Source organism: Pleurodeles waltl, chromosome 7 (assembly GCF_031143425.1).
Source record: "Pleurodeles waltl isolate 20211129_DDA chromosome 7, aPleWal1.hap1.20221129, whole genome shotgun sequence".
NCBI classification, from domain to species: domain Eukaryota; kingdom Metazoa; phylum Chordata; class Amphibia; order Caudata; family Salamandridae; genus Pleurodeles; species Pleurodeles waltl.
This window is the reverse complement of record NC_090446.1, coordinates 87,624,565-87,768,154: the sequence shown is the minus strand read 5'-3', so window position 1 is coordinate 87,768,154 and position 143,590 is coordinate 87,624,565. Positions and strand designations below refer to the sequence as shown.

The 143,590-nt window shown below is 47.4% G+C and overlaps 1 protein-coding gene and 1 non-coding gene across 7 annotated transcripts; both read left to right on the top strand.

Annotated features, from left to right (window-relative positions):
- Nucleotides 1-39,040: 39,040 nt before the first annotated feature.
- CHD4 (chromodomain helicase DNA binding protein 4) lies at nucleotides 39,041-136,126 on the top strand. 6 transcript variants are annotated; one of them, XM_069243107.1, is made up of 40 exons: nucleotides 39,041-39,133; nucleotides 40,817-41,018; nucleotides 56,872-56,996; nucleotides 58,206-58,394; nucleotides 58,584-58,702; nucleotides 59,067-59,308; nucleotides 60,970-61,094; nucleotides 61,353-61,488; nucleotides 61,608-61,789; nucleotides 62,000-62,233; nucleotides 63,306-63,509; nucleotides 66,420-66,622; nucleotides 67,549-67,680; nucleotides 67,854-67,950; nucleotides 68,219-68,410; nucleotides 68,847-69,047; nucleotides 69,395-69,532; nucleotides 69,647-69,768; nucleotides 70,105-70,278; nucleotides 70,594-70,735; nucleotides 70,876-71,007; nucleotides 80,948-81,065; nucleotides 81,286-81,410; nucleotides 81,614-81,848; nucleotides 82,190-82,368; nucleotides 86,129-86,309; nucleotides 86,422-86,508; nucleotides 86,810-86,898; nucleotides 87,525-87,658; nucleotides 89,622-89,766; nucleotides 89,907-90,069; nucleotides 90,505-90,611; nucleotides 90,705-90,825; nucleotides 91,538-91,600; nucleotides 130,033-130,194; nucleotides 130,314-130,422; nucleotides 130,848-130,980; nucleotides 131,107-131,302; nucleotides 134,610-134,779; nucleotides 135,421-136,126. In XM_069243107.1, exons 2-40 carry the CDS (start codon nucleotides 40,934-40,936, stop codon nucleotides 135,439-135,441), a joined length of 5,712 nt encoding a protein of 1,903 aa, XP_069099208.1. In that variant the 5' UTR covers nucleotides 39,041-39,133; nucleotides 40,817-40,933; the 3' UTR covers nucleotides 135,442-136,126. The 6 variants fall into 6 exon arrangements, with proteins under 6 accessions (XP_069099208.1, XP_069099206.1, XP_069099210.1 ...); XM_069243105.1 differs by having other exon boundaries at nucleotides 86,126-86,309; XM_069243109.1 differs by having other exon boundaries at nucleotides 135,424-136,001.
- On the top strand, nucleotides 82,430-82,561 carry LOC138247541 (small Cajal body-specific RNA 11). Its single transcript, XR_011194567.1, has one exon. It is a non-coding gene; the product is annotated as a small Cajal body-specific RNA 11 (non-coding RNA).
- Nucleotides 136,127-143,590: the final 7,464 nt, after the last annotated feature.

The window sequence follows — 143,590 nt, the reverse complement described above, 5'->3', positions numbered from 1 at the left end:
TGCTTTGTGGAGCTTTCCTGCAGTGCTGCTTCTGCCTGAGTAAGAGGGCAAAGACTGGACTTTGTGTGCCTTCCATCTTGAAGAAGAAATCTCCAAGGGCTTGATGTAGAGCTTGCCTCCTGTTGTTGAAGTCTCAGGGATAGCAAAGACTTCTTCCTGCCAGCACCTGGAGTCTCTGGAGAGACCCCTACTCTGCTCTGTGGTGCCCTTCCAGTTCCTGGGACCCTGAAAGGAGAGGCTGGCAGCCTAAGGACAAAAATACACGCACCGAGTGCCGTGCGGAGAAAAGATCGACGCGAATCCGATCGCGGCTGAGAAAACGACGCGACGCCGGCTCCGCAGCTGAGAAACGACGCCGCAGGAAACGCGACCGGAGAATCGACGCCCGGAGCAGGAGAAACGACGCGCAGCATCGCTGACGAAGGCTGAGAGATCGCAACCAGCGCCGCGGGACTTTCGGACCGTCGCGTGGCTGGCTTTTTCGACGCGCCTCGCCGTGCCGAGCTGTTTTCGACGCATATAACCGTGCAGGGTTACTTTCGACGCACATCGCCCGTGCGGGGTTATTTTTGACGCAAACCAGGTACATTTTCACGCTAGCAGCGCTAGTGTGGTGTTACAACTACCTAAAGACTCTTTTTATTTTAAACCTTTAAAAAATCATAACTTGACTTGTGTATGTTGGATTTTTGTCGTTTTGGTCTTGTTTTGTCTAGATAAATATTTCCTATTTTTCTAAACTGGTGTTGTGTCATTTTGTAGTGTTTTCATTAAGTTACTGTGTGTGTTGGTACAAATACTTTACGCCCAGCACTCTGAGGTTAAGCCTACTGCTCTGCCAAGCTACCAAGGGGGTAAGCAGGGGTTAGCTGAGGGTGATTCTCTTTTATCCTAACTAGAGTGAGGGTCCTTGCTTGAACAGGGGGTAACCTGACTGTCAACCAAAGACCCCATTTCTAACATTGGTGGCAGCGGTCGGGATTTGGACTTGTATTTGTACTTGACATACAGTAATTAAGTGTACACTACTGTTTTGATCTCAGACCACTACGTGACCACATACTACTAGTCTTGTGATTTTTGTTTTTTTACTTGGACTGTTTTTCTCTGCATTCAGTTTCTTTTTTTCGCTGATCCCGTGATTGACTTTGCTGAAACTTCATTTGAGAACTTGCTTTTCTGTTTTTGGAACTGTGCATATTTTTTTTTTAACCTCTCATCATGTCTCAGTCTGGAGATGCCCTAGCTGAAGCTGCTTTTGACTTGGAGAAATTGGAGAGCTACAAAGTGGCTCAGTTGAAGCAGTTTTGTAGTAATGTTGGCTGTCCCATTAAGAGCTCATCCAAGAAGGATGAGCTGCAAAAGGCGCTGAGGGCCTGGGTGACAGCCAAAGCAGCTGAGGGGCACACAGATGAGGAGCCAGAGGGGGAAGAGGAGTTGCAAGTCACTCACACTGATGTAGTGGGTGGGCCTGCTATGTCTCAGGGGAGAATCTCCAGGGCAGGTAGCAGTGTGTCCTCCAAGAGTCTGACACCTGGAGAGTTACAGGACAGACAGGCAGAGAGGGAGTACCAGTTGGAGCTGAAAAAGCTCAGTCTTGAGGAAAGGAAGATAAACATGGCTCATGAGCTCAGTTTAAAAGAGATAGATCAGAGGAGTCAGCCCAGTAGGGATGGTGGCAGCAATTCTACAGTGCAGCCTGAGAGAAGGGTACACATCCCAAAATACCTTGTGAGGGATTATAAGAGGGAGGATGATATCTACTTGTGGTTCAAGGGTTATGAGTCAGCTCTCCACATGAACCTGGTCCCTGAAGCTCATTGGGGGGCAGCCCTGTGGAAGCATTTTGAGGCAGAGGGGAGGGACACACTGACGGCCTTAGGGGATGCTCAGAGTCTCACCTACCCTGCCATGAAGGAGGCCTTACTTACCAGGTATGGTCTCACCCCTGAGCAGTACAAGGAGAAGTTTAGATCCTACAAGAGAAAGGAATCCCAAACATGGTTGGAATGTGTTGATTCTTGTTGCAGGTCACTGGATGGTTGGGTGAAGGGCAGTAAGGTAAACACGTATGAGGGGCTTTACAATTTAATTGCTTGGGAGCACTTGTACAGTTTATGTTTTCCAGAGCTGCGCCAGCACCTCATTGACAGCAAGCTGACTGACCCCAGGAAGCTTGCACAGGAAGCGGACCGCTGGGAGAGCACCAGGGTCCAAAGGAGGTATGGGGGAGACCACGCCAAGGGTGGGCAGGGTCCCTCTCAGACGAAAGGGGGGGGTAAGGGCAAACAGGATGAGTTCTCTAAAGGGCCCCAAACTGATTCCCAGGGTAAGGATTCCCAACCCCCCAGTGAAAAGAAGCCATGGTTCTCCAAAGGGAAGCCAATGGCAGGTGGTCCCCTACGTAAGTGCTATTCATGTGACCAGGTGGGTCATGTGAGGGGGGACCCCAAATGCCCCAAAAGTACACCGGCACCCACTGGTGCACCGTCCCAGGGTTTGGCCAGTGTAGCGCTTGGGGAGGAGTTGGTTTCAGGTGGGTGGGAACCAGCAGAAATGACCCTTGTCTCACTAGGGGACAGTGAGATGGTCCAGAGAAACCTAGTGCCTGATAACACTAAGAAGTACAGGCAATGGGTGACCATCAATGGACAGAGGGTGGAGGCTCTAAGAGACACTGGAGCCAGTGTGACTACAGTGAGGAGTCACCTGGTGTCTGAAGAGCAGATTGATCCCCGGGTACTTCACCAAGTAGTTGCAGTAGACAATTCTGAGCGCCTCTGCAGAGTGGCGCAGGTTCCCTTTGAATGGGGGGGGGTCTCAGGTTCCTGGAAAGTAGCTGTGAGTCCAACCATGCCTGTTGATTGTTTGCTAGGCAACGACCTGGAAGATTCCTGTAGGAAGTTGGCTCTGTATGTGCTATTTCAAAGTAAGGAATAGCATGCACAGAGTCCAAGGGTTCCCCTTAGAGGTAAAATAGTGGTAAAAATAGATAATACTAATGCTCTATTTTGTGGTAGTGTGGTCGAGCAGTAGGCTTATCCAAGGAGTAGTGTTAAGCATTTGTTGTACATACATATAGACAATAAATGAGGTACACACACTCAGAGACAAATCCAGCCAATAGGTTTTTATATAGAAAAATATCTTTTCTTAGTTTATTTTAAGAACCACAGGTTCAAATTCTACATGTAATATCTCATTCGAAAGGTATTGCAGGTAAGTACTTTAGGAACTTCAAATCATCAAAATTGCATGTATACTTTTCAAGTTATTCGCAAATAGCTGTTTTAAAAGTGGACACAGTGCAATTTTCACAGTTCCTAGGGGAGGTAAGTATTTGTTAGTTTTACCAGGTAAGTAAGGCACTTACAGGGTTCAGTTCTTGGTCCAAGGTAGCCCACCGTTGGGGGTTCAGGGCAACCCCAAAGTCACCACACCAGCAGCTCAGGGCCGGTCAGGTGCAGAGTTCAAAGTGGTGCCCAAAACGCATAGGCTAGAATGGAGAGAAGGGGGTGCCCCGGTTCCGCTCTGCTTGCAGGTAAGTACCCGCGTCTTCGGAGGGCAGACCAGGGGGGTTTTGTAGGGCACCGGGGGGGACACGAGTCCACACAGAAATTTCACCCTCAGCGGCGCGGGGGCGGCCGGGTGCAGTGTAGAAACAAGCGTCGGGTTCGCAATGTTAGTCTATGAGAGATCTCGGGATCTCTTCAGCGCTGCAGGCAGGCAAGGGGGGGATTCCTCGGGGAAACCTCCACTTGGACAAGGGAGAGGGACTCCTGGGGGTCACTTCTCCAGTGAAAGTCCGGTCCTTCAGGTCCTGGGGGCTGCGGGTGCAGGGTCTCTCCCAGGCGTCGGGACTTTAGGTTCAAAGAGTCGCGGTCAGGGGAAGCCTCGGGATTCCCTCTGCAGGCGGCGCTGTGGGGGCTCAGGGGGGACAGGTTTTGGTACTCACAGTATCAGAGTAGTCCTGGGGTCCCTCCTGAGGTGTCGGATCTCCACCAGCCGAGTCGGGGTCGCCGGGTGCAGTGTTGCAAGTCTCACGCTTCTTGCGGGGAGCTTGCAGGGTTCTTTAAAGCTGCTGGAAACAAAGTTGCAGCTTTTCTTGGAGCAGGTCCGCTGTCCTCGGGAGTTTCTTGTCTTTTCGAAGCAGGGGCAGTCCTCAGAGGATGTCGAGGTCGCTGGTCCCTTTGGAAGGCGTCGCTGGAGCAGGATCTTTGGAAGGCAGGAGACAGGCCGGTGAGTTTCTGGAGCCAAGGCAGTTGTCGTCTTCTGGTCTTCCGCTGCAGGGGTTTTCAGCTGGGCAGTCCTTCTTCTTGTAGTTGCAGGAATCTAATTTTCTAGGGTTCAGGGTAGCCCTTAAATACTAAATTTAAGGGCGTGTTTAGGTCTGGGGGGTTAGTAGCCAATGGCTACTAGCCCTGAGGGTGGGTACACCCTCTTTGTGCCTCCTCCCAAGGGGAGGGGGTCACAGTCCTAACCCTATTGGGGGAATCCTCCATCTGCAAGATGGAGGATTTCTAAAAGTTGGAGTCACTTCAGCTCAGGACACCTTAGGGGCTGTCCTGACTGGCCAGTGACTCCTCCTTGTTGCTTTCTTTGTTCCCTCCAGCCTTGCCGCCAAAAGTGGGGGCCGTGGCCGGAGGGGGCGGGCAACTCCACTAAGCTGCAGTGCCCTGCTGGGCTGTGACAAAGGGGTGAGCCTTTGAGGCTCACCGCCAGGTGTTACAGCTCCTGCCTGGGGGAGGTGTTCGCATCTCCACCCAGTGCAGGCTTTGTTACTGGCCTCAGAGTGACAAAGGCACTCTCCCCATGGGGCCAGCAACATGTCTCTGGTGTGGCAGGCTGCTGGAACTAGTCAGCCTACACAGACAGTCGGTTAAGTTTCAGGGGGCACCTCTAAGGTGCCCTCTGGGGTGTGTTTTGCAATAAAATGTACACTGGCATCAGTGTGCATTTATTGTGCTGAGAAGTTTGATACCAAACTTCCCAGTTTTCAGTGTAGCCATTATGGTGCTGTGGAGTTCGTGTAAAACAGACTCCCAGACCATATACTCTTATGGCTACCCTGCACTTACAATGTCTAAGGTTTTGTTTAGACACTGTAGGGGCACAGTGCTCATGCACTGGTACCCTCACCTATGGTATAGTGCACCCTGCCTTAGGGCTGTAAGGCCTGCTAGAGGGGTGTCTTACCTATACTGCATAGGCAGTGAGAGGCTGGCATGGCACCCTGAGGGGAGTGCCATGTCGACTTACTCATTTTGTTCTCACTAGCACACACAGGCTTGTAAGCAGTGTGTCTGTGCTGAGTGAGGGGTCTCTAGGGTGGCATAAGACATGCTGCAGCCCTTAGAGACCTTCCTTGGCATCAGGGCCCTTGGTACTAGAAGTACCAGTTACAAGGGTCTTATCTGAATGCCAGGGTGTGCCAATTGTGGATACAATGGTACATTTTAGGTGAAGGAACACTGGTGCTGGGGCCTGGTTAGCAGGGTCCCAGCACTCTTCTCAGTCAAGTCAGCATCAGTATCAGGCAAAAAGTGGGGGGTAACTGCAACAGGGAGCCATTTCTTTACACAAGCCCCCCCCAGCCCACAGGCCAGGAGACTCAGCCCAAGCTGGGAGAGTCTTCCTAGTCTGTCAGGCGAGGAAGAGTAGGAGAAATAGGCTGGTTAGTTGCAGGGCCTACTCTGCCTTACATCCTTCTGTTCAGGTCATTCCCTTTGGGGAACTGACCTACTTCCACAGTGATAGGACCTAGTCTGAATTGCCTCTTGTCTGCCTCTTCAATGTCTCCACCCATTCTTTCTATTTTGGTCTTAGAGGTATCCACCTCTGCTAACCTTATCTTGGCCAGGGTTACCCCTAGCTTACCCAGAGAGGTTACCCAGAGCTGGAGTAACCCCACCATGACTAATAGGGTCAGGGGGCCTAACTTGCTATTTGGCATGGGGTCAGACCACCATGCTAAGGATAGTGCAGCCATAAAGGCTAACACCCAGCAGAGGCCACTGACAGCTGTCAGTGCCCAGAACCACACCTTTAGCTCTTCACCTAAAAGGGAAGGGGCTAAGTTACAGGCCTCTTTGGGTTCAGGTTGCCTGTCTGCTGTATTAGAGTGGGGGGTTACCACATCTTGTAGTAAACACCCTTCTTCCACTCTTTCTTCTGTTAGCTGAGGAGCCACCCACTCAGGTTTAACAGTTGCCTGACTAGCCAGGACTTCTTGTGGGTCAGGTTGGACTTTATCAGGGCCATTTTTGGAGTTCTCCCCTACTGGAGCAGAATCTCCTTGGCTTGCTGTAACCTTGGCTAAAGGTTGTCCACCCTTCCTACTCTGTTTTCTTTTCTTCTTCTTCTGGGGCCTGCTTGCATTTACTGCAGAGGCAGGACTTCCAGAATCCTTGGGAGAGGACTGGCACTGGACCAGTTCCCCTCTTGGGCTCTGACTAACCTCTGGGTAGTCATTTCCAAGGAGACAATCAAGGGGGAGGTCTGTACTGACTACTACCCTTCTCCAGCTAAGAGTGCCACCCACTTCTATGGGCACTAAAGCCACAGGCCTCTTAGTGACCCTGTCTAGGCTAACTCTTACCCTGGCAGTCTCACCTGGGATGTACTGGTTTGAGAGCACCAGCCTGTCATGCACAATAGTGTGACTGGCACAAGTGTCTCTCAGGGCAGTGGTTGGGATTCCATTCACCAGTAGGTGGTGGAAGTGTCTACTTCCCTCTGGAATCTCCAACTCACCTGTTGGGCCCTGTTTCCAGTTGAAGGCTATGAAGACCTCCTCATCTGAGAAGTCATCTGCCATGGCTACACTGGTTACCCCTGGAATTTTGTTCTGGGGTTTGTTTTTGGGACAAGAAGTGTCCTTGGTGTGGTGCCCAGACTGTTTACAGTTGTGGCACCATGCCTTAGTGGCATCCCAGTTCTTACCCTGGTACCCACCTTTGTTTTGGGTTGTGTCTTGGGGCCCACCCACCTGTTCTGGTTTTTGGGGGCCTACAGAGGACTCTTTTTCTTTGTTTCTAGTGTCACCCACTTTCTCCTGGGGAGTTTTTGTAACCCCTTTCTTTTGGTCACCCCCAGTGGAAGTTTTGGTTACCCTAGTCTTGACCCAGTGGTCTGCCTTCTTTCCCAATTCTTGGGGAGAAATTGGACCTAGGTCTACCAGATACTGATGCAACTTTTCATTGAAGCAGTTACTTAGAATGTGTTCTTTCATAAACAAATTATAAAGCCCAACATAGTCACACACTTCATTTCCAGTTAACCAACCATCTAGTGTTTTTACTGAGTAGTCTACAAAATCAACCCAGGTCTGGCTCGAGGATTTTTGAGCCCCCCTGAATCTAATTCTATACTCCTCAGTGGAGAATCCAAAGCCCTCAATCAGGGTACCCTTCATGAGGTCATAAGATTCTGCATCTTTTCCAGAGAGTGTGAGGAGTCTATCCCTACACTTTCCAGTGAACATTTCCCAAAGGAGAGCACCCCAGTGAGATCTGTTTACTTTTCTGGTTACACAAGCCCTCTCAAAAGCTGTGAACCATTTGGTGATGTCATCACCATCTTCATATTTTGTTACAATCCCTTTGGGGATTTTTAGGATGTCAGGAGAATCTCTGACCCTATTTAAGTTGCTGCCACCATCGATGGGACCTAGGCCCATCTCTTTTCTTTCCCTTTCTATGGCTAGGAGCTGCTTTTCCAAAGCCAATCTTTTGACCATCCTGGCTAACAGGGGGTCATCTTCACTGGAGTTATCCTCAGTGATTTCAGAGGTGTTGGTCTCTCCTGTGAGGGAACCAGCATCTCTGACTATTATTTTTGGAGTCAGGGTTTGAGGGACCCTGTTCTCCCTAGATAGGACTGGTACGGGGGAATTTTCCTCCAAGTCACTATCCTCTTCCTCTGAGTTGCTACCCTCAGAGGGGTTGGCCTTTTCAAACTCTGCCAAAAGCTCCTGGAGCTGTATTTTGGTAGGTTTGGGGCCCATTGTTATTTTCTTTATTTTACAGAGTGACCTTAGCTCCCTCATCTTAAGATGGAGGTAAGGTGTGGTGTTGAGTTCCACCACAGTCACATCTGTGCTAGACATTTTGCTTCTACTAGATAAATATTTCCTATTTTTCTAAACTGGTGTTGTGTCATTTTGTAGTGTTTTCATTAAGTTACTGTGTGTGTTGGTACAAATACTTTACGCCCAGCACTCTGAGGTTAAGCCTACTGCTCTGCCAAGCTACCAAGGGGGTAAGCAGGGGTTAGCTGAGGGTGAATCTCTTTTATCCTAACTAGAGTGAGGGTCCTTGCTTGAACAGGGGGTAACCTGACTGTCAACCAAAGACCCCATTTCTAACACCCCCCAACTCCCTCTCCAGGACCCCAGGATCACCGGGAGCACCTGAGACCTCCTTTAAGGCTTTTATTGGGTGCCCCCCTAGCTCTTTGGGTGGTGGATGTTTGGGTTTCTCTTTTTCGGGGGGTACCTTTTATTGTAACTAACATTATTTGAAACACTTTTCAGGTAACATTGCTAGTACCAGATTGGTACCCAAGGCCCAGAACTGAGTCCTATAGTACCCTGAAATCGTAGGTCCATCTAAGAGCTAATGGCTCAAGTGCTTAAAAAATTCACTGCATTCACTGGAAGCAAGCACCATACCGTATGATGAAGATATATTTATAAAGGCACATATACCTTAAAAAGGGTGTCCTGGATATGAATGAAATGATAAACAGTATTAAGGCTAACATTACACAAATTCATCATCACTGGAACAAAATCAAATGTGGACATATGAAAGCAAGCAGAAGAAGAGGGGTGCAATGCCAATCCAGATTTAATGACTGAAATTGATGGTTTCACAATTTCAGTTGTCAAATACTCAAAGCTTGAAAACATTGACTCTTTACGGGGCAAAAGATCTTGTTCTTCTGCTTCTTCATATCCCCATGTTCAAATGTTCGAGTAATTGTATGTACTTTTTCATGAAAGTATGCTGAAAATGATTTAAATAGTCCCTCTGAACCAATCAAACCTTCTTGTGTAAATGAGGGGAGAGAGATCTTTCACTATTCAAAAAAAAAACTCCACTAAAGAACTGTCTGATGCTTAAGTGCTCTCAGAAAATGACACATTTTTGATAACCTACAGAATCTCTTATTAGCCCACGGACAATGCACTGATAATGGCTATAATGACTTTCGCATTTGTATCTAGAAAGCAGAAGGTGCTTACTGTTTTCATGTGCATAATTTATTTTCAGTCGCTCTGTTTTATTTATTTGTTGAGAAAGTCCATTTCTTTATACAAAGTAAAGTTCTGACTGGATATTGGCAGTTAAAGACAATTTACTATGTAATTCTGAACATTAGTTTCTCCCCCCCCCTCTATCAGTGCACAAGTTGTCCTGGTGGGTAGGGCACTTATTTTTGTGAATCTGAACTTAGTTTTCATCATCAGACATTGACCCAGAGCATGATACAGATAGACAGAAAAGGGTGAAAGAAAAAGGAAGAGGAAGATAGAAAAATAACGACAAGGGAGAGAAAGAGGGAATCAGAACTGGGAACCGTTGGTACTCGGCAATTACAGCATTTTGCAATGCTTGTGCCAGCCACATCTGAAAAACTTTCTGGAGTGAACCTTAACTATTTGTTCTTGTTACCCATAGCCATTCAATGCTGTAACATGATTCTCTTGGCTCTCCAATTGTGACCATGCAGCACCAGACCAGTAGGATACTGAACAGCATCTACTGACTATCCCTGTACCCATAAAAGGCATCACAGATGCATAAGTCTATGGCATCTCCTTTGATACACCATGATCCTATGTGTATGCTGAAACGACGGGCATGAATGTATCCTGCATGGTACATGGGCTTGTTCCTCTGTCCTGAGTGCCAGTGCATGTGAAACCAGTAACCTGGCATCACCTCAGGGTGTGTAGAGGGGCCCAGTCCTACCCCTGCTAATGCAAGGCACAGAACCTGTTCTGTAGCCTGGAGTGGCTCACAAAGTGTACAGTCATATTGGAGGTATGACTACTGCCCATGCCATGGATGAATCACATAAAGGAAGGCAGGCAGCCCATTGGGTTTTGGTACTTAGCAGTGTGACCAGACATTTTTCTCTGCGTCAGGAAGAAGTTCTACTGACCCCTCTTATGTAAAGTTCAACTGTTATGGGAACCCCAGAACCTTGTGCTGAATTCCGTGTGCATGTTGAGCGCCTGTATGTTGAGTGAATGTGCAGCACATGTATGGTAGTAGGTCTATGTGTGTGTTATGACTCTGAGTTCTAGGACCAGTGGGACCCATTTTAGGAGTCCTCTGGTTTATCATGGCGATGCAGATTTCCCCAGAGGTGCAGAAGTTTATTGACTTGATTCCTCTGGCTGGAAGATGGAGATCCAGACACTTATGTGAGAGAGGATGTAGACAAAGTTGCCTTTAGAATTTCAGTGAGAACATTGGTAACAAAAGGCTGCTGATTATTATTTCTTCCTGAGCACAGCCATTTGGTACGTGGTAGAGGCGAGGGGTGGTAATGCAGTGTCTGTAGTTCAAGATGGGAATGCTTCTAGGCAGGGCCTCGTCTGTCCCTTATTTCTGCTTGAGGAAGGCTGACGATAGCCAGGTTTAAGAATCTAAAACTTCACTATGCTCTTGTGATACTACTGTTTGGATGCATTCTTATTTCTATCTGCTATGAGAGCCATCACATTGCACAAAGGCTATGTCTGAGGTTCTGAAAACTTAGAAAGTATTTACACATTCCCTGTGTGGAAAATGAGTATAAAAGTGTGATCCACACCAGCCTAATTTATTCCAGTTTCAAGTTCTTCATGACTCCAAAGAAGCTTGAAGGACTGTTATGTGACCAGGACTGGTGACTGCATAATAGCCAGTCTACCGGGAGTGAAGGGACATTACCTTAAGTCTACCCAACAACCAGCAAAAGCTGCTGGTCTGCCTAGCACTTAGAAGCATACCTCTCTGCTCGGGGGGAAGAAGAGTATCTGGCCCTAAGGGAGGAGGGACTGTCCAGGAGGAGAAACCCACTGTGTGCCTCACGTGTGGAACACCCTGTAGTTACCTACTGCCCTTGGGGATGAAGCCGGAGCTGACCCATTTAGTTAGGAGTCTTCCAAAGTGGTCCCCGCTTAGGCCTGCGTACAGAAATCGAAGAAGTAACTGTTTACTGTTCAGAAACCCTATATGACCTGAAGGCCTAGTGCTGTTACTGCCTGACTCCAAGCAAATCCAGTGAAGTAGCTGCTGTTGCCACTGAAGTGGAAGCCTGATCCCAGCCCGGAGGCCACACCTTGCAAGATGAGCGCTCCATGTGATCTCAGACCGTAGGCCATAATTGCCTGCGACAAGCACTCTTTGGATCCCAGCTTGGAGACTGCATTTGCTAGGATGGGCACACCCCAAACAGACCTCCCTCATAGCACATTTCTGAGTGAGGCTGCCGCCATGGTCCCCTGTCTACAGCGCCCCTGCTGAAAGCATTGGCCAGGAGAACACCCGCCAGTGCTGCATGACCGCAGCAATATGAGAAGGTAATAGGGTCTCACACGCAAGAAACTGCGCTAAACGTGAAGAACTTGTTCTGCAGCCCGAACATTGACTGTTACTTAAGCAATCCCATTTTGGGTACATACTGTTGAAATGAACTTCACAATATTCCACAATTTTACATTTGAGTAAAGATTTTGGACCTAATTTAGCATTTGGTGGACAGGTACCTTTTTGTGACAGATATCCCAGTGCAAGAGCCTGAATATCTCACCCAACTTATACTAGCGCATTGTATACTATGGTACTTGCAATAAGGGTGGTGGGATAACCCTCACATTTGTGGCACAGTACCCATCCGTGTTCTAAAAGTCTGGGGTTTTGGGCCCAATACTTAGACTCATTTCGGCCTTTGAAGTAGGCAAACTTCAAAGGAAAGTCTCTGTTGTTAACAAGGTCCTGCCTTGCCCATGCGTGCCCTCAGTCCCACTCCAGGGGGATGGAGAGTGCATTGCGTGAGGACAGGCACAGCCCTTTCAGGTGCAGGTGTCAGCCTCTCTCTTCCCACTCTAGCTCAGTGTAAGGAAATGCCTCCTTGGCATGGTTGCCCCCTGACTTTTTGCCTTTGCTGATGCTATGTTTACAATTGAAAGTGTGCTGAGGCCTGCTAACCAGGCCCCAGCACCAGTGTTCTTTCCCTAACCTGTACTTTTGTATCCACAATTGGCAGACCCTGGCATCCAGATAAGTCCCTTGTAACTGGTACTGCTAGTACCAAGGGCCCTGATGCCAAGGAAGGTCTCTAAGGGCTGCAGCATGTCTTATGCCACCCTGGAGACCTCTCACTCAGCACAGACACACTGCTTGCCAGCTTGTGTGTGCTAGTGAGGACAAAACGAGTAAGTCGACATGGCACTCCCCTCAGGGTGCCATGCCAGCCTCTCACTGCCTATGCAGTATAGGTAAGACACCCCTCTAGCAGGCCTTACAGCCCTAAGGCAGGGTGCACTATACCATAGGTGAGGGTACCAGTGCATGAGCATGGTACCCCTACAGTGTCTAAACAAAACCTTAGACATTGTAAGTGCAGGGTAGCCATAAGAGTATATGGTCTGGGAGTTTGTCAAACACAAACTCCACAGCACCATAATGGCTACACTGAAAACTGGGAAGTTTGGTATCAAACTTCTCAGCACAATAAATGCACACTGATGCCAGTGTACATTTTATTGCAAAATACACACCAGAGGGCACCTTAGAGGTGCCCCCTGAAACTTAACCGACTATCTGTGTAGGCTGACTAGTTCCAGCAGCCTGCCACACTAGAGACATGTTGCTGGCCCCATGGGGAGAGTGCCTTTGTCACTCTGAGGCCAGTAACAAAGCCTGCACTGGGTGGAGATGCTAACACCTCCCCCAGGCAGGAGCTGTAACACCTGGCGGTGAGCCTCAAAGGCTCACCCCTTTGTCACAGCACCGCAGGACACTCCAGCTAGTGGAGTTGCCCGCCCCCTCCGGCCCCGGCCCCCACTTTTGGCGGCAAGGCCGGAGAAAATAATGAGAATAACAAGGAGGAGTCACTGGCCAGTCAGGACAGCCCCTAAGGTGTCCTGAGCTGAGGTGACTCTAACTTTTAGAAATCCTCCATCATGCAGATGGAGGATTCCCCCAATAGGGTTAGGATTGTGACCCCCTCCCCTTGGGAGGAGGCACAAAGAGGGTGTACCCACCCTCAGGGCTAGTAGCCATTGGCTACTAACCCCCCAGACCTAAACACGCCCTTAAATTTAGTATTTAAGGGCTACCCTGAACCCTAGAAAATTAGATTCCTGCAACAACAACAAGAAGGACTGCCTAGCTGAAAACCCCTGCAGAGGAAGACCAGAAGACAACAACTGCCTTGGCTCCAGAAACTCACCGGCCTGTCTCCTGCCTTCCAAAGAACTCTGCTCCAGCGACGCCTTCCAAAGGGACCAGCGACCTCTGAATCCTCTGAGGACTGCCCTGCTTCGACGACGACCAGAAACTCCCGAGGACAGCGGACCTGCTCCAAAAAAGACTGCAACTTTGTTTCAAGAAGCAGCTTTAAAGAACCCTGCAACTCCCCGCAAGAAGCGTGAGACTTGCAACACTGCACCCGGCGACCCCGACTCGGCTGGTGGAGAACCAACACCTCAGGGAGGACCCCCGGACTACTCTCCGACTGTGAGTACCAAAACCTGTCCCCCCTGAGCCCCCACAGCGCCGCCTGCAGAGGGAATCCCGAGGCTTCCCCTGACCGCGACTCTCTGAAACCTAAGTCCCGACGCCTGGAAAAGACCCTGCACCCGCAGCCCCCAAGACCTGAAGGACCGGACTTTCATTGGAGAAGTGACCCCCAGGAGTCCCTCTCCCTTGCCCAAGTGGAGGTTTCTCCGAGGAAGCCCCCCCTTGCCTGCCTGCAGCGCTGAAGAGATCCGTTGATCCCTCATAGACTAACATTGCAAACCCGACGCTTGTTTCTACACTGCACCCGGCCGCCCCCGCGCTGCTGAGGGTGAAATTTCTGTGTGGGCTTGTGTCCCCCCCGGTGCCCTACAAAACCCCCCTGGTCTGCCCTCCGAAGACGCGGGTACTTACCTGCAAGCAGACCGGAACCGGGGCACCCCCTTCTCTCCATTCTAGCCTATGCGTTTTGGGCACCACTTTGAACTCTGCACCTGACCGGCCCTGAGCTGCTGGTGTGGTGACTTTGGGGTTGCTCTGAACCCCCAACGGTGGGCTACCTTGGACCAAGAACTGAACCCTGTAAGTGTCTTACTTACCTGGTAAAACTAACAAAAACTTACCTCCCCCAGGAACTGTGAAAATTGCACTAAGTGTCCACTTTTGAAATAGCTATTTGTCAATAACTTGAAAAGTATACATGCAATTGAAATGATTCAAAGTCCCTAATGTACTTACCTGCAATACCTTTCAAACAAGATATTACATGTTAAATTTGAACCTGTGGTTCTTAAAATAAACTAAGAAAAGATATTTTTCTGTAACAAAACCTATTGGCTGGATTTGTCTCTGAGTGTGTGTACCTCATTTATTGTCTATGTGTATGTACAACAAATGCTTAACACTACTCCTTGGATAAGCGTACTGCTCGACCACACTACCACAAAATAGAACATTAGTATTATCTCTTTTTACCACTATTTTACCTCTAAGGGGAACCCTTGGACTCTGTGCATGCTATTCCTTACTTTGAAATAGCACATACAGAGCCAACTTCCTACACTCAGGAAGACTCGTCAGGATATGCAGGCCACACCTCAGCTCTGTTTGTGTCACTGTCTAGAGGGAATTCATAAACAGCCCAGCTGTCAGTCTGACCCAGATGTGGATTCCACAGGCAGGCAGAGGCACAGAATGTTAATGAAAGAAACTGCCAACTTTCTAAAACTGGCATTTTGAAACAGACAATTTAAAAACCAACCCTATCAAAAGATGTATTTTTAAATTGTGAGTTCAGAAACCCCAAACTACTAGTAAATCAAATATGCCAATCATGGATTGTAGGAAAGTACCATCTTGCCTGGCATGTTACCCCCATTTTTCACTGTATATATGTTGTTTTAGTTGTATGTGTCACTGGGACCCTGTTCTCCAGGGCCCCAGTGCTCATAAGTGTGCCTGAATGTGTTACCTGTGTAGTGACTAACTGTCTCACTGAGGCTCTGCTAATCAGAACCTCAGTGGTTATGCTCTCTCATTTCTTTCAAATTGTCACTGACAGGCTAGTGACCAATTTTACCAATTTACATTGGCTTACTGGAACACCCTTATAATTCCCTAGTATATGGTACTGAGGTACCCAGGGTATTGGGGTTCCAGGAGATCCCTATGGGCTGCAGCATTTCTTTTGCCACCCATAGGGAGCTCTGACAATTCTTACACAGGCCTGCCACTGCAGCCTGAGTGAAATAACGTCCACGTTATTTCACAGCCATTTTACACTGCACTTAAGTAACTTATAAGTCACCTATATGTCTAACCTTTACCTGGTAAAGGTTAGGTGCAAAGTTACTTAGTGTGAGGGCACCCTGGCACTAGCCAAGGTACCCCCACATTGTTCAGGGCCAATTCCCCGGACTTTGTGAGTGCGGGACACCATTACACCTGTGCACTACATATAGGTCACTACCTATATGTAGGTTCACAATGGTAACTCCGAATATGGCCATGTAATATGTCTATGATCATGGAATTGCCCCCTCTATACCATCCTGGCATAGTTGGCACAATCCCATGATCCCAGTGGTCTGTAGCACAGACCCTGGTACTGCCAAACTGCTTTTCCCGGGGTTTCACTGCAGCTGCTGCTGCTGCCAACCCCTCAGACAGGCAGCTGCCCTCCTGGGGTCCAGCCAGGCCTGGCCCAGGATGGCAGAACAAAGGACTTCCTCTGAGAGAGGGTGTGACACCCTCTCCCTTTGGAAAATGGTGTGAAGGCAGGGGAGGAGTAGCCTCCCCCAGCCTCTGGAAATGCTTTCTTGGGCACAGATAGGCCCAATTCTGCATAAGCCAGTCTACACCGGTTCAGGGGACCCCTTAGCCCTGCTCTGGCACGAAACTGGACAAAGGAAAGGGGAGTGACCACTCCCCTGACCTGTACCTCCCCTGGGAGGTGCCCAGAGCTCCTCCAGTGTGCTCCAGACCTCTGCCATCTTGGAAACAGAGGTGCTGCTGGCACACTGGACTGCTCTGAGTGGCCAGTGCCACCAGGTGACATCAGAGACTCCTTGTGATAGGCTCCTTCAGGTGTTGCTAGCCTATCCTCTCTCCTAAGTAGCCAAACCCTCTTTTCTGGCTATTTAGGGTCTCTGTCTCTTGGGATTCCTCAGATAACGAATGCAAGAGCTCATCCGAGTTCCTCTGCATCTCTCTCTTCACCTTCTGCCAAGGAATCGACTGCTGACCGCGCTGGAAGCCTGCAAACCTGCAACATAGTAGCAAAGACGACTACTGCAACTCTGTAACGCTGATCCTGCCGCCTTCTCGACTGTTTTCCTGGTGGTGCATGCTGTGGGGGTAGTCTGCCTCCTCTCTGCACTAGAAGCTCTGAAGAAATCTCCCGTGGGTCGACGGAATCTTCCCCCTGCAACCGCAGGCACCAAAAAGCTGCATTACCGGTCCCTTGGGTCTCCTCTCAGCACGACGAGCGAGGTCCCTCGAATCCAGCAACTCTGTCCAAGTGACTCCCACAGTCCAGTGACTCTTCAGTCCAAGTTTGGTGGAGGTAAGTCCTTGCCTCACCTCGATAGACTGCATTGCTGGGAACCGCGACTTTTGCAGCTACTCCGGTCCCTGTGCACTTCCGGCGGAAATCCTTTGTGCACAGCCAAGCCTGGGTCCACGGCACTCTAACCTGCATTGCACGACTTTCTAAGTTGGTCTCCGGCGACGTGGGACTCCTTTGTGCGACTTCGGGTGAGCACTGTTTCACGCATCCTCGTAGTGCCTGTTTCTGGCACTTCTCCGGGTGCTACCTGCTGCTAAGAGGGCTCCTTGTCTTGCTCGACGTCCCCTCTACCTCCTGGTCCAATTTGCGACCTCCTGGTCCCTCCTGGGCCACAGCAGCATCCAAAAACGCTAACCGCACGATTTGCAGCTAGCAAGGCTTGTTGGCGTTCTTTCGGCGGGAAAACACTTCTGCACGACTCTCCACGGCGAGAGGGATCCGTCCACCAAAGGGGAAGTCTCTAGCCCTTTTCGTTCCTGCAGAAACCTCAGCTTCTTCTGTCCAGTAGAAGCTTCTTTGCACCCACAGCTGGCATTTCCTGGGCATCCGCCCATCTCCGACTTGCTTGTGACTTTTGGACTTGGTCCCCTTGTTCCACAGGTACCCAAGATTGGAAATCCATCGTTATTGCATTGTTGGTTTGTGTCTTTCCTGCATTATTCCTCTAACACGACTTCTTTGTCCTTAGGGGAACTTTAGTGCACTTTGCACTCACTTTTCAGGGTCTTGGGGAGGGTTATTTTTCTAACTCTCACTATTTTCTAATAGTCCCAGCGACCCTCTACAAGGTCACATAGGTTTGGGGTCCATTCGTGGTTCGCATTCCACTTTTGGAGTATATGGTTTGTGTTGCCCCTATCCCTATGTGTCCCCATTGCATCCTATTGTAACTATACATTGTTTGCACTGTTTTCTAAGACTATACTGCATATTTTGGTATTGTGTATATATATCTTGTGTATATTTCCTATCCTCTCACTGAGGGTACACTCTGAGATACTTTGGCATATTGTCATAAAAATAAAGTACCTTTATTTTTAGTATAACTGTGTATTGTGTTTTCTTATGATATTGTGCATATGACACTAAGTGGTACTGTAGTAGCTTCACACGTCTCCTAGTTCAGCCTAAGCTGCTCTGCTAAGCTACCATTATCTATCAGCCTAAGCTGCTAGACACCCTATACACTAATAAGGGATAACTGGGCCTGGTGCAAGGTGCAAGTACCCCTAGGTACTCACTACAAGCCAGTCCAGCCTCCTACATTGGTTGTGCAGCGGTGGGATAAGTGCTTTGAGATTACTTACCACTCTTGTCATTGTACTTTTCATAAGAGAAAAATATACAAAACAAGTTCAGTGTATATACACATTGCCAAAAAGTTTTGCATTTCCTCTTTTCACTCTTTTCTAAGTGCTGAAAAGTACTTCTAACTTTCTAAAAAGTTCTAAAAAGTTTTTTAAGTTTTTTTCTCTGTCTTTCTAAAAGCTCTGACAAACTTTTTTCTCTTTTTCTATCACTTTAACTCTCTCTAAAAATGTCTGGCACAGGCCAAAATGTTGATCTGTCCAAACTTGCATATGATCACCTTAGCTGGAAAGGAGCAAGGAGTCTCTGCATAGAGAGAGGTTTGAGTGTAGGGAAGAATCCTTCCTTGGAATTGTTACTTAACATGCTTAGAGAACAGGATAAGGCTAGAAGTGCCCCATCTGTTGAAAAAGTAGCTAATGGTTCCCAATCTGATCCAGGGACTCCCCCAGGAAAAGATTCAGGAAAGAAACTTCCTAGCCTGCCCATTACTAGACAGTCTAGCATAGTTGGTAATGATGTTGAGTCACACCATACAAATAGTGTTGTCTCACATCATAGCAAAAGCATTTATTCTCACCACAGTGGTACTGATGTTTCTGTTAGCCAAGCTGTTAGGGTGCCCTCTGTAAGGGACAGGTCTCCTTCTGTCCATTCTCACCATACTTCTGTTTCAAGGCATGTCCCTCCCACCCACCCTGATGACAGATTGTTAGAAAGGGAACTCAATAGATTGAGAGTGGAACAAACCAGACTGAAGCTCAAGAAGCAACAGCTGGATTTGGATAGACAGACTTTAGAAGTAGAGAAGGAGAGACAGAAACTGGGTTTAGAAACCCATGGTGGCAGCAGCAGTATTCCCCATAGTCATCCTGCAAAAGAGCATGATTACAGGAATCTGCACAAGATAGTTCCCCCTTATAAGGAGGGGGATGACATTAACAAGTGGTTTGCTGCACTTGAGAGGGCCTGTGCTGTACAGGATGTCCCTCAAAGGCAGTGGGCTGCTATCCTATGGCTATCATTTAGTGGAAAAGGTAGGGATAGGCTCCTTACTGTAAAAGAAAATGAAGCTAATGATTACAAAGTTCTTAAGAATGCACTCCTGGATGGTTATGGCTTAACCACTGAACAATACAGGATAAAGTTCAGAGAGACCAAAAAGGAGTCTTCACAAGACTGGGTTGATTTCATTGACCATTCAGTGAAGGCCTTGGAGGGGTGGTTACATGGCAGTAAAGTTACTGATTATGACAGCCTGTATAACTTGATCCTGAGAGAGCATATTCTTAATAATTGTGTGTCTGATTTGTTGCACCAGTACTTGGTGGACTCTAATCTGACCTCTCCCCAAGAATTGGGAAAGAAGGCAGACAAATGGGTCAGAACAAGGGTGAACAGAAAAGTTCATACAGGGGGTGACAAAGATGGCAACAAGAAGAAGGATGGTAAGTCTTCTGACAAGGGTGGGGACAAATCTAAAAATGAGTCTTCATCAGGCCCACAAAAACACTCTGGTGGGGGTGGTGGGCCCAAATCCTCTTCTAATCAAAACAAGGAAAAGAAACCATGGTGCTATTTATGTAAAATAAAAGGCCATTGGACAACAGATCCCAGTTGTCCAAAGAAAAGCACCAAGCCTCCTACCACTACAACCCCTACTGCTACACCTAGTGTCCCTACTAATAGCAGTGGTGGTGGGAGCAAACCTACTAATAGCCAATCCAAGGGAGTAGCTGGGCTCACTATTGGTAACTTAGTTGGGGTTGGTCTTGTTAGGGTAGGAAGACCACAGAGGCTATACTAGTCTCTGAGGGGGCTATTGATTTAGCCACCTTAGTTGCTTGTCCCCTTAATATGGATAAGTACAAGCAGCTACCCCTAATAAATGGTGTTGAGGTTCAGGCCTACAGGGACACTGGTGCCAGTGTGACTATGGTCATAGAGAAACTGGTCCACCCTGAACAACACCTACTTGGTCACCAGTACCAAGTAACTGATGCTCACAACAACACACTTAGCCACCCCATGGCTGTTGTAAATCTCAACTGGGGGGGGTTACTGGTCCAAAGAAAGTTGTGGTAGCTTCAGATTTACCTGTAGACTGTCTATTAGGGAATGATTTGGAGACATCAGCTTGGTCAGATGTGGAGTTGGAGGCCCATGCAGCAATGCTGGGCATCCCAGGGCATATTTTTGCTTTGACAAGGGCTCAGGCCAAAAAGCAAAAAGGACAGGGAAGCTTGGATCCTGGAACAATGGACCAAGTGCTCCCTAAAGCTAGGGCTAGTAGAAGCAAACCACTTCCTACTATCCCTCCCTCTACAGTGGATTCTACTTCTGAGGAAGAAGAATTCCCTCCCTGTGCAGAACCTACACCAGAGGAGATTCAAGCAGACACTGCTGAGCTTTTGGGTGAAGGGGGGTCTGCCAGGGAGGAGCTGAGTGTGGCACAGCAAACCTGTCCCACATTAGAGGGTCTAAGACAGCAAGCTGTCAAACAGGCTAATGGGGATGTCAGTGACTCTCACAGAGTTTACTGGGAGGACAACCTCTTGTACACTGAGGCAAGGGATCCTAAACCTGGAACTGCCAGGAGATTAGTGATCCCTCAGGAGTACAGAAAGTTCCTCCTGACTCTTGCACACGACATTCCCCTAGCTGGGCACCTGGGACAAATGAAAACTTGGGACAGACTGGTTCCCTTGTTTCATTGGCCTAGGATGTCTGAGGACACAAAAGATTTTTGTAAGTCCTGTGAAACCTGTCAAGCCAGTGGCAAGACAGGTGGCACTCCAAAGGCACCCCTTATTCCACTGCCTGTGGTTGGGGTACCCTTTGAAAGGGTAGGGGTTGACATAGTTGGCCCCCTTGACCCTCCTACTGCTTCAGGCAATAGGTTTATCTTGGTGGTAGTGGACCATGCCACAAGATATCCTGAAGCAATTCCTTTAAGGACCACTACAGCACCTGCAGTGGCAAAGGCCCTCCTGGGAATATTTTCCAGAGTGGGCTTCCCAAAGGAAGTAGTATCAGACAGAGGAAGCAATTTCATGTCTGCATACTTAAAGGCCATGTGGAAAGAGTGTGGTGTGACTTACAAGTTCACTACACCCTATCATCCACAAACAAATGGACTGGTGGAGAGATTTAATAAAACTCTCAAAGGCATGATTATGGGTCTCCCTGAAAAACTCCGCAGGAGATGGGATATCCTGTTACCATGCCTCCTTTTTGCCTACAGGGAGGTACCCCAGAAAGGAGTGGGCTTCAGCCCCTTTGAACTTCTTTTTGGACACCCTGTTAGGGGTCCACTCACACTTGTAAAGGAGGGTTGGGAACAACCTTTAAAAGCTCCTAAACAAGATATTGTGGATTATGTACTTGGCCTCAGATCAAGGATGGCTGAGTATATGAAAAAGGCCAGTAAAAACCTTCAGGCCAGCCAAGAGCTCCAGAAGCAATGGCATGATCAGAAGGCTGTTTTGGTTCAGTACAAACCAGGGCAGAAAGTGTGGGTCCTTAGAGCCTGTGGCCCCAAGAGCACTCCAAGATAAATGGAGTGGACCCCACACAATTGTTGAAAAGAAGGGTGAAGTCACCTACTTAGTTGACTTAGGCACTGCCAGGAGTTCCCTTAGGGTGCTCCATGTCAATCGCCTGAAACCCTACTATGACAGGGCTGATCTCACCCTGCTCATGGCAACGGATGAGGGACAGGAAGAAGACAGTGATCCTCTACCTGATCTCTTCTCTTCCACAGAACAAGATGCTCTTGTGGAAGGTGTAGTTTTGGCAGATTGTCTTAATGCTGAGCAGAAAGACCATTGCATAAATCTCCTAGATCAATTCTCTGAACTCTTCTCTACTGTGCCAGGTACCACTTCTTGGTGTGAGCACACTATAGATACTGGAGACAGTTTACCTGTCAAAAGTAAGATCTATAGGCAGCCTGACCATGTCAGGGACTGCATAAAGCAAGAGGTGCAGAAAATGTTAGAACTAGGAGTGGTTGAGCACTCTGAAAGTCCATGGGCTTCTCCTGTGGTACTTGTACCAAAACCCCATTCCAAAGATGGAAAGAAGGAAATGCGGTTTTGTGTAGACTATAGAGGTCTCAACCTGGTAACCAAAACTGATGCTCACCCTATACCCAGGGCAGATGAGCTCATAGATACACTGGCATCTGACAAGTATCTAAGCACTTTTGATTTGACTGCAGGGTATTGGCAGATCAAATTGTCAGAAGATGCTAAACCTAAAACTGCATTTTCAACCATTGGAGGCCATTACCAATTTACAGTAATGCCTTTTGGTTTGAAAAATGCACCTGCCACTTTTCAAAGGTTGGTGAACACAGTCCTGCAAGGGCTGGAAGCTTTCAGTGCAGCATATTTGGACGATATAGCTGTCTTTAGCTCCAGCTGGGATGATCACCTGGTCCACCTATGGAAAGTTTTAGAGGCCCTGCAAAAGGCAGGCCTCACTATCAAGGCTTCAAAGTGCCAGATAGGGCAGGGTAAGGTGGTTTATCTGGGACACCTTGTTGGTGGGGAACAGATTGCACCACTTCAGGGGAAAATCCAAACAAATATTGATTGGATTCCCCCTACCACTCAGACTCAGGTGAGAGCCTTCCTAGGCCTCACTGGGTATTACAGGAGGTTCATTAAGAACTATGGCTCCATTGCAGCCCCTCTTAATGACCTCACATCCAAGAAAATGTCTAAAAAGGTATTATGGACAGCAAACTGTCAGAAAGCTTTTGAGGAGCTGAAGCAGGCCATGTGCTCTGCACCTGTCCTGAAAAGCCCTTGTTACTCTAAAAAATTCTATGTCCAAACTGATGCATCTGAAATAGGAGTAGGGGCAGTCCTATCACAACTTAATTCTGAGGGCCAGGATCAACCTGTTGCTTTTATTAGTAGGAGGTTGACCCCTAGAGAAAAGCGTTGGTCTGCCATTGAGAGGGAGGCCTTTGCTATGGTCTGGGCTCTGAAGAAGTTGAGGCCATACCTGTTTGGCACTCACTTCATTGTTCAGACAGACCACAAACCTCTACTTTGGCTAAAACAAATGAAAGGTGAAAATCCTAAATTGTTGAGGTGGTCCATATCCCTACAGGGAATGGACTATACAGTGGAACATAGACCTGGGAGTAGCCACTCCAATGCAGATGGACTCTCCAGATATTTCCACTTAGACAATGAAGACTCATCAGGTCATGGCTAGTCTTATTGTCCTTCGTTTGGGGGGGGGGGGGGTTGTGTAGGAAAGTACCATCTTGCCTGGCATGTTACCCCCATTTTTCACTGTATATATGTTGTTTTAGTTGTATGTGTCACTGGGACCCTGTTCTCCAGGGCCCCAGTGCTCATAAGTGTGCCTGAATGTGTTACCTGTGTAGTGACTAACTGTCTCACTGAGGCTCTGCTAATCAGAACCTCAGTGGTTATGCTCTCTCATTTCTTTCAAATTGTCACTGACAGGCTAGTGACCATTTTTACCAATTTACATTGGCTTACTGGAACACCCTTATAATTCCCTAGTATATGGTACTGAGGTACCCAGGGTATTGGGGTTCCAGGAGATCCCTATGGGCTGCAGCATTTCTTTTGCCACCCATAGGGAGCTCTGACAATTCTTACACAGGCCTGCCACTGCAGCCTGAGTGAAATAACGTCCACGTTATTTCACAGCCATTTTACACTGCACTTAAGTAACTTATAAGTCACCTATATGTCTAACCTTTACCTGGTAAAGGTTAGGTGCAAAGTTACTTAGTGTGAGGGCACCCTGGCACTAGCCAAGGTACCCCCACATTGTTCAGGGCCAATTCCCCGGACTTTGTGAGTGCGGGACACCATTACACGCGTGCACTACATATAGGTCACTACCTATATGTAGCTTCACAATGGTAACTCCGAATATGGCCATGTAATATGTCTATGATCATGGAATTGCCCCCTCTATACCATCCTGGCATAGTTGGCACAATCCCATGATCCCAGTGGTCTGTAGCACAGACCCTGGTACTGCCAAACTGCTTTTCCCGGGGTTTCACTGCAGCTGCTGGTGCTGCCAACCCCTCAGACAGGCAGCTGCCCTCCTGGGGTCCAGCCAGGCCTGGCCCAGGATGGCAGAACAAAGGACTTCCTCTGAGAGAGGGTGTGACACCCTCTCCCTTTGGAAAATGGTGTGAAGGCAGGGGAGGAGTAGCCTCCCCCAGCCTCTGGAAATGCTTTCTTGGGCACAGATGTGCCCAATTCTGCATAAGCCAGTCTACACCGGTTCAGGGGACCCCTTAGCCCTGCTCTGGCACGAAACTGGACAAAGGAAAGGGGAGTGACCACTCCCCTGACCTGTACCTCCCCTGGGAGGTACCCAGAGCTCCTCCAGTGTGCTCCAGACCTCTGCCATCTTGGAAACAGAGGTGCTGCTGGCACACTGGACTGCTCTGAGTGGCCAGTGCCACCAGGTGACGTCAGAGACTCCTTGTGATAGGCTCCTTCAGGTGTTGCTAGCCTATCCTCTCTCCTAAGTAGCCAAACCCTCTTTTCTGGCTATTTAGGGTCTCTGTCTCTTGGGATTCCTCAGATAACGAATGCAAGAGCTCATCCGAGTTCCTCTGCATCTCTCTCTTCACCTTTTGCCAAGGAATCGACTGCTGACCGCGCTGGAAGCCTGCAAACCTGCAACATAGTAGCAAAGACGACTACTGCAACTCTGTAACGCTGATCCTGCCGCCTTCTCGACTGTTTTCCTGGTGGTGCATGCTGTGGGGGTAGTCTGCCTCCTCTCTGCACTAGAAGCTCTGAAGAAATCTCCCGTGGGTCAACGGAATCTTCCCCCTGCAACCGCAGGCACCAAAAAGCTGCATTACCGGTCCCTTGGGTCTCCTCTCAGCACGACGAGCGAGGTCCCTCGAATCCAGCAACTCTGTCCAAGTGACTCCCACAGTCCAGTGACTCTTCAGTCCAAGTTTGGTGGAGGTAAGTCCTTGCCTCACCTCGCTAGACTGCATTGCTGGTAACCGCGACTTTTGCAGCTACTCCGGCACCTGTGCACTTCCGGCGGAAATCCTTTGTGCACAGCCAAGCCTGGGATCTACGGCACTCTAACCTGCATTGCACGACTTTCTAAGTTGGTCTCCGGCAACGTGGGACTCCTTTCTGCGACTTCGGGTGAGCACCGTTTCACGCATCCTCGTAGTGCCTGTTTCTGGCACTTCTCCGGGTGCTACCTGCTGCTAAGAGGGCTCCTTGTCTTGCTCGACGTCCCCTCTACCTCCTGGTCCAATTTGCGACCTCCTGGTCCCTCCTGGGCCACAGCAGCATCCAAAAACGCTAACTGCACGATTTGCAGCTAGCAAGGCTTGTTGGCGTTCTTTCGGCGGGAAAACACTTCTGCACGACTCTCCACGGCGAGAGGGATCCGTCCACCAAAGGGGAAGTCTCTAGCCCTTTTCGTTCCTGCAGAAACCTCAGCTTCTTCTGTCCAGTAGAAGCTTCTTTGCACCCACAGCTGGCATTTCCTGGGCATCCGCCCATCTCCGACTTGCTTGTGACTTTTGGACTTGGTCCCCTTGTTCCACAGGTACCCAAGATTGGAAGTCTATCGTTGTTGCATTGTTGGTTTGTGTCTTTCCTGCATTATTCCTCTAACACGACTTCTTTGTCCTTAGGGGAACTTTAGTGCACTTTGCACTCACTTTTCAGGGTCTTGGGGAGGGTTATTTTTCTAACTCTCACTATTTTCTAATAGTCCCAGCGACCCTCTACAAGGTCACATAGGTTTGGGGTCCATTCGTGGTTCGCATTCCACTTTTGGAGTATATGGTTTGTGTTGCCCCTATCCCTATGTGTCCCCATTGCATCCTATTGTAACTATACATTGTTTGCCCTGTTGCCTAAGACTATACTGCATATTTTGGTATTGTGTATATATATCTTGTGTATATTTCCTATCCTCTCACTGAGGGTACACTCTGAGATACTTTGGCATATTGTCATAAAAATAAAGTACCTTTATTTTTAGTATAACTGTGTATTGTGTTTTCTTATGATATTGTGCATATGACACTAAGTGGTACTGTAGTAGCTTCACACGTCTCCTAGTTCAGCCTAAGCTGCTCTGCTAAGCTACCATTATCTATCAGCCTAAGCTGCTAGACACCCTATACACTAATAAGGGATAACTGGGCCTGATGCAAGGTGCAAGTACCCCTAGGTACTCACTACAAGCCAGTCCAGCCTCCTACATTGGTTGTGCAGCGGTGGGATAAGTGCTTTGAGACTACCGTATTTATCGGCGTATAACACGCACTTTTTCTCCCTGAAAATAGGGAGCAAATGATGTGTGCGTGTTATACGCCGATAAAATGTAATGGTTTTTTTTCCTGAAATGTCCTCTTAAAATGAGGTGCGTGTTATACGCCGGTGCGTGTTATACGCCGATAAATACGGTACTTACCACTCTTGTCATTGTACTTTTCATAAGAGAAAAATATACAAAACAAGTTCAGTGTATATACACATTGCCAAAAAGTTTTGCATTTCCTCTTTTCACTCTTTTCTAAGTGCTGAAAAGTACTTCTAACTTTTCTAAAAAGTTCTAAAAAGTTTTTAAAGTTTTTTTCTCTGTCTTTCTAAAAGCTCTGACAAACTTTTTTCTCTTTTTCTATCACTTTAACTCTCTCTAAAAATGTCTGGCACAGGCCAAAATGTTGATCTGTCCAAACTTACATATGATCACCTTAGCTGGAAAGGAGCAAGGAGTCTCTGCATAGAGAGAGGTTTGAGTGTAGGGAAGAATCCTTCCTTGGAATTGTTACTTAACATGCTTAGAGAACAGGATAAGGCTAGAAGTGCCCCATCTGTTGAAAAAGTAGCTAATGGTTCCCAATCTGATCCAGGGACTCCCCCAGGAAAAGGTTCAGGAAAGAAACTTCCTAGCCTGCCCATTACTAGACAGTCTAGCATAGTTGGTAATGATGTTGAGTCACACCATACAAATAGTGTTGTCTCACATCATAGCAAAAGCATTTATTCTCACCACAGTGGTACTGATGTTTCTGTTAGCCAAGCTGTTAGGGTGCACTCTGTAAGGGACAGGTCTCCTTCTGTCCATTCTCACCATACTTCTGTTTCAAGGCATGTCCCTCCCACCCACCCTGATGACAGATTGTTAGAAAGGGAACTCAATAGATTGAGAGTGGAACAAACCAGACTGAAGCTCAAGAAGCAACAGCTGGATTTGGATAGACAGACTTTAGAAGTAGAGAAGGAGAGACAGAAACTGGGTTTAGAAACCCATGGTGGCAGCAGCAGTATTCCCCATAATCATCCTGCAAAAGAGCATGATTACAGGAATCTGCACAAGATAGTTCCCCCTTATAAGGAGGGGGATGACATTAACAAGTGGTTTGCTGCACTTGAGAGGGCCTGTGCTGTACAGGATGTCCCTCAAAGGCAGTGGGCTGCTATCCTATGGCTATCATTTAGTGGAAAAGGTAGGGATAGGCTCCTTACTGTAAAAGAAAATGAAGCTAATGATTACAAAGTTCTTAAGAATGCACTCCTGGATGGTTATGGCTTAACCACTGAACAATACAGGATAAAGTTCAGAGAGACCAAAAAGGAGTCTTCACAAGACTGGGTTGATTTCATTGACCATTCAGTGAAGGCCTTGGAGGGGTGGTTACATGGCAGTAAAGTTACTGATTATGACAGCCTGTATAACTTGATCCTGAGAGAGCATATTCTTAATAATTGTGTGTCTGATTTGTTGCACCAGTACTTGGTGGACTCTAATCTGACCTCTCCCCAAGAATTGGGAAAGAAGGCAGACAAATGGGTCAGAACAAGGGTGAACAGAAAAGTTCATACAGGGGGTGACAAAGATGGCAACAAGAAGAAGGATGGTAAGTCTTCTGACAAGGGTGGGGACAAATCTAAAAATGAGTCTTCATCAGGCCCACAAAAACACTCTGGTGGGGGTGGTGGGCCCAAATCCTCTTCTAATCAAAACAAGGAAAAGAAACCATGGTGCTATTTATGTAAAATAAAAGGCCATTGGACAACAGATCCCAGTTGTCCAAAGAAAAGCACCAAGCCTCCTACCACTACAACCCCTACTGCTACACCTAGTGTCCCTACTAATAGCAGTGGTGGTGGGAGCAAACCTACTAATAGCCAATCCAAGGGAGTAGCTGGGCTCACTATTGGTAACTTAGTTGGGGTTGGTCTTGTTAGGGTAGGAAGACCACAGAGGCTATACTAGTCTCTGAGGGGGCTATTGATTTAGCCACCTTAGTTGCTTGTCCCCTTAATATGGATAAGTACAAGCAGCTACCCCTAATAAATGGTGTTGAGGTTCAGGCCTACAGGGACACTGGTGCCAGTGTGACTATGGTCATAGAGAAACTGGTCCACCCTGAACAACACCTACTTGGTCACCAGTACCAAGTAACTGATGCTCACAACAACACACTTAGCCACCCCATGGCTGTTGTAAATCTCAACTGGGGGGGGTTACTGGTCCAAAGAAAGTTGTGGTAGCTTCAGATTTACCTGTAGACTGTCTATTAGGGAATGATTTGGAGACATCAGCTTGGTCAGATGTGGAGTTGGAGGCCCATGCAGCAATGCTGGGCATCCCAGGGCATATTTTTGCTTTGACAAGGGCTCAGGCCAAAAAGCAAAAAGGACAGGGAAGCTTGGATCCTGGAACAATGGACCAAGTGCTCCCTAAAGCTAGGGCTAGTAGAAGCAAACCACTTCCTACTATCCCTCCCTCTACAGTGGATTCTACTTCTGAGGAAGAAGAATTCCCTCCCTGTGCAGAACCTACACCAGAGGAGATTCAAGCAGACACTGCTGAGCTTTTGGGTGAAGGGGGGTCTGCCAGGGAGGAGCTGAGTGTGGCACAGCAAACCTGTCCCACATTAGAGGGTCTAAGACAGCAAGCTGTCAAACAGGCTAATGGGGATGTCAGTGACTCTCACAGAGTTTACTGGGAGGACAACCTCTTGTACACTGAGGCAAGGGATCCTAAACCTGGAACTGCCAGGAGATTAGTGATCCCTCAGGAGTACAGAAAGTTCCTCCTGACTCTTGCACACGACATTCCCCTAGCTGGGCACCTGGGACAAATGAAAACTTGGGACAGACTGGTTCCCTTGTTTCATTGGCCTAGGATGTCTGAGGACACAAAAGATTTTTGTAAGTCCTGTGAAACCTGTCAAGCCAGTGGCAAGACAGGTGGCACTCCAAAGGCACCCCTTATTCCACTGCCTGTGGTTGGGGTACCCTTTGAAAGGGTAGGGGTTGACATAGTTGGCCCCCTTGACCCTCCTACTGCTTCAGGCAATAGGTTTATCTTGGTGGTAGTGGACCATGCCACAAGATATCCTGAAGCAATTCCTTTAAGGACCACTACAGCACCTGCAGTGGCAAAGGCCCTCCTGGGAATATTTTCCAGAGTGGGCTTCCCAAAGGAAGTAGTATCAGACAGAGGAAGCAATTTCATGTCTGCATACTTAAAGGCCATGTGGAAAGAGTGTGGTGTGACTTACAAGTTCACTACACCCTATCATCCACAAACAAATGGACTGGTGGAGAGATTTAATAAAACTCTCAAAGGCATGATTATGGGTCTCCCTGAAAAACTCCGCAGGAGATGGGATATCCTGTTACCATGCCTCCTTTTTGCCTACAGGGAGGTACCCCAGAAAGGAGTGGGCTTCAGCCCCTTTGAACTTCTTTTTGGACACCCTGTTAGGGGTCCACTCACACTTGTAAAGGAGGGTTGGGAACAACCTTTAAAAGCTCCTAAACAAGATATTGTGGATTATGTACTTGGCCTCAGATCAAGGATGGCTGAGTATATGAAAAAGGCCAGTAAAAACCTTCAGGCCAGCCAAGAGCTCCAGAAGCAATGGCATGATCAGAAGGCTGTTTTGGTTCAGTACAAACCAGGGCAGAAAGTGTGGGTCCTTAGAGCCTGTGGCCCCAAGAGCACTCCAAGATAAATGGAGTGGACCCCACACAATTGTTGAAAAGAAGGGTGAAGTCACCTACTTAGTTGACTTAGGCACTGCCAGGAGTTCCCTTAGGGTGCTCCATGTCAATCGCCTGAAACCCTACTATGACAGGGCTGATCTCACCCTGCTCATGGCAACGGATGAGGGACAGGAAGAAGACAGTGATCCTCTACCTGATCTCTTCTCTTCCACAGAACAAGATGCTCTTGTGGAAGGTGTAGTTTTGGCAGATTGTCTTAATGCTGAGCAGAAAGACCATTGCATAAATCTCCTAGATCAATTCTCTGAACTCTTCTCTACTGTGCCAGGTACCACTTCTTGGTGTGAGCACACTATAGATACTGGAGACAGTTTACCTGTCAAAAGTAAGATCTATAGGCAGCCTGACCATGTCAGGGACTGCATAAAGCAAGAGGTGCAGAAAATGTTAGAACTAGGAGTGGTTGAGCACTCTGAAAGTCCATGGGCTTCTCCTGTGGTACTTGTACCAAAACCCCATTCCAAAGATGGAAAGAAGGAAATGCGGTTTTGTGTAGACTATAGAGGTCTCAACCTGGTAACCAAAACTGATGCTCACCCTATACCCAGGGCAGATGAGCTCATAGATACACTGGCATCTGACAAGTATCTAAGCACTTTTGATTTGACTGCAGGGTATTGGCAGATCAAATTGTCAGAAGATGCTAAACCTAAAACTGCATTTTCAACCATTGGAGGCCATTACCAATTTACAGTAATGCCTTTTGGTTTGAAAAATGCACCTGCCACTTTTCAAAGGTTGGTGAACACAGTCCTGCAAGGGCTGGAAGCTTTCAGTGCAGCATATTTGGACGATATAGCTGTCTTTAGCTCCAGCTGGGATGATCACCTGGTCCACCTATGGAAAGTTTTAGAGGCCCTGCAAAAGGCAGGCCTCACTATCAAGGCTTCAAAGTGCCAGATAGGGCAGGGTAAGGTGGTTTATCTGGGACACCTTGTTGGTGGGGAACAGATTGCACCACTTCAGGGGAAAATCCAAACAAATATTGATTGGATTCCTCCTACCACTCAGACTCAGGTGAGAGCCTTCCTAGGCCTCACTGGGTATTACAGGAGGTTCATTAAGAACTATGGCTCCATTGCAGCCCCTCTTAATGACCTCACATCCAAGAAAATGTCTAAAAAGGTATTATGGACAGCAAACTGTCAGAAAGCTTTTGAGGAGCTGAAGCAGGCCATGTGCTCTGCACCTGTCCTGAAAAGCCCTTGTTACTCTAAAAAATTCTATGTCCAAACTGATGCATCTGAAATAGGAGTAGGGGCAGTCCTATCACAACTTAATTCTGAGGGCCAGGATCAACCTGTTGCTTTTATTAGTAGGAGGTTGACCCCTAGAGAAAAGCGTTGGTCTGCCATTGAGAGGGAGGCCTTTGCTATGGTCTGGGCTCTGAAGAAGTTGAGGCCATACCTGTTTGGCACTCACTTCATTGTTCAGACAGACCACAAACCTCTACTTTGGCTAAAACAAATGAAAGGTGAAAATCCTAAATTGTTGAGGTGGTCCATATCCCTACAGGGAATGGACTATACAGTGGAACATAGACCTGGGAGTAGCCACTCCAATGCAGATGGACTCTCCAGATATTTCCACTTAGACAATGAAGACTCATCAGGTCATGGCTAGTCTTATTGTCCTTCGTTTGGGGGGGGGGGGGGTTGTGTAGGAAAGTACCATCTTGCCTGGCATGTTACCCCCATTTTTCACTGTATATATGTTGTTTTAGTTGTATGTGTCACTGGGACCCTGTTCTCCAGGGCCCCAGTGCTCATAAGTGTGCCTGAATGTGTTACCTGTGTAGTGACTAACTGTCTCACTGAGGCTCTGCTAATCAGAACCTCAGTGGTTATGCTCTCTCATTTCTTTCAAATTGTCACTGACAGGCTAGTGACCATTTTTACCAATTTACATTGGCTTACTGGAACACCCTTATAATTCCCTAGTATATGGTACTGAGGTACCCAGGGTATTGGGGTTCCAGGAGATCCCTATGGGCTGCAGCATTTCTTTTGCCACCCATAGGGAGCTCTGACAATTCTTACACAGGCCTGCCACTGCAGCCTGAGTGAAATAACGTCCACGTTATTTCACAGCCATTTTACACTGCACTTAAGTAACTTATAAGTCACCTATATGTCTAACCTTTACCTGGTAAAGGTTAGGTGCAAAGTTACTTAGTGTGAGGGCACCCTGGCACTAGCCAAGGTACCCCCACATTGTTCAGGGCCAATTCCCCGGACTTTGTGAGTGCGGGACACCATTACACGCGTGCACTACATATAGGTCACTACCTATATGTAGCTTCACAATGGTAACTCCGAATATGGCCATGTAATATGTCTATGATCATGGAATTGCCCCCTCTATACCATCCTGGCATAGTTGGCACAATCCCATGATCCCAGTGGTCTGTAGCACAGACCCTGGTACTGCCAAACTGCTTTTCCCGGGGTTTCACTGCAGCTGCTGGTGCTGCCAACCCCTCAGACAGGCAGCTGCCCTCCTGGGGTCCAGCCAGGCCTGGCCCAGGATGGCAGAACAAAGGACTTCCTCTGAGAGAGGGTGTGACACCCTCTCCCTTTGGAAAATGGTGTGAAGGCAGGGGAGGAGTAGCCTCCCCCAGCCTCTGGAAATGCTTTCTTGGGCACAGATGTGCCCAATTCTGCATAAGCCAGTCTACACCGGTTCAGGGGACCCCTTAGCCCTGCTCTGGCACGAAACTGGACAAAGGAAAGGGGAGTGACCACTCCCCTGACCTGTACCTCCCCTGGGAGGTACCCAGAGCTCCTCCAGTGTGCTCCAGACCTCTGCCATCTTGGAAACAGAGGTGCTGCTGGCACACTGGACTGCTCTGAGTGGCCAGTGCCACCAGGTGACGTCAGAGACTCCTTGTGATAGGCTCCTTCAGGTGTTGCTAGCCTATCCTCTCTCCTAAGTAGCCAAACCCTCTTTTCTGGCTATTTAGGGTCTCTGTCTCTTGGGATTCCTCAGATAACGAATGCAAGAGCTCATCCGAGTTCCTCTGCATCTCTCTCTTCACCTTTTGCCAAGGAATCGACTGCTGACCGCGCTGGAAGCCTGCAAACCTGCAACATAGTAGCAAAGACGACTACTGCAACTCTGTAACGCTGATCCTGCCGCCTTCTCGACTGTTTTCCTGGTGGTGCATGCTGTGGGGGTAGTCTGCCTCCTCTCTGCACTAGAAGCTCTGAAGAAATCTCCCGTGGGTCAACGGAATCTTCCCCCTGCAACCGCAGGCACCAAAAAGCTGCATTACCGGTCCCTTGGGTCTCCTCTCAGCACGACGAGCGAGGTCCCTCGAATCCAGCAACTCTGTCCAAGTGACTCCCACAGTCCAGTGACTCTTCAGTCCAAGTTTGGTGGAGGTAAGTCCTTGCCTCACCTCGCTAGACTGCATTGCTGGTAATCGCGACTTTTGCAGCTACTCCGGCACCTGTGCACTTCCGGCGGAAATCCTTTGTGCACAGCCAAGCCTGGGATCTACGGCACTCTAACCTGCATTGCACGACTTTCTAAGTTGGTCTCCGGCAACGTGGGACTCCTTTCTGCGACTTCGGGTGAGCACCGTTTCACGCATCCTCGTAGTGCCTGTTTCTGGCACTTCTCCGGGTGCTACCTGCTGCTAAGAGGGCTCCTTGTCTTGCTCGACGTCCCCTCTACCTCCTGGTCCAATTTGCGACCTCCTGGTCCCTCCTGGGCCACAGCAGCATCCAAAAACGCTAACTGCACGATTTGCAGCTAGCAAGGCTTGTTGGCGTTCTTTCGGCGGGAAAACACTTCTGCACGACTCTCCACGGCGAGAGGGATCCGTCCACCAAAGGGGAAGTCTCTAGCCCTTTTCGTTCCTGCAGAAACCTCAGCTTCTTCTGTCCAGTAGAAGCTTCTTTGCACCCACAGCTGGCATTTCCTGGGCATCCGCCCATCTCCGACTTGCTTGTGACTTTTGGACTTGGTCCCCTTGTTCCACAGGTACCCAAGATTGGAAGTCTATCGTTGTTGCATTGTTGGTTTGTGTCTTTCCTGCATTATTCCTCTAACACGACTTCTTTGTCCTTAGGGGAACTTTAGTGCACTTTGCACTCACTTTTCAGGGTCTTGGGGAGGGTTATTTTTCTAACTCTCACTATTTTCTAATAGTCCCAGCGACCCTCTACAAGGTCACATAGGTTTGGGGTCCATTCGTGGTTCGCATTCCACTTTTGGAGTATATGGTTTGTGTTGCCCCTATCCCTATGTGTCCCCATTGCATCCTATTGTAACTATACATTGTTTGCACTGTTGCCTAAGACTATACTGCATATTTTGGTATTGTGTATATATATCTTGTGTATATTTCCTATCCTCTCACTGAGGGTACACTCTGAGATACTTTGGCATATTGTCATAAAAATAAAGTACCTTTATTTTTAGTATAACTGTGTATTGTGTTTTCTTATGATATTGTGCATATGACACTAAGTGGTACTGTAGTAGCTTCACACGTCTCCTAGTTCAGCCTAAGCTGCTCTGCTAAGCTACCATTATCTATCAGCCTAAGCTGCTAGACACCCTATACACTAATAAGGGATAACTGGGCCTGGTGCAAGGTGCAAGTACCCCTAGGTACTCACTACAAGCCAGTCCAGCCTCCTACATTGGTTGTGCAGCGGTGGGATAAGTGCTTTGAGACTACTTACCACTCTTGTCATTGTACTTTTCATAAGAGAAAAATATACAAAACAAGTTCAGTGTATATACACATTGCCAAAAAGTTTTGCATTTCCTCTTTTCACTCTTTTCTAAGTGCTGAAAAGTACTTCTAACTTTTCTAAAAAGTTCTAAAAAGTTTTTAAAGTTTTTTTCTCTGTCTTTCTAAAAGCTCTGACAAACTTTTTTCTCTTTTTCTATCACTTTAACTCTCTCTAAAAATGTCTGGCACAGGCCAAAATGTTGATCTGTCCAAACTTACATATGATCACCTTAGCTGGAAAGGAGCAAGGAGTCTCTGCATAGAGAGAGGTTTGAGTGTAGGGAAGAATCCTTCCTTGGAATTGTTACTTAACATGCTTAGAGAACAGGATAAGGCTAGAAGTGCCCCATCTGTTGAAAAAGTAGCTAATGGTTCCCAATCTGATCCAGGGACTCCCCCAGGAAAAGGTTCAGGAAAGAAACTTCCTAGCCTGCCCATTACTAGACAGTCTAGCATAGTTGGTAATGATGTTGAGTCACACCATACAAATAGTGTTGTCTCACATCATAGCAAAAGCATTTATTCTCACCACAGTGGTACTGATGTTTCTGTTAGCCAAGCTGTTAGGGTGCACTCTGTAAGGGACAGGTCTCCTTCTGTCCATTCTCACCATACTTCTGTTTCAAGGCATGTCCCTCCCACCCACCCTGATGACAGATTGTTAGAAAGGGAACTCAATAGATTGAGAGTGGAACAAACCAGACTGAAGCTCAAGAAGCAACAGCTGGATTTGGATAGACAGACTTTAGAAGTAGAGAAGGAGAGACAGAAACTGGGTTTAGAAACCCATGGTGGCAGCAGCAGTATTCCCCATAATCATCCTGCAAAAGAGCATGATTCCAGGAATCTGCACAAGATAGTTCCCCCTTATAAGGAGGGGGATGACATTAACAAGTGGTTTGCTGCACTTGAGAGGGCCTGTGCTGTACAGGATGTCCCTCAAAGGCAGTGGGTGATATGAGAGGTTATTAAGGAAGTCTGCTGATATAACACTTACTTGAACTTAGAGGGTCCTGGAAGGAATATTTTTGTAGACAGGAAATGAGAATGTGTCGATTCATTGTTTGATTGCATTGGGAATAACCAGGTATTAACCATACTTCTGAACATTAGGTGATTCTCAGTGCCTCTGATCTTTGCAGGTATGAAATTGCACAGTTTTGCCCCTTGAACTGAAAAAGTAGTGCTACCAATGGTGTTCATCCTATAAGTGGGCAAATTAAATAAGTTGTTCCGCATTAGATTACTCTGTTTGTCTGTTGATGGGGTTGATACAGTCTGTTCTTTTTTAACATAGATATTGAACATTACTGAAATTGTTTGACTTACTTGTTTTTAATACGAGGTAGAAAAATATGTGGTATGTCTCTACTGTGAGCTGCTAGGTATGTCTATTGAGATTTCGAGGAGTGGACAATCCATAGGGTTCATATTGATCATACCGTTGGGTGTTTGGGAAGCATGCATGGGTGTTGAGTATCTACGGGGTGTGGTTCTCCCTGATATTAGAGGTTGTTAAGGAAGCCTGCTGATTTAACACTTACTTGAACTCAGAGGACGCAATATTTCTGGAGACAGGAAATGAGAATGTGTGCATTCATTGTTTGATTACTTTGGGAATAACCAGGTCTCAACTATACCTCTGAACACTAGCTGATTCTCAGTGGCTTTGATCTTTGCAGGTAGGAAAGTCACCAGTTTTGCCTCTTGAACAGAGAAAGTAGTGCCACCAGTGGTGTTCTTCCTATAAGTGGGAATTAATAAGTGAGGTGCCAGTCTGGAATTAAATTTATGGGGTGGGAATATTTTGTGATTTTTCTTATATTAATGTTGTTCCTTTACCATTAATAGCTCTGTAAGTGATGCACAGTAGTTTAAAAGAGAATCGTCTTGTTACTGAGAGTGAGTGTAGAGCCTTCAGGACTGGAAAAATGTGGGGTTGTATGTTCACTTTTAGAAGTAGTCTTGCTGCTGAATATTGTATTTTTTGTAGCCTTCCGAGAGTTGAGCACGAAGTGCTGTGGTACAGTCTGTTGGTAAGTTTTAATTGGTTGAGTGATGTTGCTGCGTGTATCTTTTGAGGAAATACACGATGTAGAAAGAGGGGTCTAAATGTTTTCATTGTGTAGAATGTTGATTGGGATAGCCTGGCCATTTCCATATTCATATAAAGTATAGAGTCAAAGAAAATTCCAAGATTGGTTAAGTTTGCGGCAATTTTAGCAGGGGTCCTAGGTCATCTGGCCAGAAACATGTGCCAATATTTTTTCAATCACTGCAGTCAGTTTTTCAGTTTTTGAAGCATTTAGCTGGAGGCGATTCTATGTTGTCAATTATTATATGTCTTGGAGGCAGGTTTTAAGTGTTGATATTCCTGGGTCCTTAGGGTTTTCCAGTTTGAGACTTATCTATGTATCGTCTGCATAGTTGAAGAAGCTGAGTTTGCTACTGTAATGGTATTTAGTAATGGTTTTATGTATATGTTAAAGAGGTGACATGGTAGGTCCTTATGGAACTCATGTTTTGACACAGTAGGTAGTTGAAGAGAAAAAGTGGTGTGTGAATCTGCTATGATCTGTTGGTTAGCATATTGAAGAAAATCCAAAAGAGGGTGATGCCATCTATTCCAATTTCTAAGAAGTAATATACATTTGTAAACTATGCTAAACGCTGCTAAAAGGTCCCAGAGTAGTATTGCATCTACACGATTTTTGAAGTTGTCCCAAATTATGATTAGAGTAGATTCTGTCTTTCTCCCGGGGTAGAATCCTGTGTGCTAGTCTGAGAGTAGTTCATTTTCATCTATGAATTCTGAGATCTGGTGAAAGTCTGCTCTTTCTATCAGTTTGTTAAGGAAATGCACACTGGACATTGCTATGTAGCTATTGAGGTCTTGAAGGGCCAAGTAGTTTTTCTAACTAATGGGGGTATGTGTGCCTAGTGGGTGTACGCATGCCTTTCAGTTATAGGATATCCCTGACTTCCCGTCCTCCTCTGTTTAATATGGGATGCCCCTGAGTGTCTATACTCCTGTGCTCATTATGGGATGCACTTAGGGACCCTGCTCTGCTAAGCTCATTTGTGAGATCGCTGTATGATGTTCAGTGGTACTCAAAGCACCTGTGTGTAAATATTGTATGGTCATGGGGTTCCCATACTGCTGCGTGTATGTGTGTGCGAGAGTATTGTAGTATTTTCTCCAGGTCTGCATGCTCCTTTGTGTTTGTATTAGAGGATTCAAGAGCACTCTCACGCTCCTAACTGTTAGTGGTACAGGATTGCCTGGAGTACCCACGTTTTTCCCTGGTTTTCCCTCTGTACCCAGCCTCTTAAGTGTGTTATGAGGGGAAGCCCTTTCATTCTCAAGCTGCTGCATATAAGCATCATATAATGTCCCAGCGAGACAAGCCCCATTCTCACTTGTGACTATTATAAGATGTTCATGCTTCTAACTCACACCTGATCTGTGGTACAACAACACCATACAATATAAAATGCATATGTCTTGGATTGGAAGTCCCATGCTTCCATGTATGAGTGTTATAGGGGTAACCCTCACGCTTTTCTTGTATTGATTTGGGAAGTACATGATAACTTTATTTTTATTTTGGGACACCCCAGGTGTCCCTAGTTCCTTGGCACTCCTAGAAGTCCTGGGGTGCTTCATCTTTCTGTGTGCGAGCCCTATGGGATGCCCTGAGGTTCCCACCCCCCCCCTGCATATCACAGGATGTCCTGAGGCTGGCCTGTCTGTGAGTATTATGGGATGTCCTGGGGTGCCCACGCTTCATGTGTGTTGAATATTATGGGATGCCGGGAGGGTGGAGCAGTCTTTCTTCAGTCACCCCCCCCACACCCTGGGCTGCTGTGTTAGCATTATGGGATGTCCTGGAGTGCATGAGTATTATGGGATGCCCGAGGCTGACCCTTTCTGACCCCTCCCTCCTGTGTTGAATATTATGGGATGCCCAGAAGCCGGGGGAGTATTATGGGATGCCCGGGGTGACTATTATGGGATGTCCGGCTCGGAGCGCGCGCTCCGTGCAGGGAGGGGGCGGTCTCCAGGGTGACGGGCGGCGGTTGCCGTGGTTACAGAGGGGGGAGGGGCATGGCGTTGGGGGGGTCAGGGAGGAAGAGGAGGAGGAAGATCAGCCGGCGAGGAGCAGAGGAGGGAGCGGGACGCGGAGAGGTGAGGGGGGGAGCGCACCGGGGTGAAGCGGCGGCCGGCGAGGGGGTGCCGGGGTCAGGGGAGGTGAGACCTCTCCCGGAGGCCGAGGTGCGGCGGGGCCCCCCTCCGGGATGCGAACCGTCACCCGGGGGGTGGTGGTGAGACCCGGGACCACGATGGGGGCACCGGAGGGCGGCGAGGCCCGCGAGTGGGGGTACCGGACTCCAGCTGAGCTGGGGGTAGTGGGCGCCTCGTGGGGGTCAGCGGGACCCAGGGTTGGGGTGACGTGAGGCGCACCTGTCAGCAGATCCGGGGGGACAAAATGGCGGCTGCGTGTTTGTGGGGGGGGGGGGTCTCCGAGAGGGGGGCGGAGGTGACAGGGGGCCCGGGGCACCGGAGAGAGGTCCCTGAGCCCTTCCTTCCTAGCCCCAGAGGGCCGCACCCCCTCACCGGCCACACGGAACGCATACCAGGGCCCCCCCCCCCCCAGCCGCCTCCACACTGTGCGCCGCTGGGCGCCCCCTGCAGGGCCAGGACCGCACTGACGAGTCCACCCCCCCAGGAGAGGCCCGAGAACAAAGAACCCCTGCACCTACAAACACACTCCCTTCCAGAGGAGCCCCCCTCCCCGGCATACAGACTATCCCTCCCGTGATCCGTTCACAGCAGCCCACCCCTCAGAGATGCCCCACTCCCCCCGCCACGATCCGGCTTTGTTATGTAGTTCTCTTACACTCCCAACGTGGACCCTTCCACAGGGGGTGACACCCCCACACGTCACCCCAAAAGGAGAAGCTCTGCCACACGGTGCCCCAACCATAAATTCCCACTATTCGTAAAAACCTTTGAGAAAATGTTGCCCTCCTTCCGTAGCCTTACAAACTCCACAGCTGCCTAGAAATGAAGCCTGTTGTTAATAGTTCACCGGGGAAAAGCCTCTCCTCTCGGGTACCCAAAATGCCTCACCTATCCAAGTCAGACGTTTAGGGTTTTGGAGTTTAATCGCATTGCGCTCAAGAAAAGTCCTGACAGCGCCCCCGCTTAAAAAAAACAAACCTAGATGCCTCGCCAAACGATAATCGCCTGGAAAGCAGCCAAGTAATGCATACTCCTACTCAGTATCCACTCTGACTCCTCCCCCACCACACACACGTTTCACACAATGGAGTAGCAGTGACACTCTCTACCTATATATGGCTAAATGCTCTCATCTGACGCGTAACCATGCAACTTTATGCCCCCAACTCCCCTTTATGTTGCCTGGCTTCACTGACCCTCATTCGACAGTGCACTTACAAGACCATGTGAGAAGACTATGCGAGTAAGCTATATGCACCTTTATGTCGTTTACCCCCACCCGAATCAACTTGCTGAGATTTTAGTCACCTCTAGAGATCACCAGTAAGTTAGCACTGAAATTGCCCTATAGCCAGCACCCATGGTCTGTTAAAGACTAACAAGTTAAAACGGCGACACCCCTGCTAATGGCACAGCCCTCAATTAACATTTTGGGATGGGAGCCACCTCAACCGAGGCCCAAGTGGATAATCTGTTTGAGATAGCAACATCCTTTCACTTTGACTTAATGGCTGTCATCCGCCCTCTTTGGTATGTAACTACTTGGAGCCAGCATCAACCGTTGTGTTTTTTTTCTTTTGTCGTCTAAAGTTGAACTTTTTCTAACTTGTTCAACCCTCCTTTCAGCCTGGAATCAGGTGTTGCGCCCCGGGGAAAGGAACCACTGCCCGCCGGCAATCTTAGCAGGTCTTGTTGAGAAGTGCTGCAGAACGTACAGCAGACGTGGATTCATCTTGGAGAACCATGGCGTCCCCACTGTCCACAGGCTCCGGCAGTGAGGAAGAAGAAATGGACCTGCTCATGTCGCACAGTGTGCCTCCACTCCCGGGTGAGTCATTGTGTTCATACAGTCCGTTTCATGGAGTGTTTGAGGGGGAGGGAGGGTCAGACGATATTCATTGGCTGGTGGATTTGGTGTTGGCTCCTTGTGACTCGTTAATTACCTATGTGGTGACATCGTTGAGGTCTAGGGGTATTTGATGAGAGATTGGCATATATGTGGCCCAAAGAGGGTTGAGTATGCTGATATGTTTGGAGGTCTGCTAATCACAAAAACTAGCCTAATGGCTAGTTCAGGCACTGCTGGCTAGGGTGTCGGGCCCCATCAACTACTATTTAACTCTTGTCAAAAGTAACACACCTAATCTGTGTTGTAAATGGAGTGGTTTCAGGCACTGGTCCCAGTTGGCTTTCATTGGATGATGGATCAAGTGTCAGGCTTACTTTGCCAAATGAATATTGGGGTGGCGAATCACAATGTGACCCGGTAGGGTCTTTTTGCATGGTGCTGTAAAGGAATGTCCAGCATCGATGGCTGTGTCCTAGGGTTCTGAAATATCTGGCTGTTTTTAAAGGGTTTTAAATGTGTTAGTGTTCTGTTCTGTGTAGGGTGACAGGTGTGTGTTTGTATAGCATTTTATAGGGCAACCATAGCCAAAACTCAGCATATCTGCCGTACCTAGTCAGAGTCCAGGGTTACTCAAGCCTGGCTGTGGGTGGCTAATGCTTTGTGAAGTAGTGTTGTTTGCAACTTCTTCCCAAGTTGGAGCCACATTGGAGCGGTCCTGATGGATGCATGGATGTCATTCTTGATACTGGGTGCGTAGATGGAAAAGACCTGCTGCCTTGTTTATTACTTTTTCGCACTTCCTAGTCTACAATCATGATGTCCTTGCTGATGGTATGCAGAGGACCATAATAGACTTGTGAGCTTGTTTGCAAGATAAACAGGTTGCTAGCTGTGATAACTCTGTAAATGATACAAATGGTTTTGAAGGTGGGGTGGGCAGGCAAGGGAAGATACTGAAGTTCCATCGGGGGAGGGGTGGTGATGTAGTAATCAGGTCCCGGGTGTGAAATGCTGTGGGATGCCCTCAAAGGGATGCCAGACGAGGATCCTGGGAGGCCATGGGCTACATTACCACCATCTGGACGAGAGTATGTGGGCTTCAACTGCAGTTCTGAACCAGGTTTGTGAAAGAAACAGTTTCGCTTTCCTTTTGAAGATGGCGAGCTATATATATATATATATATATATATATATATATATGTTTGTTTTGTGGATGTTTCCGTTTTGCAATATGTTCCTTGAGGATGATTTCTTAGATGCTGTTATCTGTGGGGTATCCAATTCAAGACTCCATGGTGCATGTGGTGGTGGATTAGAAGACTGTAGTAAAATAAAATGATCCAGATTATCTGGCTTCTAAATTCTGAGGGGAGCCTCCAAGGTCGGCAGGCTGGTCCTTATGCTGGTGACAGCAATATTGTGCCTCTTAATTGGTTAATGGTTGTTGAAAGAAGTTTTGGCATATGTTGGCTGGTTCTTTAGGTTACGGACTTTGGCATGCTTTGAGTGGCTTATGGGTTGGATTCAACTGATTTGTTCAAGGTGTGCTGGGCAGGGGTCTTATTTCACATCCAGTGTGCCTTTCCTTCTTAGGGTTAGTGGTCTGTTAAACCTGTGGATGCCACTGGTACTTGCTAACGCTTGTTTGGGTTGTGCCTAAACTTCTAAGATGATTGAAGTGTAGGTCTACAGTTGCCAGTTGTTCGGGGGAAGTGATTGTTCTGTCAGTATTAACTTGCAATTAGTAGGGTCATTTTGATGAATCATGAATGTGTATTTTATTTGTTTTCCTTTTTGGTGTGGATGTCAGTTGAATTATATCACATTGTTTCTGAAAGTTTGTCTCAGGCAGGCTTTCAGTAGTTTACTTTGTTTTGACCACAGAAGGAGTGATTTTGATTGCCTTGTGGTTCCACTTAAGGCTTAACAAATAAGGTAGGGGCTCTTGCTGGTCAGTTCATTTTTTTTTGTTTTTGTTTGTTTTTTTGTTTTGTTCTGCCAAAGTCTGTCTATTGAGCGTTATTAGATTAAGCAGGTCTCAATGCAGTCAAAGCCTGTTCACCACCCACATTTTAAAATCTGGCTCAAACTGTCTTCATACTTGGTTACTGGATCTTTTGCTTCACCTGTCGGGGGCTAGAAGCTCTGCTTGTGGGAGGAATTAAGGGGCATAGACCCAGGCCTGTGAACCACCTTCTGTGTGCATCTTACAAATAAGTGTGGGTGTCCACTTCTAAAATTGGTAGTTCTTGTAGTTCATAAATACCAAGTATGAATTGACTTTTTGGAGGAGGATAAGGCAGGCCAATTATTTTGGATAGAACAGTGCCTACCCTGTTCTTCAAACACTTAAATTCCTTTTGCTGCTCAAATCCCATGTGGTCAGGGTACAGCATAGCCCATGGTGTATATCAGATTTCGGGGGATAATATGTGAGATGTTTTGATCTTATCAGGCATGTTTGAGGTGAGGACCACTTTTCCATCTAATGTTCTGAAACAAGTGCTCTGCTACCATGTGTGGCCTTTGGTTGCTTTCTAGTAACTTTTCACTAAAGAAGGCGCTCTTTTTAGTCATGCAATAGCCTAGTAGACCAAACCTAAGAAAGGTGTTCAGTAATTTATTTCCTGTATTGCACTCTAGAGTTCATCAGATTATTAGGTGCAGACAGTCTCCCCTCTCCTTTGGGGATTTGCAGTTGCACAGGTTTAAGAACTGGCACGTTTGACCCTCGAAGATAAGGTAGAATGGGTGGGCTTACTGATTGTCAGCTAGAAACCGGTGTCTTGCATGTCATATTAGGCTTCAAAACCTGAACAATTCCTACTAGTGATATTTATCTGCTACATAAGAAACTTGCAGAGTCGGTTTTCTTGGCCAGAAGAAATTACTACAGTAAAGATTGCTATTTGTGAGTTATTTCCACCGTTTTGTCATATAGGGATTGGTGAACCTCTAATTACCAGAGGTTCATTCAAAGCTAAATCGACTTCATAGGAATTGGGTGGCTGACTTGGAAGTTCTTGCCAGATCCAGGGCTGTGAATCAACGGGCCTCTTCTGAGTGGACTGTCTGGCATCAGGCTCTCTACCCTTTGAGTATCTGACCCTGAGTAGGCTGGAAGTCAGACCAGACTCCAAAGGAAAGCTGGAAGTTGCCTTGCCGCACTAGTGAACTGGAGATTCAGGTAATTTGTGGGCATGAAGTCTCTTCACGCGGGTACTTGGAAACCTAATCTGCGAGTCTAGTGCAAAGGCTTACGTAGAGTGCACCATTGGGAGATTGCACTTTATCTGGCAAAACTACTAGACTTCCACTTGGTAACCTGAAAGAGTTGCAGACTTTACCATGTGGGTCACTAGTCTACAGCTTTGTGCACTTAAAACAAAGGCGGTAGGTTGCTTTAATTACACCTGTGTTTTTTGTGTCTGAATTTATGGGGTTGTTTGCGGAGGGCAAGGGTCTGGTGAAGTATAGGAAATAAAAGCTTCAGTTTATTGCACTGTATCTGTACAGCTAAACTGGGGTTTAAAATTTAAAGGTGAATCTGCAGAATGCCATACAAGTTGAGTGCACGTTATGTGAAACACTCTTATTTCAGCTATCCTAAGAGCCACATGTCTACTCTCTATCCAAGAGTTATTCCTTCTAGTGGGTGGCATATTTTGTATAAATATATCTGCCTACCCTGCAGAAACTGAAGTGGGAAATTTAGCTCACTTTTGAAGTAGACTAGTGCTTTGTACGATGCGTTAATTTTGCACCAGTCTAGATCAGATTTGCTGTGCTGCCTAATTGGGGGATAGGTAATCCTGGATTGGAATTTGATTTCCGTCAACTTGATCAGGTTTGTTTTCTTGCATTACTTGAGTTGAAGATTAGATTTTTCGCCTTCAGGGCTGTTCCTCTGGACACTGCTGCTTTGGTAACTTTGGACTTGTCTTTAGATGTATTGGGTACCTCTGGATGAAGTTTGAGTATGGGTCGGAAGTGTTGCAGTTTCTAGTGTGTTGGATCTTCATTTCTCCAGGTGCTGCTCATGCTGAAACTGCAAAACATTTTTGTCTAGTATATATAATCTATAGATTAAACATGTATGACTTGGTGAAGCCAGACCTGGAGATTGTTTGGTGTGGATCTTGGTATGAGGACCAATCTTAAAAGGTGTAATCATTCTTTTCTGACTAGGGTTCGACTGATGGGAGCCACTACGATTAATCTCTTCCATACTGCTTTAACAACCATTGTCTGTAGCTTTAATTATTAAAGTTACCCTATATCGTTGGCTCTTGCATGAGGCTTTACTAGATTGCCTTCATTGTGCTTCATCTTAAGATGCATGTAGCGATCTTGCACCCCATCCTTGTTTATTCTTCCTCCATAACATGAGTACATTGGGTTCTTCCACATTGCCTTGTTTGCCTTTGTCCTGTAGCTCGCTAGATGTCCTCATATTGAAGTTCTAACCTACAGGCACCCCTCTGAAACTTTCTCTGCACTGGGGAGTTGCCAGGTTAACCTACACTCTGCCTATGTTTTTTTCTGTTGTATACAGTGCACACCAAGAAGGAAAAATTACCAAAATAAGAATCGCCTACACTTAACAGATATAATCCATCATACTGGCTATTCTTGAATTCAAGAAGAATGAAACAAAGTGGTCTCATCTACAACCCTTTTGTCACCACTCTCCATTTCTCAAAATGTCAATCAATACAAATCAGTCAGATTTTCAGGGCTCTAAGTTTTGGTTTGCTAAGCATGTATTTTGAATACTACTGTGTGCGGACAAACGTGAATTGAATGGCTTCACATATTGTCAAAGACTTTCTCTTGCTGCATGGTTAGTTTGTTTTTCATTCCCACCGCCTACCACAACCATTGTGCCCAAACGTCTTCACCTGGGATGTCTTGCTGCTTTCACTATATGCCCACCTGCTTGTTGGTTGCTTCCAGCATATTTTGTTGTAGTGTACAATTGATTGTGCAAATAGATCTTGTCTAGATTTCTGAGCCCTACTACAAGGTCCCCAGGCCTTAAAGAACAGGGATTCCCAAAAACGGTACCACCAAATATGAATAAGAGATCCTTCCTCCTCTTGACGCCTTTCCTAGCTCACAACTATTTTTTTAGCTTGATGCTGGTATTGTGTATAGGGTCCATCCACTCAAACCGTACAAATGATTTTTCTTTACTTCTCCATGGTGATCTTGGTCCTGCTAGTGTATTAAGGGTAAAATGGTTTGGGGCTTTTCTGTATTTACGGAAAGATCTGTTATTGTAGCAGGCAATTGGTCTTGCAGCTAGTAGTGCTGCCTTGACCTACTTTACGCTGAGTAAACCTCCTCACAAAAGAAACAGTGGACAGCTCCTCTGGTGTAATCCACCTCTGTAGAGCAATTCATCCACTTGCAAGCATTGCTCGGAGCAACTTTGCTTTTACACCTCAATACCTCCTGCGTGGGAATAATCATCCATGTATAGTTTACTGTTGCTTCTTTTAAATCCCATGCCCCCTTGAGATTGTTGCATCGCTTTTGCGCATACCCAGAAGCATAAATGATTGCTTAAATGCTTCATATATGTTTGTTGTAGATTGCCATCACCGGGGGAGGGGAGGCGGCGATGCGATGCCTCTTGTTCTTAGTGGCTTGTTCTAAAAGGGAAGTAGTGTGCTGGTGCTACAGTCTAAGTCTTCGAGGTGAGTTTAGGCTGAAGGCCACGATCTAAGGTGATCTAAAATGCCGTTGACACTCCCACCCTAAAAAGACAATTACTCTTTTTCATGTAGCCTGGGGGTGCTACATTTTGATGCCCTATCAATTTTGAGTGCTAGGCTAGCACCCTTGTTTTATCTATTTTGTCAGTGCTAGATTTCGAGAGCACAAAGAAACATATTGGTGAGTCTGGCTCATTTGACACAAAGCTATCAAAGAGCTATACTGGTATGCACCTACCTTGCTGTGAAAACCATCTTTTCTAAGAACTTGTGGTATGCAGTATTATTAGTATCTTCACAGACATGTAAGGAAAGACCATTCCATCTCTTTACCAGGAATGGGAGAGTGGTCACCCAGATTATGCTCTAGTTGCATAGTTACTCGTTAAATTCTGACCAAGCACATGAGGCCATCCATTGCAGCGAAGACCAGTTACTCCTGTTGAGAGCAGGATGTGGTGCAGGTGTCTCCTTCCAGTTGATCACGAGCTACCAGTAACTCCTGACACCTTCAGAGTAGCTCACAGCTTTGAGTTCGTTTCTAAATAGGCACCGGGTCACGTTCTCCCTTTCATGTTAAGGGAAAGTTGTTTATTTTACAATATTTTCACTAGGATGCAGATAGCAGGGCCTGATAATGAGCAGTGCTGGAGTCCGATTTATGACCCATGGTGAGGCACAGAGGTGAAGAATTGAAGCACTAAGGTATTTAACTCTTAAATAAAAGTCCTTGCCATTCAATGGATGTGGGAACTGTGCTTTTCAATTATCTTAAATCTAAGAAAATGAAAAGTTACCTTAATCATGAAGTCAACTTTTCACTTTCTCTTTTTTTTTTTTTTTTTTTTTTTTTTACCACTGTGTTCCATTTATAAACAGCAGGCCTTTTGCGGCTAGCATAGCACTATAACTGGAGTAAGAGGAGAGTGGGGAACTGTAGGAAGTTGGCTCTGTATGCACTATTTCAAAGTAAGGAATAGTATGCACAGAGTCCAAGTGTTCCCCTTAGAGGTAAGATAGTGGCAAAAAGATAATTCTAATGCTCTATTTTGTGGTAGTGTGGTCGAGCAGTAGGCTTATCAGAGGGTAGTTTTAAGCATTTGTTGTACACACACAGGCAATAAATGAGGAACACACTCCGACAATTCCAGGCCAATAGGTTTTTGTATAGAAAAATATATTTTCTTAGTTTATTTTAAGAACCACAGGTTCAAGATTTACTAGTAGTAATACTTCAAATGAAAGCTATTTCAGGTAGGTACTTTAGGAACTTTGAATTAGCAAAATAGCATATACAGTTTTCACATAAATGACATATAGCTATTTTAAAACCAGACAGTGCAATTTTCAACAGTTCCTGGGGGAGGTAAGTGTTTGTTAGTTTTTGCAGGTAAGTAAACCACCTATGGGGTTCAAGTTTGGGTCCAAGGTAGCCCACCGTTGGGGGTTCAGAGCAACCCCAAAGTTACCACACCAGCAGCTCAGGGCCGCTCAGCTGCAGAGGTCAAAGTGGTGCCCAAAATGCATAGGCTTCAATGGAGAAGGGGGTGCCCCGGTTCCAGTCTGCCAGCAGGTAAGTACCCACGTCTTCGGAGGGCAGACCAGGGGGGTTTTGTAGGGCACTGGGGGGGACACAAGTCAGCACAGAAAGTACACCCTCAGCGGCACGGGGCAGCCGGGTGCAGTGTGTAAACCAGTGTCGGGTTTTCAATAGAAAGCAATGGGAGACCAAGGGGTCTCTTCAGCAATGCAGGCAGGCAAGGGGGGGCTCCTCGGGGTAGCCACCACCTAGGCAAGGGAGAGGGCCATCTGGGGGTCGCTCCTGCACTGGAGGTCGGATCCTTCAGGTGCTGGGGGTGCAGAGTCTTTACCAGGCGTCGGATCTTTGAAGCAGGCAGTCGCGGTCAGGGGGAGCCTCTGGATTCCCTCTGCAGGCGTCGCTGTGGGGGCTCGGGGGTCAACTCTGGCTACTCACGGTCTCGTCGTCGCCGGAGAGTCCTCCCTGTGGTGTTTGTTCTCCCAAGTCGAGCCAGGGGCGTCGGGTGCAGAGTGCAAAGTCTCACGCTTTCGGCGGGAAACGTGTGTTGGTTCAAAGTTGTTTCTTTGTTGCAAAGTTGCAGTCTTTGTGCAACAGAGCCGCTGTCCTCTGGAGTTCTTGGTCCTTCTAGATGCAGGGCAGTCCTCTGAGGCATCAGAGGTCGCTGGTCCCTGTGGAACGCGTCGCTGGTGCAGTGTCTTTAGAAGTGGGGAGACAGGCCAGTAGAGCTGGGGCCAAAGCAGTTGGTGTCTCCGTCTTCTCTGCAGGTTTTTCAGTTCAGTAGTCCTCTTCGGTGTGTTTAGGTCTGGGGGGTTAGTAGCCAATGGCTACTAGCCCGGAGGGTGGCTACACCCTCTTTGTGCCTCCTCCCTGAGGGGAGGGGGGCACATCCCTAATCCTATTGGGGGAATGCTCCATCCGCAAGATGAAGGATTTCTAAAAGTGAGTCACCTCAGCTCAGGACACCTTGGGGGCTGTCCTGACTGGCCAGTGACTCCTCCTTGTTTTTCTCATTATCTCCTCCGGCCTTGCCGCCAAAAGTGGGGCTGTGGCCGGGGGGTGGGGGGCAACTCCACTAGCTGGAGTGCCCTGGGGTGCTGTAACAAAGGGGGTGATACACCGCCAGGTGTTACAGTTCCTGCAGGGGGAGGCGTGAAGTACCGCCACCCAGTACAGGCTTTGTTACTAGCCACAGAGACACTCTCCCCATGTGGCCAGCAACATGTCTGGTGTGTGGCAGGCTGCTAAAACTAGTCAGCCTACACGGATAGTCGGTTAAGGTTTCAGGGGGCACCTCTAAGGTGCCCTTTGGGGTGTATGTTACAATAAAATGTACACTGGCATCAGTGTGCATTTATTGTGCTGAGAAGTTTGATACCAAACTTCAGTTTTCAGTGTAGCCATTATGGTGCTGTGGAGTTCGTGCACGACAGACTCCCAGACCATATACTCTTATGGCTACCCTGCACTTACAATGTCTAAGGTTTTGCTTAGACACTGTAGGGGCATAGTGCTCATGCACTTATGCCCTCACCTATGATATAGTGGACCCTGCCTTAGGGCTGTAAGGCCTACTAGAGGGGTTTCTTATCTATACTGCATAGGCAGTGTGAGGTTGGCATGGCACCCTGAGGGGAGTGCCATGTCGACTTAGTCTTTTTATCCCCACTAGCACACAAAAGCTGGCAAGCAGTGTGTCTGTGCTGAGTGAGGGGTCCCCAGGGTGGCATAAGACATGCTGCAGCCCTTAGAGACCTTCCCTGGCATCAGGGCCCTTGGTACCAGGGGTACCAGTTACAAGGGACTTATCTGGATGCCAGGGTGTGCCAATTGTGGAAACAAAAGTACAGGTTAGGGAAAGAACACTGGTGCTGGGGCCTGGTTAGCAGGCCTCAGCACACTTTCAAATCAAAACATAGCATCAGCAAAGGCAAAAAGTCAGGGGGTAACCATGCCAAGGAGGCATTTCCTTACAATGTCCTTCAGGCCCCACAAAGGGTATGACAGTATCTCGGAGGTAGCCTAGCACCTAATGGACTACTGTGACAACTGTGCCGCGGTTGTTCCTAGAGGATGGTGTTCAGATGGGAATGGTCACAAGTTGCATGAAAATAGACACATGACTGCCTCTTTCTTATCAATACTGCCAAACACCTATCTGACGCTGATCATTATGATTAACATTGCAGAAAATGCACTGAGGGCCAGGACTAGGGTTCTTTTCTCTTAAAGAGGAGGACAGTACCTCCCTCATTTATTATGTCGGGAGAGCACGGTCATAGTTATAACTGAAAAAAATACTGTCATTTTTAGATCAAGCGTGCAAGCTGTTAACCAGTTGCAAGCATTGTGGGCTTTTAACCACACCCACCTCATGCCCATCTCTTTCACTTGTTTGTGGGCTTACTTTCAGAAATCCCTTAATGTCATTGGTAATTGGTTTATGTTTGGCGTGCGTTGGGCAGTTTTGTTACCGCCTTGCAGATCGATCCTGTCACATGGATTATTGCCGATGTACTTCAGCGTGGGCAACCTATTTTTTTTTGTCTCTCCCCTTTGTGCTCCATGGTGCTCACAACGCCAACTGTGTGAGCTCTATTGGTGGTATTGGAGCGCTGGGTACCCTGATACCTAATCGGAGTCATTTTTTGGGCCCCAGTCCCTTCACACTCCATACCTTACACAAAAACACTTGTAATTGATAAATGCCTTCTGTACAAAACACCAAAATCCTCAACGTGGCTCTCCCGGCACAGCAGGAGAACTAATACTACAATATTCACTGACTTTTGAAACTCTCTTCATAATGCTTGGCAGACATGCCCATAAATTGGCCTGTGGTGGTCCTTGGACAGTTGGACAACCACCAAACCATTCAGCATGACACTCTCTGGGTCCCCGCACTACTTTAGTGGGGATCCCACAATAGTAACATCTCCCACCATTCAGTCTCTTTTTAAGCTCTCTCATGGCTGGAGCTTTTGTTTTGTAGCTGGGAGTAGTTTGTGTTTTGAGGGCCTTGTTTGTAATAGTATTGCAGTAGGCCTTCTAGGCATGAAAGTGTGTAAGGCACTACGCCCTCTAGGGGCTAAATATATAGTTGCACTGCATTACTTTGTGGCATTCTATTTCCTGTGGTTATGCCCTCTAGGCACTGACTGTATGATTACATGAAAATGTTTCTTGCAAATTATATTTTTATTGAGGTGTCCGCTAGGGGCTATTCTGAGCATTACAGTCCACATACATCAATATTTGCTGCACTCTGTCGTCCCATAACGCTTAGCAGGGCATTCTTTTACAAAATATTGTTGCTCATAACTCAGACAACGAGACCACCTTCAAAACGTACACCACAACTGCTTATTCTGTCTAGATCATCTTTGGGTCCCCCAAACTAGGTTAGTGGGGGGGGGGCAAAATAACTCTTCTCTCCCCCCCACCCCCGCCACAATCCAATATCTTTTAAACATCTCTCACTGCTGGAACTTTTATTTTGCAGCTGGGGCAGTTTGTGTTTTAAGGGTCTTGTTTGTGATCTTATTGTGGTAGGCCTGCTAGCCCTGAAAATGTGTAACGCACTACACCCTTTAGGGGTTAAATATATGGTCACACTGCAATACTATCAGTCCTTTTTCATGTGGTTATACCCTCTAGGGGCTAACTATATGATAACATGACCGTGTTTCTTACAAATGCAATTTTCATTGTGGTGTTCTTTTAAGTGCTAGCCAGCCTGCAACTCTGGTGGTTGGGTGGTGAAAGTGGTATTCTATTGGAATTGGCAGGGAAGATTTAAATTAGGATTTTAAATGGCAACCTTTTAATTTTTTTGGCTGCAGATTGAGGAAGAAGGTAAATCGAAGTGCTTCAGCTATATGAAGGGCCACTGCAATTATGTGCCAGGAAAAGGCCAGATTATGAGGCAGGGTTGGCCAATTTATGTGGCAAGGAAAGTCCAGTTATGATTTTACGCCAATATCTTTAACTCAAGCAAATGCGAGACCCATTGCATTGCAAATGCTTGTTTAAATGGGGAAATCTAAAGTGCAGAAAAGGTTATGTACTGTTATGAACACTTTTTCACTGTGGATTTATCCCATTTAAAAAAAAAAAAAGGGGTTGTATGTATATGTTACGCATGTAATAATGCCACATATGGCGGAAGGTATGTTGTGTGCCGCGATACGACCCAGGCTTTGTCACCCATACACATATGTCCATTTTATTTATATGCACACATTTTTATACATCCCCGAAAACCACACTCGTACTGACACAGATGGTAGCCCTGTCATTGTCCCCTAGTCAAAGTATTTTGTTCAGATCGTAGTATCTGGCTATATGGACATTAGGCTTAAAGTCAATGAGCTTGGGCGCGAGGGTATCTGAGAGCAATGACCATGTGGCTTAGACTTCAGTAGCTCAGTGATTTTTTTTGTTCAGAAAAGGTTGGAGACCCTGATTTGTCAAAAGTGTCTGAAATATTCAAGTGTCCGTATTCGGACATGTGGTATTTACAGGGATCAAGAGGTTCAGTCATTGCACCCTGGCTGACGTTCTCGAGCTTGAATACCATTGATAGGCTGGCCTCCAGTAGGCTCGGACAGCCTTGAATCCCAAAGAATGGTGCTTGCCTTCTCAATGATTGGTCACTGTGGTATAAAAGAAGGTATACAGTTAATCTTTAGTTTAGCTACAGCTGGTCTGCGTGGAAACCATTTTAACAACTACAAAGGGTGGAGGGGGGTGTTAATTTTTTTATTTTTTTTGTGGTGTGGGCAGAGATTCATGACATTCCGATATCTCCTAAGGCTTAATGCCTGTTTTGGTGGGTGGTACATTTGGGTTTCTTTCATCTTAGTCTTGCCATTGAACCGTGGACACTGCAGCTCAGTCGGCCTTGCACCATCCCGGAGGCCGAGCCTGGGGCTTCAGGAGCTCGGCCACACCAGGCTCTGCCGTTGTTTGCTAGAAGGAGGTGGGTGCTGACTCTGAGGCCTTCAGCTTGTGTTGGGGGCTGTTGCACCGCTCAGGGGGCCGCTGGTTTCTTTTCTGGGTGGCCATTAGATCGGTTCGGCTGTCAGTTTGCTTCTGTTCCTGTAGTGTGTAATATTAGCACCCACTGGTACTCCCCGGGTGCCCTCGCCCCTGGGATGGCCTCGTGTACGTTGTTAATGCGGCGGACCATTACCCCCAGTTTGACTTGGAATCAGTCACAGGGTGGCCTGCTGCTCGCCTCCATTTTAGCTCCTGTCTTAGGTCGGAGCTGCCTTTCATTTCTCGTATTTTTTTTCCTCCTGTTGGCTCTGCTGTGGTTGGGGTGGGAGGGGGAGGATCTGCTCCTAATGGCTCTAAAATGGACGCTGAGCCGCCCCAGCTCCCGCGAGTGTCATTCTGTGCCCCGCTTGCACTCAGTACAAGGAGCTCTATCAGAGCTCCGGGGAGGAAGGCTTCCTGAGCTGTGCCCCCACCCCGGGCCTGCCACGTGGTCTGAGCAGCCCCCATGAGGGGTACAAGCCTCCCTTACCCGGCGGCTAGCTCTGGGGCTGTGATCCAAACGCCCCCTCCCGCCCCCACGCAGCAAGGGCTCTACCAGGAGTTCACATGTGGTTTGTCGCCCCCCAGTATTACGACATACCGTGTTCTGATAGTCGAAAACCCAACATGCCATTGCGTGACGTGTAGGCTGCCCCAGGGCAGCGTCTCCGGGAGGGGGCTGAGAGCTGTGCAGGTCTGCTCAGCACCCGTCCTGTTGGCCCGAGTCCTGAAAGTGCCGAGGGTGGTGGCCGGGGTGACTGCTGATAGCGCAGCGCTTGCCTCAGCAGCACCTTGTGGGAACCCTTATAATGAGGAAGTCTTCGGTTCCCTCCATCTCTTGGCCCCTGTATCTATCGTAAGACTCGATTTGTAGGGGCACCTACCTGCTCTGCAGGGTCTGGGTTTTCTAAAGGTGTCTGCTGGCCCCACGGTACATTACACCCCTGTGATATCCCACCTGCTCTTTGTTTCTAGGACGCATGACTGTGGCATCCCCTCCGCAAGATAATATAATGTTGTCATCCGTCCCACCCACCCGACCAGTGTTTGCTCTTGTCCGAGGGTCCCGGAGATGTTATACGTTGCCCCGCCGCCCCCTGCAATATCCTGCACTCTGTGAGACCCAAACCTCTCGGCTGTCTCTTCTTTGTGTCATAGGCCACGCGTGTGAAAGCCCATTCCAATCTACTGTGTGGATTTCGTGGTGTGAGGCGCCATTAGCTTCCAGGGAGTGCCCTAATCCGCTGAAAACAGCCGTGGCTCAGCTCCCTAAAGGTTTGCCTGCGTGGAGAACATCTTGAGGCTGTCCAGGAGCCACAAGGTCACCTTGACCAGCTGCACAGGGGGCCACCTGCGCCATCTGGGTAGTAGAGCTGCTCTGTTCCTTCACAGCCAAGAAGGGAGAGCCTGCATAGTCTCGGCTCTCCTGGAAAGGTGCCTGCCCCTATCCCTCCCGCCATTCCTGGGAGTAATTCATAATTTGGACTTTAGTCTTCGCTGTAGACCAACCTCGTTTGTTGGTGGAGTTGCCTTCTGAGACCATTTGTACTATAGTTATAGCCCCAGTGGTTCCGGAGACCGGAAGGCCTTTCAACATCTTTTCCAGACCAATATGTCTCTGGCCCATGGAATGTTCACCACTCTTAGGAGGTTCCTCCATCGGTAAGTTTTGAAGTACAGGTGTCCACGTAATACCTTTCCCTCCTCCCCCAATCTGACTAAATGGCTAGGATGAATTGGTAAACTTACTCAGCCATTTGCCACCCCAATCTTTGAACTGTGTTGAAGGATTGTACGCCTCATGTCTGCCATCGGTAACATCGCACCAAGTAATCCTTGGATACCAGTGGATTAGGGACCTACAAAAGATTTGGAGTGTGGGTATGTTGTTCTTTTTTAGCTTTACGTTTTTTGGACATTTTGTAGTTTTGTGGCAGGTGTGTAGTGTGTGTGTGTGTGTGTGTGTGTGTGTGTGTGTTTTTGTTTTTCTCCCTTTCTTGAACACATCCTTTTTTATCTTCCGCCCTCGGCAAACACTATATACTGGAAAAACAGTTTATTCAGGTGCTTCCTTTAATCTCTTATGGAAACGCTTTTTAGAAGGTCCAATGTTACCTATTGGGTCGCATTTGCAGTAGGACTGAATATTAAATAAAAAACGCCCTATCTGCCATGCAGGAGCTAGACACGCTTTAACGGCTGTAACCCTTGGCTCGGAGTTTTGATTTTATTTACTGATCTGAGTTGAAAGTGCTTTTTTGTTTTCATATACTTGAGGGTAAGTATATGTAAAGAACAGCTCGGACATTCAAGTCTGGTGCCACTTAAAGTGTCATTTTTTTTTTTTTTCCACTGGATCTACAGCACCCCCTGTAGTAAGCCTCACCTGATCGATCTCGATGACCCAAGTGCCTAAAGGGAGTAACAGTATTTTAGCTCCAGGGCACCCGTGCTAAACAAGAGTATTAACCATTCTTGTCCACTCGGATCTGACTTCCTTGAGACCTCAAGAAAAGGCCTCCCTCCCATCAGACTGGCTGTTAGTGACCGAAGCCAGACCTAAGCGCATTATGCTGGAATGTTTGAAGCTTGTACAAAGATCTTACCCAGTTGTAGTTTTTAGCCAATCACATTTTGTTTCGCTATTTTGCCCATACAATAAGTTGCTGACTCGTAAGAGTTTCCTTGGTTAGATAGATGAGCATCCTTTAGCAAATTGGGTTGTGCAGTTTGTACACCGATTGATTTGGAAATGTTTGTGCAATTTGCAGCACGACCATAGGTCGCATTACGAATTGTCTGTTCTCCGGGGGTCCTAACCGCCCTGCCTAAGAAATATTCAAGTGCCTGGATGGGGGCATGCCTTGGAAGGCAGACCAACATGCCTGAACTTGCCTCTCTAAAGAAGACTTTTTTTATTTTTATAGAAAGATAGTCTTGTTCCAGAAGAGACAGTTTTATCTACTTACTTATTATTATTTTTTTTCCACAAAAGATTTTTCTGTTTTGGGAAGACGTGAGGCGTATCTGCCACTGGACCATTGCCTGCTCACCCCTGGGGCCATCACACACTGGGCCATTGCCTGCTCACCCCTGGAGCTAGCACAGTTCTCTTTACCTCCCCAGCTCAGTGTTTTTTGCTAACTGATCATTGGTTTTGAAATCGCAAGTGGCAATTGAAGTCATAAGGTATTGATACACTTCTTGGAAATTTGATGGGCAAGTCTCCTTATGCCCTCATGTTGCCCTGCTCAAAAGCCACTTTCTAGCATATGAAAAGGGCTGTTTACACTGGGGAAAAAAAGACTGGTGGTCGCTAGCCCTGAGTTTTCATTCCTTCTCTGCAGTTTTGGTGGAAAGTCGGTTAATACGCTGCAGGAAAGGAGCAGCATTCCTCCGAGTGCTCCTTTGGATGGCCACCATAAGCATTAGTTTACTTTGATTTGCTGTGTCCTCATTGTCGACCACATGCCTACGGTTTGAAAATCTGCTGCACATCGGGCATTTGTAATGATTCTCTTTTGTCTCTCCTTAGAGATCGAGGAAGATCTGGATGAGGAGCTGTCTGAGCCAGAGACGCCTAAGTTGATCAAGAAGAAGAAGAAGCCGAAGAAACTGCGAGAACCCAAAACCACAAAACCCAAGCGCACGAAGAAGGAGGTCTGTGTTGATCTTTCATGCAGGGGCTTCTATAGTTAAATATTTTCTGCTTTTTCCAACTTGTTACTGTTGTAACTGGTGCGATGGTGGTAAAAGTTGCATATTGCATAACTGCCAAATGTCTCTGGGCACTGGGGGCCTTTTCCCTGCAGCCCCGAAGAAGATTTAGGAGTGTCTTAAGACTGAGCCACAATTGTACTCATGCATTTTTATTTTTTTTATCTGTAGACGGCAGACTCGGGAGTCACTACATAACACACGGGAACTTAACGTTAAGCCTGTTGGATAAGAAATGGGAAAGAATAAGCTGATAGAATAGTTTAAAATGTAATAGCTGAGCAGAGACATTGAGAATAATGATTTGTGTACCATGTCTCAGATTATGAAATCATGTAGAAATAGGTACCTCACTCGTACTTCTCTCCCCGTGCAGTCCATTCTGTTTCTAGCTTGTGTGCTGCTTTAAATCTGCCTTCCCTTTTACTGGCAGTCCCCACCCCATGTTTTTAGGCAGCAAATTATTGCCAGACCTTCCACTTTTTAAATAAAAGCACTTCTGCATATATACTATTCCATCTCTGATAGATTAGAAAAAATAAAGGTGCATGCATCATGATGCATTCGCACACACCTCCAAAGGGAAGTGAGGCTGCATCTTTGCACCTTTTTATTTTATTTTTGTTGACATTTTACAGCATGAACAAAATGTATTGTCAGCGGCAGTAGCTCTCAGATGTGAGACCTGTTGATGCTGCCAATGTTTGCTTGTGTAATGTTGAGGTAGACGTGGCTTCAGTCGTGAATCTGTGGAGTCCTCCGAAGTCAAAGTTAAGAACCACTGCTCCGAAGGCTCGCAGGTTGGACAAGGAGCACGTGTATTGCAAGCCTTGTGTTTAAAAGGAATGCATCTGAAGATAGAGGGTGTGGGCTCAGGTGTGTCTCCTGTTTGGTTTCCATCCCTTTTACAGTTGTGGACCAAGTGTGCTTGTGTGTACGTGGTCCTCCACGGGACAGGTGAAGCTCCGTTTGAGGTGCCTCTTGTGAGTAGTGATTAAGGGCCAGATGTGGCAAAGGGTTTTACCCATTCTGTGTCAATGGGAAAATGCTTTGGTACATATGGCCCTAAGTCTCCCGACTGTTTTGGCTTTCTGACTCCTGTGCTTGTCTACGTCATCTGCTTCCGTCTAATCCTCATCTTTCTCTCTGCAGGACCTTGGTGACAGCTCTGGTGAGGGCCTGGAATTTGGTGAAGATGAAGATATTCGCTCTGAGAGCGAAGGTAGTGACTACACCCCAGGCAAGAAGAAAAAGAAGAAACTGCCACCCAAGAAGGAGAAAAAAAGCAAACCAAAGCGCAAGGAGGAAGAGGAGGATGAGGATGACGATGATGACTCCAAGGTACTTTATTTTAATCAGAGTCCACAGTTTGTTCCTCAGGTTTCAACAGGATGTTGTTTAAACTTAAGTGCCCAAGACACTAGAGTTTTCTCTGCTCTTGCCCATGTGTAAATTGGTGGTTTACCTTGAGTATTTGCCCCTTTCCCTGTGTAAATATTCAGGCTTCACCAGCCCTTTAATTTTTGATAGGAGCCAAAATCTTCTGGCCAGCTATTGGAAGACTGGGGCATGGAGGACATTGACCACATATTTACTGAGGAGGACTACCGGACACTTACCAACTACAAGGCCTTCAGCCAGTTTGTCAGGTGCGTATTGTTAATCATCCGCTGATGGTTGCAGATGTTCTAGTCTCACAAACTGCTCCACTGATGAGACCCCACCTTTAAATTACCTCCTGCCCTTGGGCTCACCTCCTTACTCCTGTCACCCCCCCCCCCCCTCCCCACCATGCATGTATGGTTTCTGCAATGACGCAGCACAGTGTGTAGACTTTGCTCTTCTGGGGTGAAGGTGAAAGTTGTTTTGCGTTATGCAATCCTGTGAATCTCCGCTGACAAACTTAACTCCATGCATGAGCCTTTAGGGGGGGAGATGAATTTGGATGTACCAGACTGGGTCATGTGGCTCCAACGTGACTTTTTCCTGATTTTTGCATTCCCTTTTCTTCAGGCCTCTAATAGCTGCCAAGAACCCTAAGATTGCTGTGTCAAAGATGATGATGGTCCTGGGGGCCAAATGGCGGGAATTTAGCACAAACAACCCCTTTAAAGGCAGCTCTGGGGCATCAGTAGCAGCTGCTGCAGCTGCTGCTGTTGCCATGGTCGAGAGCATGGTATCTACACCGGAGGTTGCCCCACCAGCGCCACCGCCAGAAGTTCCTCTCCGAAAAGCCAAGACAAAGGAAGGCAAAGGTGAGATGGCGAAGAGTGGTGTATACGCAATTTTTAGGGTCAAGCCTGTGAAAGCATGGACTATTGCAAGCGTCTCGCTTGCGAGTCTCTTACCTAAAAACTGCTTGGAGCCTGCCAGTTGTTTACCGTTTTTTGGCTTGCCTAGCACTCTTCTTTAAAACTTCGTAATTCGTCACTGCAGGCCTAGCATTGTTACTGTTCCTGTCTGTGGAGTAGGGGCCAAGCACTGTTTGATTCGAAAATTAACCAGTGCTCATCTGTTGCTCCTGATGTGATTGCAGGACCCAAGAAGTAAAAAAGAAGTACCTCAAACAGAAGTCTTGTGACTGGCAAACACGTGCCCAGCAGGGCAGACAAATTTGCAAATTTTATTTTCTATAGTTCTCTTTAATTTTGCCAAGTCTTTTTTTTTTTTTGTTTTTTTTTTTTCACTTTGCGCTCATGTTTTGTTTTTGCTTGTGAGCACTGGTCTCAAAAGATGCCCATTATCTTTTTCTAAATATTGCAAAGCTATATTGTTTCGTATGTGTAATTTGCGAAATTATGCTTTAACACATAATCGTGCAGTACACCGCAATCCATCCCACTCAATCCAATCGACCCCCCCCCTACTCAATTCATTTGACTCCAGCCCAATCTACCCCAATCCATCCCAGTCTATTGACCCCTGTCCACCACACTCCAGTCCTCCCAACCCACACCACTTAAAGCTGCCCACTGCAGTGCAATCTGCCCCTTTCCAATCAACAACAATCTGTCCCATTTCAATTAAAAACAATCTGCCCTGCTTAAGTGTGCCTCGCTCTAAAAAGTCCACTGCTCTACAATCCAGTCCACCTCACCCCACTCAAATACTCCACAATCCACTCACTCTGCTCCAGCCCAGTACACCACAGTCCACCCACTCCGCTCCAGCCCAGTATACCATAATCCACCCGCTCAAATCCATTCCACCCCAATCCTATCCACCTGCACTCAATCCAGTCTGCCCCAGTCCACCTGACTCTACCAAAATCAGTCCACCTAGCCCCATTTAATTCCACCCAACTCTTCCTTAATCCACCCCACCCAGCCAGCACCATTTCAGACCACTCCTCTCTACCCTAGTCCACCCCAATCCAACCCACCCCAGTCCCATCTAATCCACCCCACTGCTCCATTTCCCCCAATCCAGTTCACCCAACCTAAAGAGCTGTCACTCCAGTTCAAACCACCCCACCCAAAACCACCTCACGCCGTTTTAGTCCACCCCACTCGACTCCAATTCACTAGACTACCTCAATCCACTGCGCTCTACAACTCTCTGCCATAGAGCTGAATAGATGGGAGTAGAGTTTAGTTGTTCAGTGGCACTCTGCTAAAACAAATCTACTCTACAACATTGCTCCCCCACTCCACTCTGACACTCCACGCAACTAACTTTCAGCCATGCTGAACAGCAGCCAATCTGGTGTACAACATGGCAAAAACACATTGCCAAGCCAGTAGCTCTTGTATAGGTGAAATCCATTGGCTTTCCCAATGTTTGTTTTAACATTATTTTCAGCTTTATCATTCTTTCTATTATCTCTGCTTCCCTTGTGCTCCCAATCCTGTTAATTCTTGCTTACATGATCCGAATCATAGTTGTTTGCGATTCAAGTCTACCTCTCATTTCTCAGGGCCCAATGCCAGAAAGAAACCTAAGAGCCCTAGAGTGCCAGAGGTAAAGAAGCCTAAAGCCAAGAAGGTGGCCCCCCTTAAAATCAAACTAGGAGCCTTTGGATCCAAGCGCAAACGATCTTCGGTAAGAGGCCACTAATAGACTACCAGAGTAGTGGGTACTGGAGAAGAGATCTTTAGTCCAGCTATTTCTTATACTGGGCACATAGAGGATAACAAAGCTGTGTGCTCTGCTGAGGAGGCAGAGCACGAGGCAATGTCTGGAGGTGGGCAATTGTCTGTTTTTCTAGAGTGGGTAGGTCGCTATTGAGGGTTGGAGGCATGATGGAGGAAATCGGGTTATTTGCATTAAGATTTTCTTGTGACTTGGTGTCTTTACCAGAGCGAGGAGGAAGATCTGGAGGTGGAGTCAGACTTCGATGATGCCAGCATCAACAGCTATTCAGTTTCTGACGGTTCCACTAGTCGAAGCAGCCGGAGTCGCAAGAAGCTGAGGGCTAGCAGGAAGAAGAAGAAAGGTTAGAGCTCAGCCTACACTCCGTCAGTTGCTCCATTATTCTATCCAAACCCACTTCAGGCCTCTCCTCTACCACACCCTGCTGCGACATGACTACTTTATCATTCTCATCCCTGCCAGGAGATGACGACACTCCCATGCCTCCTGATGGTTATGAGACGGACCACCAGGACTACTGCGAGGTGTGCCAGCAAGGCGGAGAGATCATCTTGTGTGACACTTGTCCCCGTGCCTATCATATGGTGTGCCTGGACCCTGATATGGAGAAGGCGCCTGAGGGCAAGTGGAGCTGCCCGCACTGTGTGAGTTCTGTGTGTTCTATTTGTAAAAGAGCCTGATGGCATTTTGGATGCAACTGTTTCCTGGGGACCTGAATGGTGAATTAGGAGACTCCAGTGGGTAGCAGAAGACTGAATGAGGCATTTGGTGTACTCCTGAAAACTTGAGGCATGGTTCCGAGTCAGAATGTATGTGTTTTTGCTAATTCTTTTTTTCTGATGTCTGCATATCAGGAAAAGGAGGGAGTTCAGTGGGAGGCCAAGGAAGACTCTGATGGTGAGGAAGACCTAGAAGAAGGCGCAGGGGACCCCGAGGAAGATGACCACCATATGGAGTTTTGCCGCGTGTGCAAAGATGGGGGAGAACTGCTGTGCTGTGACATTTGCCCATCGTCCTACCACATTCACTGCCTAAACCCACCTCTGCCAGAGATCCCCAATGGAGAGTGGCACTGCCCCCGCTGCTCAGTGAGTTCCTCAATTCACAGTACCTAAACTAGGCATCTTTAATGTATGTCTTCTTTGTATATGTCACATGAAGTAGTCCCCCCCTATTTATAATTCGGGATACTCCTAAATTATTTAAGGTGGTTATTTAGTTGTCGGTTTTAGTGCATCTTACTGTAGAAACCTTTGAATTTTGTGATTCATGCTGCTTCTTGAGATTCTTCGTCTTGGCAGAGAGGGAGTGTTGTGGCAGCATGACGATATCAGAAGGGCAATTGAAAGGTCCTCTTGCAAGATTAGTAATGGAAAATAATTGCACAACAGGTCACAAAAACCTATGAAGCAGATGGATTTTTAATGCAAACTAGAGAACCCTTGGGTGTTCCATTGTGTGATATTGAAACTAATATTGTGCCATTCAGACTTTCTATTCTAAAACCATGCTTGGTTAATCTCAATTCCATATCATATAGGTTTTCACCTGCTTGTACTACCTAGTACATTGAATGTGATTCCCTTTTTGATTCAGCCTAAAGATTGGTTAAAGCCTACAGTCTATGTAGGTGGTCTTATACATTTTTATGTTGACCCAGCCCTCCCCCATTTTCGCTTGCAATTAAATACAAATTGCCACATGCTAAGGGAAGCCTGTTTTTTTTTTTTTTTTTTTTTTTTTTTCTTTCTTTTTTTTTTTTTTATAACTGTTATTTACAGTGTGATCCTTTTTCAGAAAAAAGAAGCAACTTTTGAGGGCCATTTTTGTCCCCTTTCCCCCATTTTGACACTTGCTCCCAGCCATGACACGAGTAACTGAAAATGTTACTGATGGCCATTTACAGAGTGGCTTCTTCACCAACACACTGTTTTCAGCATGATGCTGCTTGGTCACTTCTTACCCTCATCACCTAGTCGAAGACCTGGTCTACACTGTTTTCCTGCTGCATTTTTAGTGTAAGCAGGTCTAGGTGAACGGAAGGCAAAGGCCTACTCCAATATCAAAACGGAATCTGCTGTCCTGCTTCTGTTTTGTTGCTCCCTTGTTTGGCGTCTTGGCTTATGTGTTCATGCTTGTATGATGTTCTCAATCTTGCAGTGTCCACCTCTGAAGGGGAAGATCCAGAAGATCCTCACCTGGAAGTGGGGTCAGCCACCACCACCCACTCAGGTCCCAAAGCCTCCAACAGATGACCCGGATGCCCCTCCGCCTAAGCCTTTGGAGGGTAGACCAGAGAGAGAGTTCTTTGTGAAGTGGCATGCAATGTCCTACTGGCATTGCTCCTGGGTCACCGAGCTTCAGGTGAGTTACGAGGCCGGGCTGGGGCTTGGGGGGGACTGTGAATGGGGGAATGTCTTGTAACAGCTTAGGGTTGAGCTGAGGAACTGGATCAGGGGCTTGGATGCATAGAAGGGTGTAGGAAGTTGGCTCTGTATGTGCTATTTCAAAGTAAGGAATAGCATGCACAGAGTCCAAGGGTTCCCCTTAGAGGTAAAATAGTGGTAAAAAGAGATAATACTAATGCTCTATTTTGTGGTAGTGTGGTCGAGCAGTAGGCTTATCCAAGGAGTAGTGTTAAGCATTTGTTGTACATACACATAGACAATAAATGAGGTACACACACTCAGAGACAAATCCAGCCAATAGGTTTTGTTATAGAAAAATATCTTTTCTTAGTTTATTTTAAGAACCACAGGTTCAAATTTAACATGTAATATCTTGTTTGAAAGGTATTGCAGGTAAGTACATTAGGAACTTTGGATCATTTCAATTGCATGTATACTTCAAGTTATTGACAAATAGCTATTTCAAAAGTGGACACTTAGTGCAATTTTCACAGTTCCTGGGGGAGGTAAGTTTTTGTTAGTTTTACCAGGTAAGTAAGACACTTACAGGGTTCAGTTCTTGGTCCAAGGTAGCCCACCGTTGGGGGTTCAGAGCAACCCCAAAGTCACCACACCAGCAGCACAGGGCCGGTCAGGTGCAGAGTTCAACGGGGTGCCCAAAACGCATAGGCTAGAATGGAGAGAAGGGGGTGCCCCGGTTCCGGTCTGCTTGCAGGTAAGTACCCGCGTCTTCGGAGGGCAGACCAGGGGGGTTTTGTAGGGCACCGGGGGGGACACAAGCCCACACAGAGATTTCACCCTCAGCAGCGCGGGGGCGGCCGGGTGCAGTGTAGAAACAAGCGTCGGGTTTGCAATGTTAGTCTATGAGAGATCAACGGATCTCTTCAGCGCTGCAGGCAGGCAAGGGGGGGCTTCCTCGGGGAAACCTCCACTTGGGCAAGGGAGAGGGACTCCTGGGGGTCACTCCTCCAGTGAAAGTCCGGTCCTTCAGGTCCTGGGGGCTGCGGGTGCAGGGTCTTTTCCAGGCGTCGGGACTTAGGTTTCAGAGAGTCGCGGTCAGGGGAAGCCTCGGGATTCCCTCTGCAGGCGGCGCTGTGGGGGCTCAGGGGGGACAGGTTTTGGTACTCACAGTCGGAGAGTAGTCCGGGGGTCCTCCCTGAGGTGTTGGTTCTCCACCAGCCGAGTCGGGGTCGCCGGGTGCAGGGTTGCAAGTCTCACGCTTCTTGCGGGGAGATTGCAGGGTCTTTAAAGCTGCTCCTTGAAACAAAGTTGCAGTCTTTTTGGAGCAGGTCCGCTGTCCTCGGGAGTTTCTGGTCGTCGTCGAAGCAGGGCAGTCCTCAGAGGATTCAGAGGTCGCTGGTCCCTTAGGAAGGCGTCGCTGGAGCAGAGTTCTTTGGAAGGCAGGAGACAGGCCGGTGAGTTTCTGGAGCCAAGGCAGTTGTCGTCTTCTGGTCTTCCTCTGCAGGGGTTTTCAGCTGGGCAGTCCTTCTTCTTGTCGCAGGAATCTAATTTTCTAGGGTTCAGGGTAGCCCTTAAATACTAAATTTAAGGGCGTGTTTAGGCCTGGGGGGTTAGTAGTCAATGGCTACTAGCCCTGAGTGTGGGTACACCCTCTTTGTGCCTCCTCCCAAGGGTAGGGGGTCACAATCCTAACCCTATTGGGGGAATCCTCAATCTGCAAGATGGAGGATTTCTAAAAGTTAGAGTCACCTCAGCTCAGGACACCTTAGGGGCTGTCCTGACTGGCCAGTGACTCCTCCTTGTTATTCTCATTATTTTCTCCGGCCTTGCCGCCAAAAGTGGGGGCCGGGCCGGAGGGGGCGGGCAACTCCACTAGCTGGAGTGTCCTGCGGTGCTGTGACAAAGGGGTGAGCCTTTGAGGCTCACCGCCAGGTGTTACAGCTCCTGCCTGGGGGAGGTGTTAGCATCTCCACCCAGTGCAGGCTTTGTTACTGGCCTCAGAGTGACAAAGGCACTCTCCCCATGGGGCCAGCAACATGTCTCTAGTGTGGCAGGCTGCTGGAACTAGTCAGCCTACACAGATAGTCGGTTAAGTTTCAGGGGGCACCTCTAAGGTGCCCTCTGGGGTGTATTTTGCAATAAAATGTACACTGGCATCAGTGTGCATTTATTGTGCTGAGAAGTTTGATACCAAACTTCCCAGTTTTCAGTGTAGCCATTATGGTGCTGTGGAGTTCGTGTAAAACAGACTCCCAGACCATATACTCTTATGGCTACCCTGCACTTACAATGTCTAAGGTTTTGCTTAGACACTGTAGGGGCACAGTGCTCATGCACTGGTACCCTCACCTATGGTATAGTGCACCCTGCCTTAGGGCTGTAAGGCCTGCTAGAGGGGTGTCTTACCTATACTGCATAGGCAGTGAGAGGCTGGCATGGCACCCTGAGGGGAGTGCCATGTCGACTTACTCATTTTGTTCTCACTAGCACACACAGGCTTGTAAGCAGTGTGTCTGTGCTGAGTGAGGGGTCTCTAGGGTGGCATAATACATGCTGCAGCCCTTAGAGACCTTCCCTGGCATCAGGGCCCTTGGTACCAGAGGTACCAGTTACAAGGGACTTATCTGGATGCCAGGGTGTGCCAATTGTGGGATCAATGGTACATTTTAGGTGAAAGAACACTGGTGCTGGGGCCTGGTTAGCAGGGTCCCAGCACACTTCTCAGTCAAGTCAGCATCAGTATCAGGCAAAAAGTGGGGGGTAACTGCAACAGGGAGCCATTTCTTTACAAAGGGTCATTCACAGTACTGTAATCAGGAATGGGGTGTTGAGGGGGAATGACACTGGGTCTAAAGTGTTGCAGCCTGTCTGACCTGTCACTGCTTTGCCTATTTCCTCACTGCAGTTAGAGCTTCACTGCCAGGTCATGTTCCGGAACTACCAACGCAAAAATGACATGGATGAGCCACCTGTAGATTACGGCGATGAGGAGGAGAAAACTCGCAAGAGGAAAAACAAGGACCCCAAGTATGTGGACATGGAAGAGAGGTTCTACCGTTATGGTATCAAACCAGAGTGGATGATGATTCACCGCATTTTGAACCACAGGTAACTTAATCCTTCACTGATAATTAATCAGATAGCTGCTTTTCTTATCTGCTTACCCTGCTCTTTCTTCTCGGTTTAGTGAGTCTGCTCTTTTTGTCTATGTCCTGCTTCATGGTTAATGGCCGGTTACTGGTCTCTTTGAATGTGATCTCATCTTTCTCCCCTGACTCCCTCCGCCTGTGCCACCCTGCCTCTTATCAAACTCTAGCCACATCCTCTGAGCTTTCTCTTCTTATCTTAATCTCATCTTAAATGCAACGCTAATAAAACTGATATTATTCTCTCTGGAAGATCCAACACTTTTGACCCTACTCTCTAGTGGCCCTCTTCTAATTCTAAACCCCCGTACACCCCCACAACAGCACCAGCTGTCCACGTAGCCAGGAACCTAGGAGTCCCATTTGATGCAGACATGTCTTTTCTGCCTCTGTAGCTGGTGTTGGTTTTGGCCTTATGAAAACCCTTAGTTTTTTTTATTTACTCCCACTTGTCAAGGCTGGACTACTGTAACCGCTTGTATGCTGGATCATCCAAGGCTGCTATTCATAAGCTTCAGGTAGTCAAGAACACTGCAGCTAGACTGGTTTTGAAACTCCCTTGCAAGGCTTCAGCATCTGGTGCTCCTGAGTACGCCTCACTGATACCTGTTCATAAAAATTTAAGCTCCTCCTTCTTGTATTTAGAGCTTACACAGCCTTAGGACCTGAATACTAATCCATTAGATTCTCTTACAATGTGCCTGTGCATCCATTGAGGTCTTTAGAGGAAAATCTCATAAAGGTTCCTTCAGTCAAACTTAAAACTGAGGGAGGGAAATCATTCCAGGTCTTGGGAGCCAAGGCATGTACTGGCATGCCCACATACTTCAGGATTATTGAATCAGAGGATGAGCTTAGAAATGTAATTAATTATTTTTTCCTTTTTAGCATGGATAAGAAAGGCAATGTCCATTACCTGATCAAGTGGCGTGACCTGGCCTATGACCAGGCCTCCTGGGAGTCTGAGGAAATAGAAATCCAGGATTTTGACATCTTCAAGCAGTCGTACTGGACTCACAGGTACCCGCCGATGTCTCTGTGTTGCTCTTTGGAGCCTTTGTTCTTGGGCTGATGCTGAATGACCAGGATGGTGGTGGATTGGGAACTTTTGTCAGTATGGTGTATGTCTAGACTGGATGTTTCAGCCTTGATTTTGAAACCTTGCTTATCGCACCTGGCTGCTTCCTCCACAGGGAGCTGATGCTTGGTGAGGATGGCCGACCCCTGAAAAAGATTAAAAAGGTGAAGCTGCAGAAGCTTGAACGCCCCCCAGAGACCCCGGTTGTTGATGTGAGTATTTTAGGTGAAAGTAGTCTGAAGCGAATGTCTATCTTTACATATCAGAGGGGAAAGCAAATATTACTCTGTGCCTGGGATATGCAAAATGGGAAGTCTGTCCGCGGTTTTGTACTATTGTCTAGTCTTGTGGCTTTTGTTTTTTTGAGAGGAACAATGTAACCCGGTTCCTTTTTGTCTCCACTGAAGATCATTCACAAGCCTGTCTTCCCTTTGCTTGTTACAATGCAGTGTTTTTTTTTCTCCCACCCTCCCCTTGCAGCCAACTGTGAAGTATGACCGGCAGCCGGACTACCTTGATGTGACTGGTGGAACCCTGCATCCCTACCAGTTGGAGGGCCTCAACTGGCTGCGCTTCTCCTGGGCCCAGGGAACAGACACCATTCTGGCTGATGAAATGGGCCTTGGCAAGACTGTGCAGACTGCTGTGTTTCTGTACTCCTTGTACAAAGAGGTAAAGCAGTGATTCTTGCTGACGCTTGTGATAAAGGTAGACATTTTACATGTTTGGCAGTTCAGACTGGACTGTTCCCATGTGGAACAGGGTCAAGACTGATTTGCATATGGCTGGGTCCAAACTGGGGCGGCATGGTGAGCCAAAGAACGATGGATTAAACCCAGATCCGTGACTGGGGGTGAGTGTTCTCATTGTTCAGCACTCCGTCCATCATCCTTTTTTGTTGCTAAAGACATTTTACATCGCCAGTCGCAAAGGTATGACATGCTACATCATTTTCCATAAGCTTAGAGCAGTCTGAGTTAAGTGTACTTAAAATGCAGGAGCCTCGGAGCGAGCCCTCTAGTCTCGCAGGCCAAGGGCCATCCCTTTGGTTACGCACGCTCTGCAGGTTTTTGCAGGTCAGTATCTGACATCTGTTTCTGTCTCACAGGGTCACTCGAAGGGCCCCTTCTTAGTTAGTGCTCCACTCTCCACCATCATCAACTGGGAGCGCGAGTTTGAGATGTGGGCCCCTGACATGTACGTAGTGACCTACATCGGTGATAAGGACAGCCGAGCCGTGATCCGCGAGAACGAGTTCTCCTTTGAAGACAACGCCGTTCGTGGTGGGAAGAAGGCCTCTCGGATGAAGGTGAGTACCAGCGATTGGAAAAGGAGACCATTTACTTGTATTCTCCAAACCTTTTCTGCTTTGCCAGGTACTTATTGGAAGGAGAAATGGAGCAAGCTTAGTGGTGGTGAAATAGAAGGGCTTCTCCTGCCAGAATGACTTCCCGGTCTCTTATGGGAGAAGTGTGTTCATTCATGAGGAGGGTTCTTCCTGCGTAATGAGCAGAAATACTGCATAATTTCCGAATCTTGCAAGCAGCCTTCTTCAAACAATTCCCAACTCATTAGGGAGGGTCTTTTTGTTAAAAAAACTGGATTTTGTTTGCCCTCTCAACCTCTATTTAATTTATTTCAACTTTTCACTTACAGAAAGATTCATCTGTGAAGTTCCACGTCCTGCTGACTTCTTATGAGCTGATCACCATCGACACAGCTGTTCTGGGCTCCATCGACTGGGCCTGCCTGGTTGTCGATGAGGCCCATCGTTTGAAAAACAACCAGTCGAAGGTAAGGGTGGCTTACTTGGAACCCAGACAGTAAAGTGGTTGTATGTCAGGAAATGGGCTAAATGGGAACCTCTGCAGTTGCTGGACCGAAGTCTAATTCGTCCCCCTTATTCAGTTTTTTAGGATCCTGAATGGCTATCCACTTCAGCACAAGTTGCTGCTGACTGGCACTCCTTTGCAGAATAATCTGGAGGAACTTTTCCATCTACTGAACTTCTTGACTCCTGAGAGATTCCAGTAAGACAATCATTTCTGTGCCTCTTGCCATGTTTCTTCTCCTTAATTTCAGACCTTGAACTAGTGGTGCGATTCCTGTTTGGAGATGGTATTCTCCTGTCTTGTTCGCACACTCGTTTTCTTCCACAGTATTCTAGAGACCTCTTGCTCTATTTGGGATACTTTTTGTTCTGACTTCTGCTCTCCCCTCCATAAAAGAGGAAATTTGTATTTTTTAAATCTTACCTCTGTTATTTTAATGGCTAGGCCGTACTATAAACATTTCTTCTCTACTTTTAATTACTTCTTTATATGATCTAAAATAAGCTGCCTTTCCCTGCTTTTTTCCCCCTTTAGTAACCTGGAGGGCTTCCTTGAGGAGTTTGCAGATATTGCCAAGGAAGACCAGATCAAGAAGCTCCATGACATGTTGGGGCCTCACATGCTGAGGAGACTGAAGGCTGATGTCTTCAAGAACATGCCTTCGAAGACTGAGTTAATAGTCCGCGTGGAGCTCAGTCCTATGCAGAAGTGAGTGCCAATCCCTTACCTTGAACATTCAAACTTGGCAGCAAAGTCGTCCTATTTGGACAAAAAGGGTTTCTTGGCTTTGGAGTTCCAAACTGTTAGGTAACAGCAATTAGGGCATGAGTCTGGATAGCTAATGGATAATTGGATGGATGGTCACAAGGTTTCTCTAAAGATTAGCTGCTAAAAGCCTTTATTCCGGTCTATAGGAGTCCTCATTCTATCCTACAGTCTTTTGTTGACTCTACAGAGCCCTGTGTAACAACTGTGAATCTGCTTACATTCATTCATCCTGTCTTGTTCCATCTTTATTCATAGGAAATACTACAAGTTCATTTTAACCAGAAACTTTGAAGCTCTCAACACTCGTGGAGGAGGCAACCAGGTGTCTCTCCTCAATGTGGTGATGGACCTGAAGAAGTGCTGTAACCACCCCTACTTGTTTCCAGTTGCAGCAATGGTATGCATAACCTGTGAAGTTCGTCATGGGGGTGGTGGGCAAGCTGAAGGATGGCTCCTCTCGCCTTTCTTTTTTCATGTGCAGTGCTATTACTTTTTCCCATGACTTGATCACTTCTGTTTTTTTTTTTTTTTTTGCAGGAGGCCCCAAAGATGCCAAACGGAATGTACGATGGCTCTGCCCTAATTCGTGGAGCAGGAAAACTGCTGCTCATGCAGAAGATGCTGCGGAAACTGAAGAACGATGGACACAGAGTGCTCATCTTCTCTCAGGTAAATCCAGACCCTTTCAGTGAACAGCACAGTAGCCTTACATGGCCTGATAATTAATGTTTCCTGTTTCACGTCACACATCACCACCATGTGGCAATTCAAGAAAGGAAGGGTGAGCAAAGGGAAGGAGTGTTGAGCAATGGGGGTAAAAAATAGAAAAGGTGTTTGAAGGGAGTGGGTTGGCGGCTGGGGTGCCTAACATTAGTCGATAACTGGGAATTTGTTTTCCTGCTACTCTTCTTTCCCCCCCGCCCAAATTCTCCCTCTCCTCCTTTCTATTATCTCATCTTTCTTTTCATCCCTCTACTTCCTTTTATTTTGTCTGTCCTCGACTCTATCACTTAAGGAATTTGGGGTGTATAGAAGTTCTACTTATGACCTTGTCCCAAGGCTGAGGCAGGCTGTTATTATGGCCTCTACGCTGTGCTGCCGGAGTTAAGGCCTTTGTCTATCTCTGGAGGACTCTATAGGGAAATCTCGTGTAGGCATTGTATTACCTGTTGGAAAACCGATGCCTCTAAGAAACTAGGTCCTGATCTCTTCTACATAGACTATATCTAGTGCATACCAGGTGTCTTACCTGTGCTCCAGATGGGTAGGTACCCTGTTGTTGCAGGGTTGGGATGCTCTGCTACTACATGTACTCTATGTAGTATTCCTGTGGTGCCTTCAAGGGTTGGTACTTATGATGCTCCTAGGCGGATTCAGTGTAAATAAATCAGTATAATGTTTTCCTTGTATAACAGTCTGTTTCTGAAGGCGGTGAGTACCAGTATGAATTACTACAGCGGTTCTCTCACTGTCCAACACTCCGACCTAATGCTCACGAATATTCTGCTTATTGCATGTCTTCAAACCTTGCACACCTGACCAAACTGTACCCCATCTAGGCCAAACTACTACACATCCCCTTTACCAAGGATTCTAAAGGATGCCTAGGAACACCAGGATAATCCAATATAGACTACATAGATACAACCCCACTCAAAGTTCTTTGTCCATTGCAAGGGGTGGTAAAGCATTCTAACAGCTAGCCATCCCTTGCTCTCTGTTTTAGTATCTTCCTCCACCCAGCTGTTGATTGGACACGTGGGGCTGCTTAAGTGAAGATCAAAAGGGCACATTGTTACCATACAGACAGAACAAATTAGGTTGAGTGATCACACTTGCTTAGCTTGACCTCTTCTAAAACATATAAACAGTTTCAGCCTTTTCAGATCGTAATATTTATATATCCAGTAGAAAGGATGCAGTTTCTGCTCAAACCTGTAGATACAATTTGGAAGAAATTACATCTGTGTTACCAAAAGTGTTCAACTATCGCTTTTCTCGAGAAATACCTCCAGGTTGTCTGAAAGAGGTGCAAATAGTCAGCCATTCAAAGACGGGTAAAGATTCCTTTGATTCACGCAACTGAGGCTCACGTCATTAATCAATTTGGACGCAAAGCTATTACACAAAGCTCTGTCTTTATTCGCTTGAGATCTGGAACCAACAATTAATACAATATGTAGTATATATTCTTTGAGAGGCTACATCCTCTATTGGTGAGCTGAGTTATCAGAAAAAAGAATGTGATGTAGTAGGATGGGACAGTATTGAGCATTATTTGAAAAGAGTGAACCTGGACCAATCATGATGCACTAATCTGTATTTTTAAGAATACTCCACTTCAAATGGAAATGGTGTGCTATAAGAGGAAGCAGCCTTAGAAATAGGAATGTGGTCTTATTTTCCCCCTTGTTCAGTGTAGCGCTAACGCGTATGTTTCTTGGTAGAAATAACAGACCCTATTAAAGGTGGTGTTGTAGGTTCTTGGGAATATTTCACATTGTTTTTGTAGACTGTATGCTGTTGTCAATTTCTGAACCTCAAACTTAAATCCTAGTTTTTACATCTTGTGAAAAGTTGCTTCTTTTTCAGGGGATATCATTAATTGGTCCAAATCAAGTCAGCCTACAGCCTTGGGGACAAAATAACTCTGAATAATAACAAGGAATGTTAAAAAAAAATGCAATTGCTTTAAATGTGAAGTTGGCTTAAATGTTAGATCGACGTTAACGTTGTAAGGTGGAATATATAGACTCAGTCACGGGATTCTGCTTAGCACAGTTAATTTTACCCTTTTAACAATTTTTCCTTTTTTGGGTAATATGTTTTATACAAGTTACTGAAGCCGTCTTTCTTAGTTTTGTCTGGCAGGAGACCAAAAGTTCCAGTTTCTGATATAGGATTAGGGTTAACATACGGCATTTATTCGGTATAAAGCTAGATTTTGCCTGCATGCAGGTGAGACGGGTAAGCCCAAGTAGGTCACTGTGTAAAAAGTCCTCTCAAGCGAATGACTGCTGTCTGCTGGGAAGTTGCCACACAGGACAAGTGTTACTGAATGTGCTATGTTGATTTTAAAGCACAAGATCACTACAGATCCTTTAGTGATCATCTTAATTGACCTTTCCCTTTACCCATGGGACACTGTTTCCGAATAAATGGCTTGGGTAAGCTACTGTAGTAGCAAAGTCCTTACTACCAAATTTAAAGCCTTCCTCAAGTGTCTTGTCTAATGTTTGGTTGGTGGCTATGTCCTCTCTATCTTAGAGAAACTCCATTACTACATTTTGTAATTACAGCTGTCCATGGGATGTAGGACCCATTTCTGAAGACATCTGAATGACTCCTGGCTAAATCCTGTGCTATTGCTGTATTTACATTAAGGTGTTATTTGGGTGGGGTTGATTAAGTTGAATTTTTAATCGCCTCCCCCAACTATGCGTCATCTTGTTGATTATGATTGAATAATGTGTTCATAGGTGAGTTTGCTGTCTCCCTAGGGACCTAAGTAACCAGTTTAGTCAGCTACAGCCCCTGATAATTCACAGGGCTGTTGGTCACTTTGTTGTATCCCTCTGGGTTAGAGGAGAGCGGCACTAGCATTGTTAATACAAATTAACACCTTTTTAGTGATATTTTTAAATTGTGTTTTCTGTGCTCCTTTGTGAGGCTGTAAACGATTTCTCAGTTGGAGTGAGTTCCTATTCTGTCTGTATAATTAAATAGCACATAATCTGCCAATTGACGGTTGTGTGCTCTAGGCAGCAAGACAGAATTTCAGCTTTTTTTGGTGGCCTAAGACATTGTGCCTTAAGTCTCCTTGTTCTGGTGTTAGTGGTTCCATTAAGAGGGCAGTTTTAGCCAGTCCTCCTTCTCTCCAAACAGAAATCGACTCACTGAGCCTAATTTCTAATCTAGATTACAGATACCTGGATCACGCCATTATGAAAACTCATGCACTGCCTGTGTCTCCTGGCCAGAAACCACAGAACATTCACTCATTACAGAGGTGGTGTGGCTGAAACCTTGAGGCTCAAACTGCATTAGTTTTACAGAAGAGCATTCATAACTAGTCTATGTGCAACTCTTTGATTAATTGGCGTAGATTAATCAAAGAGCTTGTAGATATGTTTAGGATCTAATAAGAAAACTGCCATCTAGGCGTGTAGTACTTCTTCACATAGAACCCACTAAGAATTGAGACCCTCAAGTGTGTGTATACAAGAAGTGACTATTTTACTGTACTGGAGGCCCAACCTGGGCAGAATGCGCCTCCATTAACTTACCATTTGGTACACTATGATTATCATTGCATGATTACGTATAAATTCAACATAGTCTGTTGGAAGCTGCAGCACTACTTTGTATCCCAATCCTCTGTTCAGCGAGACAGAAACTTTAGTACTGGTATGGCACTTCCACTATGTCCTCTGCAACAAGTCTTCTACAGCAAACTGCACATCAACAATCACCACTCCAGTGCTCCTAGTAATTGATGGCCCGGAAACCTCTTTGACCTTAATATTTAGGTTGGAGAATACCACAACCATGTACTCTTCCTTACCAGGGTGCTCAATGGTCAGTATGATGAGGTCCCTGACAGACTGCTTTCACTAGTCACTACTACTACTTTGAGTCTTACTAAGCCTTATGCTCTCTTCTGGGATCTTGATGAAGGTTCTAGCAGTTATCTGACATCCACAGCACTCGCACTGAAAATCCAATTTCTGTTTTCCCTCTTCAGGGAGTGCTCTGATTCATGTTTGCAGTGCTGCAAAATTGCAGGCAGTTTGTATAGTTCATCTATTCATGACTACATTAGTCAATGATCTTTTTAGTTGGCAGTATAGAATATAGACTTAAGAAAATCCCAGGTAGACAAAAATAAGGGGTGAAATGGGTGTTGGCTAGCTGTACAGCTATCACTGAAACCTGTTTAATCCTTAGCCTATTACAAGATCTACCAACAAATCTTGAAGACCAAATACATCTACAACGACTTAACCATCAGTAGAAGTGAAAATATAACCTACTTTAGAAATACTCATAAACAGTAACTGAACCTTGCTGCTTGGTCTTGCATAGCTTATAAACTCATAAGGATGTTTAAATGACTAAATGTTTGCTTATAAAACAGTATTTTAACATACTGCATATGTTTATAGTAAATTAATAAGTTTGCCTGCATTTAATATTTATCTTTTTGAAATATACTTTTTAACACTTGGTAATCCTCATTTCACTTATGTCAGTATTTGTTGTGACATAATATCAAGCCTAGCCAATGGTTTTGTGGTCCTTCTGATTAACCACAACTGGTAGGGTTATAGAGAGGGTTTGGTCCAGATATTCTGTTGCACTGCAGGGCTCGAAAAATCATAAAAATGTTACTAGACCTGCAGTTCGAGTAACTTAAATCTACTCGACCAAACTGTAATGTAGTTGACCTGTAAACAGGTCTCAAATTGTGTGATCCTAGGCAAATAGTTGCCTTTTTCTTCATTCACACGATTGCACCTTCAAATATGAGCTCAGCATTTCTGCAGTACAAAAAACTTATTTTTATTGATTAAGTAGACTAAAGTTTGCTTCATGCATCACAAGAATCTAGCCCACATAACCAGGAGTTCTAGCCCACATAATGTAGGACTTCTTTGAGTTTACTAACAACATTGCCATCATGGCAGGAGTGTTTCTCAGTTTGTTTAAACACTCAATTTTTATAAATATATTACCAAACCATGATGTGGTAACTTATTGTCATCTACACACAGTAACTTTCCAAGAAATGTCCAAAAACCTCTCCACTAACTTGCAGCTTTACTGATAGAACTATAAAGTGTATTTAACAGTCTTTGAAAGTTGGGTTTCAGAAGCCACGTCATTTTCACATCAACACGTAAAGATTTCTGATTTGTTTTCATCCTATTAAAATATTTTTTCATCACACAAATATAAAAAAGGGCTTTCACAGCTACTGAAATATATATTGAAATGTTTGTACAGTGGACTTAGTCATTTAAATGTTGTGTGTTAGTGTAAGGAAATGCCTCCTTGGCATGGTTACCCCCTGACTTTTTGCCTTTGCTGATGCTATGTTTTGAATTGAAAGTGTGCTGAGGCCTGCTAACCAGGCCCCAGCTCCAGTGTTCTTTCCCTAACCTGTACTTTTGTTTTCACAATTGACACACCCTGGCATCCAGGTAAGTCCCTTGTAACTGGTACCAAGGGCCCTGATGCCAGGGAAGGTCTTTAAGGGCTGCAGCATATCTTATGCCACCATGGGGACCCCTCACTCAGCACAGACACACTGCTTGCCAGCTTGTGTGTGCTGGTAAGGACAAAACAAGTAAGTCGACATGGCACTTCCCTCAGGGTGCCATGCCAACCTCACACTGCCTATGCAGTATAGATAAGTCACCCCTATAGCAGGCCTTACAGCCCTAAGGCAGGGTGCACTATACCATAGGTGAGGGCACCAGTGCATGAGCACTGTGCCCCTACAGTGTCTAAGCCAAACCTTATACATTGTAAGTGCAGGGTAGCCATAAGAGTATATGGTCTGGGAGTCTGTCAAACACGAACTCCACAGCACCATAATGGCTACACTGAAAACTGGGAAGTTTGGTATCAAACTTCTCAGCACAATAAATGCACACTGATGCCAGTGTACATTTTATTGTAAAATACACCCCAGAGGGCACCTTAGAGGTGCCCCCTGAAACCTTAACCAACTACCCGTGTAGGCTGACTGGTTCTAGCAGCCTGCCACACTCGAGACATGTTGCTGGCCACATGGGGAGAGTGCCTTTGTCACTCTGAGGCCAGTAACAAAGCCTGCACTGGGTGGAGATGCTTATCACCTCCCCCTTGCAGGAGCTGTAACACCTAGCGGTGAGCCTCAAAGGCTCACCCCCTTTGTTCCAGCACCACAGGGCACTCCAGCTAGTGGAGTTGCCCGCCCCCTCCGGCCACGGCCCCACTTTTGGCGGCAAGGCCGGAGGAAATAATGAGAATAACAAGGAGTAGTCACTGGCCAGTCAGTCACTTCAGCTCAGGACACCTTAGGGGCTGTCCTAACTTATAGAAATCCTCCATCTTGCAGATGGAGGATTTCCCCCAATAGGGATAGGAATGTGACCCCCTCCCCTCGGGAGGAGGCACAAAGAGGGTGTACCCACCCTCAGGGCTAGTAGCCATTGGCTACTAACCCCCCTGACCTAAACACGCCCTTAAATTTAGTATTTAAGGGCTCCCCTGAACCTAGGAACTCAGATTCCTGCAACCTAAAGAAGAAGAGGACTGCTGAGCTGAAAACCCTGCAGAGAAGACGGAGACACCAACTGCTTTGGCCCCAGCCCTACCGGCCTGTCTCCCCCCTTCGGAAGAAAACTGCTCCAGCGACGCTTTCCCCAGGACCAGCGACCTCTGAATCCTCAAAAGGACCAAGAAACTCCCGAGAACAGCGGCCCTGTTCAACAAAGACTGCAACTTTGATTCCGGAGGAGCAACTTTAAAGACCCCGGCAATTCCCGCCAGAAGCGTGAGACTTGCAACACTGCACCCAGCGACTCTGACTCGACTGGTGAAGAAACAACGCTACAGGGATGTAAGGAAATGCCTCCTTGGCATGGTTGCCCCCTGACTTTTTGCCTTTGCTGATGCTATGTTTTGAATTGAAAGTGTGCTGAGGCCTGCTAACCAGGCCCCAGCACCAGTGTTCTTTCCCTAACCTGTACTTTTGTATCCACAATTGGCAGACCCTGGCATCCAGATAAGTCCCTTGTAACTGGTACTTCTAGTACCAAGGGCCCTGATGCCAAGGAAGATCTCGAAGGGCTGCAGCATGTCTTATGCCACCCTGGAGACCTCTCACTCAGCACAGACACACTGCTTGCCAGCTTGTGTGTGCTAGTGAGAACAAAACGAGTAAGTCGACATGGCACTCCCCTCGGGGTGCCATGCCAGCCTCTCACTGCCTATGCAAGTATAGGTCAGTCACCCCTCTAGCAGGCCTTACAGCCCTAAGGCAGGGTGCACTATACCATAGGTGAGGGTACCAGTGCATGAGCATGGTACCCCTACAGTGTCTAAACAAAACCTTAGACATTGTAAGTGCAGGGTAGCCATAAGAGTATATGGTCTGGGAGTTTGTCAAACACGAACTCCACAGCACCATAATGGCTACACTGAAAACTGGGAAGTTTGGTATCAAACTTCTCAGCACAATAAATGCACACTGATGCCAGTGTACATTTTATTGCAAAATACACCCCAGAGGGCACCTTAGATGTGCCCCCTGAAACTTAACCGACTGTCTGTGTAGGCTGACTAGTTCCAGCAGCCTGCCACACTAGAGACATGTTGCTGGCCCCATGGGGAGAGTGCCTTTGTCACTCTGAGGCCAGTAACAAAGCCTGCACTGGGTGGAGATGCTAACACCTCCCCCAGGCAGGAGCTGTAACACCTGGCGGTGAGCCAACTTTTGGCGGCAAGGCCGGAGAAAATAATGAGAATAACAAGGAGGAGTCACTGGCCAGTCAGGACAGCCCCTAAGGTGTCCTGAGCTGAGGTGACTCTAACTTTTAGAAATCCTCCATCTTGCAGATGGAGGATTCCCCCAATAGGGTTAGGATTGTGACCCCCTCCCCTTGGGAGGAGGCACAAAGAGGGTGTACCCACCCTCAGGGCTAGTAGCCATTGGCTACTAACCCCCCAGACCTAAACACGCCCTTAAATTTAGTATTTAAGGGCTACCCTGAACCCTAGAAAATTAGATTCCTGCAACAACAAGAAGGACTGCCTAGCTGAAAACCCCTGCAGAGGAAGACCAGAAGACAACCACTGCCTTGGCTCCAGAAACTCACCGGCCTGTCTCCTGCCTTCCAAAGAACTCTGCTCCAGCGACGCCTTCCAAAGGGACCAACGACCTCTGAATCCTCTGAGGACTGCCCTGCTTCGACGACGACAAACTCCCGAGGACAGCGGACCTGCTCCAAAAAGACTGCAACTTTAGCCAAAGGAGCAGCTTTAAGAACCCTGCAATCTCCCCGCAAGAAGCGTGAGACTTGCAACACTGCACCCGGCGACCCCGACTCGGCTGGTGGAGAACCAACACCTCAGGGAGGACCCCCGGACTACTCTACGACTGTGAGTACCAAAACCTGTCCCCCCTGAGCCCCCACAGCGCCGCCTGCAGAGGGAATCCCGAGGCTTCCCCTGACCGCGACTCTCTGAAACCTAAGTCCCGACGCCTGGAAAAGACCCTGCACCCGCAGCCCCCAGGACCTGAAGGACCGGACTTTCACTGCAGAAGTGACCCCCAGGAGTCCCTCTCCCTTGCCCAAGTGGAGGTTTCCCCGAGGAAGCCCCCCCTTGCCTGCCTGCAGCGCTGAAGAGATCCCTTGATCTCTCATTGACTTCCATTGCGAACCTGACGCTTGTTCTAACACTGCACCCGGCCGCCCCCGCGCCGCTGAGGGTGAAATTCCTGTGTGGGCTTGTGTCCCCCCCGGTGCCCTACAAAACCCCCCTGGTCTGCCCTCCAAAGACGCGGGTACTTACCTGCTGGCAGACTGGAACCGGGGCACCCCCTTCTCCATTGAAGCCTATGCGTTTTGGGCACCACTTTGAACTCTGCACCTGACCGGCCCTGAGCTGCTGGTGTGGTGACTTTGGGGTTGCTCTGAACCCCCAACGGTGGGCTACCTTGGACCCCAATTCGAACCCCTTAGGTGGTTTACTTACCTGCAAGAACTAACAATAACTTACTTCCCCTAGGAACTGTGAAAATTGCACTGTCCACTTTTAAAAATAGCTATGTGTTTTATGTAAAAAGTATATATGCTATTGTGATTTATTCAAAGTGCCTAAAGTACTTACCTGCAATACCTTTCAAATGAGATATTACATGTAGAATTTGAACCTGTGGTTCTTAAAATAAACTAAGAAAATATATTTTTCTATACAAAAACCTATTGGCCTGGATTTGTCTCTGAGTGTGTGTTCCTCATTTATTGCCTGTGTGTATGTACAACAAATGCTTAACACTACTCCTTTGATAAGCCTACTGCTCGACCACACTACCACAAAATAGAGCATTGGTATTATCTCTTTTTGCCACTATCTTACCTCTAAGGGGAACCCTTGGACTCTGTGCATACTATTCCTTACTTTGAAATAGTGCATACAGAGCCAACTTCCTACAGTTAGGAAAACCTGCCACCCTATATCCTTTTATTTTGCATTCTAAGCAGCAGGTCACATAGTTCACCTTTCAAAGTCCTGTGACTCTGCAGTCAGAGGGAAAATTAATTGTAAGAAAAACTGACTTTTGACCTCAGTCTGTGAACACAAAGCAAATGTGACATAAGAACAACAATTAAAAGCCTCTTTTTATTACCCCTTCACTTTCCAACTGATCAGATTGTTCAGTGTCCACTCGCCAGAAGAGACAAGTAAGTATTAAAAAATAGATCGACCTGGTCAAATAAGACTTGCCAATGTGAGTGGTTGAGTGGATTTTTCGAGCCCTGCACTGCTAATATGACCTGAATTTTATTTGTCCCTGTTTTCCACTGTTCAGATATCTCATTCTCTTTCCCTGCAGATGACCAAGATGTTGGACCTACTGGAGGACTTTATGGACCATGAAGGTTACAAGTATGAGCGGATTGATGGTGGGATCACAGGGAACATGAGGCAGGAGGCTATTGATCGTTTCAATGGTACGTATGTTCATAGAGTTCTGGGGCCACCATTAAGCAAGTGCTCGTTAAACAGCAATAGGACAAATGTATTTTTAGTGTTGGGCATCTGTGGGTGATGATAGTGTTTTTAAAAAAAAAAAAAAAAACTGAGATTAAGAAACTGTAAAAGATCACGTAAATATATTATGCCTGGGAATTTCTTATGGGGTTAATCTCCTCCTTATTCTCATGTTTGTAGCTCCTGGTGCTCAACAGTTCTGTTTCCTGTTGTCCACTCGAGCTGGTGGCCTTGGGATTAACCTTGCCACAGCGGACACAGTTGTCATTTATGACTCCGATTGGAACCCTCACAATGACATCCAGGTGAGTAATGGAAAGGAAGATGCTCTTGGTGTTTGATTTCTCCCACCACCACCTAAACAATTGTACTGGTTGGTGGGGGACGGGGGGAGAGAGGAGTGCAAGGTTTAAAGTCTGCTGTGAACTAATGCTACCTCCTTCAATGCTCATTCAGTATTTGCTTTACTCATCTACCCTGCTTGCTACTTTTCTCCCAAATCTCTCAGGCTTTCAGTAGAGCCCATCGTATTGGACAGAACCGGAAGGTAATGATCTACCGATTTGTCACACGTGCCTCAGTGGAGGAGCGCATCACACAGGTGGCCAAGAAGAAGATGATGCTGACCCACTTGGTGGTGAGGCCTGGCCTGGGTTCAAAGACTGCCTCCATGTCCAAGCAGGAATTGGATGACATCCTTAAGTTTGGGACAGAGGAGCTGTTCAAGGAAGAGCAACCCGAAGGTGAGAAGTCATGGTCTGTCTTAATTGACTGTTAGCTGAACTCTCCATGGTTCTGACCTCAAACCATGTTTCTTGTGTTCAGTCTTTAGATCTCAAAAGTTCCTTACGTCACTAAATGATAATACCTTTGCCATGCTTTCTTTATTTTGTGTGGTGTGCGTTAATGCCTTGTATCCAGGATCCCCCCTGAAATCCCACTCCGCAAAGATGAAGTAGTTCCACATGACTCTATGCTTGCGCGCTGTATCGCAACATCGCCTCTTTCAATGCTAGCATACACGGAAGTGTTTCATATTCTGCCAAATTTATAAGGTGCCATTGCGTTGATTCCATTGTATCAGGAGAGAACAAGGATGGAGATGATCTGAGTGTTATCCATTACGATGAAAAAGCCATTGACCGCCTGCTAGACCGCAACCAGGATGAAGTCGAGGAGCAGGAGCTGGAGGTGCAAGGCATGAATGAGTACCTCAGCTCCTTCAAGGTGGCTCAGTATGTGGTGCGAGAGGAGGACAATGCGGTGAGTGGACCTGTTGCTTCTTGGAACATTTAGCTGAAAACGTATCCCTGTCCTCTTGGATGCATCTGACCTGCATTTCATGGCTCTCCTGTTAATGGCAGGTAGAGTCTGCAGGTGGATGTAGAAAAACTCTGTCTATATTGGAGGGCTGTACCGAGCTATGTGCAAACCCTTAAAGGCATGACAGTACATACTGCTGAGCTGACTGCTAGTAGGAGGTTGCAAGGCACTTTTATTTTCCCTTAAGCCCTTCTGCTTTCGCTGCAATTTAGTTTTGTAGTCTGGGCTTTAAGTTTCTTCACAAGTTTACGAGCACCTCCAGCATTGAGAAGATGCATATGAGATCACAAAGCTATCTTGACTTCGTCCCCCTTTGTGCAGTACCCCATCATCTATCCATTTCATGCTGGCCGTGACACTCCCAAGGCCTCAAGGTCCGATTTGTTGTCCCTGCCGCTGGTTGGTGACACTTGTTTGTTAATCATTAGGTGTTTGTTTCTATTAGACCGAATCAGACCCTGACGGCTCCATTTCCTCCTTTTTTAGCCAACTTCAAGGGAAGCCAATTAGTGCATACATGTGTTGTAGGAAGTTGACTCTGTATGTGCTATTTCAAAGTAAGGAATAGCATGCACAGAGTCCAAGGGTTCCCCTTAGAGGTAAAATAGTGGTAAAAATAGATAATACTAATGCTCTATTTTGTGGTAGTGTGGTCGAGCAGTAGGCTTATCCAAGGAGTAGTGTTAAGCATTTGTTGTACATACACATAGACAATAAATGAGGTACACACACTCAGAGACAAATCCAGCCAATAGGTTTTTGTATAGAAAAATATCTTTTCTTAGTTTATTTTAAGAACCACAGGTTCAAATTCTACATGTAATATCTCATTCGAAAGGTATTGCAGGTAAGTACTTTAGGAACTTCAAATCATAAAAATTGCATGTATACTTTACAAGTTATTGACAAATAGCTGTTTTAAAAGTGGACACTTAGTGCAATTTTCACAGTTCCTGGGGGAGGTAAGTTTTTGTTAGTTTTACCAGGTAAGTAAGACACTTACAGGGTTCAGTTCTTGGTCCAAGGTAGCCCACCGTTGGGGGTTCAGAGCAACCCCAAAGTCACCACACCAGCAGCTCAGGGCCGGTCAGGTGCAGAGTTCAAAGTGGTGCCCAAAACACATAGGCTAGAATGGAGAGAAGGGGGTGCCCCGGTTCCGGTCTGCTTGCAGGTAAGTACCCGCGTCTTCGGAGGGCAGACCAGGGGGGTTTTGTAGGGCACCGGGGGGGACACAAGCCCACACAGAAATTTCACCCTCAGCGGCGCGGGGGCGGCCGGGTGCAGTGTAGAAACAAGCGTCGGGTTCGCAATGTTAGTCTATGAGAGATCTCGGGATCTCTTCAGCGCTGCAGGCAGGCAAGGGGGGGATTCCTCGGGGAAACCTCCACTTGGGCAAGGGAGAGGGACTCCTGGGGGTCACTTCTCCAGTGAAAGTCCGGTCCTTCAGGTCCTGGGGGCTGCGGGTGCAGGGTCTCTCCCAGGCGTCGGGACTTTAGGTTCAAAGAGTCGCGGTCAGGGGAAGCCTCGGGATTCCCTCTGCAGGCGGCGCTGTGGGGGCTCAGGGGGGACAGGTTTTGGTACTCACAGTATCAGAGTAGTCCTGGGGTCCCTCCTGAGGTGTTGGATCGCCACCAGCCGAGTCGGGGTCGCCGGGTGCAGTGTTGCAAGTCTCATGCTTCTTGCGGGGAGCTTGCAGGGTTCTTTAAAGCTGCTGGAAACAAAGTTGCAGCTTTTCTTGGAGCAGGTCCGCTGTCCTCGGGAGTTTCTTGTCTTTTCGAAGTAGGGGCAGTCCTCAGAGGATGTCGAGGTCGCTGGTCCCTTTGGAAGGCGTCGCTGGAGCAGGATCTTTGGAAGGCAGGAGACAGGCCGGTGAGTTTCTGGAGCCAAGGCAGTTGTCGTCTTCTGGTCTTCCTCTGCAGGGGTTTTCAGCTAGGCAGTCCTTCTTCTTGTAGTTGCAGGAATCTAATTTTCTAGGGTTCAGGGTAGCCCTTAAACACTAAATTTAAGGGCGTGTTTAGGTCTGGGGGGTTAGTAGCCAATGGCTACTAGCCCTGAGGGTGGGTACACCCTCTTTGTGCCTCCTCCCAAGGGGAGGGGGTCACAATCCTAACCCTATTGGGGGAATCCTCCATCTGCAAGATGGAGGATTTCTAAAAGTTAGTCACTTCAGCTCAGGACACCTTAGGGGCTGTCCTGACTGGCCAGTGACTCCTCCTTGTTGCTTTCTTTGTTCCCTCCAGCCTTGCCGCCAAAAGTGGGGGCCGTGGCCGGAGGGGGCGGGCAACTCCACTAAGCTGGAGTGCCCTGCTGGGCTGTGACAAAGGGGTGAGCCTTTGAGGCTCACCGCCAGGTGTCACAGCTCCTACCTGGGGGAGGTGTTAGCATCTCCACCCAGTGCAGGCTTTGTTACTGGCCTCAGAGTGACAAAGGCACTCTCCCCATGGGGCCAGCAACATGTCTCTAGTGTGACAAGCTGCTGGAACTAGTCAGCCTACACAGATAGTTGGTTAAGTTTCAGGGGGCACCTCTAAGGTGCCCTCTGTGGTGTATTTTACAATCAAATGTACACTGGCATCAGTGTGCATTTATTGTGCTGAGAAGTTTGATACCAAACTTCCCAGTTTTCAGTGTAGCCATTATGGTGCTGTGGAGTTCGTGTAAAACAGACTCCCAGACCATATACTCTTATGGCTACCCTGCACTTACAATGTCTAAGGTTTTGCTTAGACACTGTAGGGGCACAGTGCTCATGCACTGGTACCCTCACCTATGGTATAGTGCACCCTGCCTTAGGGCTGTAAGGCCTGCTAGAGGGGTGTCTTATCTATACTGCATAGGCAGTGAGAGGCTGGCATGGCACCCTGAGGGGAGTGCCATGTCGACTTACTCATTTTGTTCTCACTAGCACACACAGGCTTGTAAGCAGTGTGGCTGTGCTGAGTGAGGGGTCTCTAGGGTGGCATAATGCATGCTGCAGCCCTTAGAGACCTTCCCTGGCATCAGGGCCCTTGGTACCAGAGGTACCAGTTACAAGGGACTTATCTGGATGCCAGGGTGTGCCAATTGTGGGATCAATGGTACATTTTAGGTGAAAGAACACTGGTGCTGGGGCCTGGTTAGCAGGGTCCCAGCACACTTCTCAGTCAAGTCAGCATCAGTATCAGGCAAAAAGTGGGGGGTAACTGCAACAGGGAGCCATTTCTTTACATGTGTCTCACAGGAAACAAAAACTGACAGGAATCTTTTAGAAAAATAAATACATATTTTGACAGAGTGTAACTTGGGCAAGGCCACTTTTTTTTTTTTTCTTCCCCCTCCCCTTCTCTGTTAACAGAGAATTGCGGCTTAAGACAGCTTGTCTGGAAGTCGTGAGTCTCCTTTTGCATTGTCATCCCGGTTGTGAACAGCCCTGTTTGGTATGCTTTTCAATACGTTTCATAGACTGCAAGCATCCACAGTCCAGTAGTGTTACCTTTTGGTTTCTTTGGCATATGTTTGAATTTGTGTCGGGCTGGTATAAATCCACATTCATCCAGTTAGCCTGGCCTCTGCATCTCCTTGCGCAGCTTGTTTTGGTAGCTTATTCTATAGTTTTATAGTTTCATGTATTCGCTTGTCTCCAGGTGTAAAGTTCTCTCTCTGAATCCACGTCTCTCTCTCTCTCGCCCTCCCTATCTCTCTTTCGCTGGCCTCGTAGCAGGACGAAGAGGAAGTGGAACGTGAGATTATCAAGCAGGAGGAGAGTGTGGATCCCGACTACTGGGAAAAGCTCCTCCGGCACCACTACGAGCAGCAGCAGGAGGACCTTGCACGTAACCTGGGCAAAGGGAAGCGGATCCGCAAGCAAGTGAACTACAATGATGGCTCCCAGGAAGACCGAGGTGTGTGTACTCCTTGACTCTGCATGCCTACACTTTGTGGGCAACGCCAGTGCTCTGTCCTTTACTGATTACACCATGTCAGCATTGCTAATTTCCCCATTTTGCATCTCAGATTGGCAAGATGACCAGTCCGACAACCAGTCTGACTACTCAGTGGCCTCTGAGGAAGGTGATGAGGACTTTGATGAACGAACGGAAGGTGGGTTCTTGTTTTGTACCCAGTGGGAGTTGGTGTGTACTGGGGCAGGAGAGGAGAGGGTTGATGGACAGCTCCAAACTGAGACAGGATACATCCATGCTAGTCTTATGCACATCCCTGAATCCCAGGAAAAATTTGGGAAGGGTTCGGTTAAAAACTAGGCAAAAGAGAAACATGTTAATATGTGAAATGTGTGTATGAAAAGGGCAGGAAGAAACGGTTCTTGGGTGGCATTTGATGCAAGAGAAATTCTTCTCAGAAGAAAGCTAGCTGTGCAAAAGCTACTTTGCTTTCCTTCCAGCTACCCGGCGGCCAAACCGAAAAGGGCTGAGGAATGACAAGGACAAGCCACTGCCCCCATTGCTGGCACGTGTTGGAGGCAACATTGAGGTGAGTATCACTTTGTCCCATCCTCCACTGGCAGCTTGAAAGCACTTCCTTATTTTAGTGGTTCCTCCCACCCCATGTCACACTCCAGCTGTGGCTTCTAGGCTAACTCTGAAGTGTTTGTGGTCACTAGACTCAGCAACTCCATTGTACAATCTTCTCTCCCAATCTATTCCAGAACAGGGCAGTAGTAGAGGCAGAAGGTTATTGTGTAGATGGTAGTGTGTGGAAGGTTTCACCTGTATTGATACACTGCTTAAAACAAAATTTTCTAACTACTGAATGTGTTAACCAGTCATCAGTAGCAACTCCCCCACCAAAATTACCCCCCCCCCCCCTTCAAAAAACATAAATCCTCCTGCGCCTTAAGTAGGTCATGCTACTGTCCACCAACTGTCCTTTCCTCCATTCCAAGCTGCGAGGAACCCCTCTGCTGCCTGTTCTGCTTTGGAATCACTTTTGCCCCTGATGGATGAGAGAGCTGGTAGTACCAATGAAGGTTGAGTCAGTTTGGTGGTGCATTCCAGCAGCAGGCTGTTTTCACTGTTACCCTGCTTTGAGCCTGTGTGACCTTTTACCTCTGTACTACTCGACTTGTGAAGGCTTCTTTCACTCCTTCCTCCTTTTAGGTTCTAGGATTCAATGCCCGCCAACGTAAGGCCTTTCTTAATGCCATCATGCGGTATGGCATGCCACCACAAGATGCTTTCACCACACAGTGGCTGGTGCGGGACCTACGCGGTAAATCTGAGAAGGAGTTTAAGTAAGTGGGTTCTTTGTAGAAGCTCTTTAGTTGAAAGATATGTTACCTCATTCCTGCTGATATAGATAAACTCGCATAGGAGATGCATGTCTCAAGAGGACATTTCCATTCCCCTGTGAGAGATTTTACTGTTTAAAAAAAAAAAAATGAGAATACAGATCATCAAAACGTGATGATCAAGTGATACCAATACTCACCAAGTTACACATGACGTGTACAAGTCCAGAGTTACATTGATGGAAGGTTGTATAGACCAATACATATTTGTAGCAGGGCGAACAACGCTTATTATTGTTTGAGCAAGAAAATTTAATTTTATGTGAAGGTGGTTGTGTGACAAAGTTGAAATGGATATGCAAAATTATATTGGAGCAAGAACAAAAAACGACAGAGTGGAGTGAATAAAATGTGTGAAGGGGGGGCAGTGTGGGGGTGGAAGCCATAGTTGGAGACTCAGGTCGGTGGTAACAAGATTTCAACCCAAAATTATGATGTATTCGACGTCAGGGCAACGTATTTGTCCAGTGAGTGCCATATCACATTAGATATTTGAGGATAAATCCGATGAGGCTTGGGAACGATGTGCACTTTAAGGTATGAAACCCACGCCACCATATGTGGTGGGAAATATTATTGAAAGATTTTCCATCTGAGAGAATAACTTTCACTGCAATTGTTAATAAAAGAGTAAGTAAGGCCATATAATTATCTTTTAGGTAGAGAGTATAGCTGGAGGCCCAGGGACCTAGGACTCGGGTGGGGAAATCGAGGATAATAAGCGTTGAAAATCTCAAAGCTGTTTCTCAATTGGGTTCCAAAAGGAGCTGGGTAGTGGACACTGGAAACACACAAGTTGATGTGAAACAGTCTCCGGCTTACATTTCCAACAGATGTCATCTCGCAGCTTTAGCTTATGAAGTCCAGCTGCGGGCCAATGTAATAAATTTATTGTATAAAATTTAAATTGCAGGAGCGAGTGTCTTGCCCGGAGCTGCATTGATAAACGGTTAGGAAGAGAGGGAGGCTCAGAATGATGAAACTTGGACAATTTTACTTTGATTTTTACAAAGCTATAAAAGTCTTAAGTTGGGACGATGATGTAGTTGTTGTTTTTGGAGAAGGAATGGGTAGAAATTGGTATTGCATAGATCTTTGATCTGACAGATGCCTTTAGAGGCCCACGAGAGAGCAATGCTCACAGCCAGATCCGCCTGAGTTGTTTTTGGTTGTTCCTATGGGATGCTAGTCTAGAGTTCTGGAAAGATAACCAGAAGTCTTAATGTAGTCGCAGTATCCATGGCTGCATACTTAATGTGTGGAGGATTGAAATTAGGCATGGTAATGATGGAGGAAAGACGGAAGGGAGAGCAGAGAACTGTCTCTATCCAACACAGCGTTATAAGGGGTATTTGGTACAAGCTATAACTCGCCTTGTGCTTCAGGAAAATCAGATTGGTAAAAACTCCAGTCTGGGAGGTTGCAACCTCCTAGGAGAACGTTCTTTCTAAAGGGCTTTATAAGACATGCTCGCTCTTATCACTCCGAAGTAATGTAATTAGTTTTTTTTCGATTTCTTAGGGGTGGGGAAGAAAGTTTCATCTGTACCATGGTGTAAACAAAATTTACAATTGGCGTAATAATCATTTTGAGCATTTGAAATATACCCCACCACGTGATACATTTAGGCGACCAAAGTAAAGCAGATCTTTAACTTTTTAAGTGTTTGGGATTCATTGTAGAGTTTCAGATAAATCCTTGCAGAACCAAATCCTAAGATATTAGACATTTGGGTTGCCCCTTAACATCCTGAGTCTACATAATGAAGCTGACTTAACAGTTCTATGTGTTTTTTGGGGTTTCACATCCTGGAGCCCTGCTGCTTAGTCAGTAAGAGCTGTGCAATTATATTTTTAAGCGTGTTTGAATGTGCTATTTGTTTCCCCCCCCCCCCCCTTCAAATCAGGGCCTATGTCTCCCTCTTCATGCGTCACCTATGCGAGCCAGGTGCAGATGGTGCAGAAACCTTTGCTGATGGTGTCCCCCGTGAGGGATTGTCTCGGCAGCATGTGCTAACCAGAATTGGTGTCATGTCTCTCATTCGCAAGAAGGTATGTGTAGTACTCTGTAGGGGAAATTTATGGTTATGAGTTGGAATGTTTTTATGATGCAGGACCTCTACATAGGCATAGTGTCCATCTCAGTTAGATGGTTTTTTAATTTTATTTTTGTCCTTCTTTGTTGGATACAGGTTCAAGAGTTTGAGCATGTCAACGGCCGCTGGAGCATGCCGGAGCTGGCTGAAGCAGAGGAGAGTAAAAAAGCTGCAAATCAAGATTCCCCATCACCGAAAACACCCACTCCCTCCACTCCGGGTGACACTCAGCCTAATACTCCTGCACCTATCACTTCGGGTGAGTTGCAACTTTGATCCATGTTCCACAGCCATATTGCACTTCTTTACTCAGTAGTGACTGCTCATGACCTATTCTGCCTCTTACTGTTCGCTGAGGAACAAGCATTTACCTTGTTACATGTGTATATATTTGATTTTGTCGAAGGCTACTTCCTGATGTACAGCAGAATCTGTCTCCCCATTATACCATGGGGCTGCATTGGTTTGTCTTGTTTCTCTCTTGCTCAGAAACCCCGTGAACCAATGCATGGGCTTGTCTAATGCATTTATGTAGGGTGGAGAGGAATCGGTTACTGGGTCGAATTTTGAGAAATGATTTCTACAATCGGTTTAGCCAGATTTGTGATATCCGGGTGGGGGTGGGAGTGAAAACTAAAGTCTGACTTGGTGATGTTTTGATGGTGAAGCATGTTCCTTAAACGTTTTATTCTAGAGGATGGCACCAAGGTAGAAGATGTGTCTGTAAAGGAGAAAGAAGGGAGCCCAGTGAATCCTCCAGAGATTGAAAAGGAAGTGAAGCCTCCTGCTGAAGCAGCTGAGGTAGGGGTGCATCTGCTTCTATAGTACTTGGTCTGTTTTAATAAGCCTACAGCCACCTCTTTACTCACTCCCAACTGCCATACATTGATGTAGGCCCCCGCTGCTGTTGAAGATGTGAAAGCTTCCCCTGTTAAGTCTGAACAGGAGGAGAAAAAAGAAGAGGCGGAGCAGAAAGAAAAGAGCGAGGCAGAGCCTATGGAGGTAGAGACAAAAGGTATGAGCCTCTCAGTGCAGTACAGAGCATGGTGGACGCATGACTGGTGTCCTGCAGCAGTTGAACCATTCATCAGTCTCCCTTTCAGAGCTCCGCCTTCACTTGAATCATCAAATATTCAATGTGTACAAAAGAGGCAGGGATTGGGTAATGTTCTCCGATCAAGAAAGTTGTACTTTAAAGGAAAACCAACTTCCTTCAAGCAAACCAAAGTGTATTTTAGAGCTGTGGAGCAGATTGAGACTCAAAATGTAGCCCAAATCATCACTGTTTACGGCTGCCTCCCAGTAACGGGCTACATTGCTGTTTTCCTGTTTAAGCATTGAGGTCATGTGAAGTAGTGAAAGTTGTTTTTGTGGAGCACTTTAACAGTAAGAAAAGCATTTCATGGCCTTTCTGTATTGATAGGAGAGGGTGATGGTGTGTCTGATCTGCATTGCATGACTTTCCCACCCCACTCGTGGTGGGCAGAGCTGACAGACTGACAAACAGAAATTCCATCTCTATTGGAGAGCTGCGGTGAGCTGTGGGCAAGCCCTTAAAGGCATGGTGGAACATGTAGTCTGGAAGTGGTTAATGGGAGAGGGCTTGTGTATGCCTGTCTGCACTCCTGGCTGAGGAAGTAGACTTTTTTTTACGACCTATTACCTGAACTTGATATATATGTACTAATTGACAACCTTTCCTTCCCCCTCCCCCAACACTATGGTAGAAGTGGAGAAGACTGATGAAAAATCAGCACAACTTCCCATTGTGATCCCCGATGATAAAAAAGGTGAGTTATCTACCACAAGTGTCAATTACTAGAGGTGACTTGCCTCTGTGGGTGCGTGCAGGGTTGACTGCCTTCCATTCAGTTGGCTCTGTAGCTGAGTGCTGTGCTAATTTAGGAGGGATATTCTAGTCTACACTATACAAATTCAGATTATTTTTAAATTGATTGTCTTTAAACACTAGTGAATATCATGATGCTTAATGATGGTGTGTAATAGGAGGCATGTAGTTGATAAGCCTTTCTTCTTGCATTAGTGGGCTGTAGAAAGTTCATATGAGTTTTGATTACAATGATTCTCTTAGCCTATCGTAAGATTCTGTAGAGTTGCAATAACCACAATACTCTTGGAGAATCAGTAAGACTAATGATTAGTCTGTCATTTACTCCTTATTGTTCCATCTGTTTTGCTCCGTCGCTAGTAAAGTAGTTTTGCAGTGTGAATCCTGTCTGTTTCACATTTTGCATTATTTTGACATCTACTAGTTAGTAGGTAGGGAGTTCTTTCTTCCCTTCCTTTTTTTGTGGACATCAACCATTTGCTGCATGACCTTCCTTGTATGATGTTGGATGTACGCCATGGAAACCGCTTTGTGTGGTTGCCATCTTCAAATTCTTTTTTTCCACCATTGGGATCTGGAAGCACACCCAAGAGCTCTGGAGCTAAAGAACAGAAGGAAAACAGTGCTTTGACAAAACAACCAGATAAACACTAAAGAACTAAAGACTAGCAACATGACAATGAAGAAGGCAATGAGAGTACTGAAGGTGGAAGTTATTCCACATGAGGGATTCAACCTTGTGGGTCTGAGAATGTACGACTGGTACGCAGCATATGCCCGAGTGGCTAATTCCAGTAAACTAAACTGGGTTAATGGTGGGATCTAGAACACTAATTTAATGGCACTATCCATTCCAATGGACAAGGTAATACCATTGTGCTGCATTGCTGCTTTGTGGATTTTAAGGCAGCATTTGATAGGGTCCCAAGGGACATTTTATGGGCCAAACTACAAAAATGGGGATTCCACATCCCTTCATCTCTTTAGAGACCAATTACACCCCATTATCAGTTAAAATACACTCAGGTAAGCCTTCCCTGTTGAACAAACCACTGAGAATTTTGTGTTTCTATATTTTGAGTAATTCAAATTTCTGGCCACCCTGAGTACATGTCTATCAAGATTAAAACATAATACTGTCCAGTCTTGCTGGTCATTAGCCCTAATTTATCCAAGGCCACTTCCTGCCCAACACTTATAGGTTTCTGTCTAACAACCATGGCTTGAACTCCAGTTTTACACACTATCACTGGAAATACAGTCAAAACAATCTCACACAGCCCTTTCAACTTGTACATCAATAAGAGGTCACCAGAAGTACAGCCTGATTCTTTCGTTGATCTTTGAAATCCCCTGGTGCCCTTGATGTCCAAGTTGGATAATTTCTTCCATGATTTGACCAGGAGTCTTGTGCCCCTCTAAAGAAAGCCTCCTTTGACAAAGCTCAATGCGAACCTCCCAATATTTGCAGACTTCATTACATAGCCTATTCTTGTTAGAACATCCATCAGAGACTTGTATGAAAACTTCCTGTAAAACGTCTTCTGCAAGTTGTGAGGGAAAAAAACTGGAGACACTAATCACACCATTGGTAACCTCACAGACACTGAAGTCATCTAATTTCCACCAGTCTTCTTTTGAATCAGTCTCAGTTTGTTTAGAAACAAGACACAACAAACACTCAGCCATCTTGTTCTCAGGTCCAGGAATATACTCAACACTGAAATGGTATTCTTGTAATGCAATCACCCACTTGGTGATCTAGGAGGAAATGGCAGCCAGACCTTTCTTACAGAAAATCTCTCTCAAAGGTTTATGGTCAGACCTTACAACAAATGTTCCACCCCAGAGAACCTTCTTGAGTTTCTTAATGCCCCAATAAATACAGAGAGCCTCTTTTTCACTCACGGAGAAGTGAATTTCAGGTCCTATTATAGTTTCTTCCTTACCTTCTTTAACTTGTTTCAAAACAGCTCCTAGACCTTTGGCACTAGCATCTGTGACCAAAATGGTACGTCCTCCAATGTCAAAGCTTTGTAAGGAGGGAACATTATGCAAAGCATTTTTGACGTCTTGAATTTGATTCACACAGAGTGCACCAAGAGAACTTTATACCTTTCTGGAGGAGTGTTTTCATGTAAAAAGTGTGACTTGCAAACTTGGGCACAAACTTATTATTCTAATCAGCCATGCCTAGAAAAGTGACTAGATCCTCCCTGCAGCTAGGAGTGGGGAGTTTTTCAATAGTCTCCACCAGTTGGTTCTTTGGCCTAACACCATCTTTAGTAAGCCGGTGACCAAGGTACTCAATTTCTGGAAGATTGAACTTACACTTATGTTCCCTCCAAAGTAAGACTTTTTTCTTTAAATTTACTCAAAACTTGTTAGATTCTGTTATCATGTTCCTCTTGCCAAACACTACGACCTCATCTTAATATATCTTAACTCCTGAAACGCCCCCCAAGACATCTTCCATGACCCTTTGGAACACAGAGGTTGCAGAGCTCAAACCAAAAGGCAGCCTCGTAAACTTGAACATCCCAAATGGTGTGATGAAAAAGGTCAGGTTCATAGATGTATCATCTAACTTGATCTGATGGTAAGCCGCCCTGAGATCTAAAGTAGAAAAAACAGCCCCCTCAAGTAAAGAGAGAATCTTTGATATATTTGGAAGGGGATACTTATCAGCAATTACACTCTTATTAAGACCCCTAAGGTCTATACAAAGTCTAATTTCACCAGATGCTTTCCGAACAAGAACGGGCGCAAGCCACTCAGTTGCTTCCGTCTCAACAAGATGCCCTCACGTTTCAACTAGTTAAGTTACGATAGCATGGCATCTCGTACTGCCAGAGATACTGTCATCACCTTGCAAGATACTGGTAACGTCCCGTCTTTAAGCACAATTTTATGAGTGTATTTGTTAAGACAACCCACTTTGTCGGTAAACACCTCTTTAAACTCATTTCGCAAATTTGTAATCATTAGTTCATCTCTTCCTTCCACCTTGTGAACATTCTCCTTAAGAGGAGATTGAACTGTTTCTTTCTTCTTGGCTTCTTGCTTCAAGATAATGCAATGTTCACTACTTGGATCTAATAGGATCTAAAGATCACCTTGGTGTGTCCAGCTGATACTATCTTTTTTTTTTTTTTTATTTTTTTTTTTTTTTTTTACACAAGATCTAGATTTTATCTGCAGTTAAACGACCCTTATACTCCAGGTCACCCGAAAAATATCCTAGCAATTTTATCAGTTGACCACCATAAGCAAGTGGCTTAATATCAGTGTAAGGAAATGCCTCCTTGGCATGGTTGCCCCCTGACTTTTTGCCTTTGCTGATGCTATGTTTACAATTGAAAGTGTGCTGAGGCCTGCTAACCAGGCCCCAGCACCAGTGTTCTTTCCCTAACCTGTACTTTTGTATCCACAATTGGCAGACCCTGGCATCCAGATAAGTCCCTTGTAACTGGTACTTCTAGTACCAAGGGCCCTGATGCCAAGGAAGGTCTCTAAGGGCTGCAGCATGTCTTATGCCACCCTGGAGACCTCTCACTCAGCACAGACACACTGCTTGCCAGCTTGTGTGTGCTAGTGAGGACAAAACGAGTAAGTCGACATGGCACTCCCCTCAGGGTGCCATGCCAGCCTCTCACTGCCTATGCAGTATAGGTAAGACACCCCTCTAGCAGGCCTTACAGCCCTAAGGCAGGGTGCACTATACCATAGGTGAGGGTACCAGTGCATGAGCATGGTACCCCTACAGTGTCTAAACAAAACCTTAGACATTGTAAGTGCAGGGTAGCCATAAGAGTATATGGTCTGGGAGTCTGTCAAACACGAACTCCACAGCACCATAATGGCTACACTGAAAACTGGGAAGTTTGGTATCAAACTTCTCAGCACAATAAATGCACACTGATGCCAGTGTACATTTTATTGTAAAATACACCACAGAGGGCACCTTAGAGGTGCCCCCTGAAACTTAACCGACTATCTGTGTAGGCTGACTAGTTTTAGCAGCCTGCCACAAACCGAGACATGTTGCTGGCCCCATGGGGAGAGTGCCTTTGTCACTCTGAGGCCAGTAACAAAGCCTGCACTGGGTGGAGATGCTAACACCTCCCCCAGGCAGGAATTGTCACACCTGGCGGTGAGCCTCAAAGGCTCACCTCCTTTGTGCCAACCCAGCAGGACACTCCAGCTAGTGGAGTTGCCCGCCCCCTCCGGCCAGGCCCCACTTTTGGCGGCAAGGCCGGAGAAAATAATGAGAAAAACAAGGAGGAGTCACTGGCCAGTCAGGACAGCCCCTAAGGTGTCCTGAGCTGAAGTGACTCTAACTTTTAGAAATCCTCCATCTTGCAGATGGAGGATTCCCCCAATAGGGTTAGGATTGTGACCCCCTCCCCTTGGGAGGAGGCACAAAGAGGGTGTACCCACCCTCAGGGCTAGTAGCCATTGGCTACTAACCCCCCAGACCTAAACACGCCCTTAAATTTAGTATTTAAGGGCTACCCTGAACCCTAGAAAATTAGATTCCTGCAACTACAAGAAGAAGGACTGCCCAGCTGAAAACCCCTGCAGCGGAAGACCAGAAGACGACAACTGCCTTGGCTCCAGAAACTCACCGGCCTGTCTCCTGCCTTCAAAAGATCCTGCTCCAGCGACGCCTTCCAAAGGGACCAGCGACCTCGACATCCTCTGAGGACTGCCCCTGCTTCGAAAAGACAAGAAACTCCCGAGGACAGCGGACCTGCTCCAAGAAAAGCTGCAACTTTGTTTCCAGCAACTTTAAAGAACCCTGCAAGCTCCCCGCAAGAAGCGTGAGACTTGCAACACTGCACCCGGCGACCCCGACTCGGCTGGTGGCGATCCAACACCTCAGGAGGGACCCCAGGACTACTCTGATACTGTGAGTACCAAAACCTGTCCCCCCTGAGCCCCCACAGCGCCGCCTGCAGAGGGAATCCAGAGGCTTCCCCTGACCGCGACTCTTTGAACCTAAAGTCCCGACGCCTGGGAGAGACCCTGCCCCCGCAGCCCCCAGGACCTGAAGGACCGGACTTTCACTGGAGAAGTGACCCCCAGGAGTCCCTCTCCCTTGCCCAAGTGGAGGTTTCCCCGAGGAATCCCCCCCCTTGCCTGCCTGCAGCGCTGAAGAGATCCCGAGATCTCTCATAGACTAACATTACAAACCCGACGCTTGTTTCTACACTGCACCCGGCCGCCCCCGCGCTGCTGAGGGTGAAATTTCTGTGTGGACTTGTGTCCCCCCCGGTGCCCTACAAAACCCCCCTGGTCTGCCCTCCGAAGACGCGGGTACTTACCTGCAAGCAGACCGGAACCGGGGCACCCCCTTCTCTCCATTCTAGCCTATGTGTTTTGGGCACCACTTTGAACTCTGCACCTGACCGGCCCTGAGCTGCTGGTGTGGTGACTTTGGGGTTGCTCTGAACCCCCAACGGTGGGCTACCTTGGACCAAGAACTGAACCCTGTAAGTGACTTACTTACCTGGTAAAACTAACAAAAACTTACCTCCCCCAGGAACTGTGAAAATTGCACTGTGTCCACTTTTAAAACAGCTATTTGTCAATAACTTGAAAAGTATACATGCAATTTTTATGATTTAAAGTTCCTAAAGTACTTACCTGCAATACCTTTCGAATGAGATATTACATGTAGAATTTGAACCTGTGGTTCTTAAAATAAACTAAGAAAAGATATTTTTCTATATAAAAACCTATTGGCTGGATTTGTCTCTGAGTGTGTGTACCTCATTTATTGTCTGTGTATGTGCAACAAATGCTTAACACTACTCCTTGGATAAGCCTACTGCTCGACCACACTACCACAAAATAAGAGCATTAGTATTATCTATTTTTACCACTATTTTACCTCTAAGGGGAACCCTTGGACTCTGTGCATGCTATTCCTTACTTTGAAATAGCACATACAGAGCCAACTTCCTACAATCAGGCTTTAGGAACTAGACTTTTCCTTTAAGTTTTTCTAAATGGAATTTTCCTGGCACTAGAGAAATGTTTCCCCCAGAATCAAGCAACCTCTTGAATGAATAACCATTGAATAATACACTGTCAAGGGGACCTTTGTTTCTGTGCCCATCAATCTGGAGTACTACCTCGCCACAATGTACTTCATCATACTCTCAATTCCAATCATCATCCTCACGACCATCAAAACCTACTTCCTTCACACGTTTAGTTTTTGAAGACAATTTGCAATACTTGGCAAAGTGTCCAGTTTTTCCTCAACTGCAACACTTGACAGAAAAGGGAGGACAGGATTTGTTATTAGCGAGGTGTACACTACTTAAACAGTGAAAGCACTTCTTTTTTTACCCATGTTCTTGTTTCAAAAAGATGAGGAGTTATCAGTTATAGTAGGAAAATTCCCTACATGCTTGGTAGTGGTGCTATCAATTGTCTGTACCTTCTCAGAACTAGCAGTGTGTAGGAAGTTGGCTCTGTATGCACTATTTCAAAGTAAGGAATAGTATGCACAGAGTCCAAGGGTTCCCCTTAGAGGTAAGATAGTGGCAAAAAGAGATAATACTAATGCTCTATTTTGTGGTAGTGTGGTCGAGCAGTAGGCTTATCAAAGGAATAGTGTTAAGCATTTGTTGTACATACACACAGGCAATAAATGAGGAACACACACTCAGAGACAAATCCAGCCAATAGGTTTTGTTATAGAAAAATATCTTTTCTTAGTTTATTTTAAGAACCACCGGTTCAAATTCTACATGTAATATCTCATTTGAAAGGTATTGCAGGTAAGTACTTTAGGAACTTTGAATCATTACATTAGCATGTATACTTTTTACATAAAACACAATAAGCTGTTTTAAAAGTGGACATAGTGCAATTTTCTCAGCTCCTGGGGGAGGTAAGTTTTAGTTAGTTTTGTCAGGTAAGTAAATCACTTACAAGTCTCAGGTTTGGGTACAAGGTAGCCCACCGTTTGGGGTTCAGAGCAACCCCAAAGTTACCACACCAGCAGCTCAGGGCCGGTCAGGTGCAGAGGTCAAAGAGGTGCCCAAAACGCATAGGCTGCAATGGAGAGAAGGGGGTGCCCCGGTTCCGGTCTGCCAGCAGGTAAGTACCCGCGTCTTCGGAGGGCAGACCAGGGGGGTTTTGTAGGGCACCGGGGGGGACACAAGTCAGCACAAAAAGTACACCCTCAGCAGCGCGGGGGCGGCCGGGTGCAGTGTGCAAACACGCGTCTGGCTTTCAATGAGAGATCAAGGATCTCTTCAGCGTCGCAGGCAGGCAAGGGGGGGGCTCCTCGGGGTAGCCACCACCTAGGCAAGGGAGAGGGCCTCCTGGGGGTCACTCCTGCACAGGATTCCGTTCCTTTAGGTGCTGGGGGCTGCGGGTGCAGGGTCTTTTCCAGCCGTCGGGGAATGGAGTTCAGGCAGTCGCGGTCAGGGGGAGCCTCGGGATTCCCTCTGCAGGCGTCGCTGTGGGGGCTCAGGGGGGACAACTTTGGTTACTCACGGTCTCGGAGTCGCCGGAGGGTCCTCCCTGAGGTGTTGGTTCTCCCCCAGTCGAGTCGGGGTCGCCGGGTGCAGTGTTGCAAGTCTCACGCTTCTTGCGGGGAGTTGCAGGGGTCTTTAAATCTGCTCCTTGAAACAAAGTTGCAGTTCTTTTGGAGCAGTGCCCCTGTCCTCGGGAGTTTCTTGTCTTTCTTGAAGCAGGGCAGTCCTCAGAGGATTCAGAGGTCCCTGGTCCCTTGGAAAGCGTCGCTGGAGCAGGGTTCTTTGGAAGGCAGGAGACAGGCCGGTAGGACTGGGGCCAAAGCAGTTGGTGTCTTCTGTTCTTCCTCTGCAGGGGTTTTTCAGCTCGGCAGTCTTCTTCTTGTAGTTTCAGGAATCTAAATTCTTAGGTTCAGGGAAGCCCTTAAATACTAAATTTAAGGGCGTGTTTAGGTCTGGGGGGTTAGTAGCCAATGGCTACTAGCCCTGAGGGTGGGTACACTCTCTTTGTGCCTCCTCCCAAGGGGAGGGGGTCACATCCCTAATCCTATTGGGGAATCCTCCTTCTGCAAGATGGAGGATTTCTAAAAGTTAGTCACTTCAGCTCAGGACACCTTAGGGGCTGTCCTGACTGGCCAGTGACTCCTTGTTTTTCTCATTATTTCCTCAGGCCTTGCCGCCAAAAGTGGGGGCCGGCAACTCCGCTAGCTGGAGTGTCCTGCGGTGCTGGCACAAAGGGGTGAGCCTTTGAGGCTCACCGCCAGGTGTGACACCTCCTGCCTGGGGGAGGTGTTAGCATCTCCACCCAGTGCAGGCTTTGTTACTGGCCTCAGAGTGACAAAGGCACTCTCCCCATGGGGCCAGCAACATGTCTCGGTTGTGGCAGGCTGCTGGAACCAGTCAGCCTACACAGATAGTCGGTTAAGGTTTCAGGGGGCACCTCTAAGGTGCCCTCTGGGGTGTATTTCACAATAAAATGTACACTGGCATCAGTGTGCATTTATTGTGCTGAGAAGTTTGATACCAAACTTCCCAGTTTTCAGTGTAGCCATTATGGTGCTGTGGAGTCCGTGTTTGACAGACTCCCAGACCATATACTCTTATGGCTACCCTGCACTTACAATGTCTAAGGTTTGGCTTAGACACTGTAGGGGCACAGTGCTCATGTACTGGTGCCCTCACCTATGGTATAGTGCACCCTGCCTTAGGGCTGTAAGGCCTACTAGAGGGGTGACTTATCTATACTGCATAGGCAGTGTGAGGTTGGCATGGCACCCTGAGGGGAGTGCCATGTCGACTTACTCGTTCTGTTCTCACCAGCACACACAAGCTGGCAAGCAGTGTGTCTGTGCTGAGTGAGGGGTCCCCAGGGTGGCATAAGATATGCTGCAGCCCTTAGAGACCTTCCCTGGCATCAGGGCCCTTGGTACCAGGGGTACCAGTTACAAGGGACTTACCTGGATGCCAGGGTGTGCCAATTGTGGAATCAAAAGTACAGGTTAGGGAAAGAACACTGGTGCTAGGGCCTGGTTAGCAGGCCTCCGCACACTTTCAATTTAAAACATAGCATCAGCAAAGGCAAAAAGTCAGGGGGTAACCATGCCAAGGAGGCATTTCCTTACACAGTGTAATTATCTTTTTTTAGCACCTCAACACAAGCAAGAGAATATTCAATGTGTTTGGCAACCATAAATACTTCATCCAAAGTAGGATTATCCTTCTGCCAAATTTCATCCTTGATTTGTTTTTTGTTTGTTTTTTCTTTTTTTCTTTTCCTCTTTCCAATGACATCCCAACATAAATTGGTCACGTATACATGCTTGTAATAATTCCTCATACTTGCATGTTGCGCCTAACCTTCGTAAGTCAGCGATACAAGATTCAATTGACTTTTGTTCTTTGCATGCATTTACCAAAATGGTAGCGTTCTAGAATTGTACTCTCCTTCGGTAAATAATGCTTATCTAGTTTAGTTAAACAGACATCAAACTCATTTAAGTTAGCTTCTTCGCTATCACTTAAGTCTGGTAAATGTTCAAAGACTTCCTGTCCCTCTGATCCCCAACAATGTTTTCCTTTCAGCACTTAGTGAAACACCACACACAGAAGGCATAATGCAGGAAAACCTTCCATTTAGCCCACCTCATGGGTGAATCCCATCCTTGTCGCTAGTGTGAAAAAGAGGCGGTCCTCTGTGAGGTTAAAATTTTTTTATTTTTTTTTACATTTTTAATTCAGTTAAAACAGTACAAAAGAAACGTCTTATCCATTTCGGCATCAGGGACCATCTGGCACCAACATTCCAACAGTGTTGCTTAGAAACTCTATTATACACTCTAAGTTCTCTACCGACTATTACAATACATTGGCATGGCTACAAATACAGACAGTAACCAATCAGGCAGTGTAGGAAGTTGGCTCTGTATGTGCTATTTCAAAGTAAGGAATAGCATGCACAGAGTCCAAGGGTTCCCCTTAGAGGTAAAATAGTGGTAAAAAGAGATAATACTAATGCTCTATTTTGTGGTAGTGTGGTCGAGCAGTAGGCTTATCCAAGGAGTAGTGTTAAGCATTTGTTGTACATACACATAGACAATAAATGAGGTACACACACTCAGAGACACATCCAGCCAATAGGTTTTGTTATAGAAAAATATCTTTTCTTAGTTTATTTTAAGAACCACAGGTTCAAATTTAACATGTAATATCTTGTTTGAAAGGTATTGCAGGTAAGTACATTAAGAACTTTGAATTATTTCAATTGCATGTATACTTTTCAAGTTATTCACAAATAGCTATTTCAAAAGTGGACACAGTGCAATTTTCACAGTTCCTGGGAGAGGTAAGTTTTTGTTAGTTTTACCAGGTAAGTAAGACACTTACAGGGTTCAGTTCTTGGTCCAAGGTAGCCCACCGTTGGGGGTTCAGAGCAACCCCAAAGTTACCACACCAGCAGCTCAGGGCCGGTCAGGTGCAGAGTTCAAAGTGGTGCCCAAAACGCATAGGCTTCAATGGAGAGAAGGGGGTGCCCCGGTTCCAGTCTGCCAGCAGGTAAGTACCCGCGTCTTCGGAGGGCAGACCAGGGGGGTTTTGTAGGGCACCGGGGGGGACACAAGCCCACACAGAAATTTCACCCTCAGCGGCGCGGGGGCGGCCGGGTGCAGTGTTAGAACAAGCGTCGGGTTCGCAATGGAAGTCAATGAGAGATCAAGGGATCTCTTCAGCGCTGCAGGCAGGCAAAGGGGGGCTTCCTCGGGGAAACCTCCACTTGGGCAAGGGAGAGGGACTCCTGGGGGTCACTTCTGCAGTGAAAGTCCGGTCCTTCAGGTCCTGGGGGCTGCGGGTGCAGGGTCTTTTCCAGGCGTCGGGACTTAGGTTTCAGAGAGTCACGGTCAGGGGAAGCCTCGGGATTCCCTCTGCATGCGGCGCTGTGGGGGCTCAGGGGGGACAGGTTTTGGTACTCAGTCGTAGAGTAGTCCGGGGGTCCTCCCTGAGGTGTTGGTTCTCCACCAGCCGAGTCGGGGTCGCCGGGTGCAGTGTTGCAAGTCTCACGCTTCTTGCGGGGAGATTGCAGGGTTCTTTAAAGCTGCTCCTTTGGATAAAGTTGCAGTCTTTTTGGAGCAGGTCCGCTGTCCTCTGGAGTTTCTTGTCGTCGTCGAAGCAGGGCAGTCCTCAGAGGATTCAGAGGTCGCTGGTCCCTTTGGAAGGCGTCGCTGGAGCAGAGTTCTTTGGAAGGCAGGAGACAGGCCGGTGAGTTTCTGGAGCCAAGGCAGTTGTTGTCTTCTGGTCTTCCTCTGCAGGGGTTTTCAGCTAGGCAGTCCTTCTTCTTGTTGTGGCAGGAATCTAGTTTTCTAGGGTTCAGGGTAGCCCTTAAATACTAAATTTAAGGGCGTGTTTAGGTCTGGGGGGTTAGTAGCCAATGGCTACTAGCCCTGAGGGTGGGTACACCCTCTTTGTGCCTCCTCCCAAGGGGAGGGGGTCACAATCCTAACCCTATTGGGGGAATCCTCCATCTGCAAGATGGAGGATTTCTAAAAGTCAGAGTCACCTCAGCTCAGGACACCTTAGGGGCTGTCCTGACTGGCCAGTGACTCCTCCTTGTTGCTTTCTTTGTTCCCTCCAGCCTTGCCGCCAAAAGTGGGGGCCGTGGCCGGAGGGGGCGGGCAACTCCACTAAGCTGGAGTGCCCTGCTGGGCTGTGACAAAGGGGTGAGCCTTTGAGGCTCACCGCCAGGTGTTACAGCTCCTGCCTGGGGGAGGTGTTAGCATCTCCACCCAGTGCAGGCTTTGTTACTGGCCTCAGAGTGACAAAGGCACTCTCCCCATGGGGCCAGCAACATGTCTCTAGTGTGGCAGGCTGCTGGAACTAGTCAGCCTACACAGACAGTCGGTTAAGTTTCAGGGGGCACATCTAAGGTGCCCTCTGGGGTGTATTTTGCAATAAAATGTACACTGGCATCAGTGTGCATTTATTGTGCTGAGAAGTTTGATACCAAACTTCCCAGTTTTCAGTGTAGCCATTATGGTGCTGTGGAGTTCGTGTTTGACAAACTCCCAGACCATATACTCTTATGGCTACCCTGCACTTACAATGTCTAAGATTTTGTTTAGACACTGTAGGGGTACCATGCTCATGCACTGGTACCCTCACCTATGGTATAGTGCACCCTGCCTTAGGGCTGTAAGGCCTGCTAGAGGGGTGACTGACCTATACTTGCATAGGCAGTGAGAGGCTGGCATGGCACCCTGAGGGGAGTGCCATGTCGACTTACTCGTTTTGTTCTCACTAGCACACACAAGCTAGCAAGCAGTGTGTCTGTGCTGAGTGAGAGGTCTCCAGGGTGGCATAAGACATGCTGCAGCCCTTAGAGACCTTCCTTGGCATCAGGGCCCTTGGTACTAGAAGTACCAGTTACAAGGGACTTATCTGGATGCCAGGGTCTGCCAATTGTGGATACAAAGGTACAGGTTAGGGAAAGAACACTGGTGCTGGGGCCTGGTTAGCAGGCCTCAGCACACTTTCAATTGTAAACATAGCATCAGCAAAGGCAAAAAGTCAGGGGGTAACCATGCCAAGGAGGCATTTCCTTACAGGCAGGATATAAGTGTCTCCCTCTCCCAGGAAAATACCTACATTCCGTGGTGTGAAACAGGAATGCATGCTAGGTCCCACTGCTCTTCAATTTGTGCATTGAGGATATGTCAACCCTTCTTGATGCCACCAACTGTCATCCTTCCAAGATTGGTGGCTCACAGATTAGCAATCTGGTAGACTGCAACAACCTGGCTATGTAAAGGTACACAAGGTTATGTCTTCAGCGACTGCTCAACCAGCTATTCTCCTATACGTTCTCTAGTGACTTGGAGGTTACCTTGAAGAAAACAAAGGTTATCACTTTCAATAGGAAAAAGTACTTAAGCGACTGGTTTTATAACTGCAGTAAAATCACCTCCGAATGATCCTCTCAGTACTTTGGGATCCACATCGATGCCAGGGGCAGCTTTGTGAAGCAGCAAAAAAGTCATAATCAAAGTCCTGGTTTTGCAGGTGTCTCTCGAAACTATTCAGGTCCCGGTGGGCCCCAAGCCTTCTTTGTTGGAAGTTATGAGAGCTAAGATTGCTCCCTCATTGACCTACGGTAGGGAAATCCAGATGAGAAGGGATTGCAGTCACTAAGATCTACAAAAGGGTTTTCCGGTTGTCTAAACTTTCGTCGGACTTGAATTTGGCCTCCTCGATCAGCAGGTAGCTAGTGCCGATCTCAAGCTGTGCCATAAGCTACGGAGGGCAAACGCTTGCAGTCTCTATGGTATGAAATCTGCTCCAGTGGGGAGAAGCATTCACACTGTTGGTTTTCTGAAGATTGACAGACATTATTGAACATGCAAGCTCTTTGGTCCAGTTACCCGATCCATTTAACGTTCAAAATAGGTGTTATGAAAAGTGTTCAAGTATGGTCACTCCATTCAGATAGAGCCCTGTTCGCTGAGCGTAAGCATGCCTGGGCAGTCCTTCAAACTTACCAGTCGGCTGCACCAGCCAGTTACCTCTCTTGTACATACAAAATTTACCTGAAGGAAAAAAATTTGGGGCTCAGGCTAGGAGACTGGCCCTTTTTTTTTTTTTTTTTTTTAATTTTTTTTAACACCTCTCCATCTGGGGGCAGCCCAAGACCGTTCAACTTGTAGGGGTTGCGGCGGCTGTGAGGAATTTTTTGAACATGTGGTGTGCCTTTACCCAGCTCTGTCGGAGAAACGTAGATCCAGGCTGCAGGGAGAGTTGAACAAGCTTGGCGTTCGCATGTGCCGACAAGCAATATTTGCGTCTTTAAGCCCCCGATAATATGATGCTAAACGTCTTACTGACTACATTTATCATCTCTGCGCTAAACCGGTTTAACCCTATGGGGGGCCCAGAAAGGGCTGTGCTTGTTGTGTCCCAGGACCGGAAACAAACATCCTGGGACTGGTTTTGGGGTATCGCCACCTCATTAACCAGGCTAGCTTGATTTCAGTGATGGACTCGGTACTTCCAGCTGAGCAGATTTGCAGCTTGTCAAAATTTAAAGTCCTTAAAGTAATTGCTCTTAGCCCATGGAAAGAGTCCCCTGGAGATGACCAAAATGTCAGTTGAAATTCAGTAGGTCCAAAAATCTGGTGTACTGTGTACTTTAGGAGCAAAGGGAAACTGTAGTAAAAAATAGTGCAGCTTTTAAAAACAGTCAATCTGGACAAGTAAATCTTCATGTGTAGGAAGTTGGCTCTGTATACACTATTTCAAAGTAAGGAATAGTATGCACAGAGTCCAAGGGTTCCCCTTAGAGGTAAGATAGTGGCAAAAAGATAATACTAATGCTCTATTTTGTGGTAGTGTGGTCGAGCAGTAGGCTTATCAAAGGAGTAGTGTTAAGCATTTGTTGTACATACACACAGGCAATAAATGAGGAACACACACTCAGAGACAAATCCAGGCCAATAGGTTTTTGTTATAGAAAAATATATTTTCTTAGTTTATTTTAAGAACCACAGGTTCAAATTCTACATGTAATATCTCATTTGAAAGGTATTGCAGGTAAGTACTTTAGGAACTTTGAATAATCACAATAGCATATATACTTTTTACATAAAACACATTTAGCTATTTCAAAAGTGGACACAGTGCAATTTTCACAGTTCCTAGGGAAGGGAAAAGTAATGTTAGTTCTTGCAGGTAAGTAAACCACCTACAGGGTTCAAATTGGGGTCCAAGGTAGCCCACCGTTGGGGGTTCAAAGCAACCCCAAAGTTACCACACCAGCAGCTCAGGGCCGGTCAGGTGCAGAGTTCAAAGTGGTGCCCAAAACGCATAGGCTTCAATGGAGAGAAGGGGGTGCCCCGGTTCCAGTCTGCCAGCAGGTAAGTACCCGCGTCTTCGGAGGGCAGACCAGGGGGGTTTTGTTGGGCACCGGGGGGGGGACACAAGTCCACACACAAAGTACACCCTCAGCAGCGCGGGGGCGGCCGGGTGCAGTGTGCAAACAAGCGTTGGGTTTCCAATGGGAGTCAATGGGAGACCAAGGGGTCTCTTCAGCGGTGCAGGCAGGCAAGGGGGGGGGCGGCTCCTCTGGGTAGCCACCACCTGGGCAAGGGAGAGGGCCTCCTGGGGGTCACTCCTGCACTGGAGTTCCGATCCTTCAGGTGCTGGGGGCTGCGGGTGCAGGGTCTTTTCCAGCCGTCGGGATTTTAGAGTCAGGCAGTCGCGGTCAGGGGGAGCCTGGGGATTCCCTCTGCAGGCGTCGCTGTGGGGGCTCAGGGGGGACAACTTTGGTTACTCACAGTCTCGGAGTCGCCGGAGGGTCCTCCCTGAGGTGGTGTTTCTCCACCAGTCGAGTCGGGGTCGCCGGGTGCAGTGTTGCAAGTCTCGCGCTTCTTGCGGGGATTGCATGGGTCTTTTAAATCTGCTCCTCTGAAACAAAGTTGCAGTCTTTTTGGAACAGGGCCGCTGTCCTCAGGAGTTTCTTGTTCTTCTTGAAGCAGGGCAGTCCTCTGAGGATTCAGAGGTCGCTGGTCCTGGAGAAAGCGTCGCTGGAGCAGGTTTCTTTAGAAGGCAGGAGACAGGCCGGTAGGACTGGGGCCAAAGCAGTTGGTGCTACTTTCTTCTTCTGCAGGGGTTTTCAGCTCAGCAGTCTTCTTCTTCGGTAAGTTGCAGGAATCTAAATTCTTAGGTTCAGGGGAGCCCTTAAATACTAAATTTAAGGGCGTGTTTAGGTCGGGGGGTTAGTAGCCAATGGCTACTAGCCCTGAGGGTGGGTACACCCTCTTTGTGCCTCCTCCCAAGGGGAGGGGGTCACCTTCCTATCCCTATTGGGGGAATCCTCCATCTGCAAGATGGAGGATTTCTAAAAGTTAGTCACTTCAGCTCAGGACACCTTAGGGGCTGTCCTGACTGGTCAGTGACTCCTCCTTGTTATCCTCATTATCTCCTCCGGCCTTGCCGCCAAAAGTGGGGCTGTGGCCGGAGGGGGCGGGCAACTCCACTAGCTGGAGTGCCCTGCGGTGCTGGAACAAAGGGGGTAAGCCTTTGAGGCTCACCGCCAGGTGTTACAGCTCCTGCCTGGGGGAGGTGATAGCATCTCCACCCAGTGCAGGCTTTGTTACTGGCCTCAGAGTGACAAAGGCACTCTCCCCATGGGGCCAGCAACATGTCTCGAGTGTGGCAGGCTGCTAGAACCAGTCAGCCTACACAGGTAGTTGGTTAAGGTTTCAAGGGGCACCTCTGAGGTGCCCTCTGGGGTGTATTTTACAATAAACTGTACACTGGCATCAGTGTGCATTTATTGTGCTGAGAAGTTTGATACCAAACTTCCCAGTTTTCAGTGTAGCCATTATGGTGCTGTGGAGTTCGTGTTTGACAGACTCCCAGACCATATACTCTTATGGCTACTTGCACTTACAATGTCTAAGTAGGGGCACAGTGCTCATGCACTGGTGCCCTCACCTATGGTATAGTGCACCCTGCCTTAGGGCTGTAAGGCCTGCTAGAGGGGTGACTTATCTATACTGCATAGGCAGTGTGAGGTTGGCATGGCACCCTGAGGGGAGTGCCATGTCGACTTACTTGTTTTGTTCTCACCAGCACACACAAGCTGGCAAGCAGTGTCTGTGCTGAGTGAGGGGTCCCCAGGGTGGCATACGACATGCTGCAGTCCTTAGAGACCTTCCCTGGCATCAGAGCCCTTGGTATCAGAGGTACCAGTTACAAGGGACTTGCCTGGATGCCAGGGTGTGCCAATTGTGTAAAACAAAAGTACAGGTTAGGGAAAGAACACTGGTGCTGGGGCCTGGTTAGCAGGCCTCAGCACACTTTCAATTCAAAACATAGCATCAGCAAAGGCAAAAAGTCAGGGGGTAACCATGCCAAGGAGGCATTTCCCTACATCATGTTTCCTCATTCCTAACTGTCTAAAGATCAAACAAGATAGAACTGAATCCTAGGAAAGTGGATTGCAGTCTGACAACTGGAAGAAGGTGCTATTGTTTGCTGACAGCCAGCAGTACAAGTAGACTGGTAGGGATGAGTTTTATCCAAGGAGAAATCTGCTCAACAAGGAAGTGCAGGAAGTTGTCTGTTCTGGACAAAGGCATCCTGCCATCTTGCACACCATACAGATTGTCCCAGTGAGCCCCCACCTTTCACCCATGTTTGTGTAACTTGTGCACACGTCCCACAAGCACATTTCATGGATCAGAACAGGCAAGGGGCCCAGTTATGTGGGACTGTACATTCTTTTTACAGGGAGAGTTAGAAGGCAGTCTCCACATTCTGATGGATACAACTACCTGTGGATTCCTCACCTGATGAATACTCCCATGGCACCAGCATTTGACGGAAATCTTCTTACTAGTCTCTGCACGTCGACGAGGACGTCACTCTAGCCCACGCGACGCCGTCTGACGTCATACAGGCAATAAGAAGTCCTCGCCGACGTGCCGATGACAGTTCCCTTTTTTCCGTGCATTCGAAACGGTTATCTTCGAGGGAGTTACTGTTACCTTCGTGGTTACAGTGTATTGTCTGCTGCGTAGTCTTCTCTGCGGTAACAATGTCTCAGAGGAAGTCGGGTTTCAAGCCCTGTCGAGAGTGTGGGGGCAAGATGTCAGTTACAGATCCTCACTCCGACTGTCTATGGAGTTTGAGCTCCGACCACGACGTCTCGACTTGCGATTCATGTCAACACATGAATCCGAAGGCCCTCAAAGAGCGCGAGGCCAAGTTATTCATGGCAAAGTCAAAGAAGAAGGAGAAACATCATAAGAAGTCTTCTTCGCCAAGGTCTCACCGGCGTCATCGAGACTCCCGGCGCCGTAGAGACTCACGACGTCACTCCAGCAAGGAGTCTCGTTCGAGGTCACCTTCGGCTCGGCGTCGGAGGACTTGGGAGGTCAGCCCCACGGTCACGCCGCATCCATCGACGCCGTTGCCCTCTCCGGCGTCACCGACTTCACCTGGTCAGGCGTCAGTGATTGAGGTGGTGCAGCCTCTTGTGTTTTCTCCGGCGTCGCAGACGTCGAGGCCGGCGTCGGGGTCGCCCTCGATCCAGGCACCCCAGTATCCGGCTTTTCCCACTCCTGGAGCCGATAGTACCGCGTTTCTTAATGCGATGTATACCATCTTTCAGCAGATGGCTCCAGGAGCTGCTCCGGCTGGTCCTTCGGGGCCCTTGGCCTTTTCGTTGGGTGATCCTGCGCCTCTTCGGCCGGCACCCTTTATGCCCTTTCTCCCTTTTGGGAATGTGGGCTCGGCGCCGGTGCCGGCGTCGGTGGCCGCTCCGGTGGCTTCGGATGTTTCGGCCCCGGAGGTTGCCCCTCCGTCGAAGTCAGGATTTTGCCCTGTGACTCCGGTTGGTCCATCGGCTCCAAGACCTCGTCCTCCGGCTCCTGCCTCGGCGCCGAAGCTGCCTGTGGCGCCGGACGCGGCGTCAGATGCTTCTGGAGATCGGCGCCGTTCTTCGACGTCGGCGGAGGCCATGTCGACTCCGCGTATCGAGGAGAGACTTCATTCGAGGAGGCATGCTCTCCGTCTTTTAGAAGAGCAAGAGTACCAGCGAGTCCTAGAGGAGGGAGAGATTGAGGACTCTGGAGACGGACTGCATGGTCTGGATACAGCCAGTGGGCTGGACACTTCCCCTGAGTGGGACCTTTCATCTCCAGGGGAATATACGGAGGAGGCTGCTTCCTTTCATGCTGTGGTGAGGAAGGCAGCGAGCTTTTTGGACCTGCCTTTGCCGGTGGCAGAGGCAAAGCAGAATTTGCTGACAGAGGTATTGCATCCGGCCTCTGCTGCAGCTGAGCCTCTCTTGCCATTTAATGAGGCTTTGCTGGATCCGGTGTTGGAGGTGTGGAAGAAGCCGGTGTCTTCCTCGGCCGTTCATAGGGCTGTGGCCAGGAGGTATCGAGCTGCACCATCTGACCCTGGCTTTCTCTCTAGACACCCTACGCCGGAGAGCTTGGTGGTGCAAGCCTCCTGTTCCTCAAAGTCAGCGCCTGGTTCCTTCCCGACGGTGCCTGGAGACAGAGACTCCAAGAAACTGGATGCGCAGTCCAAGAAAATATTTTCGTCATGCAGTTTGGCGTTGAAGGCCACCAACGCCACGTGCATTCTGGGGAGGTACATCCATGCGCTGATGGATGATATTTCGTCTTCATTCACGGAGCTTCCCCAGGGTCTTTTGGATGTGGTCTCGGACGCCCAGGCTGCCGCGACCCAGATTATCCAGTCTGGGCTGGACACGACCGACTCGGTGGCCAGGGCGATGGGCACGGCTGTGGTGGCAAGAAGACAGGCCTGGCTCCGAAACTCAGGGTTCTCTGCGGATGTGCAGTCGACCCTGCTGGACCTCCCGTTTGATGGGGACAGACTGTTTGGAGCCAAGGCAGATTCAGCCTTGGAACGATTTAAGGAGAGCAGAGCCACAGCCAAATCGTTAGGACTGCAAGCTCCTTCTTCCTCTGCCTCTTCTAGAATTTTCAGGAGGTTTCGGGGATTTGGGCGTGGCTCTTATTCCTCTTCCTTTCGGGGGAGGTTCCAGCAACCCGCCTCTTCCCTCCCCTATAGGTCATTTAGAGGGAGGGGGAGGGGTGGGGTCCGTACCAGAGGAGCCTCTCAACAGCACTCTGCCTCTTCCTCGTCCTCTGGAGGGGTGCAGCAGGGGAAGCAGCCTTAGGCTTCCACCGTTTCCCACTCACTCCTCTCCTGTAGGGGGAAGATTACAGCGTTTTCTCCACAAGTGGAAGTCTATCACAACGGACACTTGGGTTCTCGGCATTGTGGGAAAAGGCTACGCCCTTCCCTTTCGGGAGTTCCCGCCCCTCATCCCGCCCGCCCATCTTATTGTTCAGAAGAACACCTCCTGTTGCTAGAACAGGAGGTTCAAGTCCTCCTTTCAAAGGGCGCGGTAGAGTTGGTCCCAGAGCAGGAAAAAGGTCGAGGTTGTTACTCAAGATACTTCCTGATTCCCAAAAAGGATGGTCAGTTGAGACCAATCCTGGATCTGAGGATCTTGAATTGGTTCCTCAAACAGGAAAAGTTCAAGATGCTGACCCTAGCACAGGTGCTTTTGGCGTTGAACAAGGAAGATTGGATGGTGTCTGTCGACTTGCAGGATGCTTACTTTCATATCCCGATACTCAAGTCGCACAGGAAGTATCTCCGGTTTGTGGTAGGGTCGCAGCACTATCAGTTTGCGGTCCTCCCGTTTGGTCTTACTTCAGCACCTCGAGTCTTCACAAAGGTGATGTCAGTGGTTGCGGCGGAGCTCAGAAGGAAGGGGATAGCAGTATTCCCTTACTTGGACGACTGGTTGATCAAAGCCAAGTCCCCGGAGCTTGTGTCGCATCATCTGCAGTCAACAACCCAGTTGTTGTTTGACCTGGGCTTTTCGGTGAACGTGCCCAAATCTCACCTGGAGCCCTCTCAGCGCCTCCTGTTCATAGGGGCAGTACTGGATACAACATTGAGTCGAGCCTTTCCTCCGCCTCAGCGGATTCAAGATATTCAGGAATTGGTTCCAATGTTTCGAAATGGAGCGGTAGTTCCAGTCCTCAAGGTCCTTCGTCTGCTCGGTCTGTTCGCCTCCTGCATTCTGTTGGTCACGCATGCTCGCTGGCACATGAGGGCTCTTCAGTGGTGCCTCCGAAGGCAGTGGTCTCAACACAAGGGAGATTTAGAAGGTACTGTCAAGATCTCCAGAGATGCTGCTGTGGAATTGAAGTGGTGGATTTTGGAAATGTTCACAGGAAAGTGTAGGGATAGACTCCTCACACACTCTAAAAAAGATGCAGAATCTTATGACCTCATGAAGGGTACCCTGATTGAGGGCTTTGGATTCTCCACTGAGGAGTATAGAATTAGATTCAGGGGGGCTCAAAAATCCTCGAGCCAGACCTGGGTTGATTATGTTGACTACTCAGTGAAAACACTGGATGGTTGGGTAACTGGAAATGAAGTGTAGGACTATGTTGGGCTTTATAATTTGTTTATGAAAGAACACATTTTAAGTAACTGCTTCAATGAAAAGTTGCATCAGTATCTGGTAGACCTAGGTCCAATTTCTCCCCAAGAATTGGGAAAGAAGGCAGACCACTGGGTCAAGACTAGGGTAACCAAAACTTCCACTGGGGGTGACCAAAAGAAAGGGGTTACAAAGCCTCCCCAGGAGAAAGTGGGTGACACTAGAAACAAAGAAAAAGAGTCCCCTGTAGGCCCCCAAAAACCAGACCAGGTGGGTGGGCCCAGAGACACAACCCAAAACAAAGGTGGGTACCAGGGTAAGAGCTGGGATGCCACTAAGGCATGGTGCCATAACTGTAAACAGACAGGGCACCACACCAAGGACACTTCTTGTCCTAAAAACAAACCCCCCTAGCAAAATCCCAGGGGTGACCAGTGTAGCCATTGGGGATGACTCCTCAGATGAGGAGGTCTTCATAGCCTTCAACTGGAAAAAGGGCCCAACAGGTGAGTTGGAGATTCCAGAGGGAAGTAGACACTTCCACCACCTACTGGTGAATGGAATCCCAGCCACTGCCCTGAGAGACACTTGTGCCAGTCACACTATTGTGCATGACAGGCTGGTGTTCTCAAACGAGTACATCCCAGGGGAGATGGCCAGAGTAAGAGTTAGCCCAGACAGGGTCACTGATAGGCCTGTGGCTTTTGTGCCCATAGAAGTGGGTGGGACTTTTAGCTGGAGAAGGGTGGTAGTCAGTACAGACCTCCCCCTTGATTGTCTCCTTGGAAATGACTACCCAGAGGTTAGTCAGAGCCCAAGAGAGGAACTGGTCCAGGGCCTGTCCTCTCCCAAGGATTCTGGAGTGCCTGCCTCTGCAGTAAATGCAAGTAGGCCCCAGAAGAAAAAGAAAAGAAAACAGTGTAGGAAAGGTGGACAACCTTTAGCCAAGGTTCCAGCAAGCCAAGGAGATTCTGCTCCAGTAGGGGAGAACTCCAAAAGTGGCTCTGATAAAGTCCAACCTGACCCACAAGAAGTCCTGGCTAGTCAGGCAACTGTTAAGCCTGAGTGGGTGGCTCCTCAGCTAACAGAAGAAAGAGTGGAAGAAGGGTGTTTACTACAAGATGTGGTAACCCCCCACTCTAATACAGCAGACAGGCACCCTGAACCCAAAGAAGCCTGTAACTTAGCCCCTTCCCTTGTAGGTGAAGAGCTAAAGGTGGGGTTCTGGGCACTGATAGCTGTCAGTGGCCTCTGCTGGGTGTTAGCCTTTATGGCTGCACTATCCTTGGCATGGTGGTCTGACTCCATGCCAAATAGCAAGTTAGGCCGCCTGACCCTGTTGGTCATGGTGGGGTTACTCCAGCTCTGGGTAACCTCTTTGGGTAAGCTAGGGGTGACCCTGGCTAAGATAAGATTAGCAGAGGTGGATACCTCTAACCCCAAAATAGAGAGAATGGGTGAAGACATAAAAAGCACAGACAAGAGGCAGTTCAGACTAGGTCCTATCACTGTGGAAGTGGGTCAGTTCCCCAGAGGGAATGACCTGAACAGGAGGATGTAAGGCAGAGTAGGCCCTGCAACAAACCAGCCTATTTCCTCTACTCTTCCTCGCCTGACAGACTAGGAAGACTCTCCCAGCTTTGGCTGAGTCTCCTGGCCTGTGGGCTGGGGGGGGCTTGTGTAAAGAAATGGCTCCCTGTTGCAGTTACCCCCCACTTTTTGCCTGATACTGATGCTGACTTGACTGAGAAGTGTGCTGGGACCCTGCTAACCAGACCCCAGCACCAGTGTTCTTTCCCTAACCTGTACTTTTGATTCCACAATTGGCACACCCTGGCATCCAGGTAAGTCCCTTGTAACTGGTACCCCTGGTACCAAGGGCCCTGATGCCAGGGAAGGTCTCTAAGGGCTGCAGCATATCTTATGCCACCCTAGGGACCCCTCACTCAGCACAGACACACTGCTTGCCAGCTTGTGTGTGCTGATGGGAGAAAATGACTAAGTCGACATGGCACTCCCCTCAGGGTGCCATGCCAACCTCCCACTGCCTGTGGCATAGGTAAGTCACCCCTCTAGTAGGCCTTACAGCCCTAAGGCAGGGTGCACTATACCATAGGTGAGGGCACCAGTACATGAGTACTGTGCCCCTACAGTGTCTAAGCCAAACCTTAGACATTGTAAGTGCAGGGTAGCCATAAGAGTATATGGTCTGGGAGTCTGTCAAACACTGACTCCACTGCTGTAAGGAAATGCCTCCTTGGCATGGTTGCCCCCTGACTTTTTGCCTTTGCTGATGCTATGTTTACAATTGAAAGTGTGCTGAGGCCTGCTAACCAGGCCCCAGCACCAGTGTTCTTTCCCTAACCTGTACTTTTGTATCCACAATTGGCAGACCCTGGCATCCAGATAAGTCCCTTGTAACTGGTACTTCTAGTACCAAGGGCCCTGATGCCAAGGAAGGTCTCTAAGGGCTGCAGCATGTCTTATGCCACCCTGGAGACCTCTCACTCAGCACAGACACCCTGCTTGCCAGCTTGTGTGTGCTAGTGAGGACAAAACGAGTAAGTCGACATGGCACTCCCCTCAGGGTGCCATGCCAGCCTCTCACTGCCTATGCAGTATAGGTAAGACACCCCTCTAGCAGGCCTTACAGCCCTAAGGCAGGGTGCACTATACCATAGGTGAGGGTACCAGTGCATGAGCATGGTACCCCTACAGTGTCTAAACAAAACCTTAGACATTGTAAGTGCAGGGTAGCCATAAGAGTATATGGTCTGGGAGTTTGTCAAACACGAACTCCACAGCACCATAATGGCTACACTGAAAACTGGGAAGTTTGGTATCAAACTTCTCAGCACAATAAATGCACACTGATGCCAGTGTACATTTTATTGTAAAATACACCCCAGAGGGCACCTTAGAGGTGCCCCCTGAAACTTAACCGACTATCTGTGTAGGCTGACTAGTTTTAGCAGCCTGCCACACCAGAGACCTGTTGCTGGCCCCATGGGGAGAGTGCCTTTGTCACTCTGAGGCCAGTAACAAAGCCTGCACTGGGTGGAGATGCTAACACCTCCCCCAGGCAGGAGCTGTGACACCTGGCGGTGAGCCTCAAAGGCTCGCCCCTTTGTCACAGCCCAGCAGGGCACTCCAGCTTAGTGGAGTTGCCCGCCCCCTCCGGCCACGGCCCCCACTTTTGGCGGCAAGGCTGGAGGGAACAAAGAAAGCAACAAGGAGGAGTCACTGGCCAGTCAGGACAGCCCCTAAGGTGTCCTGAGCTGAAGTGACTCTAACTTTTAGAAATCCTCCATCTTGCAGATGGAGGATTCCCCCAATAGGGTTAGGATTGTGACCCCCTCCCCTTGGGAGGAGGCACAAAGAGGGTGTACCCACCCTCAGGGCTAGTAGCCATTGGCTACTAACCCCCCAGACCTAAACACGCCCTTAAATTTAGTATTTAAGGGCTACCCTGAACCCTAGAAAATTAGATTCCTGCAACTACAAGAAGGACTGCCTAGCTGAAAACCCCTGCAGAGGAAGACCAGAAGACGACAACTGCCTTGGCTCCAGAAACTCACCGGCCTGTCCTGCCTTCCAAAGATCCTGCTCCAGCGACGCCTTCCAAAGGGACCAGCGACCTCGACATCCTCTGAGGACTGCCCCTGCTTCGAAAAGACAAGAAACTCCCGAGGACAGCGGACCTGCTCCAAGAAAAGCTGCAACTTTGTTTCCAGCAGCTTTAAAGAACCCTGCAAGCTCCCCGCAAGAAGCGTGAGACTTGCAACACTGCACCCGGCGACCCCGACTCGGCTGGTGGCGATCCAACACCTCAGGAGGGACCCCAGGACTACTCTAAGACTGTGAGTACAAAAACCTGTCCCCCCTGAGCCCCCACAGCGCCGCCTGCAGAGGGAATTCCGAGGCTTCCCCTGACCGCGACTCTTTGAATCCTAAGTCCCGACACCTGGGAGAGACCCTGCACCCGCAGCCCCCAGGACCTGAAGGACCGGACTTTCACTGGAGGAGTGACCCCCAGGAGTCCCTCTCCCTTGATCAAGTGGAGGTTTCCCCGAGGAACCCCCCCCTTGCCTGCCTGCAGCGCTGAAGAGATCCCTAGATCTCCCATTGACTTCCATTACAAACCCGACGCTTGTTTCTACACTGCACCCGGCCGCCCCCGCGCTGCTGAGGGTGAAATTTCTGTGTGGGCTTGTGTCCCCCCCGGTGCCCTACAAAACCCCCCTGGTCTGCCCTCCGAAGACGCGGGTACTTACCTGCAAGCAGACCGGAACCGGGGCACCCCCTTCTCTCCATTCTAGCCTATGCGTTTTGGGCACCACTTTGAACTCTGCACCTGACCGGCCCTGAGCTGCTGGTGTGGTGACTTTGGGGTTGCTCTGAACCCCCAACGGTGGGCTACCTTGGACCAAGAACTAAGCCCTGTAAGTGTCTTACTTACCTGGTTAACCTAACAAATACTTACCTCCCCTAGGAACTGTGAAAATTGCACTAAGTGTCCACTTTTAAAACAGCTATTTGTGAATAACTTGAAAAGTATACATGCAATTTTGATGATTTGAAGTTCCTAAAGTACTTACCTGCAATACCTTTCGAATGAGATATTACATGTAGAATTTGAACCTGTGGTTCCTAAAATAAACTAAGAAAAGATATTTTTCTATACAAAAACCTATTGGCTGGATTTGTCTCTGAGTGTGTGTACCTCATTTATTGTCTGTGTATGTACAACAAATGCTTAACACTACTCCTTGGATAAGCCTACTGCTCGACCACACTACCACAAAATAGAGCATTAGTATTATCTATTTTTACCACTATTTTACCTCTAAGGGGAACCCTTGGACTCTGTGCATGCTATTCCTTACTTTGAAATAGCACATACAGAGCCAACTTCCTACAACTGCACCATAATGGCTACACTGAAAACTGGGAAGTTTGGTATCAAACTTCTCAGCACAATAAATGCACACTGATGCCAGTGTACATTTTATTGTGAAATACACCCCAGAGGGCACCTTAGAGGTGCCCCCTGAAACCTTAACCGACTATCTGTGTAGGCTGACTAGTTCCAGCAGCCTGCCACAACCAAGACATGTTGCTGGCCCCATGGGGAGAGTGCCTTTGTCACTCTGAGGCCAGTAACAAAGCCTGCACTGGGTGGAGATGCTAACACCTCCCCCAGGCAGGAGCTGTCACACCTGGCGGTGAGCCTCAAAGGCTCACCCCTTTGTGCCAGCACCGCAGGACACTCCAGCTAGTGGAGTTGCCCGCCCCCTCCGGCCACGGCCCCCACTTTTGGCGGCAAGGCCGGAGGAAATAATGAGAATAACAAGGAGGAGTCACTGGCCAGTCAGGACAGCCCCTAAGGTGTCCTGAGCTGAAGTGACTCTAACTTTTAGAAATCCTCCATCTTGCAGATGGAGGATTCCCCAATAGGATTAGGGATGTGACCCCCCTCCCCTTGGGAGGAGACTCAAAGAGGGTGTACCCACCCTCAGGGCTAGTAGCCATTGGCTACTAACCCCCCAGACCTAAACACGCCCTTAAATTTAGTATTTAAGGGCTTCCCTGAACCTAAGAATTTAGATTCCTGAAACTACAAGAAGAAGACTGCCGAGCTGAAAAACCCCTGCAGAGGAAGAACAGAAGACACCAACTGCTTTGGCCCCAGTCCTACCGGCCTGTCTCCTGCCTTCCAAAGAACCCTGCTCCAGCGACGCCTTCCAAAGGGACCAGCGACCTCTGCATCCTCGGAGGACTGCCCTGCTTCGACGACGACAAGAAACTCCCGAGGACAGCGGACCTGCTCCAAAAAGACTGCAACTTTATCCAAAGCAGCAGCTTTAAAGAACCCTGCAACTCCCCGTAAGAAGCGTGAGACTTGCAACACTGCACCCGGCGACCCCGACTCGACTGGTGGAGAACCAACACCTCCGGGAGGACCCTCCGGCGACTCCGAGACTGTGAGTAACCAAAGTTGTCCCCCCTGAGCCCCCACAGCGACGCCTGCAGAGGGAATCCCGAGGCTCCCCCTGACCGCGACTGCCTGAACTCCATTTCCCCTACGGCTGGAAAAGACCCTGCACCCGCAGCCCCCAGCACCTAAAGGAACGGAACTCCTGTGCCGGAGTGACCCCCAGGAGGCCCTCTCCCTTGCCCAGGTGGTGGCTACCCCGAGGAGCCCCCCCCCCCCCCTTGCCTGCCTGCACCGCTGAAGAGATCCCTTGATCTCTCATTGACATCTACAGAGAACCCGACGCTTGTTTGCACACTGCACCCGGCCGCCCCCGCGCTGCTGAGGGTGTTCTTTCTGTGTGGACTCGTGTCCCCCCCCCCCCCCCCCCCCTGGTCTGCCCTCCGAAGACGAGGGTACTTACCTGCTGGCAGACCGGAACCGGGGCACCCCCTGCTCTCCATTGAAGCCTATGTGTTTTGGGCACCTCTTTGACCTCTGCACCTGACCGGCCCTGAGCTGCTGGTGTGGTAACTTTGGGGTTGCTCTGAACCCCCAACGGTGGGCTACCTTGGACCCAAACCTGAGACTTGTAAGTGATTTACTTACCTGACAAAACTAACAAAACTTACCTCCCCCAGGAACTGTGAAAATTTCACTGTGTCCACTTTTAAAACAGCTTATTGTGTTTTATGTAAAAAGTATACATGCTAATGTAATGATTCAAAGTTCCTGAAGTACTTACCTGCAATACCTTTCAAATGAGATATTACATGTAGAATTTGAACCTGTGGTTCTTAAAATAAACTAAGAAAATATATGTTCGATGGCATCTGTCGCTGTAGATACACATGGTATGCATGAGCTCGCCATCTGGTGTTGGGTCGGAGTGTTACAAGTTGTTTTTCTTCGAAGAAGTGTTTTCGAGTCACGGGACCGAGTGACTCCACCTTCTGTGCTCATTGCGCATGGGCGTCGACTCCATCTTCGATTGTTTTCTTTCCGCCATCGGGTTCGGACGTGTTCATGTCGCTCCGAGTTTCGGAACGGAAAGATAGCTGAAGACGGAAGATTTTCGACGGTATCGTTGCGATCCGGTTAGAGATAGACACATACGACGACGCGTTGAACATCGAAGCGCTTCGGTGCCCTTCGGGGTAGATTTCGGCACCCCGTCGGGGCCTAGTCGGCCCGACCGCGTGGAGGACAACGCCGATGGATCGGACCCCGTTTCGATTCTGCCCCGAATGCCACAACAAATATCCTTATACGGACCTGCACTCGGTCTGTAATCTGTGCCTGTCACCCGAGCACAGTGAAGAATCCTGCGAGGCCTGTCGGGCGTTCCGGTCCCGAAAAACTCTGCGCGACCGTCGAGCGAGAAGACTGCAGATGGCGTCCACGCCAAAAGAGCGTCGACAGTTCGAGACAGAAGAAGAACAGGAGGAATCCTTTTCCATCCAGGATTCAGACTCCGACGAGCTACACTCTACAAGAACTGTGAGTAAGACGTCGAGATCAAACCTTAAAAAAGGAAAGAAGGCCCAGGGGACGCCACTGCCAACCGGCCATGGCTCCACCCAAATTCTCGGTGACCAACAATCGGCACCGAAAAAGGCCCATTCAGTGTCGAGATCGTCCGACTTCGGTCGAGACACCGGCACGCAGCCTCCTCGGGACCGAGAGAGTGCTAAACAGAAGCATCGACACCGAGAGTTCGGTGTCGACACCGATCGACGCCGAGACAGTGGCGCCGAAGACCATAGAGGCCAAGAATTTTCGGCACAGAAAAAGAGGAAGGTTACCTCGGAGCCGAAAAAACAATCGACAGGGCTTTCGGAGCCGAAAAAAGCGACATCAGACCCTGTTTCTGGCTCCTATACCGAAGAGCATTCTATGTCTTCTCAACTGAAGAAACATAGATTTGAACAAGAACTGCAATCCACTGACGTGGATCACACGCAAAAGCGTATCTTTATTCAGCAGGGGACTGGGAAGATCAGTACCCTTCCACCTGTCAAACGAAAGAGAACGCTTCAGTTTACTCCTCAGCAAGAAACAACTCAAAAGGTAACACCTCCTCCCTCGCCTCCACCTGTAACTCCGGCTTCGCCAACTTACACCCCGTCACATTCGCCAGCTCACACCGCCATGAGCCACGACGACCAAGATCAGGATGCGTGGGACTTGTACGACGCACCAGTGTCTGATAACAGCCCAGACACATACCCAACTAGGCCATCACCACCGGAAGACAGCACAGCCTACTCACAAGTGGTGGCTAGAGCAGCTCTATTCCATAATGTGGAACTACACTCGGAACAAGTAGAGGATGATTTTTTATTTAACACCCTCTCCTCAACCCACAGCTCCTACCAAAGCCTGCCGATGCTCCCAGGCATGCTACGCCATGCAAAGGACATTTTCAAGGAGCCAGTTAAAAGTAGGGCAGTGACGCCTAGGGTGGACAAAAAGTATAAGGCGCCTCCTACGGACCCTGTCTTCATCACCTCTCAGCTGCCACCAGACTCTGTGGTGGTAGGGGCTGCCAGAAAACGGGCAAACTCACACACTTCTGGGGATGCACCTCCCCCAGATAAAGAAAGTAGGAAGTTCGATGCAGCCGGGAAGAGGGTTGCTGTCCAAGCAGCAAACCAGTGGCGCATCGCAAATTCACAAGCGCTGCTAGCGCGATACGACAGAGCCCACTGGGATGAGATGCAGCATCTCATTGAACATCTCCCAAAAGATCTGCAAAAAAGAGCAAAACAGGTTGTTGAGGAGGGTCAAAACATTTCCAACAATCAAATACGCTCCTCCATGGATGCAGCAGACACGGCCGCAAGAACCATTAATACGTCGGTTACCATCCGTAGGCACGCATGGCTCAGAACGTCTGGATTCAAGCCAGAAATTCAGCAGGCAGTGCTTAACATGCCAGTAAACGAGAAACTTCTGTTCGGTCCGGAGGTCGACACAGCTATAGAAAAGCTCAAGAAGGACACTGACACTGCCAAGGCCATGGGCGCACTCTACTCCCCGCAGAGCAGAGGATCTTATAACACCTTCCGCAAAACACCTTTTAGAGGAGGGTTTCGGGGTCAGGCCACACAAGCTAGCACCTCACAGTCCGCACCGCCCACCTACCAGGGACAGTACAGGGGAGGTTTTCGGGGCCAGTATAGAGGGGGGCAATTTCCTAGGAATAGAGGAAGATTTCAAAGCCCCAAAAACACTACCAACAAGCAGTGACTCACACGTCACTCACCCCTCCCACACAACACCAGTGGGGGGGAGGATACATCAATATTACGAAGCATGGGACAAAATAACTACAGATACATGGGTCCTAGCAATTATCCAACATGGTTATTGCATAGAATTCATGCAATTCCCTCCAGACATACCACCAAAATCACAAAATTTATCAAAATACCATTCACAACTTCTAGAGATAGAAGTTCAAGCACTACTGCAAAAAAATGCAATAGAATTAGTACCAAGCACACAAATAAACACAGGAGTTTATTCACTGTACTTCTTGATACCAAAAAAGGACGAAACACTGAGACCAATTCTAGACCTCAGGGTAGTAAACACATTCATCAAATCAGACCACTTTCACATGGTCACACTACAAGAAGTGTTACCATTGCTCAGAAAACACGACTACATGACAACCCTAGACCTCAAGGACGCATATTTCCATATACCAATCCATCAATCACACAGGAAATATCTAAGGTTTGTATTCAAAGGAATACATTACCAATTCAAAGTATTGCCTTTTGGTTTAACAACCGCTCCAAGAGTATTCACAAAGTGCCTAGCAGTAGTCGCTGCACACATCAGAAGGCAGCAAATACATGTGTTCCCGTATCTAGACGACTGGCTAATCAAAACCAGTTCGCTCACACAATGCTCAAACCACACAAATCAAGTCATACAAACCCTCTACAATTTAGGGTTCACCGTCAACTTTGCAAAATCAAACATTCTGCCAAGCAAAGTACAGCAATATCTAGGAGCCATAATAGACACAACAAAAGGAGTAGCAACGCCAACTCCACAAAGGATCCACAATTTCAACAGGGTCATTCAACACATGTCTCCAAACCAAACAATACAAGCAAGAACAATACTACAGCTCCTAGGCATGATGTCCTCATGCATAGCCATTGTCCCAAACGCAAGACTGCACATGAGGCCCTTACAACAGTGCCTAGCCTCACAGTGGTCTCAAGCACAGGGTCACCTTCTAGATCTGGTGTTGCTAGACCGCCAAACTTACCTATCGCTTCTATGGTGGAACAGTATAAATTTAAACATAGGGCGGCCTTTCCAAGACCCAGTGCCACAGTACGTAATAACAACAGATGCTTCCATGACAGGGTGGGGAGCACATCTCAATCAACACAACATAAGAGGACAATGGAACATACATCAAACAAAACTGCATATAAATCATCTAGAATTATTAGCAGTTTTTCAAGCACTAAAAGCTTTCCAACCAATCATAACCCACAAATACATCCTTGTCAAAACAGACAACATGACAACGATGTATTATCTAAACAAACAAGGAGGAACACATTCAACGCAGTTAAGCTTGTTAGCTCAAAAAATATGGAAGTGGGCAATCCACCATCAAATTGGTCTAATAGCACAGTTTATTCCGGGGATCCAGAATCAGCTGGCAGACAATCTCTCTCGAGATCACCAGCAAGTCCACGAATGGGAAATCCACCCACAAATTCTGAACACCTACTTCACACTCTGGGGAACACCACAAATAGACTTATTTGCAACAAAAGAGAACGCAAAATGCCAAAACTTCGCGTCCAGATACCCACACAAGCAATCCCAAGGCAATGCCCTATGGATGAACTGGTCAGGAATATTTGCTTACGCTTTTCCTCCTCTCCCTCTCCTTCCTTACCTAGTAAACAAATTGAGTCAAAACAAACTCAAACTCATTTTAATAGCACCAACGTGGGCAAGACAACCCTGGTACACAACACTGCTAGATCTGTCTGTAGTACCACACATCAAACTGCCCAACAAACCAGATCTGTTAACGCAACACAACCAACAGATCAGACACCCGGACCCAGCATCGCTGAATCTAGCAATCTGGCTCCTGAAATCCTAGAATTCGGACACTTACAACTTAGCCAAGAGTGTATGGAAGTCATAAAGCAGGCCAGAAGGCCATCCACTAGACACTGCTACGCAAGTAAGTGGAAAAGATTTGTTTGGTACTGCCATCATAATCAGATACAACCACTAGAGGCAACTCCAAAACATATAGTAAATTACTTGCTCCATTTACAAAAAGCAAAGCTAGCCTTCTCTTCTATTAAAATACACCTTGCAGCAATATCTGCATACCTGCAAACTACATATTCAACTTCCTTGTATAGGATACCAGTTATCAAAGCATTCATAAAAGGGCTTAAAAGAATTATACCACCAAGAACACCACCTGTTCCTTCATGGAACCTAAACGTGGTTCTAACAAGACTCATGGGCCCACCCTTCGAACCCATGCACTCTTGCGGAATACAATTCCTCACCTGGAAAGTTGCCTTTCTCATCGCCATTACATCTCTAAGAAGAGTAAGTGAAATTCAAGCGTTCACAACACAAGAGCCTTTTATACAAATACATAAAAATAAGGTCGTCCTACGACCTAATCCAAAAAATTTTACCAAAAGTTATTTCTCCATTCCATCTAAATCAAACGGTAGAATTACCAGTATTCTTCCCACAGCCAGATTCTGTGGCTGAAAGAGCACTACATACATTAGATGTCAAAAGAGCATTAATGTACTACATTGACAGAACGAAGAACATCAGAAAAACTAAACAGCTATTTATTGCATTCCAAAAACCTCATGCAGGTAACCCAATATCAAAACAAGGTATAGCCAGATGGATAGTTAAATGCATCCAAATCTGCTACCTTAAAGCAAAAAGACAACTGCCCATTACTCCCAGGGCACATTCAACAAGGAAAAAAGGTGCTTCAATGGCCTTTTTAGGAAACATCCCAATGCAAGAAATATGTAAGGCAGCCACTTGGTCTACGCCTCACACATTCACCAAACACTACTGTATAGATGTGCTATCCGCACAACAAGCTACAGTAGGTCAAGCTGTATTAAGAACTCTATTTCAGACAACTTCTACTCCTACAGGCTAAACCACCGCTTATGGGGAACTAACTGCTTACTAGTCTATGCATACCATGTGTATCTACAGCGACAGATGCCATCGAACTGAAAATGTCACTTACCCAGTGTACATCTGTTCGTGGCATCAGTCACTGAGATTCACATGGACCCACCCACCTCCCCGGAAGCCTGTAGCAGTTCAGAAGTTACCTTCAATTTTGTACATTTGTATATATATTACTTAATCCTTTAATAGGTACATACTTACATTTTTCATTGCGCGGGCACTATTACTATAGTACAACTCCTACCTCACCCTCTGCGGGGAAAACAATCGAAGATGGAGTCGACGCCCATGCGCAATGAGCACAGAAGGTGGAGTCACTCGGTCCCGTGACTCGAAAACACTTCTTCGAAGAAAAACAACTTGTAACACTCCGACCCAACACCAGATGGCGAGCTCATGCATACCATGTGAATCTCAGCGACTGATGCCACGAACAGATGTACACTGGGTAAGTGACATTTTCATTTTCTATAACAAAACCTATTGGCTGGATTTGTCTCCGAGTGTGTGTTCCTCATTTATTGCCTGTGTGTATGTACAACAAATGCTTAATGTGAGAAGGTAGCCTCTTTCTAGCCTTGTTACCCCCACTTTTGGCCTGTTTGTGAGTGTATGTCAGGGTGTTTGTCACTGTTTTCACTGTCTCACTGGGATCCTGATAGCCAGGCCTCAGTGCTCATAGTGAAAACACTATGTTTTCAGTATGTTTGTTATGTGTCACTGGGATCCTGCTGGTCAGGACCCCAGTGCTCATAAGTTTGTGGCCTATATGTATGTGTCACTGGGACCCTGTCACACAGGGCCCCAGTGCTCATAGGTGTGCATGTATATGTTCCCTGTGTGGTGCCTAACTGTCTCACTGAGGCTCTGCTAATCAGAACCTCAGTGGTTATGCTCTCATTTCTTTCCAAATTGTCACTGACAGGCGAGTGACCATTTTTACCAATTTACATTGGCTTACTGGAACACCCTTATAATTCCCTAGTATATGGTACTGAGGTACCCAGGGTATTGGGGTTCCAGGAGATCCCTATGGGCTGCAGCATTTCTTTTGCCAGCCATAGGGAGCTCTGACAATTCTTACACAGGCCTGCCACTGCAGCCTGAGTGAAATAACGTCCACGTTATTTCACAGCCATTTTACACTGCACTTAAGTAACTTATAAGTCACCTATATGTCTAACCTTTACCTGGTAAAGGTTAGGTGCAAAGTTACTTAGTGTGAGGGCACCCTGGCACTAGCCAAGGTGCCCCCACATTGTTCAGAGCCAATTCACTGAACTTTGTGAGTGCGGGGACACCATTACACGCGTGCACTACATATAGGTCACTACCTATATGTAGCTTCACCATGGTAACTCCGAATATGGCCATGTAACATGTCTATGATCATGGAATTGCCCCCTCTATGCCATCCTGGCATTGTTGGTACAATTCCATGATCCCAGTGGTCTGTAGCACAGACCCTGGTACTGCCAAACTGCCCTTCCTGGGGTTTCACTGCAGCTGCTGCCAACCCCTCAGACAGGCAGCTGCCCTCCTGGGGTCCAGCCAGGCCTGGCCCAGGATGGCAGAACAAAGAACTTCCTCTGAGAGAGGGTGTAACACCCTCTCCCTTTGGAAAATGGTGTGAAGGCAGGGGAGGAGTAGCCTCCCCCAGCCTCTGGAAATGCTTTGTTGGGCACAGATGTGCCCAATTCTGCATAAGCCAGTCTACACCGGTTCAGGGACCCCTTAGCCCCTGCTCTGGCGCGAAACTGGACAAAGGAAAGGGGAGTGACCACTCCCCTGACCTGCACCTCCCCTGGGAGGTGTCCAGAGCTCCTCCAGTGTGCTCCAGACCTCTGCCATCTTTGAAACAGAGGTGCTGCTGGCACACTGGACTGCTCTGAGTGGCCAGTGCCACCAGGTGACGTCAGAGACTCCTGCTGATAGGCTCCTTCAGGTGTTAGTAGCCTTTCCTCTCTCCTAGGTAGCCAAACCCTCTTTTCTGGCTATTTAGGGTCTCTGTCTCTGGGGAAACTTTAGATAACGAATGCATGAGCTCAGCCGAGTTCCTCTGCATCTCCCTCTTCACCTTCTGATAAGGAATCGACCGCTGACCGCGCTGGAAGCCTGCAAACCTGCAACATAGTAGCAAAGACGACTACTGCAACTCTGTAACGCTGATCCTGCCGCCTTCTCGACTGTTTTCCTGCTTGTGCATGCTGTGGGGGTAGTCTGCCTCCTATCTGCACCAGAAGCTCCGAAGAAATCTCCCGTGGGTCGACGGAATCTTCCCCCTGCAACCGCAGGCACCAAAAAGCTGCATTACCGGTCCCTTGGGTCTCCTCTCAGCACGACGAGCGAGGTCCCTCGAATCCAGCGACACCGTCCAAGTGACCCCCACAGTCCAGTGACTCTTCAGCCCAAGTTTGGTGGAGGTAAGTCCTTGCCTCACCTCGCTGGGCTGCATTGCTGGGAACCGCGACTTTGCAAGCTACTCCGGCCCCTGTGCACTTCCGGCGGAAATCCTTCGTGCACAGCCAAGCCTGGGTCCACGGCACTCTAACCTGCATTGCACGACTTTCTAAGTTGGTCTCTGGCGACGTGGGACTCCTTTGTGCAACTTCGGCGAGCACCGTTTCACGCATCCTCGTAGTGCCTGTTTCTGGCACTTCTCCGGGTGCTACCGGCTTCAGTGAGGGCTCTTTGTCTTGCTCGACGTCCCCTCTCTCTGCAGGTCCAATTTGCGACCTCCTGGTCCCTCCTGGGCCCCAGCAGCGTCCAAAAACGCAAAACGCACGATTTGCGTGTAGCAAGGCTTGTTGGCGTCCATCCGGCGGGAAAACACTTCTGCACGACTCTCCAAGGCGTGGGGGATCCATCCTCCAAAGGGGAAGTCTCTAGCCCTTGTCGTTCCTGCAGTATTCACAGTTCTTCAGCCTAGTAAGAGCTTCTTTGCACCAACCGCTGGCATTTCTTGGGCATCTGCCCATCTCCGAGCTGCTTGTGACTTTTGGACTTGGTCCCCTTGTTCCACAGGTACCCTCAGTCAGGAATCCATCGTTGTTGCATTGCTGATTTGTGTTTTCCTTGCATTTTCCCTCTAACACGACTATTTTGTCCTTAGGGGAACTTTAGTGCACTTTGCACTCACTTTTCAGGGTCTTGGGGAGGGTTATTTTTCTAACTCTCACTATTTTCTAATAGTCCCAGCGACCCTCTACAAGGTCACATAGGTTTGGGGTCCATTCGTGGTTCGCATTCCACTTCTGGAGTATATGGTTTGTGTTGCCCCTATCCCTATGTTTCCCCATTGCATCCTACTGTAACTATACATTGTTTGCACTGTTTTCTAAGACTATACTGCATATTTTTGCTATTGTGTATATATATCTTGTGTATATTTCCTATCCTCTCACTGAGGGTACACTCTAAGATACTTTGGCATATTGTCATAAAAATAAAGTACCTTTATTTTTAGTATAACTGTGTATTGTGTTTTCTTATGATATTGTGCATATGACACTAAGTGGTACTGTAGTAGCTTCACACGTCTCCTAGTTCAGCCTGAGCTGCTTTGCTAAGCTACCATTATCTATCAGCCTAAGCTGCTAGACACCCTATACACTAATAAGGGATAACTGGGCCTGGTGCAAGGTGCAAGTACCCCTTGGTACTCACTACAAGCCAGTCCAGCCTCCTACACTTAACACTACTCCTTTGATAAGCCTACTGCTCGACCACACTACCACAAAATAGAGCATTAGTATTATCTCTTTTTGCCACTATCTTACCTCTAAGGGGAACCCTTGGACTCTGTGCATACTATTCCTTATTTTGAAATAGTGCATACAGAGCCAACTTCCTACACATCCTAATCATGTTTCTTTAAAATTCAAGAAAAAAGGAAGCAATAGGGTTGTCTCCTGCAGAGATTTTGGTCACGTTCTTGTTTTCCAAACTGCTTCTTTTCAAGATGGCCTTCTGTTACTCTCCAGGGTACCGCAGCTACCCAGAGTCTTTTGAACTACAGCTCATCTAACTACAGTTGCAGAGCTGTTGGTACTGAAGAGCCATGACTTGTTCATTCTCTGTTCCCTACCTTTCTTTTATTATCACTAGTGTTAAATAGCTTAAGTGCAGCAACTATGTAGTGGTTGTTACGTGTGGCCCCAGAAATAAGACACCCATCCACCTGGAGCTCTTCTTGGTACCTTTTTGGCCAACGCTAAAGTAATTGTTCATAATTATTGTTCTGATGAGCGTGCTTAGGGTTTTACTTAAGTACTGTTTTGTAGACCGGCAGTGGATCTTGCACTTCCTCCTAGGTGCACTTATGCATGGTAGTCTATCCCAAGGTAGCCTCTGTACCCTAGGATCAGCAACTTGTGTTTTGCCTAATGTTTGTACTGCTTGCGCCTGTGTATATAGGCAGAGCTATGCCCCGATGAGCTCTTATGTTAAAGAAATATCCTTTTTTAGGTGGGCAGATTTTAAATGTCTGCGTGTGACAAGTAACAGCACTCCACCTAAAGAAAGGGGGCTAACTAGATTTATATAACCTGTTTAGCATAATCCAATCTGTAATTTAACATTATTAGCAAGAAAATGTGACCTTTTACACTTTTTTTTTTTAATTTTTTTTTATAGTTATTCCTTGCAAGGGTGCTTTGGACGTGGTAGTAGGAATGCAGGAGGGGCAGGGTGAGGGCTTGGTGTGCTGAATTTCGATTTAGAGATCGACCTATGCTATACTATTGTGCTGTGGTTGTCTGATGTACCATGAAGACTGTCCAGTTGCTATTGTCCAGAAATGACATTGACAAGTAGAGAAGAGTTGTGAGTAACTGTACTAAAAGTAGGAGTGACCGTAACTTGAACTTAGTCTGCTGCAGGATTAGCACGGCTCACACTACATGGCTTTTGTGGCCTAGCTGTCAAGCTTCTGAACCAACTGTTTGCAAGACCAACATGTTTAACAAATCGGGCTGCCTTTTATTACTCTTCCTGCTAGGTGGTGAATGCATATATGCTGCTAACCAGCCTAGTTTTGAGCATGTAGCTTATTTCATCATAGAGAGGACAATAAGGCGTGTCATGAAAGAGGCTGTACAGAAACGATTTGCATCTCTGGGATGAAAGTAGATATGCACATTAGGCATGACCAGCACACGTTTGTGTTCCAGATGAGAAGGTGGAGTTGAAGGAGGAGAAGGACAAGGATCTCAAGCTACCCAATGGCGAGACACCCAAGGAGGTAGCTGAGGAAAAGCAGAGGAAGGCGGCAGCAGCCGCCGCTGCAGCCAAGCAGCGATTTATGTTCAACATTGCAGATGGTGGCTTCACAGGTATGTGCATAAGAAGGGCATCGTGTGTGGACACAAAATATTACAAAGATTGCTTGCTCAGTCAACATCTTAAGTATCCTTGCCTGAATAACACTTTTTATATATGTCTCTTGCCATAGAGCTGCATTCGCTGTGGCAGAACGAAGAGCGGGCGGCCACAGTAACCAAGAAGACCTATGAGATTTGGCACCGGCGGCATGATTACTGGCTACTGGCTGGTATCATCAAGTATCCTTTCTGCATGGCCCTACTCCATGGAAAGCTCCTCTACTGTATATGTTTGCAGATATGTTTACCCAGAAACTAAACTACTTTGCAAGTAATGCAATGTTAGTGGTATGTTCTCCATTTTTAAGTGATGTTTTCAAGAGTGTGGGGCAGTGTGCACTAGATTTCATGCAGAATGTTTTTAGTTTCCAGGTCACTGCCTCAGAATGGATTACTTGCCTAAGCTGCATGCTTAAGATCACCATTAAGATAGGGTTGATGATTAATATTTGGTGATAGAGCCAACCTTTTATTTTGTGTTGCAATGGCTGTAAATTGGACAGGCGATCAATCAGGAGTCAAAGGCTCTGGTCTACCCCATAACGGACTAATGGGTGTAATCTTATATGATTAGTCTTGTGAATCCTTAACTCTTCGTTCTCTAGTCACGGCTATGCCCGTTGGCAGGATATCCAGAACGATGCACGTTATGCTATCCTCAATGAGCCCTTTAAGGGTGAGATGAACCGTGGCAATTTCCTGGAGATCAAGAACAAGTTCCTAGCACGTCGTTTCAAGGTAAGTTGGCCTTTTTGCAATGGGTGTCGTGAGGATGGTATGCCTAATTGATTGTGAAGTCTGCCTCTGCAATGAGTCATCGCTCTTCACTTCCTCCTGTTTCTCTTCACCCTCCTATGGCAATAGCTCCTTGAGCAGGCCTTGGTGATCGAGGAGCAGCTGCGGAGGGCCGCCTACCTGAACATGTCTGAGGATCCCTCCCACCCATCTATGGCCCTCAACACCAGGTTTGCTGAGGTGGAGTGCTTGGCCGAGAGCCACCAACACCTCTCCAAGGAGTCAATGGCAGGGAACAAGCCAGCAAATGCAGTGCTCCACAAAGGTAAGGACTGGAACCAGAATTCATGTGGCCTGCACCAGGGATTTAAGCTCTGTGGTAGTTGCAGCACTTATTTGTATTATCTGTGAATTGAATATTAACTGGGACCTTTAACAGCAGGGCTGAGAATTGTGATGCTGCCTTGTAGTGTTTGGACAGGCCTGCTTTTTTTCATACAGTGAATGGTAATGTCAGTTCTGTTGCACTCTGAGCAACTGCCTGGCTCATACGGTACTGTGGGCCAGATGTTTCAAAGGGTTTCACCTATTCTGTGTCTATGGGAAATGTTTGTACATATGCCCCTATGCTTAGATCGAGCGTAAGCTTTCGACCTCTTGTATACTTTAAAGTATACTTCATCTGTGGGCTTCCAGCTATTTCATTTGTTAGTCTGTGTCCTTTAACAGCCCTTGCTTGCTAGTGGTCAGTCATGTCTTTGTCCCACCTGTGTGGGAGCAGGGACCAACTACAGTGTAATTCTGCTTTGTTCCGTTTATCTGGTCTGTAAGGAGGTTTTTTTTTTTTTTTTTTTTTTTTTTTTTTTTTTTTTTTTAACTTTGAGAAGCTTCCCTTTTCATTTGCAGAGCATTCTCGCTCTGAGCTTAGCTGTAAACAAGGCTATGAATCAGGCTGTTATCTTGGTCCCATTTGGCGTTTGTGGGCTCTCTGCACCCTTTCTCAACTGCCTGACCCCCACCCTTTCTTGGCTTGAATTTTCTTCACCAAGTGTGCCTTTTTCCCAGGGCAGAGGATTGCTTGTAATTGCTTATAGCCTAGGCACCCAACTCTACCAGGGCTCCGCAATCCTTGGAGACGGTGCCCACTTCTGCTCCATACTGGGATCCTACTCGCAGCTCCATCAGTGCACCTCATTTCACGCAGTCCAAGCCTCTCAGCGCTGCCCGTGCCAGAACCTCACACACACACTCACTCTTCCAGAGCACCTCAGTTCTTAGTCTGTACTGGGTCAGTAATGGGACCTCTGCGCGGTCACTTCCTTTCCTATACTGGGACCCCACTCTCATACGGTTTAGTTACAGCAACTCAATTCTAATATTCAGTCCCACTGCCAAACCAATACTGGACCCAAAATAGCAAAACCCAGCTCGGCTAGTGCGTCTTCAGTAGAACATCCAAAGACAATGTTGATTGGAACCACCACAGTTCCACCAGAATCCATCAGTTCTAACATTCAGTGCCTGTTTCTTCTACGTACTAACGCTCACACACCCACTCTCAAGCTGGGCCACACTTGCTGCGTCACCAGGGTACCTTCAGGCTAACACTCGGCAACACTGGCACGCCAATACTAGGTTCCACACACAGCTCAATTACCAATCCTCACTTCTGACCTTGTGTGCCCCTTACTATTCCAGTACTGCAGCCCACATACAACTGTCAGTGCCCCTCAACCCTTTCCTGCAGCGCCCCATTATTCCAATACCTGGATTACACAGCGTTCCGTTTCTCATTCCTTGCCTGCTTCCTTTCTGTTACTCAAACACTGTGCCAGGACACAGGCCTGTCCATGCCCCGAATCCTGATCTGAAGCGCCCCAATATTGCTGTATTGGGATTCACATACAACTCTGCTGATGCACATCCTGCTGTTCTGGAGTCCACACTGACTTCTGCTTGAGGACCTGGGGGAGACAATTAAATCTATTCTTAGCTTCCATCTTTATTTGGGAGGGTCTGTTTCACCAGTCTCACTCCAGTTCTTTCCTTTAATCTGTTTACGCTCCATGTTTTCTTTCTTCCCCACTTTTCTCTGTCCAGCTCTTAACGTGTGGATTTTAACAGTTTAGCTCTTTCTTTCAACTGTTTATTTCTACTCCTTCCTTTTTTTTTTTTTTTTTTTTTTTTTTTTTTTTTTTTTATACATTTCCCTCTTTCTACCTCCTTTCAAACTTGCAAAAACGTGGTTATCTCTTTCCTTGTTTGGTTCCTCCATTTCTTCATCAGGCATTAATAGTTAAACTATTTTTTTTCCCCTTTCATTCTTTCTTTATTTGTTCTTTCCTTTGACTCAGTATGTGCCCTTTCACCTTTTTTTTTTTTTATATATATGTGTGTATATATATATGTATGTATATATATTAATCTTCCTTCCTTTCTCTGGTGTTTTTTTCTCATCTTGATCTGTCAATCCAGATTTTAGTATAAATCCCTCTTTTTCCCCATCTGTATGTGGAAGCCACAAGTTACTTGTCGGGAATGGAAGTGTCAAAGTGGTTTTCTTTTTCTGTGTCTGTGAGAAATGTCAATACATACATGCTTGGTTCCTTTGCTGCTTGTTTCTCTCACTAACGTTCTTATCCCCCCCCCCCCCCCCCCCCCCCCCCACCACCACCACACCACACTAATGTTGATTTTTCTCTTTTGTTTCTCACTTCATTATTTTTTCCTCTTTCGTTCACTAGCTTCCTTCCCTTTTTTCTTTTTTGCTCTTTCTTTTTAGGTGTTTATTTCTATTCTTTCTTTTCCTTTTATTTCTTTGTGACCTATTTTTTCTTTATTGCCTGCTGTATTCCTTTCGCTTCTTTTTCTTCTCCGTCTGCTTTCTCTCCTGAGGCCTAGTTATCAGTGGAGCAACAGGTGCGGAGGCACCGGGGCCCAGAGACCTCCGGACAGCCCTGCACTCCAATTACTGCTCTATTTTCCAACCGAAATACCAGTCAACCTTTTTCTTTTCTTACTCTAGGCCCATGACAGCTACTATGCCATTTGTCCTCCATCTTTACTCCTGACTCCCTCTTTCCTTTCATCCTCCAATCTGTCCCAAATGATATTTTTATTATGGCGTTTTGAGCATTACAGTCCAATGCCGAGAGTGTGTGCGTTATTTTTTTTTTATTTTTTATTTTTCTTTCTTTTCTTTCCTGATTAAAGGTTTTTATGATAATTTGATATGTTTTAAGATAGAGGAAGAAGGTCAGTGGAAGTGAGTGCTTTAGTTAAATGCTGGGCCACTGGAATTATATGGGACGAAAAGACAATTATGAGGCAAGGTTGACCAATTTATGTGGCAAGAAAAGTTCAGTTATGAATTTACAATGCCACTAGCTCTAACTCAAGAAAAGGTGAGACCTGTTGCATTGCAAATGCTTGTTTTTACGTATTACTGTCTCTTTTGGGCTGACAAACTGATATATCCGATGTTTTTCTGCCCTGAAGGGGATTGGTTCGACTTGTTTCTGTTTTGGCATGGTCCCTGTGCTGTTTGGTAAGCACCCAGGGATAGATGCTTTTCTTGAACAGATACCATACCTACGTTTTTGGTAACTGGAGACCCTGCCCTCTTATTGCAGTGCTGAAGCAATTGGAGGAGCTTCTGAGCGACATGAAAGCTGATGTGACTCGGCTGCCTGCTACTATCGCTCGAATTCCTCCTGTAGCAGTGCGTCTGCAGATGTCGGAGAGAAACATCCTCAGCCGACTGGCTAACCGAAGCAGTGAGCCGCCGCCGCCCCCACCACAGGTAAGAGTGCAAGCCGTTGTCAGCGGTGGCTGTGTCTCTATTCAACCAGTTGCATCCCTGCAATGATCAAAAGCATCACTTGTCCGGAGCTACTTCTGCAAGTCATTTGGATAGTAGAAAAGGGGTGTTTCGCACCTTCGTATGATGGATGGTGGGAGACCTTGGTAAACATTGGGGATGTTAAACATCAGATGAAACTTGTGTTCTAATCTAGGAGAGTATAAAGTATCTGAGCAACAGATGATGTGATTAATGCTGTCTGAACGCCACTCCAAATTTATGCACAGCCAAATTCTGGGGACCCAGACTACAAGTTTTTTTTTAATTTTTTTAAATTATATTGTGTGGGAGGGGGAAAGGGACACATTTCCAGAATCGAAGAAAACCTGTGGTACTGGATTTAGTGCTCCAGACCCTGCATTCCCTGATTAAGGCCTGGGCACACGTGGAGAGGAAGGAAAATCTGCAACATCTTGAACTTCTGTGGCTAGTTAATAATGAATCTGTGTGTGTGCGCACCTCACAATTAGACTCCTAAAACTTTCCATGCCCATCATGTTGCATTTTTGGGGGGGGATTTACAGCCTCTTCGGTGTTTCTCATTGTATCTTTTTTTTTTTTTTTTTTTTTTCCTCAACCAGCAGGCAATAACGCAGCAGTGATGAGCCTGGATTCTTCCTGCTAGTTACGGGACTGAAGGTCCGACCACGTCTGCCTCTCGTCGACACATTCCTACCGGATAATACCCAAGGAGGCCCTGTGACAAAGGTGGAGCAGAAGGTGCGACCTATGCCACCGAACTCCCAGCTTTTCCTCTCGGCTATTGGTTACATGAAGAGAGTGAGAAGTGGCCCTTGTGCAGAGACCAAGAAACTGCAACCTTCAGTTATTTTTTTGTTTTATTTTTTAAATAACAGTGAACTGTAATGACGAAGACCTGGGCCGTGGAAAGTTTGTACATAGTTCACAAGTCCAGTGGTTGAAGCTGGTCCTTGCAGGTGGAGATGCGACGGGGAGGTTTCAAGACCAGTTCTCCTGTCCCAGCTTTTGGGGTTAATGTAAAGTTCTCCGTTTCGGATGTAGGGAAGAGACCTACAAGTTACCCAGACTGTCCGTTTAAAACACAAAGTTTTTAATACTTTTCTTTTTTTCAAATGTGGGAATCAGCACTTGAGACTTATTTTTTTTTCTCTCTTGGAAAGAAGAAAAAAATGAGACGTGTTAAAAAAAAAAAAAAAAAAAAAAAATCAAACTGAAGAAACGACACAGCTACCTCCGTCGTGCTTTTTAATACACCCCGCGCAGATTGTAAAGTAATCAATAAAGCAAGAGACTTGTACACAGTTACCATGCCTTCTCATGGGGCAAAATGGGGGGTGAAGTGGGGGCATCATGCATATTACTGTGCCCGTCCATGGAGTGCCCATATTGAATTTCTAGACAAAGAAGTGTTCGTCTGTTGAATTTATGTGCATTTCCTGAGCTGAGTGAACTATTGGGTCTTCCTTGTGAGGTGCAGTGGTTTGTGGTGGTGGTTGTGGATTTGAGTAGAGTGCTCCAAAACCTTATGAAGTAGAAAAATGCAAAGCTGCCTCAGTGTGGTGTATTGTCATATTGGATTGTAATGGCCTTTCGCCAGTTGGAAAACTGGGACTGTAGAAGCCTGCAAACATGCTGGAGGGCAGGAAAGCTCACACTGGCCTCATGTCAGCAACATATATTATAGTGGTATGGAGCAAGTGGTCAAGATTTAGGACTTCAGCTGAGAGGTTTTTAACCATGTCCCTTTTGATTCTACATATGACAACTTTTAAAGGTGGCTTCATTTTATTTATTTATTTTTTCATTTTTTTTTTTAAATGTACTTTTTTTCAAGTGTGGAACAAGTGATTTCTGGTGATCCATTGTTAGATTTTCTTTCAGTCGTTCGATTTGGACGCGTGTTCCTATGTTCCGGATCAATGTAATTGCGATGTTCTTTTCGGTCCTTATGGTTTTCCTTGGTCTTGGATCACCCTCCACCCAGTTTTTATATCTAGTAGACACCAGCAGCTTCGACTGGCAATTTCCTGTCAACTTTGGCTTCTATTCGGGTTCGCCCATCGAGGCTCTTCGCTTCCATTCTGTCCACTCGCACCATGCCTCTCCTGTGATAGAACAGACACCCTTTCACCGCTGTCCTCTGTGTCATGTGAAATACCCCTTAGCCAACCTCCACCAGGTCTTTTATACTTCCCTCTCATCTGAGCACGATGTAGCCTCTCAGGACTCATGACTGTCCTTCCGGTTAAGAAAGACTCTCCGAGACCACCAATTCAGTCGACTTTAGATGTCTCTCAGCAGCAGCTAAGATACTCCAGACCGCTTCTGCACCCAGGACCAAAGGGGAGCAGTCCGAGCCTTCGGCTGACGAGAAGGAGAATTTTTCATCCAAAGAGTTTAGGCTCCAGCCTTAAGATGGAAGAGCTGTCGCCAGTTCAGCAGGTCATGAGCAGAGTTCCCCCTCAACAAAGCTTTGAGCTTACACCCCATAAGGGGTGTGTAGCCACTCTGGTCACACAGGCTTCTGGGTCACCACTGCCTTCTGGCCATGGTCAGCACTGACAGTCGACACCACACCCACCTTCGGCTTGGTGTCAAAGAAAATCATGAGGGCGACTCCCTTGGCAAAGCCAGCTCCCAGCTTGGCACAGACCCAGCTGTCTTATCCTAAGCAGTTGGCATCAAAACATTCAGTGCTGACTGGAAAAACAGCCCTCAAACCCATCCAACCAGTCCTCCAGAAGTTCCAGGATGAACTCTGTGCTTGCAAGAAACACATTCCTTCACTCCCAGATGCTCAATCCTCGCACAACCTCTGGGTCTGGCCAATCAGCCTCTTAAAAGGCTGCACAGCTTTGAAGAAGCTTTGGAGCACCCTCAAAAAACAAAGCATCAGAAGAAGCAGGATAAAGCCACCAGTCCTGTTCCGGAGTCTGGACTGCCACAACCCTCTTCCAGCCCACTCAGACCTCCACCATTACCATCACCACGTACTGTGAACACAGTTGATGGAGGGTGGGGGTTTGATGGCATGCCCCCAGAGGGAGATCCCTGTGACTTTGAGGATCCACCTTGGGGATACGGATCCCGACCTAGACCCTTCCAGACCCTCCCCACTGGATGACACCACCTTCTATCATGAGGTTTTAGGCAGGGCTGCTGCCTACCATAATGTGCATATGCATAAAGAGCCTGTTGAAGAAGGTTCCTCTTTGAAACTATACTCGAACCATCGCTCCACGACGTATCTGCCCATCCTAACGAGGATGCTCAAGCTTGCTCCTATCTCCAAGGAACCGGTCAAGCCCTGGGTTATTACCCATCTGATTTGACAAGAAGTTAAAACGCCTCCCTCCCCGATTCCATGTACATGGAGAGGCCAACTTCCACATTACCCCCCCCCCCCCCCCCCCCCCCCCCAAAAAAAATATTCCTTAGTGCTTCATATCTCTCTCAAGCTAATAAATGCTCACCGAAGATACAGCTCGAAGAAACAAGGCAAAGTAAACAAAAGGGTAAGCGCATGGTGCCAACTAATGGCATATTGCCAGTCCTATTGTTCTGCCCTCTAGGTAAGACCAGGCCCTCTGGGGTGAAATGGAGGAACTCCAACATCTCCCATAGAAGCACTGTAAGATAAGACATGAGTTAGTCACAGAATGCAAATGGACTTCCAATACAACTATCCAGTGTGCCCAGGATGCTGTGGACACTGCTGCACGGGGGTTTCATTCCAATGTTCTCGATCAACATCCCTGAGACTCTCTAGCCAGATGTTAAACAGAATCGCCTCAACCTTCCCTTTGATGGGGGACATCTGTTTTGGCCTCAGGTTGACAGTATGCTGGAGAAAATGAAGCTTGACAGACACGCAAAGCATGGGTGCACTGCAGATGCTTACCCCACATGGGTCCCTTGTGCTGAGCAGCAAATCGCTGCTGCTCCAAAACCACCTCCCACGAACCCTCCATGTCTTTCCAATGTTATCCTGTCCAACAAAACTCCACAAGAGGATACCTCAGAGGTGTCTACAGTGGAAACTGTCAAAAGTAGAGGCAAAGGTAGGTCCTCCAATAGAGCCGCCCCAAAGAATCACTTGCCACTCCCCTGCCCCCTTTCCGACCACACATACTTCAGGGGATGGTTTCAGATGTTCATCCCTGCTTGGCAACACGTCGCCTGAGACTAGTGGGTGTTAGGCATCATTCAGTATGGTTACTGCCTGGAGCTTATCTCCACACCTCCTAACATATTACCCTGCAGACACTTACTCTCTTCAGAACACCACCTGCTTCGGGAAGAGGTCCAAGCATTCCATCTGACGCACCTTTGAGCCTGTGCCACAACATCTACAAAATTCAGGGGTTTATTCCCTCTACTTCCTCATTCCCAAAAAGGACAGGTCCCTAAGGCCAATTGTAGACCTCAGGCCCCTGAACAAGTACATCAAGTCAGAACACTTCCACATGGTCACTCTTCAGGATGTCATTCCACTGCTACAGAAAGGCAAATTCATGGGAGCACTCTTCAAAGACGCCTGCTTCCACAGTCCAATTCATCCGGTGCATCAGTGCAACGTCCAGTTAGTGGTAACTGGTCAGCATTACCAGTTCAAAGTGCTGCTCTTCAGGGTCACCATTGCACCTCCATGTTTTACCAAATGCTTTGCAGGCGTATCCCCACACATGGGAAGACAGGGCATCCATGTATTCCCATATCTGGCTGATAGAGTGCAATGCAACAGCAATGACTTGCACATACTCAAACCTCAATTGACATACACAAACTGGGCTATAGTCCCATTTCTAGCCCCTTCAAATTCAGCCCTACTTATGAGCCATTCTTAATGCATAGGTCTGCAAAGTCTGTCCCAGTCCTGCTAGAGTCCAGTCCTTCCATGTGTTGCTCCCACTTTTTTTAACAAGACAGCAAACAAAGGATCGCACGTCAAAATCCTCGAAACAGAGGCTGAAAGTAGGCAAGCAGAATAGAAGGCGGCAAAGGACACTAAGTAAATCTGCAAAACTAAATAAACCACAAAGGCTCTGAGGCTAAAACTTCAGAGGCAAAACCTGCATAAGGCAGCCTCAACGTCAAAGAAATCAACAACTGAATGTCAGCTGAGAGTGAAAGAAGCCCACGGATCCCAGCCATGGGATACCAATGAAAGCAAATCGCTGAAAACACAGAGGCCCGGCAGGTCCCCAAATCCTGAAGGAAAAACCAAGACCTTCATAGGACGGACTGTCAATGCTAAAGAAAAGACAATATTAGACACTCGTCGTCAAAGGCACAAGAAAGAAGCAAAAGTTAAAGGCAGAAATGGAGGCGCTTCTTTAACAGAGGAAGTTTGATGACTCCTTTTAAAGGAATTTTGAATTACAAGTAAACCTTGGATGTCGAACAGGAGAAATGAGCACTAGAAGCCCAGGCAACACCTAAACCTCATGTTGAGGAAGCAGACCGCGAGTTCTATGAACCGGAAGGGGAAGAAGGAACAGGAGGGTTTGAGTCGTGGAAAGACCTCGACCGAGCTCAGAAGAGGTATACATGCCCATTGAGACCATCACCGCTCAAAGATGACTGCTGACACGTATAGGGTCCCACTGGAGGAGAAGAAAGGAGATTCCTGTTTTCTTTTAGAAATGTTGATACCAAAAAGGGGAACCTATACCTCCCAATGCTACCCAGCACATTGGATCAAGGGAAAGAGCCCTTAAAGGAACCTGTCAAAGCAGTTACCATCTCCCACCTCATCTGGAGTAGAGGAAAAAGTAGCAGCCCTCAATGAAAGACCACAGATACATCCTGGGGAACCCACCAGCAGACTCCATCATTGTTGCTACTGCCAGAAAGAGAAGTGTAAGGAAATGCCTCCTTGGCATGGTTACCCCCTGACTTTTTACCTTTGCTGATGCTAAGTTTTGATTTGAAAGTGTGCGGAGGCCTGCTAACCAGGCCCCAGCACCAGTGTTCTTTCCCTAACCTGTACTTGTGTTTCCACAATTGGCACACCCTGGCATCCAGGTAAGTCCCTTGTAACTGGTACCCCTGGTACCAAGGGCCCTGATGCCAGGGAAGGTCTCTAAGGGCTGCAGCATATCTTATGCCACCCTGGGGACCCCTCACTCCGCACAGACACACTGCTTGCCAGCTTGAATGTGCTTGTGGGGATAAAAAGACTAAGTCGACCTGGCACTCCCCTCCGGGTGCCACGCCAACCTCACACTGCCTATGCAGTATAGATAAGCCACCCCTCTAGCAGGCCTTACAGCCCTAAGGCAGGGTTCACTATACCATAGGTGAGGTCATAAGTGCATGAGCACTATGCCCCTACAGTGTCTAAGCAAACCTTAGACATTGTAAGTGCAGGATAGCCATAAGAGTACATGGTCTGGGAGTCTGTCAGGCACGAACTCCACAGCAACATAATGGCTACACTGAAAACTGTGTAGTTTGGTATCAAACTTCTCAGCACAATAAATGCACACTGATGCCAGTGTACATTTTATTGTAAAATACACCCCAGAGGGCACCTTAGAGGTGCCCCCTGAAACCTTAACCGACTATCCGTGTAGGCTGACTAGTTCTAGCAGCCTGCCACACACCAGACATGTTGCTGGCCACATGGGGAGAGTGCCTTTGTCACTCTGTGGCTAGTAACAAAGCCTGTACTGGGTGGAGGTGCCTCACACCTCCCCCTGCAGGAACTGTAACACCTGGCGGTGAGCCTCAAAGGCTCACCCCCTTTGTTACAGCACCACAGGGCACTCCAGCTAGTGGAGTTGCCAGCCCCCTCTGGCCACGGCCCCACTTTTGGCAGCAAGGCCGGAGGAGATAATGAGAAAAACAAGGAGTCGTCACTGGCCAGTCAGGACAGCCCCTAAGGTGTCCTGAGGTGACTCTAACTTTTAGAAATCCTCCATCTTGCAGATGGAGAATTCCCCCAATAGGATTAGGGATGTGCCGCCCTCCCCTCAGGGAGGAGGCACAAAGAGCCATTGGCTACTAACCCCCCAGACCTAAACACGCCCTTAAATTTAGTATTTAAGGGCTCCCCAGAACCTAGGAACTCAGATTCCTGCAACCTAAGAAGAGGACTGCTAAGCTGAAAAACCTTGCAGAGAAGACGGAGACACCAACTGCTTTGGCCCCAGCTCTACCGGCCTGTCTCCCCACTTCTAAAGACACTGCTCCAGCGACTCTCTCCCCAGGGACCAGCGACCTCTGAAGCCTCAGAGGACTGCCCTGCATCTAGAAGGACCAAGAACTCCCGAGGACAGTAGCAACTTTGAAACAAAGAAGCAACTTTGAAACAACTTGTGTTTCCACCGGAAGCGTGAGACACACTGCACCCGACGCCCCCGGCTCAACTTGTGGAGAACAATCACTTCAGGGAGGACTCCCCGGCGACTGCGAGACCGTGAGTAGCCAGTCCCCCACCCCCCCCCCCCCCCCGAGCCCCCACAGCGACGCCTGCAGAGGGAATCCCGAGGCTCCCCCTGACCGCGACTGCCTGCTTCTCAGAACCCGACGCCTGGTAGGGACACAGCCTCCAGGACCTGAAGAATCCGAACTCCAGTGCAGTAGTGACCCCCAGGAGGCCCTCTCCCTTGCCCAGGTGGTGGCTACCCCGAGGAGCCCCCCCTTGCCTACCTGCATCGCTGAAGAGACCCCTTGGTCTCCCATTGATTTCTATTACAAACCTGACGCTTGTTTGCACACTGCACCCGGCCGCCCCGTGCCGCTGAGGGTGTACTTTCTGTGTGGACTTGTGTCCCCCCCCACAAACACCCCCGCCGCCCCCCTCCCCCCCCCCGGTCTGCCCTCCAAAGACGCGGGTACTTACCTGCTGGCAGACTGGAACCGGGGCACCCCCTTCTCCATTGAAGCCTATGCGTTTTGGGCACCACTTTGACCTCTGCACCTGACCGGCCCTGAGCTGCAGGTGTGGTAACTTTGGGGTTGCTCTGAACCCCCAACAGTGGGCTACCTTGGACCCAAACTTGAACCATGTAGGTGGTTTACTTACCTGCAAAAACTAACTAACTCTTACTCCCCCCAGGAACTGTTAAAAATTGCACTGTCTAGTTTTAAAATAGCTATATGTGATTTATGTGAAAACTGTATATGATATTTTGCTAATTCAAAGTTCCTAAAGTACCTACCTGCAATAACTTTCATTTGAAGTATTACATGTGAATCATGAACCTGTGGTTCTTAAAATAAACTAAAAATATATTTTTCTATACAAAAACCTATTGGCCTGGAATGGTCTTTGAGTGTGTGTTCCTCATTTATTGCCTGTGTGTGTACACCAAATGCTTAACACTACTCCTTTGATAAGCCTACTGCTCGACCACTCTACCACAAAATAGAGCATTAGTATTATCTCTTTTTGCCACTATCTTACCACAAAGGGGAGAACCCTTGGACTCTGTGCATACTATTCCTTACTTTGAAATAGTGCATACAGAGCCAACTTCCTACATTGGTGGATCAGCGGTGGGGTACAAGACTTTGCATTTGCTGGACTACTCAGCCAATACCGGATCACACAACTAAATTCCCAAAATTGTCATTAGAAACAGATTTTTTTTAATTTGAGCTATTTTTCTAATTTTTTTAAAAGTCCTGCTAGGGCCTTATGTTAGTCCCTGTTAGCATTTCTTTTAGAGTTTAAAAGTTTTGTGAAAGTTTGAATTAAGTTCTAGAGATAGTTTTAGATTCTTAAAAAGTATTCCAACTTTTAGAAACATTATGTCTACT

What these genes read in the sequence shown, in the direction of transcription:
- CHD4 (XM_069243105.1), top strand. Translation starts at nt 40,934, where the DNA reads ATGGCGTCCCCACTGTCCACAGGCTCCGGCAGTGAGGAAGAAGAAATG. An exon ending in TAGCAGGAAGAAGAAGAAAG is followed by an intron (nt 61,489 to 61,607) that starts GTTAGAGCTCAG and finishes CATCCCTGCCAG; the next exon opens with GAGATGACGACACTCCCATG. An exon ending in CTACTGGCTGGTATCATCAA is followed by an intron (nt 130,423 to 130,847) that starts GTATCCTTTCTG and finishes TTCGTTCTCTAG; the next exon opens with TCACGGCTATGCCCGTTGGC.